Source organism: Columba livia, chromosome 7 (genome assembly GCF_036013475.1).
Source record: "Columba livia isolate bColLiv1 breed racing homer chromosome 7, bColLiv1.pat.W.v2, whole genome shotgun sequence".
NCBI classification, from domain to species: Eukaryota; Metazoa; Chordata; class Aves; order Columbiformes; family Columbidae; genus Columba; species Columba livia.
This window is the reverse complement of record NC_088608.1, coordinates 9,869,567-9,995,279: the sequence shown is the minus strand read 5'-3', so window position 1 is coordinate 9,995,279 and position 125,713 is coordinate 9,869,567. Positions and strand designations below refer to the sequence as shown.

Genomic DNA, 125,713 nt, shown 5'->3' with positions numbered 1-125,713 from the left:
AAGAGCAGAATGCAAGGCACCTCTGGAAAAGTGCTCTGTAAGGTTTACTGAGAGGCAGCAAATCAGTGGAAAATGTAGGTGAAAAGAGAGTATTATCAGCCAACACATCTGCAGATTTCCTTGGGATGGCTAGTATAAATATTGTGAACTAAGACTTAAATATGTGACTTTCACCTCGGTTTTATGACTGTATTCCAAATACCAGTTGAAAAATGTGTGGCGTGATTGTCAAGTTGTAATAGAGGCATTGCAAACAATTTAATTATTTAGCAAAGGAGCAAGAAAAATTATTTATTAGACTGAAGCATTAATGGAAATTTTAAGTAATAAGAAATATTTAACATCAAAGTTGGTCAGCATGTGATAAGTAAGCAATCCTACAATCAGAATAATACAAAGCAAAGTAATTTCTTTTTATTTACTCCTAGATTTATGATTAAAAGTTTTTCCAGACTGCATGAACAAATTCTCATGTTTAATTTCTGATTTAGATTACAGACTAGAAAGAAATTCCAGTTGTGACAGATTTAAAATGGATACGCTGAATAGGAATAAAGGTAGATGCACACAGCTGAGTGCAACACTACATTGTTTAATTAAACAAACACCTCATTTCAGGATATGTGAATTCTGCGGCTGCTCTTGGGTTTCCCAGCCCACAGTGTTTGTCCTGCTGAGCTGATAATCTGCTGTACTGCGAATCAAGCAATGGTTTGCACAGGTGAGAATTTTCCAGGTTTTCTTTTGCATTCAGCTTCTTCCAAATGCTCAGCCTGTGCAGGAATACAATGGGAGGGCCACAAAATATTAGGGTCTTCCTTCAGACCCTTGGTGTTTAAATGCAACATCGGTTCTCCAAAGCTCCCAGGCAATCATCACTTATTTCAGAAAATGCTCCACATTCAGAAGTCTGTTCAGGAGCAAATCTCCCTCTGTTACACAAACGCAAACAAGAATGCTGGCTTTCAGGGGAAGCTGTTACAATATGAATGGAATAATAAAATAGACCTTCAGACAAAGGAAGAGAGAGAATGACTTGGCATCCCACTGAGATGATGCAGCATTGCCAATGTGGTTTCTTCAGACTCCTGTAATGACATTGTCTGGTTGCCTCTCAGACCCACCTTTAACAATTTATTTAACTGCTTGACCAGTTTCAATCCAAACCTATGGGAAAGCAGGGCTCTTCAAGAAATGAAAGTTTCTACAAGTTTAGTCTGGATGGAGGCAAGGAAGACTGGAACATTTGCCTTTTACAAGGGGAAGGAGGATGTTGTGTGAGCATGGCAGCAGATGCAAACCAGGCAGCTGGGCAGGACAGAGGTAGCATGCAGGCAGAGCAAATCCTGCCCTGTGCCTGAGTCCTGCTCTGGAGATGTGGATAGACATGAGGATGGTGTGTAGGGAAACAGAGAGCATTGCAATTCGACTGTCCTAAGGAGCAGGTATAGAGATGAGCTGGAGTTACTGTGGTCAGAGTGGGCATGGGAAAAGGCAAGACTCACTAGGAAGGCTGGATTCCTCCGTTGTGCAGCTTGACGAATGACTTGCTTAATCCAATGGCTGGATTTTCAGCACACAGGTAATGAGACAGATGTTTTATGGCCATAGTCATTGACTTTACTGGTAAATCCGGAGCACACTCTCAGCAGATCAGAGGACAGAACCTCTTGCATTTCGAGCAGACCCTCATCACATTTGACCTGCCTGTGGTGATGTGTGACAGTAAATTGGAAAAGATGGTAAAAGATGTTTCAAGACACTTTGCTTTGAGAAAGTGCACTAGTACACAGTCCAAACTTTATCGAGGATGTATTCATTATTGTGCTACAAGTGCAGTAGGCAAATAAGGGCTGGGAACACCTGCCTTGGCAGCTGGGAGCCCACACACAGGGTGAGCACACAGCCCTTTACAATAGATTTGCCACAGAAAGAAAACCTGGAAAAGCAGAGAGTGCTCTGTTGCCAGGGAAAGGGATTGCTGAGAAACTGCCTACAGGAAACCCAGGATGGCTTGAATCAACATCCCGCCACGAGGTACCACAAGGATCCAACCATGACAGCTTCTTGCAACCTATAGCATTGGGACAAAATGCAGACTGGCTGTTTCTCTGGATGTTGGATGACGATGTGAAATTCAGTGAGCATTTAGGGTCCTCTTTGGAAGGGGTGGGAAGAGCAGATCCCCTGTTTGCCTTTTCTCTGGTTCCTACCCCAGCCTGGGGCTGACTGAAGGCACGGGCAGCCAGCTCTCCTGCCGCAGCCTCTGCCAGCCTCCTGATTTCTGGCTCTCGGGGATGCGTGCTCACCGCGGGAGGCATGTGCAGAGCAGTGCAGGCAGCCTGCATCACATTCCTCCAACCCTCTTTCTCAGCAGGGCTCTTATTCCAGGGCTGTGTTTCCCCTTGATTGATTACCTCTGCCATTGTGGGGCTGGCATCTTACACAGGAGTCCCGCTTGGTCTCTTATCACGGGAGCATGGGGAATGATCATTCCCCAGCGACACCCATCGATAATAGTGAATAATAGCTGGGAAGGGAGGCAGATGATAATAGGAACATGCTCAACAGAGGTGCTGCTATTCTTGGGACAGGAGGCTTCTGCAGAGGAGGAGGAGAACTTGGAGGGTGGATGAGGGGGTGTCCTGTCATTACTGATGCTCTTTAGGGCTCAGCAGCTGGAGAGAAACATTGGCTAAGGATGGTCAAAGCTGGAAAGGAAAAAAAAAATCAAGGAGGGAAAGGAATGAAGTGAAAGGAGCTGAGAGCCACGCTGGAGGGCACACAGACTGATGCACAAGTGATGAAGGAAACAGACTGTGATTGACTATGTGGACCATCTGGGTGACCATCTTCTGGATTTCAACTGTCCTGGTAGGTGCTCAGAGCTATTTATTCCCAACTGCATGGAATCACATGTTGTCGGAGTAAGTGCACCTCTGTTCCATGAAGTCGTGGTGTCTTTGTTTAAAAAGGTCTGTGTACAAGCTGGGGTTTTTTCATTTTATTCTTGCATTTGTTGCTTCCTGCATTAATTGACAGTGGCCAGATGACTAGATGCTGGATGCTTCCATTTCCTCATCTATGTAAAGACAGCAGCGTGCCTCAGTTTCCCCATCTGTATAAAGACAGCAGTGTTACTAACCTGCTTTGGTAAACATAGCAAGTTCTGTGATGAAGGAGGAAGGACTTAATACCATTTGGACCAGCTTTGCTAATTTACACCAGCAAGCAACACCCTAAGGGGGAATGCCCACTGCTAGCAATGCTTCCCTTGACACAGATTGAAGGAATGCAAAGCAATGTTTGACCCAAGTAGTTTGTTTTCTTTCTTTTAGCTTTATCACTTTACGGGGAATTTCTGTGGCAGATTGTCACTGCTGAGCTCCAGGTGCTCAGACCAGTTGGAAAGGACAGCTGAACCTGGGCTGTGATCTCCAGGTGCTGCTCAGTTCATTCAGATTTTAAAAGAATGTAAAATCAAGACTGAAATACATCCAGCCTGTGTGTGAGAAGTTGCGAAAGGATCAAACTCTCAGCAAATGCAAAAAATCACCGTTTCATTGCAACTAATGGGAAAACCAATCTATCTGTCCCAGCAGGCGATTTGGTTCAAACTCTGAGAAAACCTGAGCTCTGCCTAGATATTTTAATCGCAGAGCGAATGCAATCTGCAAACTTTTTTGCCTTTTGATCATCTTCCACAGTAAAAATAGTAACCGTGATGGTTTTCTTGTAATTTTGGTTTCTCATTCTCAGGTACTATTTAAAGGACCTCATCACTCTCTATAACTACCTGAAGGGAAGTTATAGCCAGGTGGGGATTGGTCTCTTCTCCCAGGCAGTTAGCAATAGGACAAGGGGGCATGGGCTTAAACTCTACCAGGGGAAATTTAGGCTGGATATTAGAAAGAAATTCTTTACAGAGAGAGTGGTCAGGCATTGGAATGGCTGCCCAGGGAGGTAGTGGACTCGCCGTCCCTAGAGGTTTTTAAACTGAGATTGGACATGGCACTTAGTGCCATGATCTAGTAAACGGACTAGAGTTGGACCAAGGGTTGGACTCGATGATCTCTGAGGTCTTTTCCAACCCAGTCGATTCTGTGATTCTGTGATTCTGTGAAAGGACTATAATTGCTCAGGGTGGCACTGAGAGCATCTCCTTCTGATTGTTCTTTTTCTAATCCTTCGAAACACCTATTGTGATTTTGCCAGGCATCTTTTCTTCTCCTTTAAATCCTCTCATTCAACTAAACCAACTTACTTTCTAATTAAATGGCTGGGAATTCTTGGTTGCAAATATTATTTATATTTATTAAATAGTGGTTGGATCCATTAATTTCAAAGGTTAAAAACTGGTTGTTGCTGCCATTATCACAAACTGCAGCTTTCTGCCCATTCAGGACATCTAGTTAGCACAGTTATTTCTGTTTGGAATGGTTTTGGTATCTTATATTTTCTTTAAACTAAATGTAAGGATGTCTTGACCCCTCATCAAAATCTGTCATCTGGGAGCTGTTTCAGGGAACTGTTTAGGAATAGATGAATAAAGTGCACTTAGAGGAGCTCATTTTCCCCACGGATTTCAAGGTGCGGGGACAGGGTGTTTGCTCCCAGTTGAGGTTGGAGAACACGAGTGAGACAGTGGGTATCAAAGCGAGGATATCTGGCCATGGCCTGGGAACTGGGATTTCGCATCATTCAGCAAACAGCCGTGCTGGCCCTGTGCTCGCCCCACTCACACCCAGTGTTGGCAAAGACCGACCAAAGAACAGTGTTTGTGGGAAAAAACCCATATTTAAACCAGCACCCGGAGGCTCTCTGCTTCCTCTGGGTTTAAAATCCTGTTACCCACATGTCTATTACTATGCAGCAGTATAAATCTGATCAGAAGAATAGGGTGGACATCACTTGGCAGGGTAATAGAGTAACTGTAAGGTGTTAACCTACACCGTATTCCTGCTTAAACAACACATTTTATGTAAGAAAAAACATGCTGTATCAGATCATTGGGGTGGGTGGTCTTCACAGCAGAATGTACTAAAAATGTGGCCATAAAGAAATAATGTAGGCTTTAAATCTCTTTCTAAAACAAAAGCTTTCTTAGGACCTACATTTCTCAAAAGAAAACCGTTTCCACAGGATGTACAGCCTTTTTTAAGGTGAACAATTTTCCTGTTTCTGAGATTGTTACTAACGTGATTACTAGCATTTATTTTTACATATGTCCAGTATAATCTTGAATGATTCACAGGCAAACCAAATTGGTTCTGTTGACCACTTCAAATGCTCAGCACTGAGTTTTTAAATGCATTTTCAAGGCAACATTTGGACAGAGATACTACAGCAGAAGCATGTAGTAGGTCTTAACTGTGACATTTGTACTTGTGAACTATGAAAATACACTAAATTGCTTTACTGTTGGTAATAAAGTAGATAATAATAGATAACGATAAATAATGCATGTTTAAAATTTCTGTCAGTATTTAGAAATTATCAATTAAACTTTCAGCTAACAACTGAAACTCCTAAATGCAATTACATTCTTTAGACATGTCACTCCAGTCAGAGATTTATATTTTTTTCAAAGATTAAATGGATTGTTTTCTTCAAATACTGCATGGAGTAAAGATACGTTTATATCCTGGCATCAGAGGATAGTTTATTTCATCTGAATTCTTTTCATATTTGATTCCAGAAAATTCATTACATTATGCAACCAAATGGTTTTTAGTTTAGTTATTTCATGACGGTCAAAGACAATGGAGAAAGATGCTGAAGTTAAACACAACAGACCAATTAGATGAGGCATGATACACTGCTTAAAAGATGAAACTTTGTTCAGATACCCAATAGCCGGAAAACTTCCAGGCAAAATTAGTGGGAATATAGTTGCTTATGTCTGTTAGGCTAAAATTCAATTGTAGAAAGTTCTTATTACAAGGTTTTCGGTGATCATTCTTTCCCCTAAATCTAATCTAAAAGTGATCAGCAATGCCACAAGACTGATTAGGTTGAGTAGTAATTTGATACTTTCCCTGCATAAAGTATATTAAAAAGTTTTATCTGATACTTTTCAAATAATACGTCCTGATGACTTGCTTTTACAAATGTATGTTGTCTACATATGTGTGTGTGTGTGTGTGTGTATATATATATATATATATATATATGTATGTGTAAGTTTTGTTGTGGGAATTTATAAAGATTTTTGGGTTGATTCATGAGGGAGGAATCATCAGATTTTTTCAAATGGGAAGCAACTTATATTCAGTATTGTTATTGTCAAGAATAAAAACTGGCAAAACCAGTAAAAGTGCTTTTCTACTGCAAGACACAACAACTGGGACCTTGTCCTGCAAATCATTTTGCCATTATTTTTACTACATGCCATTTTAATGGTTGGTATCTGTTTTGAACTTTCATTTTGGTCCAGCTACATATAACATAAACTGCACATTTAATTGTTACATCAGGATCAAGTTAAGACTAACATTTCCACATTGCTTTGTGAGAAAGGAAGAGGTAGAAAGGTGGGAAGGTAAGAAAATTACCTTAGAACAAATCTCAAAAATCTGTTTTCGGGTTGGCTCCCGCAGCGGTAGCAGTGAAACAGGCTTGGGTGGTCTGAAACCAGTGACATATTTGGATCATTTGTGACCTGGAAAATTACCTGCCAGGTCTATGGTTTAGCACTGCCAGGGGCGAGTAATTAATTCTCTGTTGCTCTAGGGGAGTCCAGCAGTGCTCTGGATGTTTCTGCAGTCTTTTGGAAGAGTATCCTGCTCATATACTTAATTTGGCAGAATAACATTCATTTTTCTCAATAACAGTAACATCAGCAAAAGGGAGAAGGCAGAAATTCAGTCTGTGCTTGCCTGCTGCTACTATAAAAAAGCAGGCTTAATTAGGAAAATTGACTGTATTTCAAGGAAATGTTGCCCATAGCCAGCTGTAAGGGTTGCATGGGGAACGTGAGCATGAGAAGAGTAAATCCTGTCGAGGGGATGTAAGATTTAAGAGGAAAAGTGATTCTGCTGCTTTTACAATTTGCAGGGCAGGGCTGTCCCACCCATCTGTGACCTCCTGAGTGTCCTGAAAAAAGAAGAAGAAAACTGTGCTGAGACTCTGTCCCTGGAGGCAAAGAACAGAACTCCTGAAAATGATCCGCTCCTGAGCTCAGGTAAATGCTGGGTGAACGTGCACAATAAAATCTGTTATCCGATTATCTGGGTGGCTTCCCCACATTCCTTCCCGTAGGAGGCATGCACCTTGTATACATCTCTCATTTAGGAGCAGAGAAACAGGTAAGATCTGTTATAAGGCTCCAAGAGTGGGATTTTGATTTTGTGACAGCAACAGTCATAGGAGCCTTCTAACTCAGCTGCTGAACTGCCGTCCTCACAACTACAGAGCACATCAGCAGCAAAATCTTGGAAACTGCAGAGGATTTTGAATTCTCCTCATATTGGACTAGGATGTTTTTACAAAGCCAGCCCAGTAAATGCAAATTTAATTAACTGCATTTGCCTGAAAATCAATTAATACCAGCAGCCAACATTCAAATCACATGGCTTGAAGGTCCTCAGTGCATCCTCTTTGCTCTAACTTACTGTCACATAACAACATTCTTGCATTTCAGAAGGGATTTTTCATCATATAAAGAAGCTTTTTGCCTGTGAAGGTCTTGTGATACTGATTCCTCATCATGTAGACAGCTTTCCTTCCACCGCTGAGCGAGTGTGTTCTTGTGCAGGAGGTCTCAGACTGATAACTACAAGCAATTATTGAAGCTTGTCTATGAATTGTTGTAATTTTGCCAGGTCTTTCTGTGCACTGAGTCTGATGTGGGGACTTTATGCCAGTGGTGTTGGCATGAAGTTCCCATAACCCAAACAATTCAGCACGGTTAGGCATAAATATCTCCCAAGGTGATGTTTCATTTATCGTTAAACTATTGCTTTGAAGTAAATGGTTACCAGGTCCTATAAACATTGACACAGGGAGGACACCAGAGTTGAAGTGCCCTGGCTGTGAAAAGCTCTGTATTTCCAGGCACTAGGACTGTTGTGCAGGAGGAAATCAATGCATTTCTAGAAATGTAAATGTTTTTGTCAGGCTAATGGAGGGAGGCCTTATAAAGCGTGAAGCGTTTGAAGAGAACACTCACATTTCCTCCCCTCGGTTTTCAGCAAGCGTGCGGGACGTGTGGCACACGTCAGGACCTGCCAGGTGCAGGGTGGTCCTGGCATGCTCCAGTGGCCTCTTTTTTCCCTGCTATGTTGCAAATCCTGCAGACAAGACTTTCCTAAAACCAATGTCAGTGAGTGGAGGCAAGAAGAGACCCAGCCTGAATGATTTCAGGAGAAGAGCAAAATAAAAGAGACCAGGATGGCAGTTTCTTTATGGCACAAGGGGCATCAGCTGTAGGTCTTCTTTATTAACACTGCACTGCAGGCCAAAATTCATCCACACCACCTTCAAGCAGCAAAGCAAGACTGAAATCACCCTCACGCTGTGCTCCATTGACCATCTGCTGCCTCTCTACCACTCCTACCAGAAGGCAACACAGTCAAGCCAAGGGCACAGCTGGAATCACACCCTGACTGCAGAAGGGGACTACAACAAGCCTGTCCTTCATATTAGCAGCTCCAGCACCTAATTGAGGGATATGGGGTGAATCTGAGCAGTGTCGTTTGGTCCCCGCAGCTGATGGAGGCCTCAGGTGGCAGAAGGTGCGGAGAGGGCAACTGAGCCACGGGGCTTGTGCCTGCAGAGAGCCCAGCGGGACTCCAGGTTCAATGGTTGCTCTGAGATAGATCCTCCAACAAGCAGGTCACACTCTCAGAAGCCTGGCCTCCAAAAACACAACAGTACAGACAGATTGTGCCGGCGTATTGGTGTGAAGCCATGTTTTGCCCTAGTCTGTAAATGTGATGATCTTCCCTTCGTGGTCCCAGGGACTAACAGAGCTTGGCAAAGTTTTGCTCTCCTGCAGCAGAAAAGCCACTGAGACCACAGCCAAGCCCCACAAGTGGTCTGTTGGCATTATTCACTCCAGCAGAGTCTTGGCATAATGAAAGAGATGAAGAAGCAGAAGAGTATTTATGGTGGTACAAGGATTACATTGATACTCTTCCTCTCTGCCCTTTCCCCAGTATCATTCTGAAGCTGTTTATACTCCTAATCATGTTGTATCTTTTCCTGTTTACAAAAGGATTATGTGAGGAAAATATCAGGGTGAATCAAAGTGGGAGCTTTAGAAAGACTGAAAAGTGAGATAAGAATTTCACATCTGGTTTCCTTCATCTTTCCAGGGCCATTCAATATTTACCAGAAGACAGAGGGATAGCCAAGGGCCTGATGCAAAGTTCACAATAACCCAAGTTCCTCTTTGTCTGCACAGTAGAGACCAGTGAAGCCAAGGACCAGAATGGGATGGCCCTGGAGCTTGCTGAAGCTGGTTTGAAGCAAGTAGGACCTGTTCTGTCCTATCCAGGTCTTAACAGGACTTGCTCTGTCTCATCCAGCTTGCTTTTCAGAGAACTGAACGTTTATGTTCCTGTAGCTGTCTTGGTCCTTGGGAGACATTGCATGGTGTTTGGTTTCTTGGAGATGTTTCAGAGTGTTTCATTGTTAGGAGACGTTTCATGGTGTTTTGTCACTGGGAGATGGTCCCTGGTGTTCTGTTGTTGCCCTTCTCAGGCAGATGTGCTGGAATGTGGGATAACATGAGCTGCTGGCCTTCGTCCGCGGTGGGACAGACTGTCAATGCTCAGTGCCCTGAATTCTTCCAGATGCTGACCGGGAAAAAAGGTAACACTAAAAATGTGCTTTTCTTCCCCAGAATTTTTTTAAATCGTTATTTTATTTTTAAATGTGTATTTACAAAGATGCCACTGTCAGGTCTGAACTCGAAGTGAAATTGTGTCCTTGCTTCTTTTAAAAACCGATGGTCACATAGCTGTTCCATTTCCAACACTAAGGTAAATATGGGAAAGCCTGGAATTAAAGTACCAAGAAGTTTTTAGTGTTTATTTTTCTTAGCCAGGTAGAGAAAAGTGCAGGAAGCAAATGTTATCCTGAGAAGCACTTTTTTAGTATGGTTTATTGAAGGAAGGAGTTTTCTCCACTCAGGTTCTGTGTTTATATATTTATGTCCATCTTTCCCCTTCTAATAGCTACTAAGAGTCAGTGACTGATCTCAGCTGAGCTTGACAGGGACAAAACTTCACACAGTGTTACCTTCATAAAAGTTTCGGCAAAACAGCCAGCCAGGTAGGGGGAAAAGAACCTTTTTTTTGCCTCCATCAAGAGGAAATCTGGACTGGAGGTTCATCCCTTGGCTGGAGACAGGCTCCACACAAGTGACACAAATTCATGGGAACTCAGCTTTCATGGCTCACCAAACAACTTGCTCACAAAGATATGAGCTCAAGCAACATTTGTTGTCATTTCGCTGGGATTTCTGAGATAGAAATGGAGTGAAATGTTATTCCCCGTATACTACAGTATCATGAGACATTAAGTAGGAGTTTCTACCTGCTTTCTGTTCACTTATACTTTTCAGCAATGCCCAAGAAATGTGCCTACATTTCTTTTTAGTGAGTTAATGTTTCAAATCAGAAGAGGGCTTTGCATTTTTCGGTTGTAGGACATGGACTAGTGAGGTCCAGTACTTACAGAAAAGCAGACAGATTTATTTTATGGAGGGAGGAAAGGGAAACAAAGTGCTAGATTGTCTAGTAAAGATGAGATAAATCAGAGGAGAAGGACTTAGTGCTCTTGGAATAAAATCAGACATGAGCTATTAGGATTAAAATAAATACCATGCTACTTGCTATATGCACAAACAGAAGCTGCCCAATGAATCCTATAATCTGGTTTAAAGACAGGATAAACTACACAAAGACACAGGTCACTGAAGAAATCATCAGTCTGGCTCACAGATCTTTAGCGTAGTAATGCCGGCCCTTAAATGCATTAAATGAATCCCTGCTGGTACAGCCACTAGAGGGAACTGCTCCCTGCCTCTGGCCTTTGCACTGGGGATGAAAACAGGAATTTGTACATCCAAAGGTCATAATACATCTCAAACGTGCCTTGTGTTATCTTGGAGATAGTCTAACAGCTGTAATCAGAGTGACAGTGTTCAAAACAGAAACCCAAGACATGGTCTATGAGCATTTGCATCTTATTTTGGTCTCTGCATCTGGCATTTTGGGTAAAGTCAGCAATAGTTTATTCTCATTCTCATAGCCACATTCTTCTTGGATTTTATCCTGCGGTTGGCCCATGGCTCATGAGTTTAATCACTGCTACAGTCATTGACCTGTTTGAAGCAATTTTGCAGAAGAAAAACAAAGATCTGTTTGCTTGAAAAAAAGCAGAATTTTCTCTTCTCGCCACTTACAAAGCAGATGGGCAGCCACAAATGCCAAAGATCCATACATTAAGGGATGCAGATAGCCCTGAGCTCTGACCAAGCCCCTGTTGCTGTGCTGTTGAGCTTTGTGCTGACATCTAGACTTGCATTTGCAGCCCAAACTGTCTGCCCCCTTCCTGCATAATGAAACATAGAAACAAAATAATCTGGAACCAAATAACGTAACTGAAGTTCACATCCAGACTTGCACATTGTGTCTCAGGCAAGAAATGAGGAAAGGTGTGATGACTGGGGATTCAGAGGCAGAGGAGAAGGCCACATCAGATGGTCCCAGTTCCACAGCCATCCCTTTAGCCCGTGTTCCCCCTTGCCTAGGTGATTCCAAAAGCCTCCAAAGCATCAGTAAACACCAAGCACCCATCATTAGACTGATTGCACACCCCAAACCTGCTCCGAGCTGCAGTTTCCCCAGTGTGTGTCACCCATAAGCAAGTAGCATTGTTAAAATTGTGCTCATGTCCATCAATATCATAGGCCCTCCACAATCTCCCATGCATTGCATATAATGCAATTGCACATGTGCACCAACACCGAACTTCACCTCTTATCTGATCCGATTTGATATCTTCAGGTAAAAATCAGTTACAGGCATGTTTACAAGCACAACACTTGGTCTCAGCTAAGTACTTATGTCTTAATAATTGAAACTGAAATACAGAATTTGTCACCACACCACTCCCTTGCCGGGTGCCAGGACAGGTTGGGGATAACAGTTTGGAAGAGTTGTTCATCTTCTGTCGTTGCTGCACTGCAGCAGGGTATGGAAAACCTGGTTTAAAAGGCGAACCTGGCCCTTCCAAAGATGCTAAGCTGGAACAAGGTGTTCATAAATGCATCAGAATAAGAGTCTGATACTGACACACCCAGAGTTCTCCCTGCTTGGAGATCTCTGCATGTTTGCTGTGCTTTGCACTTTCACAGAGGTGAGTTCAAATCAAGCGCAGACATGCTGTCAGGCCACCAGAGTCAGCCAGTCCCAGCAGGGTTCCAAAGAGCATAAACCAGTGCCAAGCACTGCTGCATATGCATCTCCCTCCATTCCTTCAACACTGCAGGCATTTTTTGCAGAAATGGAGTGCCCCAGAGTCTCCATAGCTAAGTGTGTGGGCAAAAGCAGATTTTTATGGTGTCTTCCAGCCAGGTTTCTACTACGAAGCACTGCTGCTTTCAGGCCCTCTCCAAATCTTTGCTAGCTTTGCCATTACTACAGCAAAGCCAGGATTTCACTGCATGTTTCTAAGGTGTGGCTCCTACCTGACAGATCATTGTGATGAGGACAGTGGGCAGTGGTTTTACTTCCTTCTAAAAGTTTCTCATCTCTTCAGCGCATGACCTACATGCCTGGTGGGGTAATTTTCCTCCAGTGAGACTGTAAGGCGTGTAGGACAGGACTTCCCACTTCCACTTTAGTGCCAAATATGAATATGGATGTGTTCAAACCTGTCCTATTCAACCATGTGCAACTTGCTGGAGATTCATCTCTCTCAGCTTTAGGATTCTAAAAGTCAGAGGTCCCAGCAGAAGTGGGTCAGACAAGGTACACTCTGCAGTTGTCTCTCTGAAAATGAGATGAATTCTGCAAATGCCTCTTTTTTGCCACTGACTAGAGAGACAGCCATGAGGGACACAGCTGGACTCAAGCATTTAGCTTTCAGAAGTCCAAGTTAAGTGACGGGAATCCAATCCTAGCCTTTCATTTGCAAATAAACAAGGAAATCAATAATGTAAGACAATGCACAGACCTAGCTGTGGGGACAAACCTTTTAATTTTCATTTAAATCCCACAAAAAATCTGTATCTAAAGTTTTATGTTCTCTTCAGACCATGACAAACCACAGTAAGGAGGTGGGAGCATTCCGGAAAGTATCAGGTTTGCATGGAGTATGAATCTGTGATTGAAAAAGTCATGTGTTTGCTGCTGATCCTGGAACACTGGCCAAGAAACACCAGATGTACCGAACAGCATTGTTTATGTTGCAATTAATAAAAACACATCCATCACAGTCATCCCTTGATTCGGCAAACAATATTATGACCCACACAAGCACACTGGGCAAGTATCAACATCATTAGCTCAGCTGCATTTCACCTCCACCAATGCAGAGTGCACTGCCTGGGGGAAAATATTCTCTTTGCTCTTGGAGCAACCCCTGCACATTGGTGACTGATGCCAGAGGACAAAAAAGATACACTTGAAAATGACCACACCTGTTTTTGTCTTTTTTTGTGTTGTTACCACACAGGTTTTGTCTACCGAAACTGTACAAGTGAGGGTTGGTCAGACCCGTATCCAAGACCCGATATTGCTTGTGGCTACAATGTCAATGACACAACAAATGAGGCAAGAGTAAGTCCAAGTGCCTGTGACCACAGATCTGCTGCTTTGGGGCCCTGGGGGAAGGAACATGTTAAGGAGAAACTGAATGATGTTGTGATTTAGCTCAGGTGGGGTTATTGTTACAGGTGTTTTTCAGTTTAAAAGATTCCTACAGATAATCAGAGTGGGTTCCTCAGGGTAAAACTTCAGTAGCTGATTGTACAAGAAAATGTGTTTGTTAAATAAGAGGGGACCCCTTTCTCTTGGTATGGGCTGACTGCTACCAGACAGTCAAAGGTAAAGACGTCAATCTATGTTCCCATACAGCGTTCCTATTTCATGACTCTGAAGACCATGTACACCATTGGATACTGCACCTCTCTTGTGACGCTGATGATAGCCTTAGCGGTCCTGGTCTCTTTCAGGTGAGGAGAAGCATCTTTGGTTTGATTTGACCAGGGCTTCTGGTCATCTCAGCTAGCACAGATCCATCTGTTGGCTTTCAGGGCAAGTTAAAAATTGAAGAAATTCTGAAACCCTTCACAGAAATCAGTGATAAAAGTAATCTCTGAGTCTTGACTCCCAGAAAATGTCAGGCCTGCTTCTCATATTGTGCTCTTCTGTCCTTTTCAAAATGCAGCTGGACATATTTTGCAGACAGGTGTTTGCACCACCTCCCCGCTGAGGTCTTCCCATGACTTCAGTGTCCCTTGGGCAGACTGTCTTTCCCACTGCTGTTCTTTTCCCCACTTGAGACTGTGGCTAAAACTTTACGTGCTGCTGTACTGGCTTCTGGGAAGGTGTTTCAGGTTGATAGCAGCAATCTGACAGCTTATTTTCACACATCCTTATAACCTGGAATTTGTACTTTGCTGCTTATTCAGTGAAATGAATTTCCCCTACAGTAAGTGTCAAGGCAGCGCCTCTGGGTAGAAGGAACCCCAACTACTTTGCAAACTCATCTTCAGGCTGCACAGCCTCCAGACCCAGATTATGTGGAAATTTAATGCTTAAAACATTGGCAGGCATCAGTGTACTGTGTGGCAAAACAAATAAATGCACCCAGGTGTGGGTGAACACCTTGGGTTCATGTTACTCCAGAAAGGAGGGAGGGATGCTAGACCAAGCATACTGGCATGAAATTGCAATTCTGCTGTCAAAGTACCTGACTGGAGCAGATGTGACTTTAGCATTTTAAGTTCCTGTCTAGGATATCTCTCTTGGGAAATATGTTATTTTTCCTTTCATAGACAGAAAAACAATGTTCTTAATTTGTAAGCTTAGAATTAACAAGGATTGAAACCTGCTGTTGACAGCCACAGGCTACCTGCATTGGTTTGGGAATGTGACTTCATAGGATCCCTGTCTTTTTGTAACAGAAGACTTCGCTGCACGAGGAACTACATCCACATGCACCTCTTCACATCGTTCATCTTGCGAGCCTCATCCAACTTCATCAAGGATGCTGTTTTGTTTTCCTCTGAAGACACAAATTACTGCGGGGCATACACGGTAACCCTCTGCCTTCCAGTTTGCTCCGTGCCTCAGTTTTCCAGCAGGATCCCAGCAGTAGTTAGTGTGCAGGGATGGAAATCTCTGTCTCAACTTTCCATTCAGCATGAGAGGTTATAGGAGAGGAAAGGTATGCTTGGTCCCTTCTCCATCACTCCATCTTGCGTGTTGGTTGTTCCCGGCTGAGTTTCCTCTCTTTGGGGGGATTCTGCATGGGTGGTGGTGGCGTGAAGACACAAAAGCAGCCCAGGCTGGATCAGACACACAGAAACCCAAGTGCAATTCCTCGTGGCTATAGATGCCCTTATGAGTACAGGTCAGTTTGAAGTAGGCACCTGCACTGATAATCTTGATTGCGTTGACTAGGTGACCACAGAAGACACCAGGAGCTCAGTACGTTGACCCAGAAATGCCTAAACACGGGTGTCTCAGGCTGTGAATACAGGATGCAGTACCAGGGTGGAGATTTGTATGTGGATTTTAGATCTTGGTAGATGGGGCTGGCAGGAAAAGTATGAGAACACATTAAATATTGCTGAGTTATACTACAGTATGAGACCTGATAGTAAGATATGGGTTTGCACCCAGAAAGCCTGGAAAGGGAACCTCCCAAATTTTGAATTAATTTTTTCCTTTTTATTGGCAGCAAAATATTTTTAAAACCGGCGGCAGGGGGAAACACTGGATACAATGATCAATGCTGTAAACCAAAATATGAGAGTTAGGGAGTGGGGGAAAAAAAAAAAGGTGGTTTGTTTGACCTCCCCAGTTTTGCTGGATTTTTGTTGCTGAATAAGAACATTTTGAGCAAATCTTGTCTTTATCAACCCTTTTTCTTGGGAAAAAAAGGATAACAAATACATTCATGTGCTTCTTTAAGGTGATATCAGTGCTGCTAATACTAATAAGGTAGTAACAGTGAAAGTCCTCTCAGACAGTAACCCAAACCCATGCATCCATCACACTTTTGGTTCTTGCTACTGAGGCAGTTGATAAATACATGTATGAGTGTCAGTCCTGCTTTCTTGTCATGTGAACGCCTGTCTCAATGTCATGCATTTAGTTCCCTAATTGCTATAAAATCTCTGTTTGCCAAGATTTATTTACAACTGCTTCTCTGTTAGAAGGTAGATATGAACCCAGGCAGAAGCTAATTATCCTCTCTTTCCTCAGGCAGGGTGTAAGCTCACCATGGTCTTCTTCCAGTATTGCATCATGTCTAACTACAGCTGGCTCCTTGTGGAGGGACTGTATCTCCACACTCTCCTGGTTATTTCTTTCTTCTCGGAAAGGAAATTCTTCTGGTGGTTCACCGCCCTGGGATGGGGTACTTGTTCTCCTTTCAGTAAGAGTAACTGTGGGTTTGTTTTTCCTTTGGAGTGGATTTGTGGAGCAGTAATTACCTTTTCCAATCACAGGTGCCCCAGCTGTGTTTGTGGCCGCATGGGCAACTGCTAGGCAACTCCATGAAAATATTGGGTAAGTTGTGTGAAGGAGAGAAGGTGGCACACCAGGGGGAGCACAAAGCCCCTGTACCGGCTGCTCCATGGGGTCCTGCTCATTTGTACCTACTGGCAGCCAAGCAAACCCACCACCACACCACTGTTGTGTGGTTGGGAGTAGAGGTCCATCTAAACAACCTGAGAAAGAACCTTGAATTTATTTGAGCATTTTCTGGAGCACTGTGTCCAGTTTTGGGCTCCCCAGTTTAAGAAGGACAGGGAATTACTGGAGGGAGTCCAGCAGGGAGCTACAAAGATGATTAGGGGTCTGGAACATCTTTCTCATGAGGAGAGACTGAGAGAGCTGGGTCTGTTCAGCCTGAAGAAGAGAAGCTAAGAGGGGATCTCATCAATGTTTATAAATATCTCCAGGGTGGGTGTCAAGAGGATGGACCAGGCTCCTTTCAGTGGTGCCCAACAATAGGATGAGAGGCAATGGGCACAGATTGAAGCACAGGAGGTTCCATCTGAATGTGAGGAGAAACTTCTTTACTTTGAGGTGCCAGAGCCCTGAACAGGCTGCCCAGGGAGGTTGTGAGTCTCCTTCTCTGGAGACATTCAAAACCCACCTGGACATGTTCCTGTATGATTTGTTCTAGCAAACCTGCTTTAGCAGGTGGTTAGGGCTGGATGATCTCCAAAGGTCCCTTCTGACCGCAACCATCCTGTGATTCTGTAATTTTCAAGGATAGGAAGTAACCTTCAGGTATCAATTCAGCCTGCAATGTTTTCAGCATCTGTATCTGACTTTCTGATGGGTAGAACTTTCCTCCTTTCTCTTCTCCCTTCCAAAATTTTGAGCAGTGGTTGTACTTAAAGGCAGGACATATTTTTGTCCTGTGCAGGTGAACTGTTTTCTGTCAGAAATGTTGTACAGCTAAGTGAGAACAGGAAATTAATTTTGTAGAAGGGAACATGGGTGTACCTGAAGTGTAAAACAGACTAAACCCCTTTGAAAAGACACCAGTGTTTTGATAACTGACTGCAGCTTCTCTTCTATTTTTACAGGTGTTGGGACATTAACACTAATGCCAATACCTGGTGGATCATTAGGGGCCCTGTAGTTTTGTCTATTTTTGTAAGTTTTTTTCTGGGACATGCAAATTCAAACTGTATTTTCAAATCTTGTGAAGTCAAAGATCATCTAGTCAATGTGCTCTAGAAGTGTGTTCATGAACTGATCTTAGACATGTGCCTGAACTGGTGTAACACATGAATTACTGCTTAAGCAACTTCTGCTCAGCAGGATTTAGTCAGTAACTAAATGCCCTGAAGAAAAGTTCACAAGGAAAGCTATAAGGTCCTCCCCAGAAGCAAGAGCCTGAAGAAGATCAGGTTTCCACATCCTGTTGATTTCATATGAACTTGGCTGGCTTGTGGAAGCTTGTTTTGGACTGTTTCAAGGAAGTCTCTGGAGGAGAAACGCAGTGGCCGTACATTTCAGTACAATCGCCTTTGTGTCTCCTGGTCAATGCCCCTCTCAGCAAAGCCAAAACCAACTTGCCTTACATGACCATTAGCTTTTGTTTTCAGCAATGAAAGCACAGGCTGCACACATCATATGTTAGTGGGCTGGAATTATATATACTATTATGGCATTGCTCACTTCACAGGCACTGAAACTCAGTGTGAACCTGCCCAGTCCAGTAGCGATGTCATGAATGGTTTGGTACAAACAGTACTCAGCACCTATGGTTTGAGCATTTGCTGGTGCTCACCTTCAGAGCCTTTAGGTACCACGGGGATGGAGCTGCTTCTTGGAGATAAATGTTCTGGCCAACTGCGATGCTCTGTGGCAGAGCACACTGCAATGGCCAGTCTTAAGCCCTAGTACAGAAACACTCAAGCTGCTAGTTAGTCTCAAGTAACCTGCTGACACTCCAAGTGAGAACTCAAGAATTGGTTAAGAGTTTTGTGTTGCCAGTAGGAGCCAAACACAAACCACAACTGCTCTCTTGGACACCCAAGCAGCAGAGGTGGTCAGTTAAAGTTCTGCTCCCATTTAGCACTGAGCAATCCTTCACCCCCAGAGACAAGCAGAAGACCACACAAGAGATTCAGGATTAATTTAACAGGGCCATAGTGTTTATTTTTCTTGATGAAATAACTCTTATGTGCCAGGAGCCACTCAGCAATATTTAAATGACAACAAGGCCCAGGCATTCTGCAAGGCAAAACGCACAATCGTAATTTATCTATCTCCTAGGTTTCCTCAAAACCCTGATCTCATCTAGCTTAGCTGCTTAAGGCAGGAGCCGCCTGTATGACTCTGCCTCTTTACCTAAGAGGCTTTTCTCAAGACCATAGTCACAGACAAACAAACAACCTGTCCTTCAGAATTCAGATCTAATCTCTTTATTCCTCACAGCACACAGTCCTTAGCAGTTCAAAGGGCAGAGAATCAACACCCATACACTCCTTTGTGCTCCTGGGCTGACATTCATTGCCCTGCTGCCCAAGGACTGTCCCTCCCAGCAGGAATCCCACCATCCCCCTTCCCCAGTAGTTTTTCATCAGCAAATGTCCTGCTCAGCCTACACTGCTCATGCCTGGCCTGCTGGGTTAAAAACCCCAGAATCTGCAGACCTGGACCTCCTTTTTGCCACATCACGCCCGAAATATTTCAGTCTTTCCTGTATGTTCCACACCCCTTGCTATTCCCAGCTCTGCTCCTTTCCTCACCTTCCACCAGCTCCTCAAACTTCCAGCCCTCTCCAGACACCCTCAGCAGTCCAGACCGCACAGCCACAGTTGTTCCCTCTGCATCCAATAATTTTGGGAATGGAGGGACATCCCAGGTCTGTCCCATCTAGCAGACCTGTTTCTCTTAGGGAAACCACCCACCACTCAGGACCCTGCTGTGGCACCCACAGACACGTCCAAGCCACCACGAAGAGAATGCATTGCTGTGATGGTGTTTTCAGGTAGAGGGAGGGGTTGAGGGCCTGCCATGGTGCAGGGTGTCACAAAAGGGGTTTGGGTGCAGGTCAGCGGGCAGTGCTGGGGGCAGGAGGGGTGCAGGGCAACGTTGGAGCCCTGAAACAAAAGGCAGATAAAGCCCAGGTTGGTCCCTGATGCTATGGCTGTGAGGTGCTGAGGCTGGCTCTGCTTCCCCTGACTCCTGCTCTTTGCCTGAGGGTCAAACGAGCAGAAGCAGCTATTGTTTCACCTTTGTCCTAGCTGAGCAGCAGATCAGCGTTTTTATCTGAGATTCACACTTGGAGAGGGGGAAAATGCAAAAGTAAGAACTTCAGAGTTTCTCCTATCACCACTTTAAACTATGTTGCCTTCATCTTCCCAAACCACAATGTGTCTTTGACAGGGATCAAATGACATTTGCAGTCCCAGTTAACAAGCGATAGCTCTGGTGTTGCCCCTTCACTGGCACACTAAGTGGGGCCACACTGGGCAGAGTTTGTGAGAAGGATACTGCCTGAAGAGATCCTACTGATGCGCCTGGTCTTGCTGCAATTTGGTAATTTGCCCGGACAACAAGCCACGATCGTCCCCATAACTAAAGCTGCAGCAAACCAGCAGGGAAAACAGCCAGCACCAGAGCCCAGGGTGGTGGGACAGACTGGAGAGACAGGGACCCAGATGGAGACAGGAACACAGGCAGGCCGGCCCCAGCCCCTCTGTTCTGCCTTCTCAGCTCAAACACCCCAAACTGGCTCCACTGGTACCTGGCAGTTACATAAGTGGTTACTGGGCATTTGTTTTTCGTGTTTGGTGTTTGGCTGTTTTCACATCTTTTTTTTTTTCTTCAGATTAATTTCATTCTTTTTGTCAACATTTTAAGAATCTTGATGAAGAAGCTCAGCTCTCCTGAAGGACGGAGCAGTGACTTCAACCAATACAAGTATGCCCCTTACATTGCAACTTTATGCCTCGTGAGCCCGCCCAAGATCCCCTTGCTCCTTCTACACTGTCTTTCCCTGCTGATTTCATTCTCAGGAGACTTGCGAAGTCAACGCTCCTCCTCATCCCTCTCTTTGGGGTCCACTACATCATCTTTGCTTTTTTCCCCGAAGACACAAGCAGCGGCACAATGGAAATTCAGCTTTTTTTTGAATTGGCTCTTGGATCATTCCAGGTAATATTTGACAAGCTATTATTTCTTTAAAGTAAGAAAAAGAGGTATAACATTTAACTCTGTAATGGAACAGAGTCCCAATGGCAAAACCAAGTGCTCTGATTTCCCTTGAGATGTTAATCCCCATTCAAAATCTGCAGCTGGAATTCTAAATGTGTGACCATGGTTCTTTTATCTTTTAGGGCTTCGTCGTGGCTGTGCTTTATTGTTTTCTTAATGGTGAGGTGAGTTTCGTATATATAACATTCTTTTTTATTGCTCAAGCATGCCTCATTAACCAGGAGGATATGTTCTCCAATGAGTTACATGTTTTATCTCAGGGTTTTCTTCCCAGCTACCTAACGTCACTTGTGAAATACCTCCTAGACCTGGCAAACCCATGTAATTGTATGCCGGATGCAAACTTCACTATTGCAGCCCTTTCGTAAATCAGATAACATCATTACTCTCTGGGAACGGAGGGTGAGAGTACCATCCCGCACACACTCACAATCACCCGGCTCTGATGTATGGTACTATTATCTGTCATCCCACAGCTGTTTTCTTTGCTTAATCCTTGGGAGGAATTTATCAAAAGCTGTATCCAGTCCAGCTTTATTAGGAACTCTCATAAGGTAAAGCTTTTGGAAGTGGGACCACTTCCTTTGTAGTCGTATTATGACTCTCAGGCTTCTGGGCTAGAACTTGCAATCTGAAATGCTGCTGCTACTAGAGCTGGGGGTAAAACGTTGTCCAAACCTGGGAGATCCTGAAGTTATTGGAAGGAAGCAAAAATACTTTAGTCCTTAGAGAAAAAGTCACTTTGAAGTGGAGGAGGTGTTTGAAGTGCTTTGACTGATCTTTTAACAGAGTTCAGAAAAAGCTGTTTTGAAAAGAAAATCTGCATTTTTTTTACCTTAGACTGCCAAAATGTCCCAGCTTTACAACGGAAATAAAGATCTTGGAAAAATCTAAAGCATACGCTTAGACCAGCTACACTCTATGAACAGTTTCACCTGCAATTAAACAGAAAAACAGGTTAACAAAAAAATTGTGTCGCTGCAACAACAGTATCACAAGAAGTGACAAGAATAAGGCCCTAGCCTAACCCCTTAAACTGGGGGTTAAATAAATAAATCCAAACCTTGGCAAAGGTAACCCACTCTCCTTTTCCTGTTATACTGCTCTCCGCAATGCTGGACTCCAAGATAAACTAGCTGAACTAAGTATTTTTTGATCTTTCTACCTAGGTTCAGCTGGAAGTTCAGAGAAAATGGAAGCAGTGGCATTTAAGCAAACAACTGCGTCAGCATCTTAGCACCTCAGCGAGTAACGGGGGAAGCGGCTTCACTCAAGAGATGCAGATGGTGAGGTCCAGCCCACCAGAGCGCAGGAGAGGAACCCTCCAAAAATCAAGCGCGCTTTAACGCCGTATGCCTAGAGGATACCTCCATGCCCAGATACACATGGTTAAATCCCATGGACCGTGCTGGGAGTCTTGTGTATCCAAAAGCAGGACTTGGCTGTAGGCCAATGTTTCTTGAAGCACATCTGTTCGTTTATATCCTGTGTAGCACCTGAGTTATTTTGCAAGGCAAAACGGGCCAAAACGTTCTGCTCTTCCTTGGGTTTCTGGCCACAGTCATTTGTGTTTCTTTCCACGCCAATATTTTTCAGCTGCTATTTCTGCTTTAAATGTGACCTTTCATTTTCCATGTGGTTCTCCAACATGTTCCAGGCTAAGCCCAGCTAGTGAGTATTAGATGTTCTCTGTTTCTTCTGCTGTTGATGATGGGAGGACACCAAATTTCATACAATGAAGGTTACATGCCATCCTTTAACATAGCCCATGGGTTTGAAATGAAAGGTTAAATCATCCTTAAAATTTACCAAGACTCAAAGTCTTTCTGTGTGGTGATGGATGGTGGACACGAAGAACATAAAGCACAGCTGAGCTCCTGTGTCTTCTCTAACTCTATAACCATTGCTCACATATGCTCCGGTGTCAGGTTCAGACAGTTTTCTTCCTTTGTGTCTTCTAACAGTGGAGATCTCAGAAATAGTAGTGGCCCAGTTTGGATCTTTGTATCTTTTTGAAATGGTAAAAAAGCTACTATAGCATATTCCAAGGGTGGCCAAGAAAACTTCATTAAGATGGGTCTTCCCTATTGGGTCTGAACCTGAGACTTGTCCAGCTAGTCTTTGAATGGAAGCAATGAAATCCCTTGAGAGATTTAAATCTCAATTAAACTGGACAGTACAAGGTCTCTTGTGTAAAAAACCCACCATAGTGTCTGGCAAAAATCCCTTCAGAGTCCACAGGACTTAGCGTGCTGAAATCCGCAAAGTTACACACTGTAATACACTGTCACAAGGTATCTGAGCTTCTGTTAACAGCTTTCTGTTCTTAAACATAAAATTGTTAAGAAAATTTCCCTAGTTTGAGTAGGAAAGGGATAAAGGAATTCATCCAACAAATGCAACCAGGACTCCTCCTTGATTTTGTATCCGCATTTCCCCACTTGGGGTAATTCTTGCTTTTTTTTTTTTTTCAAGGGCAAAGATAACTGACAGAAAGCAAGTGGTATTTATCATACTTCTCTCTCCTCCCGATCACCTACAAGACCTTGGCAAAACATGTGTGGTATGTCAAATGCTGCCTGAGTAGAGCAGCACTCCCCAACTCTCCCAAAACTGCTCTAAGGAGGTTTTGTTCACACCAAACCATCACAGTAGACTTCTGCCATTTAACCACAAGGCAAACACACAGAGAAATTCAAAGGATGCTTTCAAAGTTAAAGTACCTGTGCAGAAGCAGGTTTTTTGAATGCTATTAGTACCATTTCAAACCCTGAGATTCTGGAAAAATGTATTTTTTATCTCTGCTGGTGCGGACAGGCGACACAGCCTGTATCCTCCCTGGCAAACAGGCGCTGCCTGGGCCAGGATGGGCACCACAGCAGATGAGAGGGTTTTGCCTTCGCTCCAGCTCCCCTGCCTGGTTGGCTTTGCCTTTTGATACCGGTCACCCAGTAGCAGGAGAGCTGAACCTCTTTAAAACCAGGGGGAAAAAAAGAAATCAATCACAAAGCAGTGAAGTGGCAAGGATTTCCAGGAATTAATTTTCAACTTTTTATTGAAATTGCAAGGCTTTGAGTCAACATCATTCTTTAAGACTCGGCCAAAGCACGAGGAAGGAAGAGCAGAAGCAGCATCAGTCCCGTGACCGAGAGAGAAGTGAAAGATCTCACTTTTTGCTGACTAACCCAAGCCGAGCAGAGCCCCCAACCTCCTCAGGGGTTCACTCTGTCCCAATGCATTTAGCAACTCAGATACTTCCAAAAAGAGACAACCATTAACCTAATTTTCTCTCTGGCCTACAAATAAGACCAAAAAGAATAAAACAACCTGTATGTTCCCTGAGAATTAAACATGTACCAGTCAAGCCAAAGCAGCTGTTTAAGGGCAGGTGCCTTCTTTCAGGATAAATGAAGAAATATAGATTCAGAGGTACAATAACATGTAATTAATTAGATCTGATGCAATTATTTGCTCTCCCACAAACTGGCATAAGAGCTCAGCCCTGCAGTGAGCAGTCAGGACCAGCACTGGTGGCACAAGATCAGGTGGAGCCCAGGCTGAATGTGATACCTATTTGTACCGTAGCCCTGGTGGAACAGGGGTGAACCACATGCCCTGAAACAAAATGCTCTTATTTTTTGTATTTTAAAAAAAGTTCTAGCGTAAGTTGTTTTACATGGCTATTTTTGTTTTATTTGACCTTTCTGAAATAACAACAACAAAAACAACAAAAAACCCCACCCCAAACAAACAAACAATAAACCAAACCACAAACAAACAAGCCCCCCAAAATAATAAGGAAGTATTGCCAGGTTCTGTTTTACATTTGATTCTGGCATCAAGCACTGACCCGGTTTGTATGAAAAGCTGAGGATCCATAAACACCCTCAGCTGTCAGCTGGCATTCGGAGTCCTCAGCTCTTTGGGAAGACTAAGTCCACTCAGGCAGGTGGTCCCAGGCAATACAGTGCTGCCAACCACCACTGAAGTGGTATGGATTCTTACCTTGCCCATCTTCTGCACGGGTGATGCAAAAGCACCCTTCCCTGCTGGGGATCTCTCAATTAACTGAATGGAAGAATATTGAAGAAAAGAGCTACTTAGCTCAAGGAATGTTGACGTGTTTATAAGCAGATGAAGAGGAACAGGGAAGTAAATCTCAGTGAGCAAAACAGAGAGTGGGAGATCACGGGGTGCCAGGCACAAACCCAGCAGCCTGAAACAACTGACACAGGCTGAACACAAACTCTGTATTTGGGCTTTACCGACTTCCCTTTTTCTGTACTTGTTACGGGTACTCAACGTAAAGCAGTTTATCATCAGGAAAGGGGACTTGAGTACCATCTTTCAGACAAGTAGTCACCCTTGTCCTGGGACACTGGTGTCAGCCTCTGGCCATTCAGCCCCGGTCCCCTGAGGAGCCAACCGTGCAGGCAGCAGCTCCAGCAGCTTGAACATGAGTGGTCAAAGATCTAAGGGTGAATTTAAAAGGAAGTAACTAATGGATTTTCTCTCCCAATACAGCAAACAAGGAAGTTCCCAGCAAAACTTGTTAGAATCAAGATGCAGTATCATTGTGCAGTGAACAATTACACTGTGCAGTGAATAATCACACTGTGCAGCTGGATGCAATTACATTGGGGGACCTGAAATGAACCTTTTCAGAAGAGGGTGGTGCCAATTCAGAGGGGTTGGACCCATGTGAAGGTGAGAGGCCCCAGGAATCCAGCCAACACCCCTTCCAGAACACCCCTCAGGGCAGACCTTTCTTCCACCCAGAAGCAAGGCCCTTCTTACAGGTGCAAGCTGATGGGAAGGTTTAGAAGAAAGGCCATTACCGGCTTACCACAGGCCCCAGCAGAGGGAAAGAGAAAGCAGTTAAGGAATTATCTTTCTGTAACCGCCTTCCCCTGACTCCCAAAAGCAAGCAAAGCTCAACCTTCAAACCAGGTGTTCCTCCAAACACAGGTGATGAAGGTACTGTAGAGTTAAAATCAAAGCACCAGTAACAGTCCAGGATATCTTTCTAGTTAGCATGCCCTGTACCATTATTTCCTTATTCTCATCCACAAGCAATGGTTTGTGCACAAGCTTCCAATTAAAATTAGTAACTGAGCAAGTCTAAACAGCTCATTAACAAGAGGTGATGTTCATTATCCTGCTTTCAAGGGATATTAAACCATCTGAGACTGACCAACGGCCTCTCCCATCAGAAAGAACACCAGGTGCTAATCAACTTCCTTGAAGTTACATGAACTAATTCAGTGGTGAAGCTGGAGATCTGTTTAACTAAACTTAACTAAACCTGTCAGTACTTGGGGGAAAAGTGTATAAACACTTTTGTGCTTTGATACCACTTCTGCAAAGCTGGGGAAAAGAGCAAGGATGCTTTAGACCCAGGGTGCGGTGTGGGGAGAGAGAGGTGAAGGACACAGGAAGGAGCTCTCTAGCTGGTAAACAGAGCACATGCAACAGCAGGAAATCATTAAGAGCCCCTCTTGTTTTTGCAAGACAAGAAAGCAGTGCTGGCTGCTTGGATTGGTGTGGAGACCCTGGAGGGGAAAGGAGAGGGGAATGTGCAGCAGCTGCAGGGTCTTGGCTTCCTTGGTTGGAGCTCGGCGAAGCGCCAAGCAGTTGTTTCTTCATTCATCTAGCTGGATAAACACACAGAATTGGTGCCTCAGAGATTACATAAACCCTGCTCATCCCCTTAAATCTGCACCCTGATATCTAAGTGTAAAAAGAGAGAATTACAGTTATCTTATTTCAAAGAAATTTATTTAACAAACTTCAGGAATATTGCTTGTTGCTTCCACAGGCTTCAGAAAATGAGCCGTTACCCATTGCTGCACAAGTTGCTCTATATAAGGATGTCTCCAAGACAATCAACCTTGTTTTGTAGTATTTAGCCATCAAAATGCATCTTCTCCTAGCATCATTAAGTCAAGTAGTACTACACAAAGCCAGTTGGAAAAAGGAATTACTTTATTTTCCATAGAGGATTCCCTACCCCCAACAAAAGGCCTCTTCAGCTAGCAGAGGACATCCTAAAATCATTCATATTTCCACCAAGTCTTGGGTGAACTCAATGGCCAATTATCTGCTGCCTCCCTCTAACCCGAGTGGGAAGCGCCAGGCTGGGGCTCAGTCTGGCACTGTTGCCCACTAGCTAAAAGGGGAACACGCACAGAGAAATTATTTCCCGTTCTGAATGTCACCAAGAAGGCACTGCAAAATTACATCCATGTTTCTAGACAAGCCATGGACACTCTTGACCTCACAGAGGGGAACTGTCCTGCCTGGCATGGGTATCCCTAAGCACCACAACTGATTTATTGGTTAGTTAAGGCACTTTACCACTTGGTAACACCGAAGTGAAACAGCTTGAGACTGGACCTTGCAGAATCTCTCTGGATTAAGTGGCTCTGCTAAAGCCAACAGCACTGTTCACACAAGCATTTGCAAGTTCAGCCCACTAGCATGTCCTCAACAGTGCAATCTGGCAAATCAAAAGCACCTTCACAGAAACAGAATCACAGTGTGGTTTTCCAGAAACAGGTTAAAGGCACAAGTCCTTGTCCTTGAGAGGGTCAAGAAACCATGACAGAGCCTCAAACATGGAAAAGCTTCAGGGAGCTGGCTGGCTTGCACAGCTTTGTGCATTATCTCCCCAGAAAGATGGCCAATGCACATGCAAAAGCACAATTGGCACTGTCCAGAGCAAGCCCGGTCTGAAACTGCATTGTGAAACAGCCTTAGGAGCATTGTCTGGAAAAGTTACGGAAATCTGAGAAGGAATGGAAACTGTCCTCATGAAGGTGAGTCCACAGGAGCACGTTCAGCAGGTGTGGATGTATGCTCAGGCAGGACTTAGGATTCTTCACTTTCAAAGACAAAGCTGTTTACTCACAGCTCACCTACACAACCTTCCCAGCCCTTGTGCTATGATGCTTTTGTTTCAGGTAAAAAACTCTGTCAAACTTGCTGCGCAGGAAATGAAAACCTTGTTCAACACATAGAAACATTTGTCCTCACAGAAAAATACAAGCAGTCTTACCAGAGGATAGAAACCAAACATTTAACCCGAGACCCTGAAATACTCCGAAGACACTTTAATCTGTGGTCAATGGAGTGCTGTATATAGGGCAGGGAGGATACATGTGGGGCAACCCAACCTCTGAGGTCTTTTCTTATTTTCCATCAGACACCTTGGGGACCTTCAAAGCTGCAGCAATTGTAGAGATCTTGACTCCGGCACTGGCAGGAGGAAGACCAGCCTTAATATAATTTTGTCTCAGTATCTTTGGATTTCCACCAGCTGTGACAGATTACAGCTGCTTCCATCAGACCCTCCTTGGGCAATCTTGGGCTTCTCATCCCAGGCCCACTGTTAATCAGGGAAGAAAAGGACTTAGTCTGGTCAGGAAGATCTAGAGCTTTATCCTCCCAGAGGAAATGCTACAGGAAACTCTCAACTATAAGATGAGTTGATTTCCCATTGCCCCAGCAGGACACTCTGAGAACCAAAACATACCGCAGAAGGTGCAGTGGTCTCAGCATGGTCTGCCCAGCCACGATGCCCAACTTAAAGCCCCTGCAGACCTTGTCCTGCTTGCACAAAAGGGGTAAAAAGAAAACCAGGAAGAGCAATGCCCCAAGACTGTAAACTTTGCAGGGGCTGTGAGGGAGTCAGTTTGGGTGACTTATTGGCATGTGATATACAGGCAGCTACATCTCCCTGCACCTCTCTCACGGGAAAGGACAGATACAGGGAACATGCCAAAAGAAAACAACACTGGTGACCAGATCAAGATCTGTGTGCCTTCTCTTTTGAAAGGGAAATGGAGGAAAGATCCAGTGAAGATTTTCTATACTCCATGCCAGTGAGCACAGTCAGGGACAAATCATCTGTCCCTGAGACAGAGCAAAGCCATGAGACACATTAAAGTTGTGTTACATTCTTCACAGGCGCCAGAGTAGGGGAAAAAGCCCAGCAACACCAAACCTCCAGTAATACAAGCTTTGTATAAACCTCAGAACTGAGCCCACATGAGTAGGTTGTAGTCTGCCAGCCCTTTGCACATTTAATGGGACACCATCTTCCTGAAGCCGCTCCTTCAAAAAACCCCACACTTCAGCAACAGCCAGTCTCAGTCCGTGCTTTGCTCACGTTGGGCCACCCTCCACGCTGGCCAGTGGGTGGGTATGTCTTCTACAGGCACCAGGACTGACTCATGCTTCCCCTCCTTGAACACAATTTAAGACACGGTGTACTTTTCAAACTTCATTAGACTCCCTTTTTTTCCAGTCTAATTGGCAAAGCTGATTACACAAAGGCCTTTCTGTACACGCTTTGCACCTAGATTTTGCCTACCCTGTTCCTGGGGTGTGTGAGGCTGTTGATGTGAAGTCCACTGATCCCATTAAGGAAGAAGAGAAAGGCAGCAACGAACTCACACCAGTATGTCAGCGCAAAACCCGTGAAGGTGAGGTGATCCTTCACAAGGATGGAGAAGCTCAAAACTCCAGTGGCCGACAGCAAAAAGGAGCAGAGGATGAGAACTGAGCCCATTGACCACTTCCGCCTTGCATTAGCATCCTCGCAGACTTGGGACACCATCAGGAGCTCCAGGCCAAAGATGGCAACCACAACAGCAAAGGCAACCATGCTTCTTATGGGAATCATCCCCACACTCAACCCCTCCACATTGGCCAGGCTGAGGTCAGTGACACACTTCAGGACAGTGCCATTGCTAACGGTGCAGAAGTGCCACAGTCCAAAGAGCTGCCCCCTTGCAAAGAGCCAGCGGCCATCGCAGACAGAGATGGATGACAAGACCACTGCTATTGCCACGCACAAGATGATCAGGCTCCTGATGAGCGTCTCAAAGAAGGATTTCTGTGGTCTTCGGTGCACCAGCAGCCTCTGCGCCTTAAAGGATAAAAGGGAGGGTGAGGAAAAAAATATGAGTTAACAGTACTACTTTAGGGTAAAATGAAACCAGAGGGACAAAGCTGTGGGACTTCAGCGTTTAATGTGATTTGCTTGTGCACATCAAACTCTTTCTCAAATAAGAAAGCAATGTAGTTACAGGCTGTATCCAGGAGAAAGGAAGGGTGGGAGAAGCACTCCAGGTTCCCTGGCTGCAAGAACAATGCTCCCACGGCAAGGGCCGGGTTCGAGATCACAAAGGCTCCGGGCTGAGCAAGGTCCCTGCCCCAGGGCTCCCACAGCACAGCCTCCTGCCTGGAAGGGCTGGAGGAAACCGCCGGCCCCTGCCTGGGAGAATGGAGCTCGACGTCTGGGACGGGGGAGGCAGCAGAAACGGGGCGGGGGGAGCACCCAATTACCAGCACTGCCCTTCTTTTCCCACAGCCTTTTTGGGCGGCAGCCAGCCGGACTCTCCCCTCCATTTGCCGGCAGCAGCTGCGGTCCGGACCCGGCTCCTCACCCCGCGGGCGGCACGGCTCGGCTTCCGCGGGGCTGCAGCCCCCAAGAACCCGCGTGGGCAACGCGCGGCCCCGCTCCTCCTCGAAACCTTCCAAGGGGGCCCGAAATATAAAATAGAAGCCAAGCACCCCAAAACCGCCTCCAGCCCTGAACGGCAGGCGGTGGTGCTCAGAGACCCAAGTGCGGAGAAAGAGCGGCTGCAGCCCCGCCTGTGGGGAGGGGAAATCCACGGACACAGGGGAGCTGCTGCCGGCCCGGGGAGGGGGGATCCGGCTGGCCGCGCCCCGTGGTTCCAGTGAGGGTTGGGGTGATCCTGGCTGTGCAGGGACAAGCCGGAGCAACAGCCCCACGGCGGGGAGATGCGCGGCCCCAGCGCCCGGAGCCTCGCCCGCGGGAGCAGATCGGCGACGTACCTGCGCCCCAATGGCCGTCATGGTGCCGGCGGCGCAGAAAGACGCGGGCGGGCTCCGGCCGCGGCCTTTTATTTCCCCGGAGGGCGGCGGGCAGCCCGTCCGCCCGCCCCGCCCGGGCGCCGTGCGAGCCCCCCCGCGGCTGAGTCAGCAGCGCGGCCCCGACGGGCGGAGCCGGGCTGAGCCAAGCCGGGCTGCTGCTCTCAACGGCCCGAGATAGCGGGGAGAGCCAGCGCTGCCCGGGCCAGGGAGACAGGCTTGTCCCTGCCCGGTCTAGAGCACCACCGCCCGAGGAGCTGGTATCCCGGGCGGCAGCGGTTCCTCCCGCCGTGCTGCAGCCTCATCTGCACCCCTGGGTGCCTGTGTATCCCTGAACGGCTCCAGGTTTGTTTCTCCAGGCAGCGTTTCTGGCCCTGATGCCAGGCCTTCCTGGGACGGGGAGCAAACCTGAGACCTTAGAATTAGACGATCTCTAAGGTCCCTTTCAACTAAATGCATTCTATGACTCAGTCTCCTGCTTGTCCTCCCCCGGGCCCGCAGCCTTTGGAGAGGCGGGTATTGCGCTTCACCAGTAGTGTGCTGCAGGGGAGTCCCTCTGCACCGCTCCGGGAACGGGCCCTGGGGATGTGGTGCTGTGCACAGTGTTACTCAGCCAGGGAACACAGAAACCAGTCCTGCGCTTCCCAGCAGCGGCTGCTCCTGGGGTTTGTTTCCAAAGCCACTGGGACATGGGCTCTCCTCCTTGTCCGCTGTGATTTTGGCCTCTCACCTTAGGCTGTGTGTGGCTCTTATCTGTTACCAGTGTACTTAACCTTATGTATCTCCACCTGTACTGTCAGCAAAACTGTCTCTGCTCATGAAGTTTTATGCCCTTGCTCTTTTTCTCACTTACATTTTGCCATCCTCTAATGAATTACTGATTTATTTTTTTTTTTAAATGTCAGAAACAGCTTAAAAAAGAAGCTCAAGGAAATTTGCAGTGTCATCAGAAACTCTTGCTTTGCTGCCAAATGCTGATTTCAGTTCCAGCTGATGGACTCGCAGGCCGGAGTTCCTGCACCTTCCTCGTATGAAGCCGGGCTCAGAACTCAACCATTCCCTTTGTAGCCAAAAGGAGTTGGAAGGATTTCCTTCTCCAACACGGGGTAGTAGAAATTATTGTAACTTTACCCTTCCTTCAGCTTCCATTTCTGAACAAATCAGTTGCCTATACAGAGAGTCTCATTATCTTAATCTCTGCACAGCTTTACAAGGGCTTTCTATGTTTCCTTTTAAAACAGATATATATCTATATCTGCTCTGATTTGGCTGCAGGTGTTTTTTGCAATACTATTTATTTATTTTTAATCTAGAGAATAAACAGTGTTCTGAAAAATATGTTTACTTTGGTTTTTCATACTTCACATTTTAATGATAAATTCTGACCTTTTTCTTTCTCTCCTCCGGGAAAATCTTGTGTCTAATTGTTTCTCTTCCAAGCTGTATACATTATTAGAATTGTTTCTCTTCCAAGCTGTATACATTATTAGATTATATTTCTATGGAACACTGAATTGGGATTTTCTGCTTTTGTGACACATGGCAAATATTTGCAAGGTCTGTTGTTACAACTACTTTTGTGGGTTTGTGGTCTGCAACATTTTTTGTTTTCTGAACATGTTATCCAAGCAAGCAAACTTGATGCTTGCCACATTTCTTTTATTTTAGGTTCATCAGATGACAGAATAACTTTGTGAACATCCTGGGCTTTTATTCCACAGGTTAAACAGCATTTCCCCATTGCAGTGTTCAGACTGATCACATGCATTTGCTGTTACACTCTTCCACTTCTAAGCTTCAAATTTAACAATGTTTATGTGTTTTCAGCTCAAAAAGCACAAGCAGGTCATGTTGTCTCATTTGCTGCATGAACAAGCGCTGTTTGCATGTAACCCTGCTGAGCAAATGCAGGCTCGGGCCAGACAAAATACACCAGCTCTTATCTAGCAAAAACCTCACATGACTTATGCTTTCCGTAACATAGACTCAATCCTGCACAGCATTAGGCAATTTGGCCCCCAATTAGTAAAATTATTAAGCGGAGATCTGCCTTTAAAACATGTGAGTCATCCTAATGACTTTAGCAATTAAAAACGAAAAAGAAAAGTGAGGTATATATCTTGCTGAAGATCATTTTCCAAAAAAGCCTGTGGTAAGGCTCACATGAGCAAACGTGCATGAAAAGCTTTGTAGAAAGAGGAACTTAAAAGTGATTTTGAAACCAAAACTGGTCCGTGTCATACTTAGATCCTCGAGCAGATACATAGTTACCTGCCAAGCTAGTTCTTTGAGGAAAATGATCCTTTGGGATAGTACAAAATTGCTTTAATATTATATATTTGATTCAGTTTTCCCAAATATAAGATATAAACCAGAATTAAACTTGACCTGTAATTAATACCAGCATTAAATTAATACTTTCAGATTCTCTCCTTACTGAAGGTGCTGAGGGGAGGATGATGGTAAGTTGTGTGAATAGAGCAGTTCCTAACAGTTCATTAGCACTTAGTTTCTGCTGTTGCTTGGCTGGAGATACCTTCTGGTAAAGATATCTGGATTTATGAAGCCTGCTGGAACTGTGCACTTTTTTCAAATGGACACATGAGTTTATCTTCATTGTCTCATAACAAAACAAGCCAAACATATTCTCCATCTTTTAAAGATAAAAAAAACCAACAGAATTGCTTGCAGAAAAGACAAATTCTGTAAATATGACTTTGAGATTATTATTTTGGAAAATCATATGTGAAAACAGTGCTTTACAACAAAAAGTGCTCAGTACTTTAAAAGGAAAAATATGATTTTTTTTTTTCTGAAAAAATACATTACCTACATTATAACAACACAGAAAATGACCTTTAAAGCACTTCAGATGTATTTTTGGTTCAGCTGTATTAATGTAGAGTTCTTGGTATGTTGCCAGTTTAATTATTTTGTTTAGAAAGTCCCTTTTCTCTATTGTTTAAGTGGGTTTTTCACATCCTATCCCTGGAGAGAAAGTTTTCAGGGAAATGTGTTCATAAATAATGGAATTTACCAGAGACTTTTGTTAAAACTTTAGCACTGAACAATCTGTTCCAGTTTTTCTTCTGCAGAAGCCCAGAAAAGGTTCAGGACTGAAGCCTGAGCTGCCAGGGGCTTAGGGAATGGTTACCTGAAGAGGTGTTTCACTTTGAGGTAAGGCAGAACACAAGGGATTGAGTCACCGTCAGCCCAGGTTCATCTAATCTCAACGCTGATTACTTCTATAAATGCATTTGTCTGTTGAATAAAATCCTTTCTGATCACATCTTTAATTCTTGACATGGCAACTGATCTGGCTGGGCATTTAAACCCTAATTTTTGCCTCATCCCTGTTTCAAGGTGTCTTTCTGGACAGACATCAAACTGATCTTAGAGACAAATAGATCTTCAGTATCTTGCAGACCAAGACTTTTGGAGATGTCCAAGGCCTGTATGAGGGGCAAAATGGTTTTCTTTATATCTTTCCCAACAAGCTGTCTATTGCCACTGCTCTTTTGCTTTTTTTTTTTTCTTTCTGGCAGTAGATTGAAAATACAAGTTGAAGTTGCCTTCAGCTCAGGCTGGGTTCAGCCTAGTTGGGCTGAAACAGAGCTGCTGGAATGGGGCAAAAAGTCAGCAAGTTGCTAACAAGATCTTCAAGACCTGCAGCTTCTGGGAAGACATGCACAGTCAACCTCTGTGAATAGTGCCCCAGGCAGCATGTGGAACATCGGGGGGTTTGTGTTGTACCAAGGCCTAAACAGCTCAGACCAACCCCTTGTCACAACAATTCTAGCTCATGATTTTCCTCCCATCACTGCATGTTACTGCAGCCAAGCAGACAGCCTGGTCTTGGCACGCAGGAGAGGTGCAGTCAAGCACGTACAGAGGAGACAACTCCTGGGTCAGGTGGTTTCACTTTGCCTCCTGCCTGGACACCTCTTTGGTGCTGCTGGCAGGCAGATTGCTCACCCTGCCTGGGGCTGGAGACTTAAAGCAGAAGGACAGGCTTAAAGGAATATAGTTTGTATCCTGGAAAGAATTTATTTATATTTTTCTTAATTTCTGATCAGTTTCTGGACCTACCTCAGCATCACATTGCAGAGACCTAACACTGGGTGCTCACTTGTTTTGCTTTGGATTCCACAGTTTCCAGTGACCTCTGGCAATTGTTGCACTGGCTTAGGACATACCTCGAAGTATTTGTATCTGTCCATTGTGACAAACTGATGCTTTGAAATATACATTCAGTAAAAAAAAAACCACTAAACTTTAGCCATTTTAGCACTACTAGAAAAATTTGGGTCCATATTACAATACTAAATAAGCTGGGGGAAATCATATTCAGTTTCTTAGCTGTCATATGTATGTTTCTTCTTGCAGCAGAGTGCAGCTAAATACTCAGATTTAAAAATACCAAGTACATTAAACTGCTGAGCTCACCTTTCAGATCAGAACTTATTCAAATGAGCAGCGTTTGCGAGGGGCAATGGCATCCCACTATCTCAGCCTTTTGGGGAACACATTCGAGTCAGTGCCTTTGCACATTTTGGTGGAGACAACCGAGGTGTCTCCCTGGCTGTGTTAGCCAAGCAATGCCATTTTCATTCTTTCCAGGGTGTGGAATCACCTGCCTGAGGCAATCTGGGCTTGCAACAGACACTCCTGGCTGGACAGAGATCATATCCCAGTGTGCCAGGGCCTTGGGCTCTTTCACATAACAATAAACAGCTTGTCATTACAGTGGCAGTACTTGGAGCTAAAATAATCCTTGCTAACATAAGGATTGGAAGGAATTTGTTGAACGACTGATTGATTCCACTTCAAGGCAGTTTTTTGTATCACCTCTTTCCTAAGCTTAACAAGCTCCAGGACTTCTTAGCAGCTGTTCCTCCCCAGAACCATGCTCATTCACGACACTGGATTTTTGAATTACTTCTCCATTACTCAGGACAGCCTGAAGTACAGGAATGCTCTCCAACATTAGTGATAAGACACACTGAAGGGTTTTGAGAACAGCTCTGTATGTCTTCAGGTATTCTTTAGACAGCAAAGGATTGCTCTATAACTACACTGGCTGGCAGGGTGGTTGTAAGAGATGAATTAGCTCTAACGAGCATTGTATCAGACTTTGACAAATAAAAGCCTGTGTACAGGGACTAACCAAAAATCCAGTAGCCACAGGTGAAAATGGGAATGAACATTAAAAGACCACTGCAGCCAAACTCCACATGAATTCTGTTCTAGAATAACCCAGCCAAGGTGTGTTTAACTTTCAGAGATACGCTGGTTCTAGAAGCAACACAAGCTCATAAACCATGAAGACAGACTCATGCTTAGAATGGATCTATGTTATTTGCACTTTAAATGAGCAGCTGAAGACTGCCTATTTTATAGACCAGTTATCTGAGTCTGAAGATCTCATACACCTGTGTGTAGGAAAAAAAAATTGATTCTATCTTTTGTTCTATGAACTTTTACACTTGCAAGTTTAATACTGTAACTCTCACTCAAATGTGTTACATCTAGGTATTATCAACTTAACTTGCCTCTAAGCAGCTTTGACAACTTGCAAGACACTTTGGGTAACAGCTGTGGTATTTAGAAACCTATCCAAGCCAAAATGCATTGTCTTTTTTTGTCTCCTCCAATTCATAATCAATCCCACAAGACAGCTCAAATGCCCCCTCAACTCCAAAGTGCTATTGCCCAATATTGTTTGCCCTGAACACTCGGGGCAGAACAAATATTTTAAGCAACAGCAAATAGAATTGTCATTTATTTTAGCAGTATCATCAGGGTCAAATAAGTTCAAAGGTTAAAATACTTGCACTGTTTCACAAGATCATTCCAGATGAGGACTGACTAATTTTGACAGAAAGAGAAGTTGCACACTCCACTAAACCTCAGAGCGCTTTTTAGTTGAACAGAAGATGAACTTTGCAGGGTTGAAAACTCCTGTGTGCCTTAAGCAGCACATCAGCACTGATTTGTTAAATCTATGCTAGGGGTGTTCTCATATGTTTGGTAAAAGCAAGCGAAAGCCACAAGAAAAAAAAAAAAGGAAAACAACATGGCCTTTACAGCTTACCTCTAACCACACTGGGTACCAATCAACCAGTTTGTCTATGAAAAAACTAATAGCAGCAGCATGATAGAAGGAACACTGTCTTATCACAGATGCAAGTTAACATTTATTATTGCCACATTCAAAGTCCAGATTCCATCCTGCACACTCTGCAAACTCAGCAAACCAGACCTAAGTGAGTGTGTGCCAGCTGGCCTCTGACCTCCTGTGTGCTGGGCTTGTTTCAGTGCACGTCTCTTCCCCGTCACAAACACTGCAAGGATCAGGATGTTGTTGGCCTTTCTTTGATCTAACGCTGAGGAAATGGCAGCAACTCCCTGAGTGGGTGTCAGAACAATCCCATTTTGCAGCACTACCCAGCCAGCAAAACCATCTGTTCCTCCATCCAGAGTACCTTATTGCAGACATAGTAACAATTCTGATGTTATGTTTTGGTTTGAGGCTTGCTGCTTCTGTTCCAAATCTCAAGGCTGTATACCTTAAAGGTTGTCTATTTTTACCACTGTGTTGGTATAATAAAAGCAATTACCTCTACCCACAGTTAATGGCTACACAGCCAATTTTTGTGTTGCTGCTTTGTCACAAACACTGTGCACAGACACCAGTACCTTTGTTTCTGCCTGTTTTAGAGTCTCTTCCACAACTTGAGTTTTTCAGCTTACTCCAAATAGTAAGAGTAATGTTACTGTCCTAAGGAAGGTAGAGCTGCAAACAAGAAGAAAGTGTTACTACAGTGAAAGTGTTCAGGTAAAGATGTTAGAGGTGGAGTTCTCTGTCACTTGTAGAGAATGGCAAACAGAATTATTTGTAAGTAGAAGGCAGCATAGAAAAGCCTGGCCAAGATCAACCCCTCCCTGGGATAAACACTGTGTACTTAGCAATGTTTCCCTAACGCCAGACAGGTATGAGAAAGAAGAGCAGCACTGTAAAAATTAAAGTCTCACAGGGGAAATTAAAGCCAAATGAGGACTAGGACATAGAACTTGTTACTCCCATCCCACTCTCTAGACAGAACCCAATTCCACTGCTTTAGTAGTCAAAAATTCTGAAAACACCTGTTTTGATAGAAAGCAGGTTAGCAAAGCACAGCATGCTCACAGTACATCAGCTCCCAGCAAACAAGAGCAGAAATGGAAGCATTTCCCAGTATGAGTTACATTCTGCTAAAGGTTGACAGAATCCTCCAAAAATGACGAGCTTCACAAAGTACAGCTGTGGAGTTCAGGGCTGGCAAAGAGCTAAAATAATCTCTTAGGCTGAACATCTGCTCTCAACCCTCTTCGGCAAGGTGAATGTAATTAACACAATTTGCAATAACTAACAGGGTACAAAAGGAGGTGAAACCCATCACATGCTATTATTACAGAGAAGAACAAGAAGAAACCACCCTTTTCCTTATGAGACTAGGGAACAACTCCTTCTTCATCCTAATACATTTTAAAGAGTCAACAGGTAGCTCCAGGAGCATTTCCCATTAAAAGCAGCAAAGGGAGAGTTTCTAATTTTTGAAAACACATAAGGTAAAGTTATGTCCATCTCTCACCAGTGGCATAAGAACAGACAAGCTAGGTACTACACAGAGTAAAGCCTGTGTAAGTTAGTACTGAACTATGCATTTACCTGGACAGATATGTAATGACATGTCTCATCCCTATGTATTTCTGTAAATCAATTGTTTATCTGAAGACTGTTTGGTTTGATATCCTCACCTGTTCAGATGTTAACTGGTATAGCAGGATTCAAACGCCTTATTCCCATATAGGGTGGGGATTTCATTATCAGATGTTCTGTGCTGGAATAGTTCAGTGCCAAAAGTTAAAAGCAGTCTCCCTTTCTGGCCTCAGTAACTAATAGGCTATGCAAGGCAGACTGAAATACCTAAAGGCCCACTAGAGATGATCACAACTGCATGTTTTGTATAAAATTTTGCTGATTTTCACTGTAAATCTTGCTGTTTGAGCAGCTTTGTAAGTGTTAAGCTGGTCTATGCTTGATTGACCCCTCACAGCAGCTTTGGTACCTGGCAGCCCCCGCGCTCTGTATTTACAGCAGTACAGTATCAAGGCCATCAACAACTTGGTGTCTGCGGAACATTTTCTTTCACAGTGGAGGTTTTGTGTTCAGTTGCTGAGTATTTACCTTCTCTCCAGAACCCTAACATAGTTGTTGGGGAATAATATCTCCAAGAAGTGTTTTATGAAAGTTGATTTAGCAATTGTTAATTAAGTCTCTGAAAGCTCCAGACGACAAACATCAAGCACCTTGTTCTTCATATACACAGCACTAGGCCTAGCCTCATCACGATAATCTTCATCATGCACTTGCTTTTGTGGGTTGAAATTTATCTACATGAGAAAAATAGTATCAGACATGAGCGGCTAGGTTTGAACGCAAGTCCGTGCTGCACAAAACAAGGATCACTGAGCCCCTCTAGTGGCACCACGATGGGAGAGCCTGGCTCATGCCTTACAGCGTGAGTGACAGCTGCAACTCTGCCATGAAAGGATGAGCTCAGAGTACCTCTAAGAGATGACCATCACAACTGCTAAGTACCAAATGCACTTTAATGAGTTCCAGATCTTATTCCCAGAAGGAATTCATAATGTGTCAGTATATTAGGCAGGTACACAGCTTTCCCTGGGCTACAGGCATGAGGAGAAGTGATTACAATAATCTAGGTATTTAAAACCATTATCAGAAAACAGTTTTCCACATTATTAGAAATAAGGCATGATTCAGGTATGCAAGTGGCTACTACATCCACTCCTCAGATACCATATTTGCCCTTTAGTTCTTCCACTTTTGCTATGTAAGCTTTCATCGCGTCTTCTTTGGACATTCCTGAAAGACACACAGGAAGCAGTCAGTCACTTTCACAGATTAAGATAGCTTTTGCACACAAGTCACAACTCCTTGCACACAACAGCATGCTCCTAGAGAGCAAAGAAGCTGAGGTCACTTGGCTCTGAATCTACTATTAAAGTTTCAAACAAATGTATCCAGCAGTCATAAGAAAACAGTGTTTCGAAGCAAAGCTACACTTGTATAAACAGCAACTAAACAATGTTCTATTAAGGCCATTCAGACTTATTACAGGAAAACTTCAAGCAACTTAGACTGCATTTAGAGCATTAAGAGCATTAGGAGCATTTAGAGCATTAAGGAGCGCTGGCTCCTTAAAACATCAGAAAAAGCTCATTTTCACAGGTTAGATCACTTGTTTGGCTCCCCATTTAGAGCAGAGAGCTCAGTTGTATCTTCCAGTTAGGAAAGCTTTAGAAGAAACACAATAACTGGAGGGAGCACTCAGTCTTTGGGGTACTAGGACCTGGAAAACAGAGACTTGGGTTTCTGCTGCTGCTGCAGTTCTCCTTTGTGTAACATCTTAGGCCAGCTGGGCATTTTGCACCTTATTTCCCTTTGAGATAGGCTACATTTTTAAGGATTATTTCTGCCTTGCAGAGATAATCAAAAGTAAGAGTTTATTATCATGGCAGTCTGAACTCCTAGACTCTTGTCTTATAAGGCAATACTATCTTACCTCTTGCTGAACCACACAGAAATTTTTTTACACTGAGCATGGTGAAACACTGGCCCAGGTTACCCAGAGAGGTGGTTGATGCCCCATCCCTGGAAACATTCAAGACCAGGCTGGACGGGGCTCTGAGCAACCTGATCTGGGTGAATATGTCCCTGCTCATGGCAGGGGTGTTGGACTAGATGAGCTTTGAAGGTCTCTTCCAACACAAACTATACTATGATTTGCTGACTAGTTTGCATGTGGTTTTATTTATTTATTTTTATTTTTTAAGCAGACACTTACCTTTCAGTGCATTCCAGGCATCCCACTTTGCTTTGCCTTTGAAGTCCAGCATACCAGGGCGGTCTGAGAGAGGCAGGACGAGCAGCAGAATTAGTTTGTGTGCTCTGGGTGTAGGTAATACCTACTCCTTTCCTGAAGGCTACTTAGCTCTTAACTATGATAAAATAGAATGGTTCATCTTTACAGCTATTACTTATCAACCTGTAGTCATGAAGTCAGCTCAAGGGAGCATGTTGGAACACTACTAGTGGCAGAGATTGTCTGTTGAGTTCCCTCAAGACAGCAGCATTTAAGCAGAAGAGCACCAAATAGCATGATTTGGTTTTATCGTACTTTCTGAAGAGACTGCTGTCACACAATAGCTATGTTGTTAAAGAACATCAGCTCTAAAGCAAAGTAGAAGAATCCTAAGGTCCATTACATGCAGAGACATAAAAACAAAAGCTAGTGGCATATAGCTTAGAACTTATTATCATCAAGTTAATGGTATGTTTCTAACCTGTAGCTCTTCATTTGTTCTGTCATCCAGGGGTATAAGCTCTGAATTCTAACTCACTTCATTGCAGGCTATGTTGTGGCCAAACAGAGAAGAAATTAATGAGATATGTATATGGTTATTCTTCACATAAAGTCCCCTCCCTATTTTACTTCTTCCCTGTCTCCTTAGACAACTCTTACGATAAACAATTAAACAGAACCAGACAGTAGCCTGTGCATTAGCCAGAAAAATACCCTTGTGTTGCTCCCATGGCAATGTGACCTGCAGAGCCAGCTGGCAGCTCCTCTTCAACAAAAAACCTAATAGCTCACTTTTATACAGATTGCTTTTCTAGCCACCTCTTGTTAGCTACTGCTTCACAAGAACACAGCAACTTACAAAAATGTCATTATATTAACAGCTCTATAGCACCACTGCATCTTGGCAAACATTAGTATTATTAATGTCCAGCCACACCAAAAGGATTATATCTTAAAACCAAAGTCAGATCTTTCCTCCATCCAGGCTGCCCATTCGAAGAAAAAAACAAAAAACAAGACTGAAAGCACCCACACGGTTTCCTGAACACTTCACTGCCAGCTTTGAATTCAATCAACACCCAACAAACTTCAACAGCAACTGGGTCAGGAGGCCAGCGCTCAAAAAAAAAACCAACAACCTTTTTCCTTTCTAATTCTAATTATTCAAGAGTTACAGAAGGTCAATAGAGACGAGCTTCATTCTAAATGTTACTCCTAGGCTGAGCCACCAGTAACAGAAGTAGCAGGAGAGACTTTAAACAGCTTATCTGCAGAGATGTTTCTGCTACAGTGCATCCAAAACGTGATATTTAATTGCGGCTCCTATAAAAGGTTCACCTGTTACACACACCTGTGTCATTTTGTTCTGTTTTGGCTTTCCAATACTATTTTTAGCAGCCAACTGTGTTTAACTAACCACACTCTCCCCTTCACCCCCCCAAGTGTTGCAATTCCACACCCATATAGTTTGCCTTGCTATTAAAGCCTGTTCAACTGAGAAGTGTTTGCATTAAAGCAGCATCCCGTGACCTAGGCAGCTCCTTATTGACAGAGGTCTCCAAAAATTTCAAACCCAGTACTCACACAAAAGCAAACACAAAGGATCCTCAGACCATTACCATACGATTTATGAGACAGCAGCTGAGTTAATCTAAAAATCACAAGTTGCAAAACCCCTTATCAGGTCAGCTTCTGCCTGCCTGCATACAAATCTATGCCAACTCGGTATTGAGTCATTTTTGCTAAGCCGCTGGATTGCACAAAACGATGCAGGCAATAGGGGAGAGGCTTTGCCTCCTTAAGTGCCTCCAGGCACTTTGGCTCAGGCCAAAGCAGTATCGCCCCCACCCCTCCGCCCAGCGCGGGGCACAGGCGGTACCCACCCGTGTTCACGTCGCCCACTGTGGCCTGTTTGTAGTGGCTGTAAACGTCCAGCATCTCTTGGTCCGTAGGCTGCGACTTGAGCTGCTTCACCTCCTCAGCGGCCTTCTGGAACGCGGCCTAGAGGGGAGCAAAGTCCTCAGGGTAGGACGGAGGTGAGCACCCGCGGGCTGCTGCCGCCAAAGACGGCGGAGAGAAAGGGAGGGAGATACTCCACCACCCCAAACCCCCCACAGCCCCACCGGCACAGCCCGTACCTCAGACATGGCGACGACCCCTAAACGATCCCGGCCCCCTTGGCGTCTGCCGCGCCCCCTCCACCGCTCGGCCGCTTCACTCCTCACCAGAGGGTCAGATGGCCAATCGCAGCGCCGCGGCCGACACGGAGCCAATCGGCGCTTGCCAGGGATTGGGAGAGGCCAGGCAAAGAGCCAATGCGGGGGTGGCACGGGATGGGCGGGCGCGCCAGCATGAGGACATTGCTCAACGGGAGGGACTCGGAAGGCGGGGCCTCTCTGCGTCTCGGAGGCGCGAGGAAGGGGGCGGTGACAGAGCACCTGGCAGCCAATCCTTCGGTGCGGTGGGTGGCAGCGAAAGGACGTGATTGGTGCGGCTGCGTGAGGCGGGGCGAGGAGACACCCGGAAGTGTCGGCGGGAAGTCGGTTAGTAAGGCCGAGGCCGTTAACGGTCCCTGTTGGGTGGGGCGGGGTGAGGGCTGGGGAGAAGCCGCTCGGTCCTAGGAAGATGTTCTGGAGTGAGGGGCGCTCCGCCGCGGGCCCTAGTGCTGCGGCCGGCTAGGCCCCGGGAAGGTTCTTCTTTGCGAGAGGTGTTGATCATCAGCACCTCTGACCTGGGCAGCGCTCTGAGGAGAATCTGCTGCGTTGGTCCCAGCCCTAGGTGGGATCAGTCTGTTAGGTCTGTATAAAAACATGTGAAAAGTGGCCGTTTCTAACTGTGCTTCCCTAGTCTGTATTCCTACGGCGTTCTTTGGGGTACAAACTGGAACACAAGAGGTTCCACTTAAATACGAGAAGAAATTTCTTCACAGTGAGGGTGACAGAGCATTGGACTGGGCTGCCCAGGGAGGTTGTGGAGTCTCCTTCACTAGAGACATTCAAAACCCGCCTGGACAGCTTCCTGTGTAACCTCATCTGGGTGTTCCTGCTCTGGCAGGGAGATTGGACTGAATGATCTTTTGAGGTCCCTTCCAATCCCTGACGTTCTGTGATTCTTTGATGGTGCTCAGGCGATGGTGCATTTTTCTCTTACCTCTGCTCTGTGCCATTCAGTTCTCAAGCCCATGTGGAATAACATCAAGAGAACACCCATCTTTGCAATTGTGATGTGGAAGGCCTGTGTCCCCATTCTGCAGAAAGTATTTGAAGAAAATATTGTTGGTTTATTTTGCCAGGATTTGCTAGGACAAATATAGAAAAGACTGGGAGGTACTGTCATGATGGTGGGGTGCCTTAATAATTTCCCCACAGAAAACCAGAATAATCACCCAAAGAAAAGAACAGAAAGGGATGAATAGGTAAGAGAAACCCTTGCAGGACTGGAAGTGGTGACTGAAATGGCTGCTAAGGGATGGGAGGTGCAGAGATTGTGTTGTGCCCCTGACTGATGTTGCAGCACTTCCACTGCAGTCTTTGCTCATTGCTGCAGCAGCCACAGCAGTTTAGCATGTGACCAGAAAGCAAGGTTGCTGAGGAGTGCCCTCCACCAAAAATAGAGGAGTTTGCTGAGGTAGGAGATAGCTCGTTTTCCCGTGGAAAGAACCCAATGGAATAATGCGTGGGCTTGTTTGAAGAGAGGATTGGGTTGATAAGGCGAGTCCATTGTAGGTTCTGCTCTCTATTACAGTAGAGTAACCCCTGTAGAGCAATTCTAGAGACCTGCTATTACAAATTAAATTATCCCCCTTAATTATGTCATAGTATACCAGGAGAATTATATGCATGTGGATGTGGGGGAGGTTTCTCCACTTTCTGTATGTAGGTGAAAATGAGTGTTGTGTAAGAGCTCAAGCATTTTTCAGGGTATTATGCTCTCTGCGACATAAGTATATTAAAAGCAGTTTGGTTTTGTTCCTGTTAATACATTCTTTTAGAGCACAATGTTACTCACCCAGCAGGTAAAACCTTCAGTCACTTAAAACTGAAGTGACATCCTTGCATTTATCTGTAAGGTTTTTGTGAGTTTAATAAGGCGTCTGGTGTTGTAGTACACAGCACAGGTACAAATAGTGGACTATTTGGTGTGCGGAGTCAATAATATCCTAGGTAACCCTGTTTGTTTTGAGATCCTGTTACTGCTTCTATAGAAATCTAAAAGTGAAGTCCCAGAAGACAAAATGCTATTGAATTTCTCACTGTGTTTTAATCTTTGCATGAGGCCCACCTGCACCTTGTTTTCAAGCTGTGCTTGTACGTAGAGAAAAAGCAATAATTCCTCTCTTTAATGTTTTCCAGGTTATTCAGAATTAATTCTCATGTCAGCAGAAAGCTCAACCATCACAGTCCGCCTTGTTCGCTCTTTTGAACACCGGAACTTCAGACCTGTGGTGTATCATGGGGTTAACTTGGATCAGACAGTAAAGCAGTTCATTAATTTTGTGCGGAAGGGTAAGGTGCAGTTGTCTTATTAATTTGTTTTAGACCCATGTGTTGCTATCTCTGCAGGGGAGAGTGGAGGCGAGCAAATAAATGGGAATTCTATGGTGCTGGTAAAGATGCCAGATTTGTGTTTACATCCTCTGTGTCCTCTCCTCCATTGAATGAGCAGTCTGGAGTTAGTAAGAGCTTCCATTGTCAGTGTACTATGTCAAAATTTGGGAAAACTGCTCCCTCTGCCCAAATCCCCATGTTCAGTCAAAAAGAGAAGAGGGCGTTTCTGCATTTGGCTCAGTGCCTCAGGCTCCTTGAGTGGTGCTGTCAGGCAGCTATTCATAAATTAACAGGACTAAATTAATAGAATTTAGAGAGCCTTTGATCCTTAGGAACTATCTCAATATGTGGAATGTGGGAGTACAAGTCTGTTTGCTATTTGTGAGAAGAGAAATACTGTTTTTGACACTGAGGTCTCACCGTGCCTGTTTGCTTATGAGTTTCTGTCTCCATCTTGAGTTTAGTGGTGCAGATTTACTCATCTATGTTTTAGAAGCCTGGTTGAAAGTGACAGTCTATCTAAAAGTTAATTCAAATAGACCAGCGCACGCAGCAACTGAGTAGTTAGGGTGTTAGCCCTAATTTTGTAGGTGTATTTCTACACACCTAAATGGAGACATTCAAAGGGTGCAAATAACATCATGTGATTTTTTGGCATGAAATCAGCTTAAACGAGTCTCGAACTGTTATAGCTGATAGCATTTGAGCAACTCCTAGGATGTTGCTCTGGGCCTCACAGCTGTGTTATGTTTTCATCGCCTTCCCTGCTTCTGGCAATGAGAGACGTGGCAAAATCTTAGCATGCTTTTAGAAAACTACAAGCACTTTCAGAACATATGGTACAGCTGCTGGTATGAAGAATAAGATAAAAAAGAATGCTAAGAAACTTACTTTTGATGTGAGCAGTGCTGCCACTTGCTGTTATTTGAGACAAAGATAGTGTCTTGAACAAGACTTTTTGGAACTTCATTCCACAGATGGATGGGTAGCGCTGTTCCTGGTCCAAAAGGAGCCATGTTCCTTCCCCTACTGTGGTCTGTTTTGAAGGGGGAATTTGAGATAAATTGTTAAACTACTGACCCTGCAAATGGCTGGGCCTTCCAAGGCCCCGGTTAAATCACTGGGAGCATTGGCACCAGGGAAGGTGTTAGTGTTCTTGCAGTTGTTTACGGGCTGTGTCCTGTATGTGGCTAAAGAGCTAATTTTCTAAAGTTTGGCTTCCTTTTTGTGGCTGGTTTGCATGGCTATATTTAGTGAACAATTCAGTTATGAATGACAGTTGTCAGCTGTTTGTATAATGTAGGGAAAAGTGCTGTGCAACTGTTTAACAGGATGTTCCTGGCAGATTTCTGAAGGATCAGACTCCTGCGGTCATATTGTGGTTGCATTGACTCACCATCCTCATGGGTCATTTTGTTCGGAGGGACTTGATGCTCAAGTGAAGTTAATCAGATATGGAGTAACTATAGAAATTGAGCCAAAGGCTGTGTTTTAGTATTTGATGCTCAAACAAGTCTCCTGTGTTATAGATTTATTTTGATGTAAAGGATGTCCAGGGTGCATGCATAAAATAATGGAAAATAAAGTAGTGGAAATAATTTTGAAAAGACAACTTTGTTTTAATTTGGTGCTTTTATTTTAATAGATGTGCCTTCAAGAACAGGACTTCCTCCTCCTTTCAAAAATTACAAGTATGGTATGTAATTTTTTTCCTTGTTTTAGTTCCTGTAAAATGCAGACATAATGTTTTATACCAGCTTCTATACAATTTAGAAGACAACTGCTGTAGAATAGTCATGCTGGTGGCAGTGCCTCCCTACGTTTGCAAATCTGTCCAGCTTCTGTAGCTGGGGTTATGCCACTGGGATCACATCTACAGAACTTGACTGTTATTTTGAAGTTCTGTATTACTCCTTGAATTAGACTCTATGTGATACATTATTTGCTAATTGGTACTGATGTTTTTTGGTATTAATTTTTTACTACTTTTATAAAAACCTTTTAACTGTTTTTACTCTAGTGAGCAGCTTGTGATCTTAAATGCTTTGAAATTGTAGTTCTCTATGTGTTTATGTATTTCAGTATCTATTTACTAATTGTGAAGTCAGAAAGGATGGTGAAGTGGGAGCTGAAGGCAGTAAATGGAAAATGCTTAACACTTAAATAATTTACATGATATAAGAGAAACAGGGGTACTTGGCTCATCGTAGATATGAAACCTCTTAAACACAAGCTGACGGAATGAAATAGCGTGGTGTGAAATCTAGGCTGACTTTATCCTCTAATGTAAAGCTAAGTGTATATTTCCTTTTTGTAAAGATTGTCATGAACATATGTAATTAATCTGTTTGGGACAGAACATACTTTGAAAATAGACTAAATTACTTGCTTTTTTTGAGTTTGTTAACGCAAATGTCAGCAGCATTTTTTCCTAAACTTAGTAATTCTGAAAGTTCCCTTGGAGTTTTGCTGCAAGTCATCCTCTGTCTCCCTTGTTCCTGGAACTGACAAACTCCTCTTCAGTGATTCAAAGAATTGAATCAGGAACCAACTTAATGCATGTGAATGGTAATAAACTCTATTTGCCTATTTAAAAAAAGAAAAAAAGCCAAGCATTTAATGCTATATTCTTGCTGATGGTAGAAAAGATAGTGCAAAATGAAAGCAGAAGAAGAGCCATGGTACATCAGTGGCAAGGATTTGAATGTTATTATTATTTTAAATATATGATTTAAGATCTTAAAATCTAAGTAACTGTAAGCTTGAATTTGGAGGTGCCCTTCCTCCCCCTGATCTCTGTGGCTTTGGCCAGACCTGTCTGGGACTGCTGCTGTCACTTATATTCCTGGTGCTGCCCATCCCTTTTCATCATTTAGAGCATCAGTTTAGATTTTCCTAAGGCAGATGTTGTGGCTGAACACCTGATGGTGCTGCATAGGACTGAGCATAATGTGGGTGCAAAACACTGCAGAACTTTAAAACCTGTTACACCAGTTAGTGAGGGCCTGCTTCTAGTGGGATGGTGTTAGCTGCATGGAAATTTTCACACAAATATCAAAGCCAAGTTCCTCACCTTCCCCTCAGGCTGTGAATCATCCAGGTTCATGGTTTTGGCATCTCTTGTGTTCTCTGTCTTGTATTTTGATGATGAAAGGGCAGTGAGACTTCTGCATGAATAGTGCTGGTCAGAGTTTTCCTTCTGCTTTGGTTGGCAGCACCAGAAATCTCAGTTGGACCTGGCTGGCTCTCACCTTGCCTGCTTTGGCTTCTTTCTCTCCGGAATTCAGCATCACTTTATTCTCTCAACATCATATATAATGCCATCACGTTTTTCCTCTTGGCTTGGTGCTCTAACTCACATCTCAAAGCTTGAGACTTTCATTTTCTCTTCCTTTCTTTGTACATATCATTCTCGTCCTTGGCCTAGAACTCTTCTCAGCCAGTCTTCTCATCTTCCTACCCTGTCATTGCCATCTTTTCACTGATGATGGCAGCCTGGGTGCCAACTTGGCTCATAAGCTGCTTCTCATTTTATTTTCTTAACTTGTGGAACGATGTGGTAGATACTTCACAGAATCAGACTTAGAAAGTTATTTCTTATCTGTTGTCATGGAAGGTCTATTACCAGAAAAGGAAAGGTAAGAATCTGGCAATATGATGAGTGGAACTAAATTGGGATGAAATTGCAAAGGCAACTGAGAGGATATAAGGCTTTTTAGCTGGGATGCGAAGAGACTGTAGTTTCCTCTCTGTAACAGAGCTAGAGAAGCCATTTAATAGCTGAAAGACATGGTAAACTGCTGGATGGATGCCTGTGGTGGAGTTGTGAAGATGTAAAATTGAGACAATAGTTCAGAGAATGAATGGGCAAAGACTAGAGAAAAGGGGATGCGGCAAAGTAGATGGAGAAGCTTAAAACTAACAGGATTGGATTTGCTGTGGTAGAAAGGTTTCATGATTGCAGTATATTTTTGCTGTGATTGTTTGGTCTTTTTGCAGTGCTTCTGTGCAAGATGGATCTGGAAACTGCAATTGAATGCATGTCTTGCTTCTAATACTGCAGTTAGTACAGAGTGCTAAGACTGCCTTTTCAGTGACCTCTGCAGTGGAAATGCAGAGTAGTTTTGACCTTCTGTAGTGTTTAAATAAAATGTTCAAAATGGGCCAGAGTGGTATGGAAACAAATTTCTGAATGGGATTGTGATCTCTGTTATTCTGAACATCTGAATACTTGCTCTCGATAGTTTGAAAGTAGTTTTAGCCTATATTTAATTTGTTGCATACTTTTCTTACCAGACTGTTTCAACACATAGTGCTCAGTGAATGCATAAAACCAAACTAGAACAGAAAACGAGCAGGCAAACAGAATTGTTTTGTGCTTCTTTGCTGGGAAGGCATTGATACTTTATTCTGAATTTGTTCAAACACAGAGGCTTTGGAGGTTTCTTGTTTGCTTGGTTTTTGTTTTGTTTGGGTTTTTTTAGTGCTGCATGAGCATCTTCTGTTTTCCATCCCCTCTGGATCTTTGCACTCATTGGTTGCTTTAGTGACCACATAATTTTCCCTGTTTTTTCCGTTCTCTTAACAAAGCCCTGCCCACATTGCCAGAGGAAAGCAATATTTCTTTTTTTGTGTAGCATAATTTCTTAAAGACCTACACTGCACAAACATATTGAGATAAATATTACTGAAGAGGATCTGGCATTAAAAAGAGGAGATGCTTTACATGCTAATGGAAAATGGACTTGCTTAATAAAATTTCTACATGGGTGGTTTTTCATGAGAAGGAACATTTCAAGGAATGATCTGAAGTGGTCAGGTTACTGTGTCTTAATCACTTCCTGCCTATCAACTTAACTTCAGTAGTTGACAGTGCAGAAATGCTGTTTGTCCTGCCTCAATTGCATGTGTAAAACCTGTTAGATTAAAACACCCTAACTGGCATTTAAATTGATGCGTTTTGACTGGCAATTGGGATGGTCATTAGTTAATGTAGTTCAGCCAGCAGACAGAAGCCCAATAGGATGTGGTACCTTAATGCTGGATTGACTGGTTTAAGACTGTGGCTGCAGGACTGTGAAATTAATGTTTTCTCCTCTTTTAGACTGAATACACAAACTTGTTGTTAAGAAAAGATTTTGAACCTTACCCCTTTGTTTGTGTCTCCTTCCCTAAGTATAGCTTTCAGTGTTACCTGCCTATTAAGCCTTCCTTATTTTAGAAAAACATTCTGTTTTCTTTCAGACACAATGAAGATTATTCACCAAGCACACAAATCTAAGGTATATTTTTTAGCTGTATTCTTCCCCCCTTACTTGCTTTAATGCAGGCAGATCTTTGCCCTGTCAAATAAGACTGGGGCAGAGACAGTCAGTAAATTCTTGTTCTTATCTTTGTATTCTGGTTCCCTGATTTGCAGACTGGTGAGCTTGTAGTGAGCTTGGAAGATGATGACAAACTGATTTTGAAAGAAGACAGTACGCTGAAAGCAGCTGGAGTAGGTAGGAGTACATTTGTATTGACTGAAGGTGCTGTTCATTGTGGTTGTCATTAAACTGATAACTGCTGATTATGTTTGGATAGCCTGCTGAAAAGTAAATGCTATTCCTGATGCTCTTTACACTACTTGATAATTATTCAGGGAAGAAGGGGGGGATAATGTACATTCAAATCATTGGACTGAGGGCAGCAGGTATCTGCACTCCAAATGTTCAGAATGCAAATTGCGATTTTTAGAGGGTATGCTTATAATTCTGCCGAGAGTAATTTTAAATGATTGACAGATAGGTTATTAGTACCCTGTCTGCTTAGTCTTATCAGTAACATTTAAACTGATGTTTTGGTTAGAAATATAAGTAGTGGAACCAGCATGGAATAATGAAATAAGATTAAATTTGTTTAATGTGCAGCATACAGTGCTTGATAGCCAGATTGCTCAGGAAAGCTCAAGCAGTATCATTTAGAGAATGTGCTGAACATTGCAAAGAGTCGAAACTTGACCTGATTTCTCACATTTTGGCAGGGGATTACATATAGGGCATGTCTTTTGGTAATAATGTAAAGAAATGTCTGTCATGATAAAATTGATGGTCCCTGGCTGTCCTTTGGGCTTCTCATAAATGTGGCTGAATGACTTTGTGGCAGCAGGGTACTTAAGGGATGTAGTTCTATTCCACCTTGATATGGACATTTGCTCGTTTGAATCTGATTTGCCTGGCTGGAACCATAACTGCCTGCGCTCTAAGTGCAGGGGTGTCTCAGAGAACTCCCTCCTGTTCCCCATGCCCTCTGATTGCTCCCCAGCTAGTGAACGGGATTTCTTGGCTTTTTGTTTGCTGACATTTACTTTCTGGTTTTAAGTGACTTGGGCTGTCTCTTCAATGTTTTTCTCTGGGGTGCACTCCAACTGGCCTCAGTATACCTTTCCTAAAGGTCTTTGGGTGCTCCTATAATAAGAATTATACTTATTCTCTGGCTGTTTGAACTAAACCACATCTTTTTATCCGGAGAAAAAATAAAGGAGGATTACTGGCACTCAAGTCTTATAGATTTGTAATTTAGTTAGCAGAAAATTCATATAAGTGTGATTTTATCTACATAGACATAGAGGTAATGCAGTTCAGGAGAGGGACTGGTGACAGTGCCAAATGTTGAATTAGAAATTGCATTGTCCAGAGCTGCCTTCTTTCAAAAAGGTATTGGTAAATATTTGTATATATTATCCATCTTTGAAACCAGGTTCGTAGCTACAGCAGTGAAACAGCTGGATGTGATCTTGAAAAAGGTATCAAAACATCAGAGTAAATGTTATATTGAAGGGACGTCAGAATAGACGAGCCTGTCCTCTGTACAAAGAGAGATGCGGCTTATTCAGGACAGAAAACAATTTAAAGCTGCTTTTATTTTTTTTTTTTTTTTTAAGAATAACAGCAGTTAGTCATTAGTATGTAGTATTTGTAATAGAAAAGAAAAACTCTTGCTTTGTAGAATGCAGTGTGCTGTTATACCATTTTACGTTTTGATGTGTTCCAGGCTATCGTGAAATGAAAATTATGTAAGTTATGAGTGGAGTCTTTGTAGTAAAATCTTGAAGAAGTCCTTCTTCAACAAGAAGTGGACAAGAGTAAACAAAGGAAGTATGATAGCATATGTCACTAGTCCTCATTTTGTACAGTTTAAATCAGTAAGAAGATTTGAAATCTCCTGTTGTCATATTACCTTTTTCCAATATCCAGTCTGGACAAGATTTGCTGGAATAAAACAGAGAATTGCTGTTAGGAGATCTGGGAAATTCTGAGACACGCAGAACATTTTTCCTAAGGTGCAGTTGATTGCCCTTGGCACTTTACAGGGTTGGGCTAGAGAGTTATAAATTATGAGGACATTAGATAAGTATCCTCAGGAAAGCCTCTGTGGTAGTGATTATTATTGCAGCCATTATCTAGTCAGCAAAGTTAATGCTTGTTTGTTTTTTTCAAGAGCAGGGTGTATGTTAATAAAGTGTTCAGTATTCATTGCAGTCTTGTCTGTTTTCTAGTTGAGATTCTAAAACGCTTTTTTGCCTTTTTTTTCTTTTTTATGAGACAGGCAGACTTCATTAACTTCAGGTTTAATATAAAAAAGAATGTGGAACTTATTGGCTCAGCAACTTAAAGAATTCCATGTTTAATAATTGTGAAGGCTTTCCATCAGATTTGTCTCTGTTCTGAATTAGTAATGTTGCTGACTTATTGTTTTAGAAGAGGAAGTCCTTGACCTACTGGGTTGAAAGAATTGTGACTGTTCTGAACCTTTGTGGGTCCTTTAGCTCTGCCATATCCCCTGTGAATAATTAGAGGCATTTGAAGGTATTGCTGGAGAAGCCAATTTGTGTCTTTCACTTTGCATATTGTTGAAGCCTCATGAATTAATCATCAGCAGGGCAAAAAATTAACTTCTTCAGACACATATTTTGATGGGTCATGAGGGAGAATGTAAAGTGATCTGTAAAATATTCTACTGATCCTCTAAGTATTAAATTATTATACCTACAGGCTAATTTAATGGAAAAAAATAGTTTCTTTTTTGCCTTTCCTAACAGAAAAATGCGCAAAGAAAAAAAAAAGAGGAAAGCATGCTTTGTTATTTTTCTAACATTTGAAGATATTAGAATAAAATAGCTTAATTTGCTGAATGCTTATACAAACAATTCTGAAGGCTGTGTTAAACAAATCTTGAGGGGTCTTGTGTACATATTTCCTTCTATATATTCAGGTTACTTCCCCTCCACCCTGCCTCAACAAAGATAAATGTTGAACAACATCTTTAATGCTGAATTTATTTATTTTTGGAAAAAATATGAGGGGGGGAGGAAGAAAGGAGTGTGATGATTTGTAATTGTCTTTGACCAAAAAATTGCCAGTTGTCTTCTAAAATTCTAAATAGCTGGCTGTTGGGTGGTTCATTTACTGATGTGCTAAATATTTAATTTTTCATTTGTTCTAGCAAATGAGACCGAATTAGCATTCTTCTGTGAGGAAGATTACAGAAACTACAAAGCTAATCCTGTTTCAGCCTGGTGAAGATCCCAAGAGATTGTTTTGTTTTCCCATATCTGTTGTAAATTTTCCTTATTCCGCTTAATGAGATTTTTCTTAAAGATCAATAAATCCTAGAGGATTGCTTTGCAAACAGTGCAATTCCCTTCCTATAGAAATTAATTTCTGTCAATATGCTAAGACTGAGAGAAGGAAAACTGGGGGACATAAATGACTTTTTCTTTCCTTCGCTTGCCTTTGGCGATGCAGGCAGCACAATCTCTGACCTGTGACACACGTTCTTGGCATGATCCTACAGCAGACATTAGCTACATATGGACATTATACAATGCACAGTAAGATCCCACCAGAGTACTAACTTCTAATGAAAATGGAAACGTTTTATGACCAAATCACTGGGTATTTTAGAGAGCTCGAGAAGAGAATCTCTGTTTCAAGTCATAGCTTTATTCCTCTCATTTTATGTTTGGTCTCTTTTGTTCAAATGGTGCAGACTGGCAAGAGTTTCATGCTCTCCACTGGTGAATGCTTTCCTTTATACTCTCTTCCAGCCCTCTTTAGCATGCTGATGGGGACAAGTGACTGTTGGGAGGCTTTTGTCTTCAAGAACCAGCTCGTCTCTTTCTAGCTTTACTTCGAGATGCCTTCATGTATGAGGAATCTGAGTTGTGCCAGGACATTAGTGTGCGTAAGCAGGAGTCGTGGATTTTTCCAAGTGGAGCGAAGCTTGTGGTTTCGCTTTTAAGAATAAAACCTGAATGACTGCATTTTTGCAAGGAGAGACCCAGTCTGCAAGCCACATGTCTTCAAGACTGGAGTGGATTCTTTCCTGTTTTCAAGAGCCAAATATTCTGTTGCTATATGTTAGTTCTTGGTAATTCCAGGCTTTCCTACTACAGTAACCAAATCAAGAAAATGAAAAAATAGTCATGTGTGCAATAAAGTACCTTTGCGTAGACACTGCTGATGAAACTGCTTTTTAGGAGTTAGAGAGATACAACACTGTGCCTTTAAGCCTCTCTTCATTGAAATAGAAATGATGCTGGGTTTCTGCCTTAGCAAGCTTTTGGGGAATAGGCGCTGTTAAATCAAATGAAATTTCATGTGGGATTGCTTTAGACCCACATATATACCCTCAGCTCTGGGTGAGAGCTGACGACACCATTTCCACTAGAGACTTTCCACAGAAATAAGCTTACCATTTACTAGAGCTTTGATCTTTTTTTTTTTTTAATTGACATATGATAGTGAAAACAGATGTGTGAGTATCTAAATAAAAGTTTTCTTTGCTTTAGATGTAGGGCCAAGGAAGCCCCTGTGTATTGTTGCCACCTTATTTTCTTCATCCTTCCTGACAATGCTCTGCTTTAGGCTGGTTTCAGTAGCTGGTGTTACTCACAAATAGCTTCGCATCCAACAGAGTTTTACTTTCTTGCGAAACTGCATCACTTTCTCATCTGCGATTAAAAGGGTGGTTGTATTTTATCTTGTAAGAAGGAGTCCTGTGTCACTGAAGCCGCCTGTGTTCTTGGGATTTAGATGCTGTTACACATGCTCTGATGGGATTTGTGAGAATTTACCACTTGCCTCTTCTTTCTGCCCAGGCCATCTTTCTGTTGCTGGTACCTGCTCCTCAAACATGGGCCCATGGCTCAGCCACCTTCTTACGCAGTCTGTCAGGTTTGCCAGATTAATCTGGCTAGGACGAGTTTGTACCTTTCTCCGCAGACAGTTTAAGCTGATGCATTACACTCCAGAGTCCACCAGCTTTGTTCAGCCAAATTTACAATCATGAAGGGAACTTAGTAAGAAGGAGATGGCACACCGGAGAGTGCAGTGTCTCAAACTGTCCTACCAAGGCATCGAGATGATGTCCGTCAGCACACTCAGGCTCCCAGGCTGAGCAAACACTGTCATTCTCTTCCTCCTGTTCTGGGGATTTGAATATGCCCTTTCAGACAGATTTGGATTGGTTTTGTGATCTCTTTTCCCACAAAATTTTAACAATTGTCTTTTCTGGGCTAGCACAGTTACAAATGTTCAGTGCCACATCAAGTGTGGCACAGTGAAAGAGCAATTTTACAGCATCAACAAGAAAATGATAAATGTTTTAATGCCAGTATCCCAGAATGATGTGTCTGGCACTCCAGATTAGCTTCTCTTTCCAAGGGAAGAGTTAAACGACTGCTTTGTGAGCTCTGGTTGCTCTGGCAATGGCACTTCATGGGCTCCTTTCTGCAGCAGCACAATAGAGCCATTTGTAATGCTCTCAATGACCACACTTGTAAACTGGATTCTTCCTGAAGTGTTTTTCTGCTGTGTGTGTGTGTGTGTTTGTTTTAATTTTTTTTAATTGGACCTCTAATAACACTTCTTTTGAATAATCCCCCCAGAACCATAGATAATAACTGAGAAATTGTTAAGATAGATGCTGTTCCAACATTTTTCAGTGGGATATGGTATACCCTTGTATCAAAGTAGGTTTGATTCCAGGGTTGTCAAGTACTGAATGAAATCTGTGAACACTGACTAATAAATTACTAAAGACTGAAATGTCTTTGCCCGTGTTGTTCTGAAATCCTCTATTTAAGCAAACCACCTACAGAGTCGGTACCATGGTTTGTTATCCTGGCAGAGATCATGAACTACATCAGTTTACTGCTACTTAAAGGTGGCTTCTCCATAATGTGTAGTGGGGTAAATCATATAGCTTTGCTAGCATTCTTAGACATTGTGGGGTTAATAAGGATTCATCTTAACGTATGATGTCCTTGGAGCCTTTCAATACCCTTCTTTTTCAACAAAAAGAACAGCATCCAGAGTGGATGCTGAAATAAGATGCAGCTTCTACTGGGTTATTGCACTGTAGCAGGGGCAGGGCAGTTAAACTGGAAGCCTGGAGGGTGTGCGAGGCTTGAATGTTTCTTGGGAAAAGAAAATAACTTCAGAGAGACTGGAGTTCTTGTTAGGAAGTGTGAAAGAATAGCTACTAAAGGAGAAGAGATGAAATTAGGAAAGGAATTACCATGAAGAGGAAGAGGTAATGGTGTAACTGAGCAAGGACACAAAACCCTGACTGTACAGACTCTTGGCACAGAAATAATGGAGTAATGCTGCTTTTTAAAACAATATAGGTATGAAAATGGTGCATTTTAATAACTTTTAGAATTATAAACTGCTGGAATAGTCTTTTTTTTTTTTTTTTTCTCCCTGGCTCTGTCATGTCGTATTTTCTGCATGCAGCTGTTTTTGTGTATTTTTCTGTCCAGAGGTAGTTATGTTGCCTCTTGAAGAAGCAAGAGCTAAGAAAACTGCTGACATGGACAGCCGAGTTAAATGTTGACAGTTACCAATGGCCTAAAGGAGTCCTCAAAGATCTGATACGCACCACTGTTAAAGTTGGGGAACTGCTTTATCAGATGTAAACATTCTGTCTTAGAAGGTGATCCAGAGATAAATTATAAGCTGTGGTGTTTCGTTTTTGCTCCCTGGGACTATTCAGCACATCTGCTGACATCATTTACTTAAAAATGAGCTGCAAGTAGGAGTCCAGCTGTGACAGGACATCCGCGGGTCCTGCCTGTGCAAGCTGATAGCCACAGAACCCCAGAGTGGCCAGAGATCAAGAGTGAGGAAACGGAACATGCGATACTCATTCTTGATCTCATATGACCGATGGGATCCTGGCTTCAGAGGAACTTCACTGGGCTGGAGGTGTTACAAATGCTTATGGCAAGGGCACACTTATGCTTATTGAACAGTTTGGGCTGAGCTCATTCTTGCTGGTTGGCACCAATCCTCCCCTGATTTCCTTTTCAAAGTGCTACTTGGCACAGGTTTGCAAATGATTAATTAATCAAGTAATGATGCCCAGAAGAGAATTTTACTACTTTTCATCTTCTCAGGACAATGACTTTTTCCTACTGCCTACTTTGTGATTGAATTAGAGAAACAGACATGCTTTTGCATGCTTTCCCCTTTGCTTCTTGCTGCCACCTCTGCCGCTTTGCAGTGCTGGGATGGTCAGGTCTACACCTCATCTGATATGTACCAGCAACATTTCCTGTGTAATGTACATATATATATTGTTATATATTTTTTCATGAAGAAATATACTTCGAAATAAAGAGGAGACCTTTTCTACACTATTGTTAATAGCGCACAACAAAAGGATCCTTTGTCACTTTACAGGAGGACTTGCACAGGACAGCACTGTCCGCTGGTCAGTGGAAACAAAAATGTTTTTATCCTAATACTTTCTATATTGGAAAGAAATGGGAGAAGTGACATCGAGAATGTAAAAAAAAAATGCAGTGAAAAGCCAAGACCTATTGCCATGAACTGTCTGCAGAGAAAGCCACCAGATGTCAGCACAGCCTGTTCTTTCATTCTCCAGATCCTCTGTAAGCCAAGAAATATGTAATGTTTATGAAAAGTGCTTATCTGGGAATTGGTTTAGCCTGCAAAGTCTGTACTAGGGTTCTGGTGATGAAAGCTGAATCTTTCCTTGCAGAAAGTATTTCTTTTTATATTAAAATCAAAAAGCGGCAAATTGAACTGGTATCAGTGCTTAAATTCCTGTTGTTAGAGAGCATCCTTTGCAGAATCAGTTCCAGTGTATCTAAATCTTTGCATGCTGTGAGGAGGCATTTGCAGAACATTCATTTGAAGAATTGTCTGGAAAAGATCAGTGTTAATTTGCTGAGGTTTTGTAAAGTAGACTTTAAGCATGCCTATTTTTTTTTTAAACGCAAGGAAAACCACCCAGAACAGACACACATGCAAAGCAGAGCAAAACATCTTCAGCAACACAGCTTAAACACACAACAATTGTGTTCTCCATGGCTCTGGCGCTAAGCTCCTACTATTTCTTGCTTGTAGTGCAAAGGCTGAGGAGCACCTGGTGCTGCTTTCCGGGCCATGCTTTCTGAGCTGCAGTGAGGTGGGATGTCATGAGTTTTGGAGCCCAAACCCAGGCACTGCGCACAGCTTTATGCCGTGAATGATTGAAGTGTGCATAGATGCTGCCTGGTTGAAAGGGTAAATTGGAATTGTTGCACAGGGACAGGGTGTGACGGAGCTTTCTGCTGAGATCCCTGTCGCTTTTCTTGCAGCAGCTTGCAGATGCTGGGGCGACTATTGAAGAGGGGGAAGTTAAATGATGAGTAGAGCCTGAGTGACCTAAATTCCTCCTTCCCTCTGTTTTCAGCTGCTTCTTCTGGTCTTGTAGTCCTGGTGTCATGCAAGGGGTTTACAACAGCTTGCTGGGTATGAGAATTGCTTATTAATTCCAAACTATAGCTATAAGCCTCAAGCACCATTCGCACTCCAGAGGTGAGGAACAGGAGCTGGCAGCTGTGCGGTCTCATGCTACTTACGTGGGTGCAGCTGGCATGGTGCTGCAGGTTGTTTGGGAGCTGTTATTCTCACTTCCACCTGCACAGCACCCAGTTCTACTTCACCGAGGCCCAGGACCTCCTCTTGCAGCACAGTGTGCCTGGCAGAGCATTGAGAGGACAGGTAGGTGTTTGGGCTGGTGATACAGTGGGAGAGGATGGGACACAGAGCTTTCATCTTCCTGTAGATACCTTATTTTTTATCAGGTATAGATTGTACCTTTTGTTTGCTAGCATCCTTTCTTTCTGATAGCCATAGATTCTTTGTAGTGGGCCAAAAGCAGCGAGCCAGAAGAGTGTTTCAGTTGGTAGTGAGTACATTCAAGAGTTCAGTATGGCAGATTAATATAAGAATTTACCTTGGTATGTCCATTTCTAATCTCTGGCAGGTGACTTACGTTGTTATGTACCAGGAATGCTAGCAAGTACTATAAGAACTGTTGCTGTTTGCTCTCATTTCACATATTGAGAAGGTTTAATTCTGCTTTTTAGCTAGAGGCCAAGGGAATGTATTCTTTAAGGCCAGTTTGGGAAGCCCCTTTCTTTCAGTGAGATTTTAAATGAGATTTTAAATATAGAAGGTTTTATATTAGTCCGTTTTTCACACTACTTTGAGGTGACACCATTGGCTCTATGCGTGTTATGTGTCCATCCAACTGGAGAACATCAGTTGGTTTTAGACTCAAAGCAGCAATCTAGAAACAAAAGCTTATATCCCAGCAGTTAGTACCATGGCTATTTCTTCACACTGCTCCCCTGCCACATCTTCCCCCCCCCAAGCAAATAAACCTGGTTTTGCAGAAAGCAGATGTGAATCTTGCACAGCAACTTTGTTTTCTGGAGCGCTGAATGAGGCAGGCACTGAAAGGCAGACCTCTGATGGGAGCTGGCTCTTGAAGCAGCTCATTGCAGAACAGATATAGGAAACAACACGAGTAACTAACCAGCTGAACAGCAGCTGTAGTGGATCCTCCAGTGCTGAGGTTTCTAAATCTAAAGCAGATTATCTTTCTAGGAGGAGTGCAGTAGTGCCACTTGAAGTCTTCGAAAGATTCCTGTAATACTGTGGCTTGTAATACACGATCCTCCTGACTGACCACACACAACAGTTATTTTTAGTCTTTGATTATGGAAGTCCCATGCACGCTCTGCTAACAAGAACTGTCCCTAATCACAGATGGTATCTTCCTGCTTCCTATTGTATGCTCAGCTTTAAGATAAGCATGGGTTTGATTTGCACTAAAAAGAACTTGTGCAGAAATTCTGCAAAGCTGATGCTGCTTATTAAGCCACGATAAACAGATAAAATAAAACCGTCCTAGTGTAACAAATCTCATTCCTCAAACCTGAGGCACAGTCTGTGGATCCCACTAGCTCAGTGCCTGAAATTTCGAGGTCAGGGGTAACACTGGACTTGTGTTGCTGTTTGTAGCAGGTCATGCAGCTGTGTTGGCCATCGTGCAGAGACCGGAGGAAAGACATTGCATAGAGGTGCTGAAGCAAGTGCACCTCCCTAAAGGTTCAACTGTAGTTTGACATATCACTTTGTAAGTAAATCGCTGAAGAGCAATAAACCAACTGCACTGTTAAAAGCCTTGTATTATAAAACAGAAGAAGTGAGAGAACTGTACCTGCAGAGGTTAATCTTCAGCACAGGAATTTAAATGAACTCATTAAAATCAACTTACAAATTAGCTCATTAAAATGCAACGCCACAGATCCAGAAGTTGGTTGATCTGGCATGCCACTTCCATGAAGAAGTAACTTAAGAAATGGAGAACAAACTGATAGTATTAAAACTTTTTCTTTCCAGTCTCATAAACCCACATCTGTAACTCCCTCTTCTTGAACTCTGTATCAACACTTTTTGTTTACTGAACTGAGGTTGGTTGATCCTGGAGGTCCTGGTGGACAGCAGGATGACCATGAGCCAGCACTGTGCCCTTGTGGCCAGGAAGGCCAATGGCATCCTGGGGTGTGTTAGAAGGGGGGTGGGTCAGTAGATCGAGAGAGGTTCTCCTTCCCCTCTACTCCGCCCTGGTGAGACCACACCTGGAGTATTGTGTCCAGTTCTGGGCCCCTCAGCTCAAGAAGGACAGGGAACTGCTGCAGAGAGTCCAGCGCAGGGCAGCAAAGATGCTGAAGGGAGTGGAGCACCTCCCTTACAAGGAAAGGCTGAGGGAGCTGGGTCTCTTTAGTTTGGAGAAGAGGAGACTGAGGGGTGACCTCATTAATGTTTACAAATATATGAAGGGTGAGTGTCAGGAGGATGGAGCCAGGCTCTTCTCGGTGGCAAGCAATGATAGGACAAGGGGTAACGGGTACAAACTGGAACACAAGAAGTTCCACTTAAATACGAGAAGAAACTTTTTCTCAGTGAGGGTGACAGACACTGGAACAGGCTGCCCAGGGGGGTTGTGGAGTCTCCTTCTCTGGAGACATTCAAAACCCGCCTGGACATGTTCCTGTGTAACCTCATCTGGTTGTTCCTGCTCCGGCGGGGACATTGGACTGGATGATCTTTTGAGGTCCCTTCCAATCCCTGACATTCTGTGATTCTGTGTGATTCTGTACTACAACTGCTGTGTAATATCACTACCCTCTTGCAATGAGATGTATGTACACACTTGTGCCCTCCCACACGCACAGAGTTGGCACTGTAGGTCCCAGCGATGATAATTTTCAGACATTACCTTGCTACGGAGACTCTAACAGCTGCTCGCTGCAGTGGGGTTTATTTCCTAGTGGTTAAATTCTAGATAATCACACTAGTACTGGCATTAAAGTAATGGTATTGTTTAAGGGGAGGAGAGAAAAAAGACCCAAACAAGTTCTGATGTAAATATATAGACCTGTTAAGAATATATTTTCTGTAACTACAGATGCCAGTGATTAAAACTGGCCTTATCTTACAGCTTTTCAGTTGGTTCTTACGTATCCCAGAGGCACATAGTAGGCAATACAGAAAATAAAAATATAGAGAATTTACATTCCAGCTATATATTCTGCAATTATATATGTATGTGTGTGTACATATATACAGAGAGAGAAACTTCAAGTACAAAACCAGGTAACTGGTAAATTTTAACCTCACTAAACCCCCCATCCACATTAAAAGAAAAAATCGTAGCAAAAAGATAATTGAAAAATTCCTCAAATCACTTTTCAGCATTCTAGAATCAGAAGAAATTACACAAACAGTTGTGTCAAAGGCTAAAGGACCAGATGCCTATAGAGGGCACCTTTTGAAACACTGTTTTGCATTTCTAGGAATTGTTTTCAGTCTTTAAAAGGGATGGTGCCTGGCTGGTCAGGATGTTGGCACAGGAACTAACCGGGAGACACTTGACCAGCCTCTTTTGAGGTGCTGTGGAGCTGCGGTAGCTGCGGGGGTTTCGAGCTGGCTCGTCTGTCCATCTGGGCTTGTGTCCATCTGAAAAGCAGCGTGCTGACTCAGTAACGGAGCCAGCTCCTCGGGTAGGTCCAGGTGCCTGATTCTGCTCATGAAAACTGTCCCTTTGCCATGGGTGGGAAAGGGTATGTGGGCATGAAAGTCGTGAACAAAGCCATGGCGCAAACCTTGCTTCTGCTGGGCAGAAAAGCCAGTCACAGTAAAACTTGCACCTCTGCCCTTGAAGACAAAGCCTGTAAACCTGTGTAATGTTCTTTCCCTGCCTCATAATATTTTGTTTTCTTCTTTTTTACCACCAAGCAGAAGTCTTGCCTGACCTAAAGACATTAAAAGAAGCTTAGGTGGGAAAAAGTGGCATTAGAATACACTATTGTAACCAGAAATGGTGTAAACTGGTGCTTTTATAATGACTTTGCTTGATGATGAGACAGAAGAGAAGGCTAAAAGAACAAACTTGCTGATGCCAGTTTTCCCTCAAGGATGAGTTAAACTGGAGCAGGTGGAATTATACTCAAGTGAAACTGCCTCAAGTGCAGGTGGTATCTTAACCTACCATTCAACCACAAATAAGTAGTGCTGGGTGAGTGACGTGATCAGGTGCCAGTGTGGGCTGGGTTGTGGAGGTGGATGGGGAAACCTGAATAACCACAGCTTTCTGAGGGGGACAGTGGGATAGAATGGTACCTTCCCTGTGTTCCCAAAAAAATACAAAACAAAAAAATCAGCTGCTGATGAAATCCAGGCATTTCCCTCATGCTGACTTCTTTCCATTCAGTCAAAAGAAGTGGAGTTTGGAGACTTTCCTGTAAGCCTTAGGCAAGAACTGAAATCCCTCAATAGCATTACTGGCACTGTGAGCAATATTTGGAGAACATTACTCATTGTAGTTACTTGAGGCTAAACAGGGAATTCTTTAGATTCTCTGTGTAGAAATCATCCAGGTTACAGAAGCAATAGTGGCTTTTAGAAGGGCTTATGCACCCCAAAGTTGATCATTCTCCCCCCCGCCCCTTTATATTAATTGGTCTAATAGCAAGTACTTTCTCGTCCCACAAACTGTACCTCATTTGATGCTGACAGGTGTTGTTTCTCAAAGCAAGACTGAGTGGTGTCTTTTACCTAACTGTAGGAAAACGAGGCTATTCTAGCCATGGCCTTGTACCTGACCTTACTGAGGTAGTCTTCTTGTGTCATCCCAACTGAGCTTTTGAGAAAGGCTGTTCATTCTCTGGTCATTTGGATGTCCGAAACCTAAAGAATTATTCTGATCAAGGGCTTGAAGGGATAGAAAATGACATGTGGAAAATTAAATTAGGACAGAAATCATCATTGCCCTGTACCTTGTCCAAAGTGGCTGTGAATTCAGAAGAGCATTTGATAACCTGCTTTGTGATCTTTTGTGACTTTTTGAGGTGCAAAGCAATGAAGGGCTGTGCCCAACATTTATGACTGCTGTATTTTCATGTTGTGGTCAAGACTTGCTGTTCCCTTTGTAAGACCATTCATATTGCTGTGAGTGAAACCAATGGGTTTAGAGCTGCTGTTTTGTCTGCGTAACTGGGCATGTTCAGGTGACAGCGATTTCTACAAACTTCACCCTGCTATTTGATGTAACACCAGCTGGAAGGCTTTGGTTTTCTTCATGCAATTTTGTGAAGCAGTGGGTCTTTCCGATAATTATCTTCACTCTATTTCCATCAAATCCTGGTTGAAACTTTGGCTTAGTAAAACCGAGAACGTGCAGCAGCAGCGGCTGTCATCTCAGAGCCAGCAGTGCAGACCAGACGTGTGACAGGGACATCTCTCTCTTCAAATGCCCTTATGCTGCTGGAAAATGTGCTTTATTTCCATAGTTTATAAATGCACAGCAGGCATGGCTTACAGGACCAGAAGTGCTGTTTGTATGTGAGAGAACAGGGATACTTGGACTTGCTATCAGGTTTGGATGCTTTTAGTAGAACCTGCAGATGCTGCATAACATGGATATTACTGTTCTTACTTGTCCATAGAGTTCAATGAGGAGACCAAAACCAGCGACACTTCGCCTTTCTAAACCTCACTGCCGTGATTGATCCAGACACTGAAGAGGCAGGATATCTTTGCTGTCACAAAAGAACCCAGAAAATCTGTGCTACTTCAAATGAAAAAATTATGAGAGCAGCTAGGGAAGCAACCAAGAAACAGTGGTCTGGGGAGCTGCCAGCCAGGACCTCAAGTGACTGCTCTGACTAACAGAGTCCATTGTTTTCCCATGTATATCAGTGCTGCTAGCTTGGCTTTCACAGTCATTTTTAAGGCAATAATCGTCCTAGCAAATCAGCAATATAATTTAACTACTGCTGTCTAAACTAGTTTCATGATCATCCATTTTCTAAAGTCGCCAGATTTTATTATTTACCCACAATACAATTATACCAAAACATACATATATTTAAGAAAAAGAAACACCTTTATAGAAATATTGATAGTGCTCTGAAATCCTCTGTCACAGCAGGGGCTCTGTTAGACATTGCTAGAGGTCTCCCCACTTGAATATTCCTCCGTTGTGCTGGGCAGAACAAACTTCACGTATCGCCCCTTCTCCCAGCCCCTCCTGATTCGCAGCAGTCTGTGCTGGATGCAGGGCAAGCTGAAGATGACTTTGGCGAGGATGACAGTACATGGGACGAGCAGCGTGAGGGTGTAGGTTGGGGGCAGGTAGAATTTGTACTGGTTCTCATCGAAAGCCCGCGACCATCCATACGTCAGCGTGTGCAGTGTGCTGATTACCAAAGCAATAAATCCAAGGGTGGACTGAAAGGAAGAGCAACACACGCCAGTTAGCAGAGGACCTCGTGCCTGGCTATTTTGCTATATTTTTTTACACTGGTTTGTGAGTGTACACGGCACAGAGAAAGCAATGAATATTCCTGCGTTTCTTGACCAGAACAAAACACGACTGGAAACCTTCCCTGGGTGGCATGCCAGACTGCTTTTTTTCTTTTTCTAATCAGAGGTTAAGTGTGATATTAGAAACCCAGCAGGGGTTTCCCAGAAGATGCTGCCAGCTTGGCCGAGGGGTGGGCTCCTGCCCCTGGCCGCTGTTGTGCATCTCACCGCCGGCAGCTCCCAAACCCTCCTCCCCAGCCGCAGCTGCCGGCTCCACCACCTGCTGCTCCCTGGATGCCGAGAGGCTGCTGGCGGTGGGGTGAAGCATTGGCATGGTGGCCCTGGACCAGCAGCTGGCACTGACACAAGCTGGTGAAGCTGCAGCTTCACACAGAGCAAAGACACCTTTGGGTAACTGCCGTCATCTATAGGAAAAATGAGATTGTGGAGAGAGAAGTGCTCTGGTCTGAGGTGAGCACCAACCCTGAAGGTTTTCCGTCTCTGTCTCTATCGGTTTGTGAGCCAGACCTGCATGGTGGACTAAATCCCTGAAATGGAGAGTCAAGAGCCCTTTATCCACTCAGGGAGGCAGCAAAAACCCAGCCCCTGTTCTGCAGAGCAGAACTCCCATTTTCAGCTGATATCATGGCTCCCGGGCACCCACAGAGACAACGTGTTCCTTGAATATTTCCAGCTTACTCTGAGGGCTGCTCTTAAGAGGGGTTTTACTCTGTGGTCCCCTCACTGGTGGTCTCCTGCCTGGATCAGAGGTGGTGGCTCCCAAGCTTGCAGCTCCCGCTGCCCATGAGCCCTCACTTCTGAAGGCATCTCAAGTACAAGCCTTTGCTGCTGTATTTTCAAAGAAAAGCATGGATGCAGCATATTGCTGTGCTGCCCTTCTTCAAATGCTTGGGGTAAGCCTGTGATAACAGCCACATTTCAGGGTACCAAGACAGTGAAAATTTTGCTGCTGATGTCCCTAACATAGGGAAGGAAGCTTTTGCAAGCCAAAATATTGGGCTTCGTGCAGCTAGTCAGAGACTGGCAAGAAACATGGTCTTCCTGAAGATACATTCAGGAAAGAGGACACAGCAGGGAAATAAGGGACCAGGGCAAGACAGGAGGAAGGACTCATCATTTTCTCTTGAAAAAATAATTGTAGCTGGAAAACTACTAAATTCAAAGCATCCCTTCCTGTTTTTGATTGCTGGGAAACTATTTAAAAACCCAGACAACTTTTTAAAATGTACCACGTTGTTACCAACTCACTAGACCAAGGCTCCTCTAACCTTCAGAGCAGATCATTCAGGCAGCTGAGGCAACTTGGCAGGGGAGGGAAGGAATGCTCCAAAACGTGCTACCAGATCCAGGTACTTTCCTTTTACAGTACTATCTGGCAGTCATGCGGGTGTCACTGGGTCCTGCCAAAATTTCATGTGTATAACACCCCGTCAGGCTGGGGAACTCTTCTCTGTCTTACAGCTGAGCCAGGAGTTGGGACCAGACCTGTGAGCTGAACCTCAGTCCTGCCTGCATCCCCACATCCATCCTTTCTTCTGGGGACAGCTGTCCTTCTTACAATAAGGCACGTCTGATTCTTAAGCCAAAGAGATAATAAGTTTCACTTGGAAAATTAAGGATGAGTTTGCTGGAATATGCCAGGATCACAACTGAACTTAACAGCGGGACCCTACCCGCTGCTCCTCCGTCATTTACCGATGCTGAGCTTCTCTCTAGCAGGCAATAAAACCCCTGGGTGGCAAAAGGTTGGGAGTACGATCTTGAGACTCATCTGGCAGAGGAGAGAAGTAAAGCAGGGCAGGGGCAAAGGGAACAGGATGATGTCCAAGGGCAGCAGACGCTTTCTGCCCTGGGCAGAGGGGGCTTCCAGACTCAGCCCGAGCGGGGCTCTGTGCACGGCAGCAATGCCAGAGCTGGAGATAATTAGTTTGTTCTTCTTTCAACTGCTGTTGGCACCAGGGGAGAGCAGCAGTGCAAATTAGTAGGACAAAAGGTGATGAACCATCACAGGTACTCTGTGACCCATCTCTGTGTGCAGACAGTGGGGGCCATGAAATAAAGAAGCTAATTGGCAAAAGAACACATAGATAAGCCGTCAGTCGCAGGAAACAGTGCTGGCAGCTCTTCAGACCATGGCAACGGGCTGATCTGCTCCCAGCACAAACAAGGGGCTGTCTGGGGAGAGCAGGGGGTGTCTGGGGAGGTCCCAATGCTGGCTGAAGGACCTGTGGACAGCAGGGCCCCGTGGCTGCACTCGCCAGACAAGCTGTCACCTGGGCACAGGTTGCTCTGTAAGTGCACCAAAAACAAAAGTTTCGCTGATCGCAGCTTGGCTCAGTATATACAGCTCAACATCTGCTCAGTGTATTACAATGCAGAGCCTGCTGAGCACCCACAGGGGCTGATTTGCCAACGTGCTGATCCCTGATACCACACCAAGTTCTGAAGCTCTGTTCTCATTTATTCTCTCAGTGCAGTTTCTGGCTATGAAACTGTTCTTTTTTTCTTATTTGTTTTGTTTTAAACAGTGGCAGGGTTTTTTTGTTTTATTTTGGTGTGGGTTTTTTTTGGTTGGTTGGGTTTTTTTTCTTCACAATCACAGCATGGGGAATGTAAGACCACCAGCCCCGTAAGGTGTTAAAGCCCTCTGAAAGACGGCTGTATGAAGATGCTATCATCTTCCTAAAGCAGGCTTTGCATCTGTTTTCTGTTTTGTAGTAACTCTTACATCTCCCTCATCACCGTGGTGTCTGCGAGGTTCCCTGTAATGCATCAGCAAAGGTGACTCGGTTGCTTGTGGCTCATTTAGAAAAGTCTGAGCAGTGCCCAAAGCCGACAGCCCCTTCCTGACCCAAATATGTTTCTGACTTCTGCTGCTGTCATCCCATGAAGTCATTAGCTCCATGGAAGCGGCTCTGGCTCACACTTCGTCGACAGGAGGGTTAGAAAAGGTCTGATGACAGATTCTTTGTACCTTGCAATACATGAGCTAAGGAAGAAACCAGGTCAATTCAACCTTCAAACTCCAGGAGGACTTCTCAGGGTGGGAAGGTAAAGACAAGCATATACATTTTTACTTTTCAGCCAATTAGAGTTGATTTGTAAATCACAGTTGAGTTACATATGAATCATTCCTGTTATCAAGTGTCAAGACCCCATACATTTTCTGTTAATCAAAACTAGACATGTAAGGGAACTGTGTATACAATTTAACTATATTTAATTGAATTTTGTATACATGCAGGAACTACTATAAAAAATGAACTGTGGGGTTTTTTATTTTTTGGTTTTTGTTGTTCTGTGTGTGCGTTTTTTTGGTTGGTTGGTTTGTTTTTTTTTCCTAAAGCCTTAGCAACAATCCAAATGGGATTTTCAGCCTTTCGGGGCAACAGAAGTGTATTTTAAGAGCATGGCAGTATCCCATGACACTGATACAGGTGCCCACCCTGCTGCTAGAAAATGTCAAACCTGGGCAGCTCCAGGTAAGGACGGGACTAAAGTGGCTCCTGGATTTGTACCAAGGCTCAGCCCTCTCTCAAACACAGCTTTTGGTGCAACGTCTCTCAAACACACCAGCCAGTCCAACTGAGATGGCAACAAATTGCTGCGTTTTCTGGGAGACATTGGGCTGGGGTGGCAGCACTCCCCATTTTCCCTGTCTTTTCACCTCTGCCAGGCACAGGAAGCCACGATGCCTCTGGTGCACTGTAAATGGCCAAGTGCTAGGTATCCCAAATATTTGAGGAAGCAGCCTCGCGCTTCACCCCTTGTATTTACATTGTGCTGCTGTGCATTAATTTAGGGAAGATCACATCACGCTATGTGCATGTTAACTGCTGGAGCCTGTATTTGTTCTTAATTTTCTCAAGAAAGGCATCACCAACTTACTGAAGAGTAAATAATTTAAGAGAGTCCTCCTTAAAAAAAATAAACGGAAGCTAATGTTCTAAGAGATCTGTAACCCGCTCTTTTTACATGGTATTTCCACAGTAGGGCAACAATATGAGCCGTGCCTCTCCTGCATGTGATCAGCTCGTGTCACACCACCATGCCTTATCCCACACAGACAGAAATAGGTGTATTTTTCCAGGAACTAAGCCAGCCAGTTCCCATGTGGGGCAGCCAAGAGCTATTTTGGAGCTGACCATCACATATTTGCCTGGCCCCAGCGCTGACATACCCTTAGAAAAACGCGGGAAGGGCTCCCAAAGGGCAGATGCGACAGTCGTGTTACAAGCACTGGTAGGAAACAGCAGCAGTACCTGCCATGATAACATATATATTACATGACATAACGCCAGCACCCTCCAGGACAGCTGCCAGGCTGCCTGGGGAGCCAAGGGGAAATGTAGAGAGTTTCAAAGCCTCCTTCCAGACTGCAAGGGAATAGTTCCCTTCATTTGGGATGCCTGCTATGAGATGCCTAAGCCAGGATCGATTTATCCAACGTCCCAGCGGCTGCAGCCCTCCCCTGAGATGTGATGGCAAGAATTAATAAGCTTCAGCTGTCCGATCCGAAAGAGAGGTTTAAAGCCAGATCTCCCTTCTCCCTGAGGGACAATCTCTTGGGGTAAGGCTCTCCTGGTGGGGCTCTTCTACTCAGTGTAAATAATTACTCACTAGCCCACAGCAAGAGAGAGAAAAAAAGACAAACTGACTTGCTTGGCTGGTGATCGGGGGCACTTGTGGGGGAAGCAGGGGAAGAGGCTTCAAGCTCCTGCTCTAATGAATATTGAATTATTTATATGCTGCTGAAGAGCTTCACCAGGAGAGGCTGGATGATAGATATTCACCTCTGCATCCCTGAACCCTGCCCTCCCCTTTTGAAGGGCTGGATGTGATGAACAGGGGAGGCTCCGCAGTGGAGACTGTGGGGGGATGGGGTCCCGTGGGGGGTTACACATGTTGGGGTGCCACAATAGTCACTGCAGCCTGGCTTGAAGCCTGGCACATGCTATGCAGCAGCAATGCAGAAAACACAGGAACACGAGGTTTCAGGGCTATGGATACAACGCTGACATGGTGAGTGGAATTTGGCCTCAAAGTGAGCACTAATGTGCAGGGAATACTTGAAGGTTCATTCTCTGCTATCCCTGTTAATTAGCCCTAAGCCTGGCTCCAAGCGCATCCCTGAGAGTGCTGCATCCCCTGAGCTTGGGGTTTGTGAATGTCCCATGTGCTGGACGCAGGTCATGACAGGCATTTGGCCTTTGGAAGCTTGGACATCGCTGCAAGTGGAAAGAAGGCTCCTAAGCCACTGAATGACCTTGGAGAAAGAAAAATTACACTCCTAATTCACTTTTTAGGATCAGACATGGACTTTTCTTTGAAATCCCACCCAGTTCTCTGTGCTTCTTGAGCTTGGGTATATTTATAGACCAGTCTATGGCTTTTCAAACCAGTCTCTATTCAGTATTTGGGTGCATGCAAGCTCTGTCAAACCTGACCCTCCCCTGCACAGTCCTCCCAGGTGCTTTCCTAACTGCTAACTTTTCAGAAGCTCACTCTCTCTGAAACGCAAGGGCAGACCTGCATTCCCCAGCCAGCCCTCTCCACGGCGGGTTGCCCACCTGCCCTCCACAGCCCGCTGCAAACTCCCCCAGCAGCTCACACGTGTCATGCACGACTGACACGACTGGCTCCAAGGGGGATCTTGTCCATGCAAGGGAACAATCCTGCCCTCTCCAAATGACTCCAAGGCTTTCTGCCTTTCCACCTTGTGTGACTTCAGGAGGTTTTTAGCTGATGGGGAAAAGGATTCTACAGGGGGATGCCACATGTTTTTTTTTTTCAGCATGTCTAACTAATGCTCCTAAATGCAGGGTGAGAAAGAACTCCAGCCAACACATTAAAGACTCCCTCCTGCAAAGCCTCCTGCTAATCCTTGAGCAGATGCCTATGACACATCACATCTTCCCTTCCCCTCGAGACAGCAGCACCCTCAGCAGCCCGGAGAGCCCTGTCTGAGAGCCATCTGACCCCCCGGGACACACCACATCCCCACCGCTGCTCTCCATGTCACCTCCTGGGTGGGGGGGTCCGTGGCTCTGGGGTGCATGGGGATGGGGGGACTGGCAGGGATTCCCCTGACACCGGGGCACAGCTTGTGGTGGCTGTGCCAGAGCAGGGACACGTTGGGACAGCAGGTCAGCCTCTAACCCCCCGTGGTCTGCGTGAGGGCCTGAGTCTGCAAAATCATTCTCTGGCATAGGCAAATGTCAAGTTTACCTGAATGAAACTGAATTCCCTCCAGTTGAGAGAGTTTGCGATGGATGGAAGTGAAGTGATGGCAAGTAACGACAGCAAGCCCAGGGCAATTATTCCAACAGAGATATAAATCTCCATCCTCCAGACTTCCTCCTCTACCCAGATATTCATCTTCTTCTCCACAGCCTGGTACAACAACGAAGGTTTGTTAAAACTGAGTGCTTAGGAATAGAGGAACTGAATTTTATCTGTATTCGTTTTGGTTTTGGAAGCAGCTTTCCTGAATGAACACTGGGTCCTGTTCACACGTCCAGTGCTATTTGCCCCCGCATTTTGGGAGGTGTGGAAATGCTCTTTTATCCCACTGCTGTTTGGCCAAGCTCTCAAGCCTGCTGGGAAGAACTGCTGAATGCTTTCAGCTCCCACAGCCCATAACCACAGCAGCAAGCCCCAAAGTTGCATTTGGAAAGGTAATTAGAAGTCGGTTTAAAGCCATGAAAACAAATACAGATGCTTGAATATGCAGTAGTCTCCTAATAACCTCCATTTTAAGTGCATTTAGGGGGGAAATTGTTCATGCTAATGGAAGGGAAGATGAGTTTTATGCTGCATGGCAAAGAACAACATTTAAACCCCTCCTCTTTAGTCCATTAAATGGCCTTAATTTACTAAACAAAGATGTTGCTAGAAAACAGGAGGTAGAGGGGAAATGAACATAGGATGCTCTCCCGAGATTAATGTGCGACTGTGGCAATTGAGAAGGACCTGCTCGAGGCTGGAGCCGAGAGGCTGGGCATGTCGTTTGATGGATGCTTTGAACAGGCACCATCACCAAAAGCAGCTGTCCCACTCCCCACTGCCCCTTCCCTCCTCTGTGTGGGGACAAGCATTTGGGAACACTCGGGAAATATCCCAGTGCAGAAAACAGACTGATTACAGGACAATTCCTTGATCAGGTTCCCCGCTCAGCTGTACAAGGCTTGTGCCATCCCAGGAGGGAGCGGGGTGGAGCAGCGAGAAGCTGGGGGCAGGAGAAGGGCAGAATCACATTTCCCATGGCATTGCCAAGTTACGGAGCTGGTTGAATTGCCCATAGGTAGCAATCTCACACTGCATAAACACTGCCGACAGTCTCAATAAGGCAAAAGTCCTTTTCCATTTCCTTGTTCTCCTAGACTATGACCAGTTCTTCACCATCACTTTATTTAACTCCTGGAAGCACACTGTGATGAGAACACATCTCCTACAAAACAAACCCCCTGGATTATGACGTGGTTACTCCAGCGGGCACCTACTGTGAACATCAGTACGGGCAAACGGGGATCTCCCAAAATCTAAGGAGAAAAGTTGAGGGGAACTCTGCTCCCTCCAGCACTGGATTTCTCCCCTCCTGGCATTTTTCCTGCCTCTGCTCTAGTCTCAGACACAGGAGGTGTGGGCAAGGTTGGCTTCAAAGGCTTGTCTGCGCTTCTGGGGAGCGATGGCGTGGGGCAGTTTGACCCCAGCCCTGGCTGTAAATGCACAGGCAGCACCCTGCGAGACGGCTGGTCCTCTGTGCGGATGGGCGTACAGTGCACTCCTCAGTGCAGTAGGTGGTGCGCAGTTCACAGAATCATAGAACAGTTTGGGTTGGAAGGAACATTCGAAGTTCATCCAGTCCAACCCCCTGCAACAAGCAGGGCCATCTTCACCCAGATCAAGTTGCTCAGAGCCCCATCCAGCCTGGCCTTGAATGTCTCCAGGGATGGGGCATCAACCACCTCTCTGGCCAACCTGGGCCTTCACTGTAAAAAATTTCTTTCCCACATCTAGCCTGAATCTCTCCTCCTTTAGTTTAAAACCATTATCCCTTGTCCTGTCGTAACAAGACTTGCTTAAAAATCTGTCCCCGTCTTTCTTATACGCACATTTTAAGCACTGAAAGGCTGTTCCCTTATGAAAGAAGTGCCTGTATAGATAATGGCTTATTCCCACTGTCCCACACATGCTTTGAAAAGTGACCACAAAAGCCCACTACCCAACACCTGGATGTATGTAGATTACTACAGGTGCTGACCTGAAGAGCACCCCCATTACCTGCTTGACAGCTGTCTCGATTAGCTGGTAGCGGTGGGAGCGGCGCATGGGCAGACAGAGGCTGTACACGGCGTGCAAAGCCGCACAGAAGAAGCTGAGGAGCCCAATCTGCTTTCGGTGCTGGAGCCACTGGTCGAGCCAATCTGGAAAACGCCTGTATTTGGTGCCGTAGTAGAGCTGCGAGCAGGCTGCCAGCACCCCGGGCAGGTAGACGAGAGACAGCATGACATAGGCCACACAAGGCAGTGTTGTGTTGACCACCTCAATTGGGATCTTGTATAACTTGTTCTTCTGCTCCCTGATGTAAGGGTGGATGACCTGCCGGATCAGGTTGTAAGTGAAGAAGCAAAGAAAGAGCCCCAAAGCTAAAAAGATGGGGATTTTCCAGGCCGGCAAGAGGCGCAGGGGAATGTTCTCGATCTCACGAGCTGATGATATGCAGCCCATGTCCACAGGGGTGAATCCCATGGTTTGAGCAATTTCTGCCACAGTGCGCTTGGCTTCTTGGTTATTTGAGCAAATCAGAACCTGCAAGGAACAGAAAGATACACGTGGGGCAAAGAGAGACACCATGCTGCTGGGAAGGAGTGTGTCAGGAGGGATGCTGTGCTAAAAGGAGCCTACATTATTTCACTGAGCATCATGCCTCCTGGCAGGCTTTCTGATGGGGATTTACCATGGCTGCCAAAGACCTTTCTCTCTGGACAGATTTCCTTTCATGTGTGCACCACCAGTTTGTTTTGCTGGCTGTGTTTAGATAGATAAACAGACAAATAATACTTCTCACTTAGGCAGAGGTTTGAAAGACTACAAAGCGTGAAGTGAGGGCACTTCATTTCTGAGCAAAACACCATGCAGAAGCTATGGGGTGGTCTCTGGATACCCAGCCAGCACTCAGACCCCTTCTCCTGGGGCATCAGGCTGTTTTGTTGATGCTGCCAGACCTCAGCTGCTGAAATGCTTGGGATTTGGCTCTTGTCAGAAGAAAACAATACCTGCTTATTTCCATCCCTGGCACCTGACTGCAGTGTCCACGCAGAAACCACATTAAACCCCTTGACCACAGTGCAAGCTGGGAACAGGGAAGCCAAGTACTCGGCGTTGGATTCTTTGTGATGGTTGAACTCGGAGTTGTTACTAACGTCCACCAGGATCTTGCCCGCCAGCAGATCAGCCAGGTCACAGAGGGTGGAGTAGTGTTCCCTGAAAACCGCCACAAAAATGACATCTGTCTTCTTCACTGCCTCAGCCTGGAAGGTGACTTCTGCTGCAGAAGGGAAGAGGCCGGCTTTGCGCTTCGGGTTGCGGCTGCCGACCACCACCTTTAACCCGGAGCACACCAGGCGGATGGCCAATGACCGGGCGAAGTCCCCGCTCCCCAGCACCCCGATGGTGCGGCCAGCTGCAGGCTTGATGCTGGGGTCACCCTCCATGCTCTGGTGGCCCAGGAGGGGTTTTGCCATGTCTCCTCCAGACATCCTGGCAGGAAAAACAAGGGGAAATGCAGGTTCATTGGGAAGCTCTCGCAGAGACCCAGACCACATGGGGAAAAATGCCATTTAGGCCACTTGAACAGAAGTGCACATGGTTTTGGGTGAGAAGGGAATTCCCTGACACCTACAGACAGACATAGAGCATTGGGTCCCAGTAGCCCAGGACGCATCTGCCAAACCCACCTGCAAGTGTGCAGTAACGTACAAGCACCATTGGAGGGGGACAAAACACCACGATGGGCCAGAGGTGAGGGGTTTTAGGAAGGTTTGTGAGATCTAACACCTCCTGGCTGCACTCATCCAGGCTTTACTGTTCCTCATAGAACAGTTTGGGTTGGAAGGGACCTTCAAAGCTCATCTAGTCCAACCCCTGCCATGAGCAGGGACATCTTCACCCAGATCAGGTTGCTCAGAGCCCTGTCCAGCCTGGCCTTGAATGTCTCCAGGGATGGGGCATCAACCACCTCTCTGGGCAACCTGGGCCAGGCTCCCACCACCCTCAGTGTAAAAAATTTCTTCCTCATGTCTAGCCCAAATCTCCCCTCCTTTAGTTTAAAACCATTATCCCTTGTCCTGTCACAACAGGCCCTGCTAAAAAGTTTGCCCCCATCTTTCTTATAGGCTCCTTTTAAGTACTGAAATACTGCAATAAGGTCTCCCCAGAGCCTTCTCTTCTCCAGGCTGAACAACCTGAACTCTCTCAGCCTATGCTCATTAGCAGGGCTGTTCCAGCCCTCTGATCATTTTTGTAGCCTCCCCTGGACCCTATGCGGGCACCTTGCACTGCCAGGGAAACCCTAACAGTGACCAGGACCAGCAACTCTCACACCACCCGTGGCATCTTCTGAAAATCCCAGGGCCAGGGGTCTGTGGGGATCCCTGAGCCCACATTTGGGAAAGCCAAAGGGGTACTTGTGATTTGCAAGAGCAGGATCAATGCCGGGAGTTTAAGCTGAAATGAAAGTGTCCTAAAAATGGTAAATGACGAGAGTTGCAGCCTTTGCCTGTTCCAATATTTGGGTCTGGCAAGTACTGTTTGCTTCAGCTCTTCAACAAGTAATGAGAACTTACTTGTGACATTTAAAAAATATATATTTAAACATGATGGGATTTGCTCATGAAAGATCTTGATGAGCTTTACAAACGTTAATGAATTTTGCCCTGTAACACTCTGCTCTCTGTACCAGACTGGATATTGAGGCCGTGGAGAGGTTTTGAGCAGATTGATAAATGCAGGGGCAGCATGCCAGCCGGCCCCAGAGGTCAGAAGAAACTCATGCAGGGAACTGCCAGGCTGCTCATGGGCTGTGCCACCGGCAGCTCAGGCAAATTTGCTCCTAAGGAATGGCAAATTTCTTAAGGGTGAATTTTTTAAGGGCTCAGGACGTACATACCAGGACATCAGGCTTCTCTATTGGGTAGACTGGTAGAAACTGTAGTAAACACCATAAATTAGCAGACTCGTGATATATTGGCAATGAAAACAACTTGTTTTCAGCAGAATACAGTTCGCCTTATAGCTAGTCAAGGTGTTTCAAAGTGAAGGTGACCACTCTGATGGGGTGACCTGGTCCTTGGTGCAGGCTGTGTTTTCTGCAGGCTTTTGGAAATGTCCTTCACCCAAGCCTTTTCTGGGATTGGAACAGTAGTGGTGCAAAGGGAAGGGCACTTCTGCATCAATAGTTGCCAATGGGAAGCAAACACTAAGAAGGAATAAATAATCTTCATAACGGGAATAGGTTACCAAGGGATTTCCCTGACGATCTGCATCGTTCAACATGCTTGTAAGTAATCTGGGAAAGGGAGTGAACACTGAGAAGAAGGAGCTTGTGGGTGATGGTTGTTTAGGACAGTCAATCTTTATTGAGAAGAATCTGCAGAAGGGTCTCCTCGTTCACAGTGCCTGAGCACCAAAATTCACTACTGACACATGCCAAGTGCTACCTATGGCTATAATCTCCCCTAACTATACATATACTTCAATGAGCTGTAAATTTGTTAAAACCACTCATAAAAAAAGATCTGGGGATCCCATTTTTCTGAAAATATCAGCTTGTTGCTCCCTGGCAGACACATCAAACAGAGCCTGAGTTGCTGGGGGAGATCTCTCACACAGCAACCACCATCTCTCACTCCTGCTCCGCATGGAAAGAAGACAACATCTTCAGCAGACGGACCTCAAAACTGTAATTCACTGTCCTGGATACAAGAAAATCACGTCTTCAGTGACAATACTGTTTCTGTGGTGGAGGTCTGTCTGATTTCCTTGCCTCTCACCAAGCAGCCCCTTGTCCCAGAGACCAAAGATGTGTGTTCATGGATGAAGCTTTCTCAGGAGAAAACAAGTGCCAAAAGCAGGCAAGCTGCCTGCTCCCCTTTAATAACACCTTTCTTGTACTCCCCAAATAGCAAATAGAGTTTCTTTCACGCTCTAGATGAGCAAGAGATTCCTGTTAAACTCAGAATTGCTCATATTTAACTCTGAAATTTCCTGCTTCTGTTCCAGATCTGTGCCGCAAGGCTGATGTGGTAATGCTGGCTGTGTCAGCTAGGTATATTCCATGTATATCACAGTCACTGAGGCGCTTCATCCAGGAATTGGTGATAAAGGCACAAAACAACACAGAAAACACTACTAGACCATGGTATAAATCCATATAGTAAACAGTATGATGCAGTTCTGCTTAATTCACTGCAAAAAAAAAAAAAGGGAATAAACCTAGAAGAGGGTCATAGAGAGAGAGATGACAGGGGCTGTCAGCTTGGAAAAGAAACACATCGGTGAGGAGGGAGAAGAGACCACCTGGGGTAAGAGCAACCTCACAAGTGGAGCTCAGGGAATGCTGGAGAGCAATACGGACAGACCATCCTCTTCTCCCACAACCAGTCATGCTGCCAAACCCCTAGTGTAAAGTAAAGCAGCTTTATCTGAAAAGATTTCTTTTTCATAGCTCCTCCTTATCAGACACTTTATCGAAAGCTCACTGCTTTACTCTTCAGAAACCTTCTTGCTCCACCTAAATTTATTCATGGCCAGAACTATTTGTTCTAGGACCAATGCTATTGTTCAGCCTAATGAGCTTTCTTTCCTACACCCCCCCTGCACCTTTTCCACCACCTGCACACAGAAAATGTTCTCCCAAAATAGAGACGCATCTCTGGCTCTCAGCCAAGGAGAGAGAAATCAACATTCAGTGTGACAAAGTGGTTGTTACCTGCAGATTCATTTCATAATCGATCTAAAGCACCTCAAAAGCTCTCTCCGTGCTCCTACTGGGATATGAATTTTGCTGCAAGCAGATTTTCTTGTAGTGTGTTTTCTCTGCCCTGTAACTGCCACTGAACATGTAGAGAGATGTTGGCAATGTTTGCAGATAAACAGCTTTGCTGTCTCCAGTTATTTTGATTAAAAGGATGACAGAATTAAATGGCCTTTGAAGTCAGCAGGATAGTTGAAAAGTAAGAAGCCTCAAAATGTTTTCTGTGGATTTTGGTGTGATTATTTCAGTCGTGTTCTCACTGGTGGGGCTTTGGAGCAGGACCCAACCTGCTGCACAGCCCTCTGTGGGATGGCAGCTTGGTCCCTGTCATGTTGCTGTCACTGCCACACACTGAAATCCTCCCAAGGAACGAGGAGAAAAATCCCACTGCCACTGTAAATGCAATTCACCGAGACAAACGCTGTGGTGTCTGCCTAACAGATGCCTGGAAATGGAGCGCCTGATTAGGCAACAGGTTTTTTCACTCCAGTATCTCTGCCGAGCACACAAACCCTCCCACAGCTCCTGCCGGCACCCCTGACTTTCCATGTCCACTCTGCTTTTTCTGCACCTATGGACAATGTGCTACCTGCTTAAAACTCTCCCCCCGAAAGCTAATTCTTCACTGCAAGGTCAAACCATCAGTGCAAAGTGCTGTGGCCAGGATGCCATGGAGTCACCTGGAGACAGAGGAGGCCAAGAGCGAATAACACGGTGCTCGGACACATCTTTAGTGTGCTGTAGCCTCAGATAAACCTCACTTATTGATCTTTCCTATTAAGGAGACTGCACTCCCGATGAGTTATGGCATGTGCAATTCAAGGAAATCGGTTTCTTATCAAGGAAGCTACGAGATGATTTAAAGCACAGTCCAATGAAAGAAGACTAGCTTCAATCCTGGCTGGGAAGCAGTTCCGTAATTAAAATATCTAACACAATGTAAAGCTGCCCTTCAGCTAGTCTATTAATGGCACCTTCATATCACTGCATGGGGATGCTATGTCCAGTTCTAGCATGCTCATTCCTTTGTGCAGTTCACTGACTGCATTGCAATTACTGCTATTATTTGGAGGACAACAGCAGTGCTGGGCAATGAGCAAGACGGGGAGCTCACCTCTGCCAGGCCCCCTACCAAAACTGGCCAGAAGGCCCCAAAGAATGGGATCAGACAGACAAAAGCTGGGTGAAACAAGGCAGTCAAATTTCTGTTGCCCAGGCAGAGGGGTGGGAGGGTCTCTCACAGAAGAAAAACATGGATAATTCAACATATTTTGCACCTGAGGCTTGGCAGAGCCTGTTAGCTTAGGCTCAGCGCCAGACAAACAAGGTTTTTCTGCCTCTCTGCCCACGATGAGCAGCCTTGCTCAGGTTTGGCAGCTCAACAGCCGTGCTGGATGGAGCTGGGGTACAGGAGCCCGCTCAGGTGTCTCTGGGCTCACAGCAGAGCCAATCTGCTCAGCAGATCATCCCCCACCGCTAACGGGGACCCGGCTCCGTTGTTATCCTCTTTCCACAGACATGGGGAACCCAGATATCAGCGATAACAAGACCCCAGCAAGTTTGCCTGGGAAGGCCCAGATATCCTTGGCTGACTCTTTAACAATGAGACCATCTTTTGGGGCCCCTTTCACTTCCTCGGGTACAGTACAGACTGGCTGGTTCCTGTGACTCGCAGTCTGGCTGTGTTTGAGTTGCAAACCCTGAAGGAGGATGGAACTGGGGTGGGAAGGCATGGGCTTCAGTTCTGGCCAAAAAAATCATGACTTGTTTCACTACCTTGGTATTCAGATATATCAGATAAAATATAACTTAGTTTTACAATAACTCTAATAAAAACCCCTCTAATAAAAACATTTCTGAGGCAAACTGTGCCGAAGAACACGGCAGCAATCTCATAAGGAGCTCCAAGTAATGGTCCTGTCCAGTGTAATTGCACTGGTTCCTGTTGGCACAAAAGCTCATCTCTGAGCTCAGCCCCACATACAGAGCCTGAGCCAGCAGCACCCTGGCTAAGCCAACTGCTTTTGTGTCTTCCCCCAAGGTCAGGCTTTGTTCAGACCAACCACAACTAAGTCTCCAGCAACTGTGGATTCAAGCTGGTGCAGGTCATCACAGAGCCTCCTCTGTGCTTCAGCTTCTGCGTTGAGAGTTATTTGAGATAAAGCACATGATATTATCTACATCTCCTAATGAGCACATGGGTTGAAAGACCAGTGAGCCACATGAGGAATCAAATGATATAGCAGAGCCCTTGGTCAAGTCATTGCAGAGGAACATCCTGTTTTCTGTACCAGGATGGTCCCTTTGGGCTCTGCTGCCTGTGGAGCATGGTCCCACAAACACACATACTGGAGGGACGGGGTGATCTCTGCCCCCAGGGGACTTTCCATCTGCACGGAGAGAACTTTGAACCATGAAGTTGAAGCCCTCCAGCTTCTGTTTGCAGAGCTCTCTGCTCAGCACTGTGCCTGCCGGCACCTCCTGCTGCGTTAACCATCGAGAAGCCCCAGCTGGAGAGGAGCATTCAGTGCATGAAGTCTCCATTCAGCACTTGCTGTGAGCAGAAATACTCACTTTTTGGCTACAGACATTTTGCTTCCAGGGAAAATAAAACATTAAAGTCTCTTTCCCACACCCAGAGTGTCCCACAGAGGAGTACAGCAAGCACCATGTACCTGCTGGGACTGGAACAGATTTAAGAAAAGGGCTTATCCAAAGCTGCTTTAACCCCAGCAGACCTTTCAGTCCTTCCCAGGCTGACTGGAAATAACCCCTCTGCTCTGCAGGCAAGGGAAGGAGCAGGGGAAGAACCAGGTTTGCTGCCTTTTTCCCTTCTTTCTCCTTCCAAAGCAGAGTTAACTCTCCTTGGTGCAAACCAGGAACTGGCAAGGGGAATAAATCAATCATCTGTATTACTTCAGCCAGAAAAGCCATGCTGCAAACCTACCCGGGAGGCCAGCCAACCCGTGAGAATGAGGAAATGTGGGGAACCTGTCTCCCCGCTCTTCAGCCCCTTTGCCCATGTGGCACATGGGGCAAGGAGCACTGGTGGGGAATGGGGGCTGTTTGCCCTGTGCCCATACTGCCGGGGTAGGGAGGTGGGACAGGGACCTGCCCCAGGGGAGATGGTCCTGCCCCGAGCAGGCATCATTGGGTGCTGGGGCTGTCCCCTGAGACATGGTGGGGACAGACCTGCTGTGGGCACCGGCGGTTGCTGTGACCCCAGACCTACTGTGGGACCCGTGGAGCTGCTGCATGTCCCCCTGCCACCTGTCCACCCCACTGCACTTTGCATTCGGAGGTCCTCTTCCCTGCCCCAGGGCAGGTGTTTATCTGACTATCCCATTTATCAGGTGTTTATCTGTGAAAACCACTTCCACAACCCCCTGCAAAGCCCACCTTTCTCGTATCTCTCAATCCAATTAACCTCACCACTTTCCTCTCTTACCCTCAAAGGTCATGGAAAACAATTTGCCCCCTCTTTTTTTTGCAGATACATTCTGCATTTTGAGAACAAGTTTCACATCTTCCTTGAGTTTTTCCTGCATGAGTGAAACACAACTCTTTCCTCAGAGCTGCCATTTACTGAGTGTCCAACAACTCAGCCTCTCTTCCTTGCTCTAATTTTTGGAGGATGCTCAGAACTGCATTTTCCAATGCACTACCCAGATCAGAGACGCCACTTCCCCAATATGCCACTTCTCTTTCTTCATTCCAGCACGCTGTTTGCTTTTGCACAACTGTGTGATATGGTTGACTCATGGGCCACAGTGCCCATCACCCTGTTCTCTGGCTCCACACGGCCTCTGCCTGGCTGGTCACTCACCCGGTGTCCACATGGTCAGTTAGTCCTACCACACAGGACACAACACATGCTCTGTTTTTTTAGACCGTCTCTCCAGTTTGTCACAATCTTTAATTCTTAGTCTCTCCTCTAAAACATTTCCAGTTCCTCCCACTTTGGTGTCCCCTACAAATTCAGTACGTGCTTCCCGACTCCACCACCCACTAATGAAAACACGGGCTGACAGGCACTGACCCTCCTCACTCTCTACACACTGTGGTTTAAACATTAACAAATACTGAGGATGTTTTTTCGGAAGCCAGCGGTGAAGCCAAAGGCATGTCCCTGACCATGGGATGTTCTTCACCGTGACCAAAATTCAAAAACATCTTTCAAAACAGGGGAAAGTGGAGGAGAAGGGGTTACCAGAGTTTCCCACCAGGGCAAAACAGTCTCTTTTTCCCAGGCAAACTCAGACATTCTGGCTACAGCTTTCCTATAGAAATACATCAGCCTGTGGTCACTTTACAGGGACAATTTCCCTTCCCAAGGTTAAGCAGGCAACATTAACGCCGAGCAGAAAAATCACCCGCCTGCGATATAGAACTGGAAAACAAAACTCTTTGCCTCCTTTCTTCATCAAAACTATGTACTTCTAAGCACAGTTACTAACAGGTTCTGCCATAGATAACCCCAAACTCTCCCAAATTCGTCTCTGATGGCAAGCGGCTTTGCAGCTACCCCTTCTCTGCAGCATAGTCTTTGTCTGAAGAGCTTCCTGTGCTCTTTTGCAAAAAGATCTTGCTTCTTGTGCCTGCTGTGTCGATAATCAGAGGCCTGAGAAGGACCTGCCCGGTAGTAAAACTTCATAAAATGGGAATCTGAAAGTGTGGGAAGCCCAGAGGGATTTTATGGTAAGACTGAAGAGAACGCAGACCTGAAGCAAGATGGGGTGCAGATGCTGATCAGAGCAGTGCTGATGCTGACATGATGTGACCCTGAATAAGAAGGTTATTTTTGCTGTTTATCATCTCACAGTTCTTAAGTAACATAAAGAGGTGGTTTACAACAACTTTAGCTGCTGTACTTAATTCTTATGTGGTTTATCTGGCTTCTTCGGGGGGTCTTAATTCACTTGCTGCTCTTACCAAGTTAACGACTGTCTCACAATGACTCATCCATGTCTGAGCCTTCCCCTCCTGGAAATGCAGGAAGCAGCCAAAACCCCGGGTGGTGGAAGCTTCTCAGGTAGATCTAATAATGCCCTCTGGCCAGACATGATGGGAGGTTCTCCTGCCTGAAATGAGCTGGCGAAACTCTCTTCCCCTCTTCTCCAGGCAGCATGTGCTATTCTGCTGGGAGCTTGAGCACTTCAGAGACGGTGAGACCTGACTTCAGCAGTCACCGCAGGGAGCTGGCAGGCTTCCTCTGTTTAAAACTTCTTTATTTCTTTCCAGGAAAGACACAGAGGAATTGTGCTGTGTGTGCACGAAAATATTTGCTTTGGCTATTCCCGCTACGCGGTGCCTGTTAGAAGGGTCTCCAAGATCAGCACTCTATTGCTTTTCTGACTTTGCCGCTCCCAGTGACTCAGAGGATGCGCAGGACCACAGCGGGGGTACAAGACACAACTGATGGCATGGGGTCAGCCTGGCTCCTGCTGATCTCTTGCTTTCCTCCCTGTGAGCCCAGGCATAGCACACAGTGCCTGGAGGAAGCTCTGAGCCAGCCCTGAATACACACAGCCATAAAAACAGGGCGTTCTGTCCAGAAAAGGCAAGAGAGCCAGTGTAGGGCCACACTCTGCCTCGTGTGCCTTTCCCAGCAGCTCCTGGGAAGCTACCCAGAGAGATGGGCAAATGTGACTGGCTGAAGAGGTGCCCCTGTTCAGGGATCCAGATGGGTGGGAGAGATGCTCTCCACCGAAAGGCCACTTGCTGCCCTGAGATGTTGGGACCCCACAGCATTCTGCCTTACCCTGCCTGTCCCCAGAGCTTAGGGCTCTCGCTGGTCAGCCCAGGGAGGAGAATTCACCCAGTTCCTTCTGCTGAAGGACACCGAGCTGCTAACCCCTTGCTGTGTGTGTGCCTTTCTGGCCATCTGTTTTACATTTCTATTTTGCTGCACTGCTTCAAGCAGGTGATGAGGCCAACAGGAGAGGAAGCAGAGGGAGTATTACTGACCCGGGAAGTACTGGAATAAAAGCAAGAGAAGGCAGCAGGTGGATTCAGGAGGAAAGGAACACGGAAGGACAATGACTACGATGATAATTTTTCCTTGTGAATATAGCACTTGCTTTGCCTGAGCACACTATATTCCTGGGGGCATGTTCCTGCTCTGCTGCGCAGCTGTTGTGGGCAGGAGGTGAGTCTGGGAAGGAGAACACTTTGATATAAAGCAGCAGCAGAAGGTACCAACTCGGCGGCACGTTCTCCAGGATGAGGGAAGTCTGGTGCCTGTGTGTGCACGGCACGCCTGCCCCCAAGGTCACCAGCGACTTAGCGAGACCCATGTGTCCTGGACGAGTACAAATACCACGTATTTCACCACCGCTCAGGAGAGCCATCCTGTGCCAAGCTATGCTGGCTGCTGCAGAGGGAGCTGATGCTGCCTGCCTGGTCAGTTCTGTCCATCTGGGATCCTCCTTTGATGGCCTTTAATGTGTTTTTTAAAGCCAGCTCTGCTGGAGCGCTGCCTCCCATACACACCTGTGGCAAGCACGCCCTCACGGTGAGAAGTTAATTTATTCTAAGCACCTGAAGTGATGCACATTGGTATCTATTAGTGCTTACACATGATCAGTAGTTGGTATCAGCATACTTTTGTGGGGGACATGCTATCGACAGACCCTGATTCTAGAAGCCTACAGCCCATGGAGAGCTCTTAGGATTATTTTTCCCGGAGACTACAGTGGTGTATTCATACAGACTAAATGGAAATACATACTCAAGAATTACCACAATCAAGGCCTTAGAGAGAGTTACAGAAAATCCGAGAACCTGAAAAAAGCATGGGAGGAATTTCTGTCTCAGTTCCTTAGACCCTGGGAGAAATTTTAAAAATGTTCAAGTGATTTAGGCCCCAAAGTACCTAAGGGCTTTTGGAAATGGGACATAAGCTCCCACATCACCAACATGCTTTCAAAATGTTTTATTCTTTCAGTTAAGCTACATTTCACTTACACTTAGATGAAGATGGGAAGCTACTTAATCCACTCTAAAGCTTTGGGGAAAACTACTCTCCAAAGAAGCAGTAACTTAAAATTTGGAAATAATTAGCATTTGCTTCCATCACGGGTTTGACAAAAAGCTAATTCTAATCAGTGATGGTAAACTTTGAGACAACAAATTAGTGAGTATTAATTCTTGGTATGTGACATCTCTTAGCACAGCTGCCAGCGCCTTTCCCACCTCTTGAGAGCGCCGGCCTGCTTCTTCCACCATCGGAAAAAATGTGTTTCCCCTGAATCTAAACCGACTTCTATTTATGGGTGTGATGTTACAAGGTCACAGCCAAAGCATACTTCCTCACAATAAAAAGTAAACCAAACCAAAACCAAAAATGAAAAGCAAAGCAAACAAACAAAAATGCTTTCAAAAAGCATGTTTTCCTGAGGCTCGGTGTATTTCTTTTAAACAAAGACTTGTTGAGTCATCAACATTTAGTTCTTTACAGTTATGGAGGAAATCAAATATGTGCAGTGACTATGGGATCTCGTATTACTGTGCATTTGTTTCATAGCAAATGTGATTTTAGAAAAGGGGAAAACTTAAGCTTGATGTAGTATTTAAATCTTGTTAGCCCTCTATCTCCTCAGCCCACAGGAGTATTGATGCTGTAGGCAATGGCCTTCCTCTCTGTCTCTCTCTCAATTTTGGTTTCTTGCCATGGGAGGCATTTTTCTGTGTGTTGGTTTCATTTAGAATATACTGAGGGAAATTATCTGGGGTCCTCGGTACCCGTCCATCCTCTGCTCGGCTGAGTAGGGTGCAGGCCCCACAAACCCTCGAGCAGAGGTTACACCCTGGGCAGGGTCACAAGACAAGGACAGTCCCACCCCAGGTCATATCACCTGTGGGATGGTCGTACCACAAACTCACCTCTCCCAATTCCTTCACAGCTTTCACCCTTAATTACTCCGACATGAAATTAACCGCTCAAGTCCCCCCATAGAACATCCTACCCTTGTGCCTTTTACAAGCCCCTGCATTGGTACAGGAACCACACGGCTGCTCCCCACTCGCCTCTGCAAGACTGTGGGCCCTGGCCAAGATTTTCCCCAAGATTTCTTATATCTCAGTCCTGATTTCTCTTCCGCTGGAAGAAGCCACTCATCTTCCCAAAGCATTTGGAGAGCTGAGAATGAAAAAGTGAAACCTAAGCGCAAACTGCTCTCTTAGGGACACAACCTGACTTGTGCCCTGGTTTGTACCTCACCACCCCATCACGAACCTACTTTGAACAGCAAAAACCGCCCCGCTTCGGGAGGGTTTGTGCCCGGTATCAGGAAATGTATAGTACCTGCACGGCAGTGGCCGCCAGCCACGGGCAAGCGCTTCCAGCGCCACCCGTCACCGCAGCCCCGCGGACCTGCTGGGGGCGAGCGTCCCACCGGCCTCTTCCTGCTGCCCGCCTGGATTTGGGACACACCGGCCCCTCGGAAATTTCTGACCGGGACCCGGCCCCAGCCTCAAACCCAAGACTGGCACCGAGGCGGCCACGGCCGAGACCGCCGCGGGAGCCGCTCCCGTTGCCGGCCCGGACCCCCCTGCCCGAGCCCAGGGGCCGAGCGGCCCGTGGGGTGGAACCGGCCCCCGGTCCCGGCGGTGCCAGCGGGATAGGGCCCCGGGGCCGAGCGCTCCGCAGCGAGGGAGCCCCGGTAGACCTCGAGCAGTCACCCCAGGCAGGGGTAACCGCGGCGTGCCAAGCCGAGCCGCCCCCGCTTTGCACTGCGTGCCCAGCGCGGCCCCGCGGCTGCCGGTTCGAGCGCCGGCGCCGGGCACCGCTGCGCCTTCCCGGGCAAGGCTAATCCCGCTGCGCCCGTCCCCCCGCGGTGCTCACCTCTGCGCGGCGGCGGCGGGCGGCGGGAGGGCAAGCGGAGCCGTCCGGTAGCGGTGAGGCGGTGCAGTGATGTCAGGCCGCGGACTCCGCCCTCCTGCCCATGTGCCCGCCGGCGGCCGCCAGACATCCGCGCCGCTCGGCACGGGGCGGAACGGCACAGCACGGCGTGGCACAGCACGGCGTGGCACAGCAAAGCCCGGCACGGCATGTCCAGGCCTGGCGCAGCACGGCTCTGCACAGCCAGGCTCACCTCATGGCACAGCACGGCTTGGCACAACCTTGCCCGGCTCAGTACTGCCTGGCCCAGCATGGCTCTTCATGGCCCGGCACACCCCTGCCCGGGGGTGAAGATGTGGGCATGGGTGTGAAAATGTGACCACGGGGAGCCCTCCAGCCCTGGCCCCACCACCAGCCCCGTTCCCCGCTGCTCCCGCCCGGGTGTCACTGACATGCCGAGGTTAAACACACACGGGCAGGAGCGCATCGCTGCTGGGGCTGCAGCAGACACGGTATCCGTTGCAGGCAGGAGGCAAAGGCTGATCTTAATTTTCTATTTATAAGTGTATTTCAGAGCCAGACAGTGTTTCATTTTAATAGGAGGGTGTGGCTTGGTGTTCCTCTCCCTGTGCTATCAGGGGCTGCGCACCTGCTCTTAAAAGCTGTGCCATGGGGCATGGAGCAGATAATGCTTCTTACTCCCAGACTGGGAAAGAGTTGTGTTGCAGCCAGCTCTAACACAGCCGCGCGGCCCCGCTCCAATAGACCAGCAGTAGTTTGCTCTCAGGCTGCTGAGACCTGGCAATAAAACTGGTGTCTTTAGACAGAAACACTGGGTCAAACCCACAAGGACTGAGAAAAAAAAAAAAAAAACAACCAAAAAACCAACTCCCTCTGGAGCTTTGATTCGCTCACTCAGTAGAGGAGAGGAGCACGGAGGGGAGGGACCTGAAGGGATTGTTTCATCCATCCCCGAACCAAGGCATAGCTGGGGAGATGCTGGTGCAACCTTTTTGAAGCCAGCACAGAGGGATGTGGAGCCCCTCTGAACGAGCCTTATATGCTTCACCGCCTCTGCAGTTAGGAGGGTTTTCCTGATCTAATCTTTGCTGACTGCCATCCCCTCTGTGCTCCCGTTGTACATGGGATGTGTGTTCTTAGGATGAAACCAGCCCCACTTCTTGACCTTCTCCTGGGCTGACCGTGATTTTAACCATCCCTGCCCATTCTCACTGCTGTCCTCCAGCGATGTTCCCCCTCTGCTGCCTCTGTGCTGCCTGCAAATGGGCACAGCTGCCAGCTGGGGCTGTCCTGGCTCAGGGGAGGGTACCTACCGCTTCTCACATCCACTATTACATCCATGGGTGAGAGATACAGAAACCTGCTTACATCGGGAGGCTGCAGCAAAGGTGTGGGATTGCCGGGGAAAGCTTGTGTTGGTGGCTTCTAGTGGCTGGAACTTGGATAATTGAAAGCTTCAGAAGCTACAGAGGTTCAAACTGCAAACTTCGAGATGCCGTGAGTTCCCTGTGTATTGGGGAATACTAGAGAGGTGAGAAAATGTATTGGCATGGTTAGGAGAAGGCGGATCATTGGGATATTTCATCATGCCTCCATGAAGTCCATCTGTGACTGAATGCAGCCGAGAAACCCAGGAGAGACCCAGATTATTGCTTACCCCCTTCTTCATTGTTGTGACCCCTGCCTCCTTATGCATATTTTAATCATACTTAATTTACATACCACGATCAGCCCTCTGTGGAGTCAGAAGGAAATAAATTGTTGGACTCTCCTGTGGTTTCTGTATCTTGTTACCTGCACTCCTGCATTATGTAAAAGGAAAAATTTTGCCTTTTAATTTATTTATAGAACCCATAGTGATTGCCTGTTTTGCCTTGGTCATTGTGATTAATTTGACGTGACTCCTCTTTGATCTTTCAGGTCTCTATAAAACTGCGGTTATACAGTGTGTGTCTCCCTCTGTACCTTTCCCTTGCATGGGGCAAGGCTACTGTTATGGGTTTGTGATCATTTCCTTGGGTAATGAGCAGCCCTCTGGAGTTCCTTTATCCTGAAGCACTGAAATATACTTTATTGTTTTTGTGGTTTTGTTTTGTTTTTGAGAGAGAAAGTTTTCACTTCCTTTTCATAGAATAACAAACTTTGGAGTTTTTCCCCATAATTTTCACCAAAATATCCTCTACTTTTTCACCTTTCTGTCACAAAGAAGCACCTCAAAATGAACATCCATTTTATACCTGTCTCACTCTTCTCAAACACATGGCCAGTCCTGTCCAGACCACGAGTTTCCTGGATGGTTTGAATCCTGCAGGTGTCTCAATGGGGAGCTAAAACCTCCCCGGCTCCTGGCTTTATTTGTTGCTCAAGAATCACCCTTTGGAACTGCCTGCTGAGGTGACCTGATGTGGGCTTGTGAGGTGGCTTCATTTCATTTTTACCCAGAGATACCCAATGTGCCAGGCTCGTGCTGGACTTGGCCAGTGTTTCTGTGTATTTATCTGATTTTTTTTTAACCTTTCTCCTTGCTGGTCCTGAGCAAGGGTTTTCCCTGTGTCAGCTGGACCCTTCTTCTCCCAGTACTTGTTTTTCCTGCTCACCATTTGGTGGCCAGAGCCACGGCTCTCTGGTAGCACCATCTGTGTCCCTGTGCCCAGCTGGCCATGCCCCTGCCATCCTCTTGGCTGTGGTGCCACCTGTGCCACCTCCTCCCCATCCTTCTCCCGCTGTGGGGCCAGGCAGTGCTCTGGATCTGCTCATGGACATGGCTGGCAGGCTCTGCTGGTGCTCATGTGCTGGCACAGCATGGCATGGACAAGCAGATGAACCTCAGCAGCTCCTGGCTGGTGGGCCAGGGAGCTGTGGGGAGCCCCCACCCCTATACCGTGTCTCGGGGCTCCATCTTACCCTGTCACCCACAATGTCACAGCAAGAGAATGACTCTGCTTTCCCCTGAAATCCAGGGGTAGTAAGCGGCAAACTTACTGTTTGCAAACCAAACTTATCTGGCAGGGCTCTCAGTAAACATAGCTCCTCTTCTGGTCTTTCCAGAGCTGTGTTTTAGGCTAGAAACTGCTTTCTTGGGGCCCAGTGATTCTGTTTGGGTTAGGAAGTTTGGTTATAAGCACAACAGGAGCATCAGGTGGGTTTGCCAGCATGGCACTGTGGACTGGCACGTGGCCCAGTGGTGCCAAAACTGAGAGGCTGGAAAGGTGAGTGTATGATGCAGGTGAGGTGGAACTGATAGCATGTGGTTAATTATTGCCAGTGAGTGAAGGGCAGAAATCAATTCATCCCAGCTGTGAAACAGAAAGCACGTGCAGAAGGAATGAGCTGGGGGCTGCAAAAACAGGCATGGGGGGAGCTGCAATTGGGTTGGGTGAAGAAGTAGTAGCTTGTGTTGTCCCTTGATTCTGCTGGGGTTATCTGGAAGTACTGGAGTTGATGCTGATGATCCAGAAATGCCAGTGAAATCCCTGGGTTTTGGACCAGGATATTGAGGTGAGATGTGGTCAAGTCTGGGTGGCTGCACAGCCATGCTGGACACTTCATCCTGAGCATCCTCCTGAGCACTCTCCTGAGCAGCCTGTGCTCAGTTGTACTGCCAGGGTGCTCAGGAGGATGCTCAGGCTGGAAGTGTCTGTACAGGGCTTATGTACACCCAGAGTATCAGAGATCCAGCTTCTGGCTGTGCCCCGTGCCCCCCCCCCACCCCGGGGGTCTGGCAGCATCCCCTGGTGAAGTCAGTCAGAAAGAACAGTTAATGCAGCACTGCCAGAAAACAGCTTCCTGCTTCTAATCAGCTCCTGGCAGGTTATCACTTTCGCAACTGCCTGGTTTTTCAGAGAAAAATGTCATTTATCAGCACTTCATGGAGGACACCTGGTAGAGATGCTTCGCGCTGGCGCTGCCGGACGCATCCCTGCCTGTCATGCAAGCGCCATCTAGTAGGAAAAGGAGAAAAAGACCAAAAATGAGAAGGAGAGTGGGTATTGAAACAGTTTAATCCAACACAAAGCTGCTCTGGGGCACGGCTCTGGTGCTGACCCTGTGGTTTGGGAACCTGCAGCAGAATTCACTGTATAGGAAATGATGAGGTCTGGAGATATCCTGAACTGGAGCACGGCTTGCACTGGATGTATCCTGATTTATTGGATCTAAAACCAGACTTTCACAAAAAGGATAATTTCCAGGCAGCTGCTTGGTAACATTGTCAGGGTTGGATTCGGTTAATTAGCTGTGTGTGTTAATTGCAATACACTGTCTTGGGCTGCCGCCTTCAGCTCCAGTGAATGGCATGGGCTCCTGTTTCCAGCACCAAAGTCATCCCATCGGCTGGAGGCTTTACTTACAGCTGAAGATCTCTCTCTGTCATCCATGCAGGTGTGATTTTAAGTCATGAAGGCATATGCTTTGGTCATATGTCATGGTTTTACCACAAATCCTGCACTGCTGTCATCATCTAACAGTGATTTTCATCTAACATGGATTTTCAGTGTGATTTCCCAGCCCTTGGTCCCACAATCAGCCCTTCCCAGGGTGAAATTAAAGGGGCCCATGATGTTATTTTGCTTCAAACAAAAAAAAAAGACATGATTTCATACCAATCCTATGATTTTTACCCAGCTTGACTCACCCTTTCCAGTGTGGGGAGGTGATAACGCAGGGTGTCTCTTATCTGCTGTGCATGAATTCCTGCTGGCAGGCAGTCTGTCCTCTGCTGTGGATACATGGACACACGTCCCCATGCAGCAGGTCCTTGTGATATGTGCGTGATGTGGCAAGTCGTGCTTGGGGCACGTCTCCCTATGGCTTTTCTTCTTAATTTTCCTGAAATACTGAGAACCGAAGGCTGGGGATGCTGTAGCACAAGGGATATTGCCCAAGCCCTGGGGTCCGGTGACTTCACCCTGCCAGGGACTGCACGAGAATCTTTGCACTTTGCCCAGAGTAGAACCTTAATTCATCTTAACTTTCATAGATAAAAGCCCTGAATTAATTAAAGAAGAGAATAGAAACCACTTTGATTTCCAGAACACCAGAAACTCCTAATTATCACAGTGCCTGCAAGCACTGCTATAATTGAGACTATTGCTGTTTCTACTGCAGACCCAGTTTTTGCAGGGATTTACCAATGGCACTTAAATTTTTTGCTTTCAGAGAAGTGCAGCAGCTTGGGACATGGATTCTGGCTCCAGGTACATCCTTGTAAATCAGCCACAACACCACTGAAACAGCATCTAATTCCCCCATGGATTTCTTATTAGAAATACAGAGTCCCCAGTGGCAGTGTGCTACAGACAGCGTCTGCTCTCCAATTATACAAAATAATAAAATTTGGGGCCTTTTTTCTTTGCCTTCTGGTCTTTCCATCTTTGAAATACACTTGGGGGCTGCTTCTAGCTTTTTATCACAACCAGAGAGACTAAACATTTATTAGTGTTTAAAAAAGATGGTGGAAACTGAGTTTCTCACCTGCTCACTGGTCCTCTGGTTCCTGTAACCTTTCCAGAAGAGCTGAAAGCATTGTGACGACACTGATGGGGAAACAGCCAGGCTTTGCTACAGCCTAAAAGCAGCAAAACACCCCTAATGCAATAATCAAGCAAATCCCACAGGAGCATCTTCTCTGCCAATGCAGTGTCTGGTGGCCCCTGGGCAGGGCTGGAAGCTGCCAGCTGCCTTTTACACTCTTGCATTGGAGAAGTGGCTCAGTAAAGATGTGGCTGACAATATACATCACCTCCTTATATGTTGAGGTTTATCCTTTTGTTTCCTGCAGGTTTATTGACTTTATCCATTTCTAAGTGTTGTCTAAAGTCTGCCGCTGCCAACCATTTTCTTGATAGGTATTAACTTCACCACCTGCAAAGGTGGTGCCTCCCAGCATCGCCTTCTCACTCTGCTCCCTGGATGCTTCACAGCCTTGGACAAAACTATCCCAAAAGTTCTGCTTCCTGCTGGCAGTCACTTTCCCTCTCTGGCAGATGGCCCCAGTTTTCCTCACATCCCCCCAACCTGACCAGGGGTGGGATCTGGCTGCAGAGACCCATGTGGGACTTCACTGCTGGTGCACGGCTTGCAGGAGGGAAGAGTTTGGACCCACTGCAGGACAGTGGGCTGTGTTCCTGTGTCTGGAGTGTTAGGGAAGGCTCTGTGAAAGGGTTTCTTAAGAAAAAAACATTTTATATGTAGCTTGGAGCTACCCCGTGGCTCCATTGCAAGTGTTGTATCGAATATTAGACACCTGAAATCAAGAGTCTGACCTGGTTTGAACTCCCTGGGTACTTGTAACCCATGTTTAACACCATGCTTTGCATGAAATACTTTTATCTTTCTAGAAAGGCTAAAGAAATAAAGCCTGTGTTTTGAAGGGACACTTCAAAAAGCAGAGGGATGGATGTCCTTTATTTCCTCTAACACAGTTCTGGCTGATGCAGGGGGGAAGCCTGCCCCAGTGGCACCTCTCCACAGCTCTGGGACTCTTCCCTCCCCATGGGGAGCATGAATACCCTGACATCAAGCAGAGGCAGTTTGATAGTGGAAAATACCTTCCCCCTGGCAGCAGCACCAGTGTAGCATCCACTGCTTGCATGTGGGCAACACAGATGCGCTTCAGGACCAGAGCTGTGGCTCTTACCCGATTGTCTCTGCTGAAAGATGGTTTCATTATGCAAAACGTTACCAGCTTGAAAAAAAAAGGAAAGTGAAAGGAACAAATGCAAAATGTTTCTGTATTAGGCATGCAGGAAAGCATAGGAAGTTAAGAAGATCATAGACAATTGAATTTAATTGAAAAAGAAGATTAAATAAAATGAGAGTTGAGTGCGAAGAGCTAATTTGAATTAAAGAAACAAGCTGGTTGCCTGAAGAAAGAAGTTAGAGGATGAAAATGATTTTATTCTGCATCTGGGTTCCAGTTCTGTTTATATCAGGACAGCTTAAAAAGACAAAACCAAACCATACCAAACCAAAAACCACCCTCCCACAAAGTGGTTTTACACTTGAAATTATGATTTTTTTGGAGATGGTCACCACGCACAGGGAGATAGGACTCTCACCTGATCTCATGGGATAAGGGGAGATTTAACTACATATGGTAAACTATGCGGGCTTGATCCAAGGCTTATGGCTTCCAAGCATCGTCCCAGCAAGGTCTGCAGCCCCTGCCTTACAGGGAGGGAGAAAAGCCCAAACTGCAGAGGGCAAACCAGGGGGTCAGTGACAAGCAGGCCCTTGACTTGGGAAAGAAAGTGGGTGGGAAAGTTTCCAGGACCATAAAAGCCCAGTGGAAATGGCTCTGAGCAGAAACCACGGGGGCCGGCAGCACTGGGGCTCATGCATGGCAGTTGTGTCCGGGCTCCTGCACCAGCGTTTGAAAGCAAAATGGCTAAGAAAATAGTTCAGGGAAAATGAATAGTCTGTATTCACAGCACAAATGGGAAAATTATATACAGGCAAGTGGTACAAATGGGAAGAATAAGAGCTTAATTTAAAGTATTTTTAGAGTTAGAGACATGTTTATTCCAAGGAAGTTCTCCTGATGGCAGGTAAGTGGTTTAGTGCATCCCCCCACCAGCTTTCTCAATTTCCACTGGTGCTACAGCACATCCAGCCACCTGCACCCTCCTCCCCACTGAACGGTCCCTTCGACCACGGTACCACAGTCACGGCCATGTCCCCCCACTTCCCATGGGCAGACAGGGCCCAGCCTTGGTGGGACAGGCCCGGCAGGAGCCCATGCAGTGCCATCAGTAGGCTGTTGTGTAGGGAGCAGACAAAAGTGCTGGGTGCTGCGGCCGAGCCAGCAAAGGTCGCTCCCACGTCACCCTGTGGCCGGGGATAAAACTCGAGAGGGGAGGACGCTTTGGGAGCCCTCGTGCCAGGGATGGGGGTGAGGAGGAGGGGGACCTTGGTGGGGTGTGGGGTGGTGAGTTTATTGGGCCTTTTCCAGATGATAATTTTGACATTTTGTTGCCACTTGAAAATTTTGAAATAGGAATAAAGGCAGCGGCAGTGCTCATTTGTAGTGACTCTCGCTGCCAGACTGGGGGCTGACCTAAACGTGCTTTTAATGCTTATTCAATGTATATACTAGGAGCTTGTCACCCTCTTTAACTGCTGCACAGCTGCACTTTGCACGTGCATGAGCTGATCACAGTGCATCTGTTCACTGCCCCTTTTCACCCATCCCTGCCACATCCTTCATCCCTGGCCTTCCCTTGTCTCCTCTGGTCCCTGCCCAACTGGCATCTGCTCCACCCACCTCCCATCCTGAGAAAACCTGGACAAGGATGTGTTTCCTCCAGTGCTCCGTGCGAGAGCATGAGCTCCTGCGAGCTGGTCTGGTAGCACATCCCAGAGCAGGGTGATAACCTGCTCTGCACCCCAGAGATTATAATCTGCCCCACTATTGCATGAGGATCTCATTTATGAGCAAAATCCAGCTGTGATTTCATTAAGGAGGCTCTCACCCCTTGTGCTCAATATTTAATTTAGCACAAGTGTGTGTGTTGAGTTCAGGGTGTTGATTAACCATGACTCCGAGATAGAGGGAAATTACTAATATGGGAAAGTGCAGTCAGTATTTCATGGCAAAGAGTAATTGAGCTAACAGTTGACATATGGAGTTGTGTGGGCAAACTAATTAAATTTTACATCTTCCCAAGCATTTGTGAGTTTTATAAGCGTTTGATTTATATATTAATTAAACCTCAGAGTGAAATAAAGAGGACATAACTATTTGTACTGCAAATGTGTCCATCAAGAGGAAAGACTTTAATGTATTTTCAAGCAGATACTAAAGTACCTCTGCTAGTCCCTGGCTCAGCCCGCATTGGCAGAGGAGGCAGGGACCATGTCCCAGCCCACGAGGCTGGTCCTGCACCAGCACAGGGTGCTGAGCACCCAGCTCTTGGCACACTGCTAGACACCCCTTCATCCCCTGTGGTGCCTGTTCCCCCTTTTCACCATCAGGAACGAGCTCTGTGCTGCCCAGCGGGTTGGCATCTCCATGGTGGGCTGCAAAGCCCAAGTTTCCTGCTGATCTGGGGGCTTTGCAAGCAGCTGGTGAGAAAGCTAATATGTGATTGAAATATTTATCCAACCCATTAGCAAGGGACTAGAGGTGGTTATGGGATGTCCTGGGATGACCTTGCTGAGGATTTTGGAGTAGTCTTATTTGTGTGATTTCATCTCTAGAGGGAACCCGTGTTGTATGTTTTTGCATCTGGACTGAAGGACACCCAGAGCATTGATGGTGGTCAACATTGTTTTCAGCCTGGTTGATGCTCTGACAGAAGGGAATTCCTGAAGTTTTGGGATTAGTCCTGCTCCTTAGGGGTTGCACCCCAGGATCTTGGGTGAGGTGCCATTTCTGCAGCTGGGAGAATATGGTATTTGTGTCTGGTGACAGTGAGATGTCCCAAAACGCCCAGCCCTGGCCCTGATTTTCCCTTTAGGCTGTGGATGCACACATCTCTGACACATCTCTCTGGAGGTCAGCACACATCTTACAGGTCTGTTTGGGTGAGCCTGGAGGCTGGTGCTGGGCTGATGTCAGGCCAGCCCTGGGAGGTGCAGGTTTCAGGATGTGTTGGGATGTGTTGGGAGCTTTTTTGGAGCAGGAGTGCTGAGTTTTGTTCCAGGGCTGAGTGCTCAGGCTGCCCCAGCCCAGGGCAGTCTGGCTTACTCTCCAGCAAGCATCCCTGCTGCTCTCCGGGGCTGCTCCGGCCGAGCCACCAGACTGCCCCTTGCTGCCCTGCACAGTTTATTCCCAGTGGTTATGATGCCTGATTCCAAAGTGAAAACAAACCAACCAACCAACCAAAAACAAAACAAAAAAACCTCAAACCAAAACAACCCCCAAACCAAAACAAACCCCAAACAATCAGACAAAACAAAACAACCCCCCCCAACAAACAAAGCAAAACAACCACAACAATAACAAAACCCACCAAACAAACGAACCTCATTAAAAACCAGAAAAATGTTCCTATTCTGCTCTGTGGCAATGCCTCCCAGGAGCAGAGGCAATGGGGCTGTGCCATAGCACTTGCATCTGTTTCTATATCCTGACTCCAGCATCCTGATGCTAAAAAATGAATCTACCGTTTATATTTCCTTGTTATTGATGGGCTTTTTTTGCATCTTTTAAATGTCGAAACAGGAACTGTTTTTGTCAGCAATGACACAGAGGACATTTAATTTTGGTAGGAAAATGGAATTACAAATAAAAGATGGGTACTAAAAGTCCCTTAAATTTAGTAAACTATTCATAACAGGTACGCAACTGATACCCCAATTTATCAATACTATGAAATAGATGGTAGCTATATTTTAAGAATCATTTGGTGTACTACCTTGCCATCCCACCTATCCTTTGGGGACTCCATCAATCTTGTGGTGGCCAATGATTCCCATTCGTGGTGTCAGTGATTAATATCTTGACCCACTGGAGAGGAAGGATTACGAAAGCTTAGTGTTTGTGTGTGGTGTAAGTTACAGGTTGCAAGGGCAGGAGCTACCAGGACCAGGCTGGAATTAAACTGGCAGGGAAAAGCAGGGCTGGTGCTCAGTGCTCTGCTTTGCAGAGCATCTTTCACAGAAAGCTTGGGGGAGGTGAGATGCATATGACACATACGCTCAATGTCACATGGCACAGGGGAATCCTGGTGCCTCCTGAAATATCGCATGTTGAACTGTTCCTTCTGTTCATCAGATACTCTCAAACCCTGTAAAAATGCACTCCACTGCAGAATATCTCCTGCAGTCCCTGCCCTGGCTCTGGAGAAGGATTCACTGTGTGATAAGCAAACATCTTCTGAAGCCCATTCCCATCTACCTGGATGTGACTGAAAGGTATTCATCATGCAGGGACAACCTTATGGGAAATTGAAGTTGCCTGGGAGTGCACTGCTCTGAAACTCAGGTTTTTGTGCACGTACATGCTTGTGTTTGGAGACCAGAGACTAATCCACCACCAGTGATTAAGCATCCATAATTAAATGGTTGACAGCATCTGTAGCAGGTCTCAGGGTATTGACGATCCCTGGAAAACCTTGGGACAAGCACACTCTCGTTAAGGATAATGTCACCTGTGGTCAAACAGACCAGCATTGTTTTGTCACATGGGATCTCAAGAACATTCAGCAACAAACACACCAACGCCTTTTCCCCCAAGTTCAGCCTATTAATACACCTGTGAATAGCTCATGTCTTTCTACAGAGCATTACCTTTCATTGGCATTTTCATTGTAATGTTAGAGTACAGTGTGCCATCAACTTGCGCATTTCTCATCTATGAATCAATGTAGCTAACTCAACACACAGCATCTTGTATTTGGTGGACTCTCGCTGTTTTGCTGGCAGTACCAATACATTAAACCTAGGAATGTAACCAATACAAAGAAGTTTAATTTAATATAATAATGGGACCTGCAGATCTCCTCTCCATGTGGTATTAAAGCAGAGTATTAGGATAGGGTGCTGTGGCAATAGCCACTCTGTGTGATGGGGAGGTGGAGCTCACAGATCACCTTGAAGCAGATGTAATTTGATGCTGCTGAAGTATCAGAAATCATCCTAAATGGTGCTATAGTCGATGGGGGCTTTTGCATAATGTCACAGGTGGAATCAATAACGAACCTGGAGGAGTAAATAGATGAAGCAATGTAAGATCCAAGCAGCCTCTGTCCTCTGCTGGCACTGATTTTGAAGAGGCATGTGCAAGGCTGCTCTTGGATGTCCTCCGTAAGTGCTGTTTGTCCTGCTGGAGCAGGTAACCAGGCCGATGCTGCAGCTGGTCCCAAGCTGGGGCTCTACAGGAGGTGAGGATGCCTGTCCTGGGACAGCTCTGCTCCTCGGCATCCCTCGGTGGCATTGCTTGCCTTTCTCTGCATAGTCCCCCTGCCCCCAGCTGGTTTCAGGAAAATGCAGACTGGAAGAGATCTGTTTCTCCAAAATAACATATAAATTGGAAGTGAAAGGTCAAGGCTCCCTATGGAGTAATTTTGCCCACAGCAGCAGAAAACGTAAGGGACAAAAGGCTCGTGTCATGAAGCCACTGATCAGCTCCAGGTAGCACAGCCATGGCCTCAGGCAACCTTCTGGTTTCTCTTTCCTCTCTGGTTTTTGCAAACTGGCCTGTCAGATCTCACTTACCAAAAAGACCCATGTGCAATTTTAAAGATGCTGCTAACTGCCCCCATTCCTCCTCCATCCTAATGCGATATCTGTCATTGCACTCTATCAATATGCCTTTCTGCCTGGATTGTATATGAACTCCAGATTGCTGTTGATAGGCTGGATAGCCACGACAATCTTTGGGAAATTTGTGATCTGGACCTGGCAAATTTGACAGAGAACACTCGAAATACAAATGTCAAAACACATTTAGGTTTTTTCCCTTTTCTAACTTGCCTTGAAGAAAATGCAAACACTTTTTGACAGAATCAGTTCAGGAGCCTCCTCTAAGCCAGGCCTTGAGTGTTAGGAGAATCTGCCTCTTAAAGCCATATAGATCCATTGCTGTTGTATAAAAAAATACTCTTTACCCTGAGGCAGAATTACTTAAGAAAATCCTGACATGATTAGACACCACTCTCCCTTAGAAAAAAAAAAAGTAAGTATACCGTTAAAGGATAACTGAGATGCTGCATAAACTGGCATTATTTAAATGACTTGATATCACAGTTCTGAAATGTCAGTTTGGCATGAGGGGACAAGGAAGGACTTTGAATATTTTCTGAGTACCACTGTGCAGCTATGCTGTTGCTTGAGCATGTTCTGCTGGAATCACTTGCAGGTGCTGTAGCAGCCCTTGACCTGCTCATATTTAGGCTATGGGTTGGTAAAGTTCATAAACACAGCCTCGAACAATTGATAGCAATTAATAAATAAATTGATAACAACTTATACACATGCTTTAGCAAGCAAGAAGTCCTTTTGCCTTAAATCAGTATAATGATGTCAATTAAATGCTTATCTTTCTTGTAATGCGTGGCTTCACCATTCTGTTAGAGGATACACAAGTTAAACACAAAGCCAAGGTCTGCCCCCAAAAGTGCACAGGGCGACTGTGAACGGAGTAGGTCACACACATGTGGCTGCTCTAGTCAGCATAAGCAATTACACACATTTAATTTTATTGAGTCAACAAATTTAAGCATAGCCTTAAACACCAAGCCCCTTCATCATCGGGGCATTCATTAAGAGTGTTACTGAACTGTAGGGACTGCCAGCAGTGGTAAATTGAGAATTTTATATGTAAATATTATCAGGTTCAAGCTTAAATCAGAGTATTTTTGAAGTCAAGATAGTGTGTTAAATAATACTCCATGCACGTATATAATTACACGTCAATAGTGTAGAACCCTTCAGACTTCACCCTTGAAGTATACTGGAGAGAAAGGCTAAGCCTCTAGCACATGGATAACCACAGCCCCTGCTGCCTTGTGTAGATTTTCAGGGGCAGTATGAGTATTTTGTGTTAGATCAGATGTCACATCCAACCAGCTTCGATAGCTCTTGGGAATATGTGTGATTAACCAGCCTAGCCACAATATGTCACCAGCACTCCACAGAAGCAGCTTCTACTGCCAGAGAACAGGGACCCTGTGCCAAAGAAGAGGGAGAGCATCACACCCTGCAGCTGGGAGAGGGAAAAAGAGGATCAAAGGACAGGGAAGAGACTTGATGGAAAGATAATAAGGGAGGAAATGGAGATTTGTGGAAAAATTAGTGCAGAGCCCATGAGGTTAGTGGCAGGTAAGGTGGGACCTGCCCTGCTTACTCCTGGAGCTGCATCCTGGTCCCTGGGGTGCCCTGACACCCCAGATCTGGCTTTTCCAGGCTGCATCCTAAAACCACTAATTTCATCATCTTTGCTTTCCATTTTAAAGGACTGTTTCTCCTCACAATTGTATTAATCCTCACCTGCTCAGAACTGAAACCACTCAACACACTGATGAATTACCAGTGCTAGAGCAAGCAGTGGGGGTGGCAGAGTTAAGTGTGTGAGTCTCCTATATTGCTGAGCAGATGCTGCTCCTGAGAATGTGCTGGTCTCCCATGGATCCTTTCCTCCAAGGTCCAGGGGGTCCCCTCTCCCCCTCCCCCTCCTTCTCCTTGTCCCTCTCCCTCTTCTCCTTTCCTCTCCTCTCCCACAGCTGCAGGGAGGGTGGTTGAAAGCTGTACTCAGCACCAAGCAGTGAGTATTTACCAACAGAAATGCTTTGTCAGAAATAAAATGCATGGCAAGATCAGAGCAGCATCTGAGTACAATGAGCGGGGAGCCCTGGCAGAGCACGACATTCATTGGGGTTTAGTAATCATTTCTGGCAAAGTTTGCTCTTGGGATTAGGAAATGTAGGCAGCCTGTTGACCTGTGCTGACCGGGATCCCGGTGAGCATCATGAGCATCATGAGCATGGAGGGGCTGAAACAGCTCTTATGGCTTTTGGCTGCCTGCACTGTATCTCACAGCACTGATGGGGATCAGGGATTTTGTTCAAGGTCCTGATGGGTTTGGAAGGGCTGGGATGCAATTCAGCCCTTTCCAGCTCTGTAGTGGAGCTTACTCCTTCGCACCATGGCCCTGGCAGAGTCCACTGGGTCATGTTGCTGCTTGTCCAAGCTGCACAGGAGTCAGTTAGTCCTTCTGCAGTTGTATGGAGTTCTGGGGAACTCAGCTTTGTGGGTTTGTGTGATGACATTGTACATGCTGGTACCACTGGAAACACAGCTGGAGTGATTAGCAGGGATTTTAGGGATTTAGGCAAGCACAACGTACTGAGACACAGAAAAGAGGTTGCATTGCTTTGTGGATTTGTTTTCTTGGTGCCATTGGGTTAGAGTGAGAGATCTGTAACTGCCAGTTTATAGGATAACATACAGTTGACCTATAGATGTGCATCAGTTTGTTCAAAATATATCATTTTGTGCCTTTATATGGGGAGCAAAGCTGAGGGCAGGGAGAAGGAAACCATTTCTGGCAGACACTTAAAACCTTAAATTAGTTTGCTTGACACCATACAGATTTGGAGATGCTGAGGAAATTGAGTGTGATTTGGTGAGAGCTGTGATGTTCAAGTACAGCCCTCAGCATGTGTGATTCCAGGGGGGTCTCCTCGGGCAGGGAGGACCCTGGCAGCCACCCCCAGGAGGGGTGTACATCCCCTGGGCAAACCCCAAGAGGCCCAGCAGCCTTCAGACACATGGTGTGAATTTTGGGATTGACCTACTCAGGAACAGGAGTTGGGCTTGATGATCCTTGTGGGTCCCTTCCAACTCTGGACATTCTATGATTCTGTGTAGCTGGAGGCAAAGGCTTGGCCAGCCAAATTTATCATGCAACATAGCCTGAGATGTGTGGTGTTCTGTCTCTATTTTTATATCAAACTTTTTCTCTAGTATGAACTACTAAATAAAATTATTTACCAAATAACAAAGTGACGGACATGGTAAATAAAAGCCCAGTGGCTATTCATGCTGTCTGATTTCAGACTCCTGATTTAAAGGCTTTGTTTATGAGTGTCTCTACAGGTCATGGAGAGAGATGTTCCCCCAGAGCACAGCAGTGCTGCAGGTGCTCCGAATTATCCTCCTTCTACCCCTGACTCCACAGAGACACCAGTTGAATGTGATTCCTGGAAGGAAGTCGCTTGCTTCGTGTCCAGGTGGATGCCCTAGTTTTGCAGCTCCTGAACTATTTCTAGCTGTTTGCATGCACCCTGATGCCCAGCACTCCAGGCTGCCCGCACTGTGTTGGGCTTGGTTGATGCGAGTGTGGTGGAACATCTGACATGAGGAAGAAATTTTTTACAACGACGGTGGTGACACACTGCCCCAGGTTACCCAGAGAGGTGGTCAATGCCCCATCCCTGGAAACTTTCAAGGCCAGGCTGGACAGGGCTCTGAGCAACCTGATTTGGGTGAAGATGCCCCTGCTCATTGCAGAGGGTTGGACTAGACGAGTCCCTTCCAACGCAAACTATTCTATGATTCTATGATTCTGTGCTTCTATGACATGAGCCTGGGAGGCTCCACACTGCCAGCATAAGGACATCAGCCCAGAAGCAAAGCTGGCTTCCAGTTCATGCTGCCAGAGAGGTAAAACCAGAGCTTTATGCACTGGTGAGTGCAGCAAGTCCAGGCCAATTAACTCGGAAAAGGATTAGTGGTGTGATGCTGGGATGTAGCTGTGACAAGTTCAACCTCTGATGGCCACTGCATAAGGTAGTGCTGGTGCTAATATGCCAAGCTTCACAAATTGTTGATGAATTAATAAAACGAGGAGGAGAATCTCCATACCAGTGAGTAAAATGTTTAAGTTGGCATCAATTTAAGGCCAACATCTCTTATGGGAAATGGGAAAAGGAAAGGAGGATCTGGGGTCAGGGTCCCTGCAGTGGCTGCAGTGCAGGAGGCACTGGGGCATGTTGCTGTGCTGAAGCAAAGTGTGAGGCAGATTGTACAGATGAAGAACAGGCAGTGACAAATTCAAAGCATTTTGTTTTTTCTTTTTATATCTATGTCGAGGACGAGTTGTGCAGCTCGGCTCACACTGCAGAGCTGTCGCTCAAAAGGAGCCTTGTACACTGTGTGACACGCAACCTATGCCTTTGGGCATGTCACAGTCTCCTGAGCAGCGATACAGGGGTTTTGCTTTCTTAAAACAACATTCAAGTCCAGGAGAAGTTCTCCAGTGCCAGCTCGACAACAGGATTTTGTCTTTCTGTGGCACCTTGCAAACATGGCTGGTGAATTGTGCTCACCTGAGCCCAGCTCCCTCCCACATGCAGCAGCCTTTTGTGTGCCCTGTGCCCCTTGGTCACCTCGTTGACAGCCAGTGGGCCAAGAGGCTGAAATACGGGGTGTCTGGACCATAAAACCTCCTTTCCTTTCCTCCTCGGGGTCGTCCTGTCGGCTGAGTTCCAGCTCTGCCTCCCATGTCTGTCTATCTGTGGGGCTGAGCGTGAGCTCATGAAATTAAAGTGGCCTATGAAATGTCTGGTGACCACAGCAGTATTTATTTGTTTGTTCGTTTGTTTTTTAATTATTTTATTTCAACCTTCTATTTTTTTAATTGTTGCAAGAGATTTGCAAAGAGAGTGACTATCTAAATGATCCAGCACTTAAACCTTCAGATCTTTATGTTAAAATACTGCCTTGGAAATAAATACTCTCAAATTTGGGGGGTCTTTTTAATTTTTTCCAATTCTCCATCATTAGTTAGGGTGATTGATTAAAGCTGTTTCTCACTTTGATGCTCAAGAGCCAAAACCAAGATTTGTCAAGCACATACATCACCTTTCTGGAGAACTGTAACTGTAGTTGGATCTTTATTTGCTCTGAGGACAAGGGCAATTTCACCCATCATAATTTTGCTGCTCCAAACCCACAAGCAATATACACAGAAGAACTAAACGCTGAGGTTTTGCCCTTCTGTGCTGCAACACCTACAAGCCAGCAGCTGCAGCAGGACCACAATGCAGCCCGGTGGCTGGGATGCTCATGGGGACGGAGCCAGATAACCCAACAGCAGCAAATTGCAGTGGGGCACAGAGCAGACCCTGGAGTCTGGAAGGAGCCAAAGGTACTGGTTAAATCCCCTCTGTGAGCTGCTGTTGACAGTGCAAAGATGTTCTGCACTTTGCTGTGCTGAATTGCTCCTCATTTGTGCCCTCCAGTGCGATTATGGCTCCTGGTGCAAGCCCTGCTGCCATGCTTAGATTTTGTGTTGATACATTTTCCCCTTGAGTTTCTTGTGAAACTCCACACTGAGTCAGGAGAGTGATTTGGCTTCTTATTTTTGGGAGACAGCTTCATTGACACCAGGAGCCATGGCAGGTGGAAGCAAGACACATGCCTTGCTGTGAAGGCTGCAGTGGGCTAGATAATTCATGCATGGGTGAAGAAGATAAAATGAATGAGCAATATATATATAATCTTACAATATATATGAATATACAATAGGAATGTGAGGAGGGGTAAGAGTCAGGTCCTTGTGCTGTAGAGCTTTTATGGAAAGTGTCACCTGCCTGTCCCCTCACTGGAGTCACTGAGTGATGGGATTTGGTGTCATGGCCTCTGCCTCAAATGGGGCAGGCCCCCTGCCTTGGCTTTACACATCCTGGAAAACACTGCCTAAGTCTAGAACTGTGTATAATGAGTAAAAAGGATGGTATTGAAACCAGCCAAGAGCTCTCCATGAACCCCACCAGGCTGTCAGCAAACAAGCAAGACATCAAACGAACTTGGGAGCAGAGCAGCTGGGATGAGATGGACTTGATGTGACGATCTGATCCCACATCCTCGGAACAACTGAAGTTTATTTTTACACCATGTAGTACACAACCCCTCTGATGGGTAAACAAGAAAAGCCCACTATATCCTTCCAGCACCTTTGTTCTACACATTTTGTTGTTAATGGGGACAGGAGTTGAGGTGGGATTTCGTGGTGGCTCTACAGGCTCAGCAATGGTGCTTCTGCAGCAATGAGCCCCCTCCATCCCTGCACAAGGCTGTACCACCATGCCAGCAATTAAAACTGCTCAGTAACACAGATGGATTGCTTATCACATTTTCCGCTCTCTTATTTTCCATTTTTATAACTGTTAAGCAGGCAAATGCAGCTTTTGCAGAAGTCCTGGCTGGGAGTCTGTAAAAGCCATCCTGCCCACCCATCTGTCTAAATGTGTTTGTAGTCAAATGCTGACATGTTGGCAAACTTGGAGGATGGGAATTCTCCAGGCATCTCCCCTAAATGACACTTTCAAAGGCAGATCTACATACATGCCACATCAGATACAATTTAGAGAGCATGCGTAAGATTCTGGTTAAAAGAATCACATTTACTAATATTTTCCTTCTATTTATTCTGGGTCAATGTGCATTATAGAAGAGGCAGAGATGACTGTGTTGCACAGTTTGATGAGATAACAGCAAGGGGGAAACAGATAAGTTCAGAGAGATGGGAGATGTCAGATGTTGATGTGGTTTTGTAGCGCAAGATAGGATTTGCAGAGCATAATTTGAAATAATTGTGAAAAGTATAACTGAAAAGATGGAATCAGAACAAATCTGAATATCCTTTCTTTGTGGGAAAACATTAATTTCATCTAACATTGATTTGACATGATGGGAAGTTTTGGTGGAGTGAAGAATAAATGAAATATGAACATTGTTTTCAGAGTTCTCTGTGTTACAGAATGATGTGGAAATTGGTCCTTACTCTGTTGTAATAATACAGACTGCGATGTCTACAGTTAAGATTTATAATCATTTTTCATTATAAGTCTCTGTTTTTCATTTGATTATAAATTTGTCAAACATTAGGTCTTTGCACGGATGTTTTTCAGCTTGTGGCTGATACATACATATGGTCATATTATATTTGCTTGTATGTAGCAATGTAAATTTTCAGCTAATAGAATGCAGTTATTCTTGGGAATTAATTTAGAGAAAAGCTGGTGATTTATATGTATTATAGAAATTGCTACAGATGTTTTGCCTAGAAGAAGCTCCCTGCTTTGGAGTGGAAGCTCCAAGTTTGATGTCAGAGATTTCCAGGCTGTATCAGCCCTATTTAAAATCTCAGACTGGGTGAAGTGGCAAGCCTGAAAAGTCTCAGTTCACCTGTGGATAGCAGAGAGACAGGGGGGCCCAGCAGCTCCTTTCCTGAGGGATTCTGCCAGTGGATGAAGGAGGGATAGACCACAATGGGATGCTGCTGTAGGGAGGTGTGTGGAATGAAGGGATGGAAGTGTTCAATGAGAGCTGGGGGTCAGGTTGGGTGTAGGGGACAGATGTCAGTGGATTTGAACACAGTGGGGAGAGGTGTGGAGCCTGAAGAGCTGGGATGGGAATTGGGATATGAGAGAACCGAGGCGGAGGTGGAGCAGAGGTTAGAGAAAGGAGGACAGGAGTGAGACACAGGTCAGGGAGGGAAAATGGCGCCAGATGAGGGGCAACAAGCAGAAGTCGTACTGGTGAGGGTGGAGGAGATGGTCCAAAAGCCTGGTAGAGAATGCCACTTCAAACCCTAATTTGCATTGACTGGAGAGAGCAGGGAAACCCACTGGGAAAGTCTGGGTCCACATCGTGCCATGTTCTGCTCACCATCACCCAGTGTGGCAAAATCTGGGCTGTGAGGCTCAAATTCCTCCTCCTGCTGGCTGCCACCACCCTGGGCTCTCCCCTGCCCCATGGAGCAAGGACAGCTCCTCATCAGGGAGCTTTAAAAATCCTTTGCTTTTAAAAATCAGAGGAAAAGACACACTGTTTCACTTCAAACTCATTTCCAGGGGCAAGGTCTCCAAAGGCCAGGCCAGAGACTCTCTGCTCAATGTCATTTGGTTTCTTCCTGCATTCACATTATGCCCTGGGCTTTGGGAATGCTGACTTGCAAGATTATTTTCCAAGACATCAGCCTCTATCGGTGCTGTTTTGCCTGGTTTTGGGATGTGGGCTGGGAAGCTGGAGGTGTTGGGGACCAAGCCGCAGTTCTGACAGCTGTGCAGCAGTGACTTCAGGGACAGGTTGAAGAAAATGAGTGTGATGATGGTGTCAGAAGCCACCAGAATAAGATTTGCTGGAGCTCATTTATTGTCACCTCCAGTTAATAACCCCAGCTGACCTCAGAGGGGTATTTTAAGGTTGCATTCATTAGTATCTGTAAGAAATTAAGATGCTTCAGTGATACAGATACAGAAAAGTACAAGATGAAATTTGTGCAGGATTTAGATGCACTAAGATGCACTGACTGATGAAGAACAGAAACCTGTTTTCCAATGGATTTGTGCAGATTTTCCCCCCCCATCAACCTCCTTCTTCTGTGTTACAAACACCACCCTGTGTGTGACACCCCTGGTGCTGGCTGAACGTGTCCTCTCTGGCTGGCCAGACCTGCCAGAGGTGGTGTAACCCTTGGGGAGACTCTGTCTCCTCTCACCAGAGCACTGATTTATTCCTCTCTGATAGTCATGATACTTGTAGGAACATATTTTTTTGAAGGATATTGTCACAATTTGAATGAAACTGTACATGTGGGGTAAGCACTGGTGGAGAGACAGTGTGGTTACTGAAGTGACATCTTTTCTTAGTAACCTAGCTAAACATCCTTCTTGCCACCAAGGAGAAAGCACCATCCCATTCTGGAGGCCCCAGGGTTAGCCCATTGTCCTCACTGAGTCCTGCATCTTACCACTTGAACACAGGCAAGAATGGACAAGTGTTGACATATATTTAATGTAACATATACAACAAAGGTAAGCAGGATATGAAGCAAATTTTCTAATGTTCTTTGTTATTGAAATTTTTTTCTTCACATTGTTTTGCTCGTTGTTAGCATCATTTTTGGGGTCAACTGATACCATAGTCCTGGTATCCATTCAACCGACTCATGTAGATGATTTTGGATTGGGCCCAGTGGCTTCAAATAATTTTACTCCTGATGTAAACAAGAGCAGAATATAGCTGTGAAAGTCTATAAGTGGCAAGACCGAGGTTCTGACTAAATCTATAGCATTTTTTTCTGGCATTCACCTTGCATAAATTAAGATATTCCCATAAATAAGGAGAAAACTTAATAAGCCTCAGAAAGGTTAGACTATTTCCACTGGATTTTATGTCTGTTGCATAAATCCTCCCAAGTAATTCCATACTTTGTGGAGAGATAATTTTTTTTGCAATATAATTTCCATTAACACTCTCATGCCATATCTGCCATATATTAAAGCAAGCAGCCTCCTGCACTCCCAGTAAATCACTGGCCTCCATGCTTGCTTCCCGATTCCATTGGCATGGACCCACTGGGCAGCGTGGTGGTGAGAGGTCCCATGTGGAGCCTCAGGGCTGCATTCAGCTGCAAAAAGAGACTGTCTGGACTTCATCCCTGGCTGTAGTATGATCCTTCTGTGATGAAAGCTGATATACTAGCTGTGATCCCACACTAAAGGTGCTGGGCTCATTGCATTGGCTTCTCTTCTCTTCTCTTCTCTTCTCTTCTCTTCTCTTCTCTTCTCTTCTCTTCTCTTCTCTTCTCTTCTCTTCTCTTCTCTTCTCTTCTCTTCTCTTCTCTTCTCTTCTCTTCTCTTCTCTTCTCTTCTCTTCCCCTCTCTTCTCTCCTCTCCTCTCCTCTCCTCTCCTCTCCTCTCCTCTCCTCTCCTCTCCTCTCCTCTCCTCTCCTCTCCTCTCCTCTCCTCTCCTCTCCTCTCCTCTCCTCTCCTCTCCTCTCCTCTCCTCTCCTCTCCTCTCCTCTCCTCTCCTCTCCTCTCCTCTCCTCTCCTCTCCTCTCCTCAGAGGTCTGGCTATAGGAGAGGTTTTAGAGCTGTGGATGTCACAAAGTGGGGTGAGGTGCTGTGAGGTCACCCACACTGGCCACTTTTTGGGCTGATAACTCTGCCTCTTCTGGAGCTGGGCTTTGGCAGCTGCTAAAACAGTGAGCTCCATCTTCAGGCAGGCTGGGGTTCACCTCAGCAAAGTCCCCACCAAAACAAGCAGAGGGCCCTGAATGGCAGCCTTTAAAGACACAATTTAATAGATTTGTGAGGCAGACAGAGAGCAAGCTGCATCGTACCGACACCTGCTACGCTGAGCCAGTACAGACCCCATTCCCTCCTGGTACCAGTCAGGGCTGGAGGCAGGCTCGTGAGCTCTTCATCTCAGAAAGATGCTGCATGGGAGAAGGCAAGATGGATGGGTAGAATAAGTATTTCCAATTTGGGCTTTTTGGCACTCTGGCCTCTAAACACCTAGAAACTGAGCAAATATACATAGATAAGTAAGAGATCGTGTCTATCTACTGCAGTGAAAGGTTTGCATGTCCGTGGCACCAAGGTCCCAGGTCATCCATGTCATGCCAGATGCCTCAGCTGTTCCACACTCATGGAGCATTTTCTGTGGGAATGTTGAAGTTTATATTAATAAACTGACGTGCAAACAATTCCTTTAGTGTCCTGCTGTTCTGCATATCCTGAGAAGTGGTAAAAGAAAATGGTCTTCTTTATCCTAATCAAACGTAATTAAGAATATACTTAAATAGAGCACAAAACTGTAATTAAATCCAAATGCTTTGGATGTATAAACAATATTAGTTGTTACTAACTCTTTGGTTCCAGAAGCAAAAGCACAGCCCACATTTTGCTGCCACAGGTGCTCTGCAAACATACAGAGACTGTCTAGCTGGAATACTTCAGACTGATAACAGTCTTCCTTGTGTCTGTGAAGATCAAAACTCCATAAAATAAGATAAAGTTTCATTGCTCACCACAGCCAATGATTTAGCACTTTTAAAAATGGGTTTACTTTGCATGGCAGGAACAGTGCAAAATGCCACGTTTTCAGCTACTGTGCCTTGCAGTCTTTGGGTTAATGCCTTTTACTCATTCACTTCACATAACTACATCCTTGCCATTTTTCCTTCCTTTGGACAGAGCTCTTGGCTTTCAGACAATTCCTGCAGACCCTGCAGCAGTTGTGTCACCATAAGATGTGTCACTCATACTGGAGGCAGTCAGGTTTGAAAACCGAAGAACTGCCTGACTTGCATCCTAGGTGGAGCAGACAGTGAGTGAGCAGACAGTGAGGGGGATGCAGACAGATGATGTCTTTTAGCCTTAAGCAAGGCTTAATGCAGTTAAAATCAAGACTTTGACATGGCTCTTGATGATGCCAGTAATAACGACTTGTTTGGGACTCCTCAGAAAGAAGTGATAAAATATCTTTGCAGAACGAATACTCTCCTTTTCCTTAACATTTCAATGTGACATCTGATAAGAAAAAAAGAGGGTATTTTCTTTTTGCGAAAAAATTAAGATTAATTACATTGTGAATTTCTTGATACAGGATCCACCTTTTGGTTCTGAGTTTGCATAGCACTTTGCACAAGAGGGTGCCAAAGCACAACAAGCTTCCTGGCAGCTACCAAAATGTGTGATACTTGTATAATAAAGGGATAAACAATAGCCAGCACACTTTTCTTTTTGGCAAGAATTGGTTGTGTCACACCAACATAATTTTCTTTGTCTGTGTAGCAAAGCAGTAAGTACTGTATATCTTGGCTTTTAAAAAGCTTTTAACACTGTTGCGCATGGTATTCCTGTGAGGGAAGTAGGGAAAATTGTTCCTAAAATTGAAGAAACATCCAAAACATTGTATGATGGCTACAAAACTGAGCTGAACAGAGAAGGTATCAGCTGGTCATTGCCAAAAGGGAAGATGGGACTCTCTTAGGGGCCTGGTACTATTTATATCACTAGTAAAGACAACAGGCAGAACATGGGAGAAAGTCCAGGGGTCACCGTGGGAATGACCAGAGCTCTAAAAAAAAATAGTGGTGGAGAAAGGTGGAATGGACTAAACTTCCAAAGAACAGACTGCCCAGGGAAGCAAGGTAGCAATTGTCAAGTATGTGAAAGGCACCCACCAAAATGGAGGGAATCACCTTCTGTCTCTGTCTGTGATTAATAAGATGAGGCATTAAAGGTTTAAATTGCAGGAGAGAAATTGAGGTCAGATGCTGGAAAAAGGTTTTGTGAATGGTAGAGATTATGAAGCATTGCAGCAGGTTTCTTGGGGAGGTTATGAAGTTTCCATCCCTGTAGAGATTTCCATGTGTTAGACATTGATCATGCCCAAAGGCAGAGACAGCGGTGGAGTACCTGCTTTCTACAGATGCCATTGACCTTCTGCTACTGTGAATTACAAGAGGCTGACCTTGCAATCAAGGCAGTGTCAAAAAAATTAGATTCAAGTTTAGATTTCAGGTGTGACAGATGCATTTCATGAACCTTCCCAGACAGAGAGCAGTGTCTCAGAAGCCACCTGAACCTGGGTGTCTGCCTTCAAGGAGTCTTGTTTCTGTCTTATAAGACTTTTGGCTTTTCAGAGATAGTTTCTGTTGTCTCAGTCACTGGCATGTTGAGGACTCATTCCCAGAACAGGATGTAGGGTGTTGCTTGAAATAAGAGCCATAATAGTAAACTTTGTGTTGGTGAAAATACGTGGCCAGACATCTGTGATTTTGCCTTTTCTGCTTAGCATGAACTAAACTAGATGGATTTAATATCTGTTTTGTCTACAGCTTTGCCTATGGAGCATAGTTACCAGAGTCAGCGGGCCTCAGACCTGCCACATAGGGTGGACACTTCTGGCTCACAGAAGTCCATTAACTCACACCAGGTTTTTCTTCCACACCAAGTATGGCGTGGAGAATGGCTTGCAACCCGGCTGCCCTTGGAGGAAAGAGACCAGCCGCTCCTTCTGTCATCGCCTGTCCTTCTTCTGTGTCCCTGTAGTCTGCACTTGGCCCCGCTCGCTTAGTAAGAGATGGCTGGAGGTGAGCACTTCAGGAGGGCTCTCCTCCTCCTTCCACCTGTTTTCTTTTCCTTGACTCACTGGCTTTAAGCCGTAAGCAGTGACGTGACAGCTGAGTCACGGACGCGCCACCTGGATGCTGTCAGCATCAATCTCTCTTATAGGGATCATAGAAGAACAAAACAGAGAAGACTGGTTGGGCTTCTCATTCGTCTTCCTGCCAGCGGGGTACCAAGCCCTGCAGTGCGGGCTCTGGCTTTGCCCAACCTTGCTCTCAAAATCCCAAGCAATTGGTTTCCACTGCTCCCACCCAGGAACCGTTCTGCCATTTAATAAACCTCCTCACCAAGGGAGCACTGCTTTTCTGTGATTATTATTTAGCCTAACTTTTACTTATGTGAGCAAATAACTTCTGACTAATATCCACACTCAAGGTGGTGTTCTTTTTTTTTCTTCACGAAGAAATTCAGTAAAGTTGCAAAATCCAAAACTAAATGTTCTATTTGTTTTATTTAACAGTTTTTAAAGTCTCCCTGCTGCGTGCATTGTTGTACAGAGCAGATATAAACAACAAAAAAGAGATGCAGTCCTATGCCCTGCAGAGCTTACACTTTTCATATAAGCAAGTTACAGTGACTGAGAATGACAAGTAACGAGAATGCAGGACAAGAGTCATACGAGAAAGGTCGGGATGTTTCTAAATAAAACCCATTGTCATGCTTTTAATTTGAGTTTATATTGAAGTTTCATCATAGATGGCTATGTATTTTGGGATAATTTCACCATATTTTAATAAAACTTTTTTTTTTTTTTAACCTCACAAAGCCATATTGCCAACTTTGGTTTGGTGCTTATTTAAAGCTTTATTTTTACAGAAATCTGTGGGGTTTATCCACGGTTACTCTTTCTCTCATCTTAACCAGGATTTTTCAAAACCATTTTTCACTGTTAGTACCTGAGTACCCCAGAGGTACGTGACCTTGTCTGGCTGATCCATGCCACTGTGCTGGGACCAATTCTCCTTGACCTTTGTCTCCAGCTCTCTGTCTTCTCTCCAGCACCACCCTGAACTGCCATTGCTCCAGAAGCGTCTGTCAAGCCTCTTCATCTGTGGCTGTTTGTCTGAACACAACAAGCAACTTGTCTCTGCACAAACCTTACAGCTGCCTCTGCTCAGCAGAACAACTCATCTCCACTGGACACCAGTAAACCACAGCAAAGCATCATGGAGCTGGACCATCTGCCCCACCTCGTCCATATGCCTTCCTCCGGCTTTTACACCCTTCTCACTGTGTGTTTCCTACACCCAACAGAGGTGCAAAGCCAATTCCTGACATCCTTAGCTTTAGGTCTCCAATCCTCACATCTTCCTCTTCGTGCTACATGATTAACAAAGGAACGGGTTTAATTCTGGGGTCACAGAGTAAAAGCTTACCATGGTAACTGAATGTTATTCCAATAGATGTCCATTCAATGCCATCTGTCACACCTGTGGGTTTGGCTATTCTTACTAATTTTATTCTTGTCTTTGCCTTCTGGGAACAAATTCTCTCTGGTACCTGACTGCAGGTTTAGTAAACTCCCAGAGGGAAGCCCAAATGCACTTCAAAAGCATTTTTAATGTGTGTCTTTCATCCTGGTGAAACCAGCTGCCCATGCACATAAATTCCCTGCAGCATTTTTTCCCTTCACAAAATAGCAATAGTCAGCCTGTAGTTGGTTGTCAAAATTTTGCGAAGACAAGGAATCTGCATAAAGGGACTGATTTTAGTACTTGAACCTTCCAGCCTCCCCCTTCCCTCTTCCAGAGTTGCAAAGGCTTGAGAGTTGAGTCCTGCTGGGCATTTCAGAGGGTTCAAAAGGGAGATGGGTGACTTTCAGCTGAAACCTGCCAGGGGTTTGGTTTTATATACACACACACACCTTGCTGAGCAGCTTGGCTAAGTGCACATGTGTTATGTTCAGAAAGCAAGGGGAGGATCTCTTTCTTCTACTAGACCTCCAAATTTGGTTTACTCTTATGTTTACTATAGATGTGCTTAATTATTATTTCAGTATCAGTTTTTTTTTTTTTTTTACAGAAGGCCCTAGCTCAATTAAAAAAAGCAGATGCTTTGTTGTATAGATAGTGCAGAGTTATTCCAGCAGTCACACTGGAAAAGCATTAGTTATCTAAGGAGACAAATTGAACAAGACAAATCTGGGGCCAATCTGTTTCTCCTCAAGCGGTTTGTAAACACATACCGAGAAGCAGAGAATTAGGAAAGGAGAGTTGAATTTGGTCTCACTGTGACCCAAATTCCAGACTTCAGCTGGTTAAGGGCAAGCAAACTCGGCCTCTCACTTAATTTTAATTTACTGTTTTTAAGCAAGACATCGTTCAAACCTGATAGTTTGATACGTGATGTTTCTTGGATCCTGCCTTTTGTTAAGGACAGTTTTGATTCTCTCCAAATCTACTTTAGCTCCAGCTGAAAACTGCTCTGGCAATGGGGAGCTCCAAACCAGCCTGGAGCTCCTGTAACTTTTCCTCCATCACCCTGGCTGCTTGGGCCAGATGTCAGCTGCTGCTCCTGTACAGTTCCCAACAGTTCCTTGGAAACATGAGCAGCTACGTGCATTTGGACCAGGCACCTTCAGCACCAGCTTCAGTCATTGTGCCAGGTTTCTCTGTTCCCACAGAATTTATTAAGCTTTGATGAATTAACTTTAGGGTATGACCTTGCTCTGACAGAAGGCAAAGGCAAAAGTCCCACTGGGTCAAAAGCAGGAAGCAGGGATCAGTCGCTCTGATTGATCTTTTCCAGAAAATACAGATTGAGTTCTCCTGAGTTTGGTGAATGGCAGCTGTTCGAGGGATGCAAAGGCATTTGGCTTTCACTGATTCTCTCCAGACCATTTGGTATTTCTTCAAGCAGTGCCCTGAAGGCAGGTCTGGGATTTGTGAACTGCTCTCTTGTAAAGAGCTAAATGTATTTACTGAAACACTCCCTTGCAAAGAGAAAGAAAGCAGATTTTGTCTTCCATGCAGAGCAAGTGGATATGGTAAAGTGCAAACAGCAGCAGTTCACAGTAATCAATACCTACAATAACGCCCCTCCACCTGCAGTTTCTGTTTGGGTTGTACCCAAACTTCTGCTTGTGCAAGATCCATAACAGGTACAGTTTCAGTACAGAGGGGCTGATCCTGCCCATATGTACCGAATTTTGTGTGTTGCTACAGCAAGACAAGCTTCTTTGGCCATGAGGCAAAAGCCAGCTCCTGTTGAACATCCTTTTTCTATGTAATGAAATGCTGTTTCTGCTGTGCGGGACCCCATGTGCCCACTGGATCCATGTGGTGGAAGGAAATTCAGCATTGTGCTGTTAAGACAAGTCCTGTTGGAAATCCCAGCTTAGGTCAAAAAGAACTGCACAGTATTTGAGGAGAATGATGGCAGTTAACACAGTAAGCCTAACCATTTCTAAACTTTTGCCTCCATTAAGCAAAAATTATCAGTATAATTATATTTTATATTTTTTGAATGGAAATAATATTATACACATTCTGAACATTAACAGATGCAAATTTGCTTTCAGCAAGAAATGTGAACATTTTAGCATAAAGACTATATATATTATGTTTTACTAGATGTTGAATACACAGAGTTCCAGATAGTTAATTCTGGCAATGAGAAATATCTGTGAGCCTTGTGATGTGAGAAAGGCAAAGAATGAAGCACTTCAGAGGGTAATGTTATCCATAACTTCCATCAATCGCAACAAAAGATAGCAAAAAAACACTAGTCACTGAGATGGGTGAGGGTACTGACCCAAGTTCTGCACTTTTACTCACAGTAATCTTGATTTCAGCTTCTTAAAAGCATTTTACTATGGCTCAGGAAGTTCTTAAACCATGGATTGCTGGAGGTTGAGAGAAAATACCAGGGAAGTATCACCATAGACTTACTTTAATCTTGACATTTTTGTTAAATAAGAGGTTTGAGCTGGCCTGTCTCTTCTTACATTTTCAAGTTAAGGGCCAAATCCAAAAAGACAGAACTTAAGCACCCACATTTGAAATAAAAATACTCCTTCAGGTCCTGTCTAAGCCTAGAGGCACCTACCTAACTGGGGAGAGACCCAGTCTCCAAGAACCTCAAGATATACAGAGGTCAACTTTGACATGTGCCCAGGAACCCCACCACCTCAGTGACTCTGAGTCCCGCTGGGTTCTACTAAGGTTACATATTGGGTCAGGGGATGGTCCAGCTCTTGATGGCTGTGGAGGAAACCACAGGTTTCAGTTCAAGAGCTAATTTTGTGCTGGGGATGTGTAGCTGAGAAGGGGAGAAAAACCAAACTTGAGAGAAAAGTAAGACAGTGAAGAAGAGTCTTTAGTTGGGATATGGTGCTTCAGGAAGGGGAATTGTGCATGCCAGAGCCACCTGCTCTCCTTCTCATTGCAGCTGTACCTCACCTTCCTGTCTGGAATTCACAAACAGCTCTTGTAGGAAGACTGAAACTCCAGATCAGGTAAGTGCCCTCACCACTAGAGTAAAAATTATACTCACCTTTAGTCTTCCTCTCCTCCTAGCTCAATGAATCTTTAATTCTTTTTATGCAAAGAGGAGCAGATTCAACATAAGGGCACACTGTGCTCTCCTCCCTGCTCTTCCCATCTCCCCCAGGTATCTTGCACACCAGAGGAGTGTGGCAGCTGCCCAGGAAACACAGGTTGGGATTTCTCAGGCAGTGAATGGAGCTGAACCCAGATCTCCTCCTTGTCACCCTGCTGACAACATCCTTGTGAAATACAGATTACCAGCCACAGCCTGAATGAATGTCCTGGACCAGCAGACTCTGGTCATACCAGGTAAGGTGACTCAGCCTTGGGGGCAGGTGTGGTTTGAAAGCTCAGCCATGAGCTTCTTCAGTCATCTGCTTACTTTCCCTGTGTCTCAGGAGGGAGCCCTAACCAGCCCACGGAATCATTCTTCCTTCATCTGCCCTGTGAACATGTCACTATTTTTGCAGCAGAATAAATCTTAGTGAACAATCTGAAGAAGATCCAACTCACAATACACTGCAGCTGGAAAGCTGAAACAACTCTCCTGGAAGACTGGAAAGCTAGTTTCAAAAACCTGCTCCAAATCCGGTCAGGGGTGAAAGACTGGAACAAGTCCCCAAGATCCCAGGTTGGTGTCCTCACCACCACCTTGTATGTGAAGTCAAATGCATGTGATACGAGTGAGAAACCTGATCCAGCAGATGCTCACTGGAAATGCCTGCAGGAGATGGATCTGATGGAGCAGATAGATCTGATGAATTTGGTGGAGCAGAAACATCTTTCAAGAGTTACTAGCATCCCGAGCTAGGTGTCTGTGCCTTGAAGCAGAAATCAAGGAGGAGGTAACTCATGGAAATCCATGTGCCCCTGGAATTTTGAAGCTTCAATGTGAAGTGTCTGGGTTCTTGATTGCCTAAATTTGGGAATTGTGCCTGACCTGTCAAACACTTCCCTGAGCAGTCAGGTTCCTGAGTCCTTACATCACATCTGAAAATGGAGTTTCAAGTTAGATTCATGCAACCTTTTAGGTGCTTAGCTATTGCTTTGGCCAACAACAGCAATCACCAAAGCTTCCGCTCAGCCACCATCTGATGCCAAGGTCCAGACACCCTTTGTGTTTTACCAGAGATGCTCTGTGGATGCCTTTATCTCTCTGAGAACACTGCAAGACACCTGAGTCTTGCCAGCCCTGAGTAGTCTGCAATGGAGCACCAACCTGACTCACTTTTTGAAAGATGTGAAGTGCCTTACTCTAAGAGAGGCTTTGGTACTTGTGACCTAAAATTAAGAAAGGCACCTCTTTGCAGGGCAGGTGGTATCTTAGACATTGACCGATTGCTAATCTGGTAATTTTCTGCTCCTTGTACTGCTGTGGTGCACCCCATTGTGTACAGAAAGCGGGCACCTAACAGGGTGCACAGCCTGTATCAAAACTGTAAGGTGATTGTTGTCATGTACCTTTCTATGACTATATTCTTATATACTTACTAGCGCAGGATCAGTAGGAGGCATCAGCTGCCTCACTGATCACAGTGCTTCTTCATGGGACACAAGACACATTGTATCAGTCAGCCTTTGACACCAGGTCTGCAGGACTGTAGAATGTAAAACCTTACTGGAGATGGTGCGTTATTATATGTGTTGAAGTCACACTGTGTTTACCTTAAAGCAATCTGATGGAGGGATTAAGAAGGTCATGAGTCCATCTCATGGTATCACGGATGAGTAATTAAATTATTCCCAAACAAAATTGCAAGAATTTGACACAACCTAGCTGTTGATGTCTCTGTAATCTTCTCTGCTGGCTTGTTCCAAGTGCTCAACTGTCCTTATTAAGAACTGTGTCCTGGTGAAAGTTAGAATATGTTTATTCTTTTTCATCTGTCCTTGTTGATCCGTGGGTATAACAGACCCTGTCACAGAAAATTATTCTGGCTTTGCAGAAGGGGCTGATGAGCCTCTATTTGGACTATAGTTCCCAGTATCGGTCACCTCATTATAAAAGTGAGTTAATGCAAATAGGGATGTTGCAACAGAGCCCAAATGATACAAGAATTTAATTATTCCGAAAAGGTTTAGAAAAACTACAGTGTGGCTGCTGCCTTTGGAAGACAGGAGATTAAAAAGCGGCGTTAGTGGGGTTTGCAGAGCTCAGGGGGAACAGCAAGGATTCACATACATAGCGAGAGCTGAGCTAGTCACAAATACCTGAACAAAAGGGAAATTAACAGAAGCTCAAGTAGGGATGATCGGCAAAGCACCGTCATTTATTTGTGAATTTATTTGTATTTAGCACTGTTAATATATGGAAAATTATACTTGGGCTATAACAGAAACAACAATCAGGAATAATTTTACAAGGCTTTAGACTGGTGTAGGGGCTTACAACACCACTGTGGGATGCATCTGGTAATTCAGGGGAGAGGAAAAGGATTTACATCTCTGTCACGATCTCGTTTCTTAAAACATTTAGCTGCATTTTGCTAAGTAACAGACGTCGCTACTCTAATACGACTGTCTATACAATTCTCAGGGAAAGGTTTTCATTTACAAGATTAATTTCCCTTCCAGCTTCAAATACATAGATATGGAAAAAAAAAAATCAGGAAGACCTGAAGGGCCAGGGATGAATCCTGATCTCAGCAGCAGCAGAGCAAAGCCTGAATAACTCCAGGGAAAAATGCTGGACGCACACAGCGATGCAGCTGAGGTGAGATCAGGTACTGAAATGTGTGCATCCCAGGCGGGGAAGCCTTTATGTCCCCTTCTTAAATTTCAAGGAAAGCTAACAAAAGAGTCCCAAGTCCTTTTAGGGCATTTCTACAGCTCTCGAAAGAAGCCGTGTGTCAACATTTGCATATGATGCCTCCAGGCCATCAGCTTCAACAAGCGTCGGATCAGGCTGAGCGGCTCGCTGCCTTCGACCCACAGCTTTGTCTGTTTCAAGACAAAACAGGCTGCCTGCAACCCGGGTGAACCCGCTGGAAGTTCACCCTTCTTATTCACCAAGGAAGCGGGGAACACCGAAATGTTGCCCTTAGGAAATCTGTGTAATCACTCTACCACTCTTTCTTTTCAGGACGGCCGCTTAACCCACCGCTGTGAAATGCGTGGGTAACATCACAACATTATCTCCAGAGGGGAAATTCCTTTAGGCAGTTAACGATGCAAGAACTCCCGCTGTACTACCACCGTGTACTCAGAAAATCAAAATCAATTAATGACAATTTCTCTATTGGGGAAAAAAAAATAATCTTGATTTGGACCCATCATTAGACAGAGAAGCCTATAAAATACCGTGCTGTAACCCAGCGTAAACTCTGCTAAAGGTACTTCTTCCCAGGGCTCCCCTTCCACCTGGCGAGCCCTGCCTGGGTTCCGGAAATCGCAATAGGCTTTAACGAACTTGAATTACACTTGGATGTCTTGCGACGCAAGATCCACCCGCGATATTGTCCCACTTGTCTTTGTGCCGCCGAGGCCGGACGGGGCCAGGCTGAGAAAGCCACGGAGAACACGCCAGGGCAACTTGTTGCCTGCGTGGGGCTTTCCCCACCCACTTCCGCAGCAAGCGGTGCGGCTCGACGGCGGCAGGGAGCTCACCCGGCGGGACAGGGGGTCCGTCCGCCCCCCGGGGAGTCACGCAGGGGCCGTCCCGCCGAGAGCAAGGAGGCACATAGGGATGGTAAACTAGAGGGATGGGAGAATGCAGGAAGCAGCTTCGGACGGCAGGTGAACGGGGAAATGCGATGCGTGCCCGACCGTCCCGCTTTCAGAGGGGAGCAGTTTAGGCGGTGCTCTCACGGACTCGGCCGGTATGGCGGGCGGGGTCCCCCCCACACCAGGGCCGGGTGTCGTGGGGCCGGGGAGCCCAGGGGTGTGCGGGACGCACCGCCGCTGATCTCCTCCCCACCGCCCGCCTCGCCCGGGGGGCCGCGCCGCCACCGGCGATCCGCGCAGCAGGCGGGCCGGTGCCGGCAGACGGGCGCATCGCGGGACGCGGCGGCGGCGGAGCCCCGAGTCCCCCCAAAGCGGCTCCCCCCCGGACTCCGCGCCTCGCACCCGGCCCCGCAGGTGGGTCCACCCGCGCCCGCCCCGCTCCGCGCCCCCCACGTCGGGGCGGTGACAGGGGCGGGCGAGGCCGTCCCCCCCGCGGGGGCGAGGGGCAGAGCCGGGCGCCCGCTCGGCTCGGCGACGCCCCCGCGCCGGCCCAGCCCCGCCGGGCGGACGGGGCGCCGCGTCCCCTCGGAGCAGAGCGGGGCGGCGGCGGCTCCTCTCGGCGGCGGCATGGCGGGGCGAGCGGCGGGCCGGCGGGCGGGCTGAGGCGGGGGCCGGGCGGGGAGGTGCCGGCGGCGGGGGGCTCACCGCCTTCTCTTGCCGTCCCCCGCAGGGAGCGGCCGGCCCCCCGCGCCACCATTGCCTCGCACGGCAAGGAGGACCTGCTCGCCGTCGCCGCCCGGCTGTGGCAGCGGAGGAGGCGGCTTCTGGCCGCCGCCGGGCTCGCCCTGGCCATGGCCGTCGCCCTGCTCGTCGCCGTGCCCCTGCTGCTGCTGCAGGCGCCCGCCGAGAGCGGCGCCCACTACGAGATGATGGGCACCTGCCGCATGATCTGTGACCCGTACAGCGGCGGCCGGCCGCCCGGGCCCGGGAGCACCGCCGCCGTGGAGGCTCTGCAGGACCTGGGCGCCAACCCCCCGCCGCCTTTCGTCCAGGGACCCAAGGGAGAGCCGGGCCGGCCGGGCAAGCCGGGACCCCGCGGACCCCCTGGGGAGCCGGGTCCGCCGGGTCCGCGGGGCCCACCGGGGGAGCGGGGGGACGCGGGGAAGCCGGGGCTGCCCGGGCTGGCGCTGGCGGGCGCGGGCGGCGGCGGTAGCGGCGGCGGGGCGGCGGCGGGCGGCGAGGCGGCGGGCGGGCTGAGTGCCGCCTTCAGCGGGCCGCGCATCGCCTTCTACGTGGGGCTGAAGAGCCCTCACGAGGGCTACGAGGTCCTCAAGTTCGACGACGTGGTGACCAACCTGGGCAACCACTACGACCCGGCCAGCGGCAAGTTCACCTGCCAGGTGCGCGGCATCTACTTCTTCACCTACCACATCCTCATGCGCGGCGGCGACGGCACCAGCATGTGGGCTGACCTCTGCAAGAACGGGCAGGTGGGTCCCCGCCCCTCCCCCAATCGTCCTCTCCGCGCCGGGTCCCCCTTCCCGACCCCGGTGCCGCCTGCGGGCACCGGCCGCTGCCGCCGCTCCCAGGGAAAGAAGCAACCGGAGCATCCTCCGCGCCGTCGGGGCGGGGGTGCACAGCGGGGAGCAGCTTTAAAGCCGCGGCAAACTCTAAACTCTCGGCTTGCAAACATTCCTGCCAGGCTGGGGGAAAGGAGAACCGAGGAGCAGGGCGGTAGATAGGGCATGAGAGTAGTGGAGAGGCTGAGGAAGAGGGGCTGGGGCGGCTGATGTGCCCCGTGGCTGTGTTGGCAGGTACGGGCCAGCGCCATCGCACAAGACGCGGACCAGAACTACGACTATGCCAGCAACAGCGTGGTGCTGCACCTGGACTCCGGCGACGAGGTGTATGTCAAGCTGGACGGAGGCAAAGCGCACGGAGGCAACAACAATAAGTACAGCACTTTCTCTGGCTTTCTTTTATACCCTGATTAACACAAAACGAGCGACGTGACACAACTGACCCCACCATCGATGTGTGTGGGGCTGGTTGGCATTTCTGTACCCCACCGTGCCACAGTTCCTGCTGGTGTCCGCTGTCTCCGCAGGTCACTTTAGCTTCATTATCAGTTTGTATGTTTGTTTGCTTCTTCTTTTTTTTTTTTTTTTTTTTTTTTTACCCCAGGGAAAATGAAATAGAAGCGAAACAAAGCGATCCTTACTCTCCCTCATTTGCTCTGAACCCTCCCCTCCCTTTGTCAGCCTCAGTGTTTTATGTGTCACACGAGGAACTTGGCAGCTTGAAACTCTTGAGTGGGTTCCTGGGGGCCATAAGAGAGCCCTGAGTTCAGACTGTGCCGCACAAGGAATTGGAACCAGTCATGTTTTTTTGTCAATGGGTATTAATTATAGTGATGAGTTTTCAGATCAACTGTTCTTGAAGTGGGATTGAACCGTAACTGTTTTTTCCTCTGCTGCTTTGTTTGTATGGGGTCAAGTGTAAACTTAACTTTTCTGTGCAATGCAATGCTTGTGTGAATGATGATGTCATTAACGTCAAACCTGTTTCTGTCTGCAAAAGAATTCAGTCGTTGACCACAATCACCAAAATATCACATTAAATTATGTTTTTAGACAATACCTTCTTGGTGTCTGTCTCTTCCAGTGCTGTAAAGGAGTGCTGTGGTTGTACCATGGGAGGGTGGGAGGTAAAAGTGGGGGTCGCTTCTGTCCTTTAGGTTCACAGCAACATTTAAAGTTAGGATGGAGCACCTTGGCTTGGTCTTGATTATTCTTCAAGGGGGCTGGGAAGAAGCAGAGGGAGAGGAAAATGCACGTTAATGTATTTTTGTAAAAAGGCAGCACATAGTCATCAAGAGGTGAGAGTGGGGATGTGAAGCAGATCTCCCAAATGGATTTACTGGGTATGAGCCTGATCCTGAGGTTAGTGAAGTACAAGAAAAGTGGTTAAATCAGTGATTAGGGAAACTCATGTTTCTGTAACATGCTTAACAAATGTAAGAAGGCAGCACGGGAGAGAGTCTGTCTAAACCCCCACACCTGCAGTGTGTATATTGGTTAGAAACCACACCTGACCTGCAGGGTCCCTGAGATGGGCCGGGAGAGAAAGCTTTCTGAAGACTGGCAGATTCAGGCCATTTGGAAAGGTTTTATCCTGCTGGTTCTCAGTAAATCCCAGCCACCCTGCATCCTTTTAAAAGGGCAGGAGTGGTTCTGAGCCTTTGGTGGAGGAGGTGCATTTTTCATCATCACTGCAGTAGGTAACCTCCTCAGTTTGGGTAAACTGGGGTTGCTCTGCTGAAGCTGAAAGAGCTAACTTGTTTTATAAAAGCTCGTACTTTAATTTTATTGTCTTGTCATTCAATTTTTCCCTCCTGAAGGTCTTACCTTCCTATCAGCTTACTGCCCTTTGTAGCATAAGTGCAGTTTCCCAGGTATGAGAGACAGGACCCGCAGTGCAGAGGCTCTGCTGAGGCTGGAGCTTTGCTGCTGCCCTGACATTGCAGAAGGAAAGGGAACCACAGGTGGGATGAACTTGTTCCAGCCCCGCTCTGGGGTGGCACAGCGACAACCGAGTTCTCACAGTATTTCCTATCTCCTATCTAGTCCTTGGTGGGTATTGTCTTCTTGTGGGCTAGAAGAGGAGGGCCAGAGAAAGAAAGCAATTCCTCCCTTCATCCTGTCCTTCGTCCCCCACCTGAGGGAAGCAGAGTTCATAACCAGGTACATATGTTAGACACTTATCAATCTCTAATGTCTTGTTGATTCGTACTATTTAGAATATGATTTAAACTGGTGTCTGAGACCCAAATGAAGTATAATTGTGGTGGATCCTTGGTTCCCCCCGGATCCGTAATCCTTTTTGACTATTCCTCCCCTCCCCTCTGATGAAATGGAGCTTAGACACAAAGCTCTTGGTTTAAATTTCAAAAAATTAAAATTGACATGCAGCAGCATTAGCAGGAGCCAGGAGGAATTCTAAGGAGGTGCCTGGGCTCTGCTTTATCCTTTGCATTAAGAAGCAATTTGTACTTCTAACAAAGACCCAACTGTTCCCCCTTGGCAAAAGGGCAATGAAGATGCCTTGCAAGGGAATTGCTGTTCACAATACTTAAACAAATTTGAATCTTAGATTTTTAAATCTGTATTCCCTGGTGGAGCCTGCTCCTCGCAATTCAAATGCAGGGCTGGCTGTGTGTGCCTGCCAAGGTGTCAGTAGCTAAGCAGATGATGGATTGATGAGGCAATGGGAAGACACAGGCTCACAGTGGCGGTTTGCCCCGACAGTGATCTATGTATCTGCACATTATCAATGTCATGAGGGGGCTTGAACCACCCTCACTAGATGTCTCATTTTCCACTTATCTCTTATGTACTAATTATCAGGCTGGATTATTCCCCGGGATAGAAACAAAAAAAAATGCTCATTGCCACTCCACTGACAGTTTACACAATCGATAGAATGAACGTCTCCCTCGGCTGCTCGCAGGCTTTGTTGTTTCCTCTCCTCATTGCAGGGACCGCCAAGATCGCCTCTGTGGGGGGCTGATGGCTCTTACCTAGCAGATGTGGTGGTGTTGCTTGGACAGGCTCCTCCAGCCCTGTCATCCTGGTAGTAGCTCAGTGTGTGAGTTTGGTAGTGTTTTGTTTTTTTTTAAAGTAACACGGGTAATTGAGAGATGAGAAACTTCAGTGCTGGGTGGTGCAGCTGTGCAGAAAGGCAGAGGC

General features: G+C 45.7%; 6 protein-coding genes across 17 annotated transcripts; 3 read left to right on the top strand and 3 right to left on the bottom strand.

The window, feature by feature from the left end:
* Positions 1 to 9,379: 9,379 nt before the first annotated feature.
* On the top strand, positions 9,380 to 23,327 carry SCTR (secretin receptor). The gene is made up of 11 exons (XM_005505109.3): positions 9,380 to 9,816; positions 13,690 to 13,793; positions 14,091 to 14,188; positions 15,143 to 15,275; positions 16,449 to 16,602; positions 16,694 to 16,754; positions 17,786 to 17,855; positions 20,545 to 20,636; positions 20,732 to 20,870; positions 21,053 to 21,094; positions 22,100 to 23,327. Exons 1-11 carry the CDS (start codon positions 9,651 to 9,653, stop codon positions 22,274 to 22,276), a joined length of 1,236 nt encoding a protein of 411 aa, XP_005505166.2. The 5' UTR covers positions 9,380 to 9,650; the 3' UTR covers positions 22,277 to 23,327.
* Positions 23,328 to 26,694: 3,367 nt separating this feature from the next.
* Positions 26,695 to 30,926, bottom strand: TMEM37 (transmembrane protein 37). The gene is made up of 2 exons (XM_065070464.1): positions 30,795 to 30,926; positions 26,695 to 29,862 (listed from the first exon to the last, which is right to left on the bottom strand). Exons 1-2 carry the CDS (start codon positions 30,813 to 30,815, stop codon positions 29,290 to 29,292), a joined length of 594 nt encoding a protein of 197 aa, XP_064926536.1. The 5' UTR covers positions 30,816 to 30,926; the 3' UTR covers positions 26,695 to 29,289.
* Positions 30,927 to 39,467: 8,541 nt separating this feature from the next.
* Positions 39,468 to 43,126, bottom strand: DBI (diazepam binding inhibitor, acyl-CoA binding protein). Its single transcript, XM_005505112.4, has 4 exons — positions 42,901 to 43,126; positions 42,646 to 42,763; positions 40,745 to 40,807; positions 39,468 to 39,762 (listed from the first exon to the last, which is right to left on the bottom strand). Exons 1-4 carry the CDS (start codon positions 42,907 to 42,909, stop codon positions 39,689 to 39,691), a joined length of 264 nt encoding a protein of 87 aa, XP_005505169.1. The 5' UTR covers positions 42,910 to 43,126; the 3' UTR covers positions 39,468 to 39,688.
* Positions 43,093 to 117,589, top strand: C7H2orf76 (chromosome 7 C2orf76 homolog). 12 transcript variants are annotated; one of them, XM_065070468.1, is made up of 7 exons: positions 43,163 to 43,305; positions 45,115 to 45,267; positions 46,955 to 47,005; positions 50,554 to 50,591; positions 50,729 to 50,810; positions 117,205 to 117,271; positions 117,427 to 117,589. In XM_065070468.1, the coding sequence occupies exons 2-7, from the start codon at positions 45,135 to 45,137 to the stop codon at positions 117,572 to 117,574; spliced, it is 519 nt and encodes a 172-aa protein (XP_064926540.1). In that variant the 5' UTR covers positions 43,163 to 43,305; positions 45,115 to 45,134; the 3' UTR covers positions 117,575 to 117,589. The 12 variants fall into 12 exon arrangements, 10 of the variants coding, with proteins under 10 accessions (XP_064926541.1, XP_064926540.1, XP_064926537.1 ...); XR_010473987.1 differs by lacking the exons at positions 117,205 to 117,271; positions 117,427 to 117,589 and adding exons at positions 53,049 to 53,156; positions 53,794 to 56,399 and having other exon boundaries at positions 43,168 to 43,305; XM_065070472.1 differs by lacking the exons at positions 117,205 to 117,271; positions 117,427 to 117,589 and adding exons at positions 52,342 to 52,363; positions 53,794 to 56,399 and having other exon boundaries at positions 43,168 to 43,305.
* STEAP3 (STEAP3 metalloreductase) lies at positions 62,077 to 87,549 on the bottom strand. The gene is made up of 5 exons (XM_065070458.1): positions 87,425 to 87,549; positions 74,822 to 75,305; positions 73,827 to 74,354; positions 71,772 to 71,936; positions 62,077 to 65,447 (listed from the first exon to the last, which is right to left on the bottom strand). Exons 2-5 carry the CDS (start codon positions 75,302 to 75,304, stop codon positions 65,157 to 65,159), a joined length of 1,467 nt encoding a protein of 488 aa, XP_064926530.1. The 5' UTR covers position 75,305; positions 87,425 to 87,549; the 3' UTR covers positions 62,077 to 65,156.
* A 3,675-nt stretch (positions 117,590 to 121,264) lies between the features above and the next one.
* C1QL2 (complement C1q like 2) lies at positions 121,265 to 123,604 on the top strand. The gene is made up of 3 exons (XM_065070475.1): positions 121,265 to 121,379; positions 121,696 to 122,455; positions 122,780 to 123,604. Exons 2-3 carry the CDS (start codon positions 121,817 to 121,819, stop codon positions 122,957 to 122,959), a joined length of 819 nt encoding a protein of 272 aa, XP_064926547.1. The 5' UTR covers positions 121,265 to 121,379; positions 121,696 to 121,816; the 3' UTR covers positions 122,960 to 123,604.
* Positions 123,605 to 125,713: the final 2,109 nt, after the last annotated feature.

Coding starts and splice junctions, on each gene's coding strand:
- SCTR (XM_005505109.3), top strand. CDS start 9,651: ATGGTGTTTTGTCACTGGGAGATGGTCCCTGGTGTTCTGTTGTTGCCC. Junction 9,817..13,689: donor GATGCTGACCGGGAAAAAAG/GTAACACTAAAA, acceptor GTTACCACACAG/GTTTTGTCTACCGAAACTGT. Junction 15,276..16,448: donor ATTACTGCGGGGCATACACG/GTAACCCTCTGC, acceptor CTCTTTCCTCAG/GCAGGGTGTAAGCTCACCAT.
- TMEM37 (XM_065070464.1), bottom strand. CDS start 30,815: ATGACGGCCATTGGGGCGCAG. Junction 29,863..30,794: donor TGACGGCCATTGGGGCGCAG/GTACGTCGCCGA, acceptor TTATCCTTTAAG/GCGCAGAGGCTGCTGGTGCA.
- DBI (XM_005505112.4), bottom strand. Junction 40,808..42,645: donor AGTGGGCGACGTGAACACGG/GTGGGTACCGCC, acceptor TGCCTCTCTCAG/ACCGCCCTGGTATGCTGGAC. Junction 39,763..40,744: donor TGCCTGGAATGCACTGAAAG/GTAAGTGTCTGC, acceptor TGTGTCTTTCAG/GAATGTCCAAAGAAGACGCG.
- C7H2orf76 (XM_065070465.1), top strand. CDS start 45,135: ATGTCAGCAGAAAGCTCAACCATCACAGTCCGCCTTGTTCGCTCTTTT. Junction 47,006..50,553: donor TTTCAAAAATTACAAGTATG/GTATGTAATTTT, acceptor GTTTTCTTTCAG/ACACAATGAAGATTATTCAC. Junction 50,811..112,523: donor GCTGAAAGCAGCTGGAGTAG/GTAGGAGTACAT, acceptor TTTTGTCTACAG/CTTTGCCTATGGAGCATAGT.
- STEAP3 (XM_065070458.1), bottom strand. CDS start 75,304: ATGTCTGGAGGAGACATGGCAAAACCCCTCCTGGGCCACCAGAGCATG. Junction 71,937..73,826: donor TCGAGACAGCTGTCAAGCAG/GTAATGGGGGTG, acceptor TTGTTGTACCAG/GCTGTGGAGAAGAAGATGAA. Junction 65,448..71,771: donor GGGAATTCAGTTTCATTCAG/GTAAACTTGACA, acceptor TCTTCCTTTCAG/TCCACCCTTGGATTTATTGC.
- C1QL2 (XM_065070475.1), top strand. CDS start 121,817: ATGGCCGTCGCCCTGCTCGTCGCCGTGCCCCTGCTGCTGCTGCAGGCG. Junction 122,456..122,779: donor ACCTCTGCAAGAACGGGCAG/GTGGGTCCCCGC, acceptor CTGTGTTGGCAG/GTACGGGCCAGCGCCATCGC.